Source organism: Taudactylus pleione, unplaced genomic scaffold (genome assembly GCF_031769625.1).
Source record: "Taudactylus pleione unplaced genomic scaffold, aTauple2 ptg000180l, whole genome shotgun sequence".
Lineage (NCBI taxonomy): Eukaryota > Metazoa > Chordata > Amphibia > Anura > Myobatrachidae > Taudactylus > Taudactylus pleione.
This window is the reverse complement of record NW_028284582.1, coordinates 835,446-979,624: the sequence shown is the minus strand read 5'-3', so window position 1 is coordinate 979,624 and position 144,179 is coordinate 835,446. Positions and strand designations below refer to the sequence as shown.

The 144,179-nt window shown below is 45.5% G+C and overlaps 2 protein-coding genes across 2 annotated transcripts; both read right to left on the bottom strand.

Annotated features, from left to right (window-relative positions):
• Positions 1-13,425: 13,425 nt before the first annotated feature.
• IAH1 (isoamyl acetate hydrolyzing esterase 1 (putative)) lies at positions 13,426-33,349 on the bottom strand. Its single transcript, XM_088476009.1, has 7 exons — positions 33,245-33,349; positions 29,160-29,228; positions 28,976-29,028; positions 26,927-27,069; positions 21,135-21,296; positions 20,210-20,331; positions 13,426-14,134 (listed from the first exon to the last, which is right to left on the bottom strand). The coding sequence occupies exons 1-7, from the start codon at positions 33,308-33,310 to the stop codon at positions 13,940-13,942; spliced, it is 810 nt and encodes a 269-aa protein (XP_088332135.1). The 5' UTR covers positions 33,311-33,349; the 3' UTR covers positions 13,426-13,939.
• A 28,336-nt stretch (positions 33,350-61,685) lies between these two features.
• On the bottom strand, positions 61,686-118,703 carry ADAM17 (ADAM metallopeptidase domain 17). The gene is made up of 20 exons (XM_088476008.1): positions 118,495-118,703; positions 117,080-117,429; positions 96,578-96,710; positions 93,828-93,961; positions 92,307-92,395; positions 91,483-91,642; positions 86,145-86,281; positions 85,415-85,501; positions 83,397-83,510; positions 82,790-82,934; positions 81,949-82,037; positions 76,543-76,695; positions 75,122-75,321; positions 74,680-74,783; positions 74,097-74,234; positions 73,354-73,484; positions 73,118-73,196; positions 71,043-71,131; positions 67,752-67,808; positions 61,686-66,050 (listed from the first exon to the last, which is right to left on the bottom strand). Exons 2-20 carry the CDS (start codon positions 117,213-117,215, stop codon positions 65,721-65,723), a joined length of 2,505 nt encoding a protein of 834 aa, XP_088332134.1. The 5' UTR covers positions 117,216-117,429; positions 118,495-118,703; the 3' UTR covers positions 61,686-65,720.
• Between the last annotated feature and the right edge of the window lie 25,476 nt (positions 118,704-144,179).

The window sequence follows — 144,179 nt, the reverse complement described above, 5'->3', positions numbered from 1 at the left end:
CATAGTGAGGGTTTTGTATACCGCTCGAAGTTCCAACACATTGATCGGTAGGGTTGTCTCAACCATTGTCCAACAGCCCTGGAAAAAGTGTGGGCTGGTCAGCCCCACCAACCCTGGAGACTGGCATCTGTCATTAGGATCACCCAGTCCGGGACCCAGAAGGGGCGACCTCTGGTCAGGTGAGACATCTGTAACCACTATGAGAGGGACAGACTGACCTTTGGAGAATCATCGTCTGAGACTTTAGACGATGAGGCATTCCGTTCCACCTGGAGAGGATTAAGAGCTCTAGGGGTCATGAGTGGAATTGGGTATATTCTACCATGTCGAAGGTGGAGACCATGGATCCCAGGACCTGCATAGCTGAGTGAATGGACACGCGGCGAGTGTGGAGTAGTCTGCGCACACGTTGTTGCAGTGTGGAGATCTTATCCGCTGTCAGGAAGATTCTTTGAATCTGAGTATCTAGAAGAGCCCCCAGATGGACCATTCTTTGGGATGGGACCAGGAAGGATTTTGTACAATTGATTAACCAGCTGTGATCTGGCAGAAAGCCAATGGTAACTTGAAGGTGTTGTTGAAGAACCTCTAGGGAGTGTGCTAATAGCAAGAGGTCTTCCAGGTATGGTAGCAGTCTGACTCCCTGACAACGTAGATGAGCTGCCATGACCGCCATAATTTTGGTAAAGGACCATGGGGCTGTAGAAAGTCCAAAGGGCAGAGCCTGGAACTGAAAATTTTGTTGAACAGCAAACCTGAGAAATTTCTGGTGAGAAGCCGCTATAGGTATATGAAAGTATGCGTCCTGAATGTCCAATGACACCATAAAGTCTCTCGGTTCCATAACTAGCACTATAGAGTGCAGGGTTTCCATCCAAAAACCTGGGCACCCTGATAAACTTGTTCAGGGATTTGAGATTGAGAATAGGACGGTAAGCCCCATTCGGCTTCTGAACCAGAAACAAGGTGGAATAATAACCTTTCCCTCTCTGAGATAGAGGGACCGGAACTTTCACACTCGCCTGCAGTAATGACTGAATAGCCTGTTGTATAAGCAGGGTTTTGATTGTGTTTGAGGGAGGGCCCATGTGGAAAAACTGATGGTGTGGTCTTCTTAGGAAAGACAGGGCGTACCTGTAACAGACTACTTCCTGTACCCAAGCGTCTAAGGTGATCTGAGTCCAGCACTGGGCAAAGAGAAGAAGTCGGCCTCCTACCCTGGGAGCCCCCCGTCAGGCGGGCTCCCAGGGTAGGAAAACAAAGAATGTTGTCCATTTAGCAGTTGGAGCAGAAGGCAGAAAAGCAGTCTTAGAGGCTGCCAAAGAATTGACAATCTTGTCCAAGTCAGGGCCAAAAAGAATGACCCCATTGAAAGGGAGTGATTACAAGGCCTTTTTAGAGTCTGCATCTGCCTTCCAGGACCATAGCCACAGAGAGCGATGGACAGACACTGACATGGCCGTTATTCTAGAGGCTAAAAGACTTACGTCCAGCGTAGCATCCCCTATGTAGGAGGCTGCATCGCTAATGTGAGCCACAAGGGAAATCATGTCCTGAGAGGTGTCCTCGGGGAGGAAATGTCATAGACAGTCTGATGCTGAACACTCAGCTTGTAGAATAATAAACTATTAAATCAAATATATAAAAATGCTTATGGACTGCCTAACACAGCCCACTGTCTAAAACAGTGGTCTGACTTCTGCAGACAACAGAACTAACTGAAGGGCCTCTGGCTTAGGGGTGGGGTATAGGGGAAGGACCAGTGCATTCTGGGAGTCAACAGCTTTTACTGTCTGATCCTAATCTCCAGCTAAACCCCAAGGTATCCCTGTGGATCCCTATGGACCCTGAATAAATATTGGATAATATAAAATTAGTACCATTCAAGATAAAATGTTTCAATATTTGACTTTTCTATTATATTAAGAAAAAATAAACTACTTCCAGTCCTTTATTTGCCTCTATGATCGTATAGAACGTACTAACGTCAGCATTCAGGGAGTAGCAAATATCCCAATTACAATGGTTTTATTTGTTTACAAAATCTCTGGTAACTTTTATATATACGATATGTTTTGTATGGTGGTTATACATGCAACTTAAGACTGAATATATTCTGCTACAGCTGAAGTAGATACATTGGGCATCATCATCATCATCATTAACTTGCCTATTTCTCCTTGTATATACCATATATACAGTATGCCCTCAGGACTCCTAACAATTTATATATTCTGTTTGGATGGATGAATTTGTTTGATACAATCAGTGTGTTGGAGCCTCATATCCATACTCAGTGCTATTGAGGACCCTGCTCCCATCATCTGACTTCCGGTATATCTCCATTCCGCTCTTCTCATCATAACACTGTCTTTGGCATTGTGGCTTTTGTACACTTGTTCGGTTTTCTACAAACTGTCACCTAGTAAGTTTTGCACCCTCCTAGTGACACCGCTGATCCATGTAAAGTAGGAATAAAGTTGTATATTAATCTTTAAATAACTGGTTAAAAGGAATAATACATTTTTACAGCTTTGTTGAATAGACAGCTTGTTGTACAATTCAAATTCACTGATGCAGGCCCAGTTATGTGGGGGTGGGGAACTTACTTTTCATACCAGTACATGCTGCTCTGGTGTAATGGCAGACAATGCATGTTTATGCCAATGTGGTGGTAAAACTGAACCTAATGAGCCTTTAGTTCATCCCATTGCCAAACATATGGATGCATGTTACCTGATGGATAATAGTCTCACCCCATCTAGGTACTCGCTAATAGTATTTTTCATCCAGACCAATCAATCACTGATCTGATTTAATTTTGGAAAATCATTATGGGGGCAACACCAGTGACCATTTTGGTACAAAGGCACTTATCTGACTAACTTTAGGTTGCGGACACAACAGTGTTAAAACTTTAAGGGTAAGATGTGTCTTTAAATCAAGCACATTATGAATAGAAGTTAATATAAAAATGAACGTACTGGGGGGCGTGGCCTAACTGTCCATCGGAGCGGACGTGTTCCTCCAGAGGTCCTGCAATCCTCTGGGATATCCAACCCTTCCTCCGGTCCATTACCTTCAGCTGGGTCCATGGTGATCATTGCTCTTGCCTCCGTGCCCCGGGCCCCCGCTCCCTGCAAAAGGCGCCCTTCTAGCGGCACCCCCGGCGTTGCGGCCTACCCGACTACTTGAAGCCGCGGACTTTCCTGGCCACCTGGAGCCGGTGCCGCGGACCGGAAGTCACGCGGGGACCGCATCGCAGCCACAGATCTTGTTGCTCTTTGGGGGCTGCTGGCTGCTGGAACTGCTGGATAAAGAAGGCCCTTCACCTCCCGTCCCGTCCACTAAGAGGACATTTTGGCCTTTCGCTCTCTTAGGGGTATATTCAATTGGGCGCAAAGTTTTGCGAGGAAAAAACCTTGCGCCCCTCGCGGCCAATTTCGGAATCCCGCGGGTATGCGCGCTCCCGATACCCGCGGGATTCAATTAAAAAACAGTGGACGCGGGGTTTTCATCACTGAAAACCCTGCGCCGCGTAAATTAAAAAAAAAAAAAAAAAAAGCCACTTACCTGCCCAGGTCTCCCGGCGGCCTCTCCTCTCTCTTCTTACTGGAGAGGGGGCTGCTGGGAGTCCCGTGGGCTGATGGGAGGAGCAAGGGCTGCTGGGAGATGTAGTTCTCCCAGCGCCAATTCCGGGGGGCCACACAAGCACTGCGGGGGCACACTGACAACGGGACACACACACACTCATGCACACACACACACACTCAAACACACTTTACATACACCACACACACTGACATACTCACCGTTGCTGCAGAAGAGCCGGCACCCGACGCAGGATGAAGAAGACAGCGCTGCTGGAGGTGAGTAATTAAGGACTAATTAAGCTAAATGGTTACTTCCAATTGCTTAATTAGTCCTCAGGGGGGCGCCGCGGGGGTGTCAGAGCAAGTCCCGGTGATTTCTCCTGAAATCATCGATTTCAGGAAAAATCACGCTTGCTCAGGAGGTGCGCAAAAAAAACCTCCCGGCGCGTGTTTTAAAACAAAACACGCACCTAATAGAATAGCAAAAAACCCGCACCTGCAGGAAAAATCTCGCAGGTGCGGGTTTTTTGCTTTTCACGCAGCCTATTGAATATACCCCTTATTACGGAGTTTAAGGACTCTCTTGAAAACAAGCTTGACAAAGCAGTGGCCTCCATCAAATCGGATATATCATCACTAGCCACAAGAACCTCCAAAATAGAATCTCGTCAGGACAGTTTCCAAAAAGCTCTCAACGAAACTGGCAGGGATCTGGATCACATTATAACTGAACTCTCAGACCTCCTCACAAAGAACGAAGACTTAGAAAATAGGGAGTGCAGAAATAACATCCGCATACGCAACATTCCAGAAACAGTGTCCCTGGAAGCCCTGGAACCTTATCTTCACAATCTCTTTTCCTTTCTGATTCCGGATCTTGGAGAACGGAGAATACCCTTGGAAAGGGCTCATCGTGCTCTCCGGCCTAAACCAAGAGATAACGACCCTCCCCGAGATGTGATTATGCGTTTCCTTAGTTACAAGGATAAAGAAATTGTTCTGGCTCCAACCCGGGGTAAGCCCCATATTCTCTTCAATGCTGTTCATCTCCAATTCTGTCAAGATCTTTCTCCCGTGACGATTGCCAAACGGAGAGATTTTCGGGATTTAACCAGAGCTCTACGTAACAGGAATATCCGGTATCGCTGGGGTTTCCCTTTCAAGCTCATTGTTGACCAGAATGGCAAATCGGTCCTGATCAGAGATCTTCGAGAGTGCAAGGACTTATTAACCCATCTAGAGGAATCTGGTCCCCCTCCTGAGAACGATTCTCCTGATTCATGAGCGATCTCCCTCCTATACTCTGATTATGACCTTGCTATTTTTGTTCATTGTTTTTATGTTCCTGTAGCGCTTCAAAGGACCTGGTAATTTAATATCTAAGTCTGGTTTGCGATATTAGTAGATATATACAGTCTAGTGCTCTCCAATTCAATTACCAATATGTTATTTTTTGTTCTGTTCCTCATTTTGTTTCCCTCACCCCCCCACCCACTTTTCTTCCTATTTTATTATTTGTAACTGATATATTAGGATTATCTCCTGTGGCAATGTTCTGATTATGATCTCATTGTTTTATTTTTATAACATTTTTTGTCTATGCAATATTTAGTATTCTATTATTAATGGTTTACAATATTATTAGATGTTGCTGATTTAGGCTGCTCCAATTAATATGTTTTCATTTTCCTCCATATATACCATTGTGCTACCCTTTGTCCACCCCCCCTCCTTTTTACTATTATTTTCTCCTCTCTCCCCCCTCAGCACCCAGGGGACATTGCAGTCCCTCAAACATCTCTCTTCCTTTCTATATAAACCATTAGGATTTAAATTATTTTTTCTAAGTAAATTATTTTTATTTATTTTTTATTTAATTTTTCTCCCCTAGAGGTGCCACAGGCTATTTTTGCCTGTGCCTCTTTGGATGATTTTGTCCTAGTTTCAGTGTACTTCTCCTCACTTTTTTGGTCAGGTTTACCTACTCATTCCCACCTCCTTCTTTGTTCTTACTTTTTCTCTTTCTCTTTTCAATTCTTTTTTTTTTTTTTTTTTTTTCTCTTTCTCTCTTCCAGGCGAGTCTATTCCTACTTCTGAATATCTTTCTTCCTGTGCCCTACCTCAGATTGATTCTGTCACTGCTGTGGATCTTAGGGCCTGATTCAGAGCCGGGCGCAATTAGCGCTCGCTCGTCCAGAAAATAGGGGTGGATATTCAAATGAACCGTTCGCTGTTTGCGGTCTGTTCATGCCTCTAGGTCTGAACGAGCGAACAAAACTTGCTGTCGTTTTTTGGGAAACTACGCCCCCTGCCCGCTCGCATCCTACGTCATGTCCACTATTTATTAGATTAATCGAGTACATCGACCAGGGTATGAACTGCTCGCTATTCTTGGGGTTGGTTTTTGCTACCACAATTTTGCGAGCAGTTCTGGCTATTAAATAACCTAGTGACGTGGTCAATGACGCTGCTGTTTTAATTATGCACACCCATAAAACGCCCGTTTTGACCTTTAAGCACGTCTGCGTTCTGATTTCCACTCCCCGTTTTCAAGCACCTTCCCCTGTTACCACCCACATACGCCTCATTCTGTCACTCAAATTATCAGGCATTCGCTATTTTGCGAGCACATGAATTTCGACCGCACTGACTGGTTCGCGCATGCGTATAACGATCCGTACGCATGCGCAGTTGGCCAAACATCGCTCGGAGCGAACGAGCTGCCGCTTATGAGTGGCTCTGAATCAGGCCCTTAGTCCTCCCATAACTGAAGAATTGATTATTGCCCTTGAAACCCAGAAACCCTCAAAAGCACCAGGTCCAGACGGACTCCCTTTTTCTTATTATAAGGCCTTTCAAGGTTCTCTCACTCCCTACCTCACGACCTCCTTTAATCATGTCTTTGAGGGCAGCTTCTTTCCTTCAGGTACCACTAGAGCCAAAATCACGGTCATTCCAAAGCCAGGTAAGGACCCCCAACTTGTGACTAACTATCGTCCAATATCCCTTCTAAACACTGACCTCAAATTTTTTTGCTAAAATTCTAGCAAACCGATTAAACCCTATCCTCCCTTCTCTCATCCACCCAGATCAGGTGGGCTTTGTGCCAACCTGCCAAGCACTCGACAATACTAGAAGAACAGTAGACTTAATCCATCACATCAATACCCTTTAGCTCCCCTCTCTACTTCTTGCCCTTGACGCCGAGAAGGCCTTTGATAGGGTCTCTTGGCCCTTTATGACTGAAACTCTACTTGGTTTTGCCTTCAAGGGTAATTTTCTCCAAGCCATTAAAGCTCTCTTCTTCAACCCCTCCACTTCTGTTCTAGCAGGAGGACTTCTTTCAGACCCCTTCCATATCTCAAATGGTACCAGACAGGGATGCCCACTCTCCCCACTTATCTATGCTCTGATAATAGAACCCCTAGCCTGTAGGACTCGAGCGAATATTGATATTTCTGGTATTTCTATTGGCAATTCCTCATACAAACTCTCTCTTTTTGCCGATGATGTCCTTCTCACCCTCACCAATCCCCTGATCTCCCTCCCAAATCTCTTCCAGGAACTATCTTTATATGGCCGCTTGTCTGGCTACAAGGTAAACCATGATAAATCTGAAGCCCTGCCTTTCCATATTCCAAGTGCATCCCTGGACCTTCTTCGTCTTAATTTCGCTTTCTCCTGGAGGACAGATTCTATTAAATATCTTGGAATCCATCTCACAAAATCTTATCACAGTCTGTACAAAGCAAACTATCCCCCCTTATTCCGTGCAATTGAGCAAGATATTTCTTGTTGGCGTACTCTTTTTATTTCTTGGATAGGACGCATAAATGCAATAAAAATGAATGTCCTTCCCAAACTATTATATATTTTTCAGAACCTTCCTGTCCCTGTACCCCCCCGTGTTCTCTCTTCTCTTTAAACACTCTACGGTAAGTTTATTTGGAACAACAGAAGACCTCGCCTCCGGAGGGAGATACTTTTCAAAAGTTCAGTAACAGGAGGTCTTGGCCTTCCATCACTACTTAAATATTATCAGGCCTCCAGGCTCAGCCAACTGGCGGCTTGGCACTCCCCCAAAGGTTAAAACAATGGGTCGACCTGGAGTCTGAACTTTGCAAAGTCACATCCGTTTCTGATCTCCCCTGGCTTCTACGCAAATATAGGCCCCCCTCAGCTCTCTCAGTTCCCTCAGTCGTTCTTACTTTGTCTACTTGGGACTCTCTTCTAAATTTGCTCTGTCTACCTACCCCTCGCCTCAAACCCCTCTGTGGAATCATCCCTCTTTTCCCCCTGGCAATTTACCCCATATGGCTAACACCTGGTCAAAGATCGGCATTACCCGTTTCCGTCACATCATAGGTAATTTTGCTTCACAAACGTTTGCCGACATTTGCGAGACACATTCACTCCCGCAAACCTCTTTTTATCAATATCTTCAACTCCGTAAATTTGTTACCTCATCCCTTCCACCCTCTCATTCTCAATGCAATCCCACGGCGATGGAACGCCTTTGTATTTACAGTCCTGCTGATAAAGGCCTCATCTCTTGTATCGCACTATCCTTATCCAGGAACATCCACCTCTGGCGGCCCATGAACTTTCTTGGGAACTGGACCTGGGTATCTCTCTGGGGGATGAAACTTGGGAGGCTATCCGCCTCAATATATCAAAATGTTCCATCAGTGTTTCCATTAAGGAGAACTCATATAAAGTGTACACCCGATGGTATCTTGTGCCGGAACGTCTTAACCAAATATATCCTGCTTCCTCCAATATGTGTTGGCGAAACTGCGGTCAAATAGGCTCCTTTCTCCATATTTGGTGGACGTGCCCTAATATCGTTCCCTTCTGGTCGCTTGTCCAATCACTTATGTCCTCTATAGTCCCACTATGACCCCCCTTTCCCCGGCCTCATTGCTCCTATGTGCCCCGGTATGCCAGCTATCCAAATTTGACAATAAAATGATTATGTATATTTCCTGTGCGGCCAAATATCAAATCGCTAGGACCTGGAAAAACCCTTCCCCTCCAACTCAACAGGCGCTCCTCAATCGTGTTTGGTTTGTGTCCAAAATGGAGTATATTACTAGCCTTCAAAATAATAATGTGGACAAGTTTCACAAAATTTGGTTACAGTGGTACAGGTTTAACAATGCGACCCTTCCTGGTTTATCTTAAACATTTATGCTCTATTTTGGTGCTAGTCTAATATAAATATATATATTTATATATTGATTTTATTTTTTCTTTTCTGTTGCCCCTCTCCCTTCCCCTTTATTTCTATGTTTAGTTCTTTTTTTTTCTCTCCCTTCTCACGGCTCGCTTCCCTTTGTTTTCAATTTTTTTTTCTCTTTCTCCCCTTAGTCTTTCTCGTCTTTAATTTTTGTCCATTTATGTCTCTGACAAGTTTTTGTAGTTTTCTTATTAATTTTGTTAATGTGTTTATAGGATTTAAAGCTATATTTTGATATATTTTTTTTACGATAACTGGAGTTTTTTGGCTCCCATAACCAATACTCTGGTGTTTTACAATAACAATAACTCTTACTATTTTCGGTTTTAAGTTTATTGTATCACATCCATCTTTATATGTTCAATAGTTGGAAGGAAAGAAGGACAAGAAATATATGGCATAGCAATGTGGTTTGGAAACTGTACCATTTCATTGTCTTTTTCTTTTTTCTGTTTTCTGATGATTCAGGATGTATATGTTTGCCTCTGCTATGTATCATTGTCTCACATTTTGACAAATAAAAAGATCATAAAAAAAAATGAACGTACTGTACTATATAAGACGACACGTTAAGGTATGCGTTTTCCATGTATTTAACTTGCTATGCAGTGTGGTTTTTTTTTTAATGCTTATTAGGCCTTAGATCGGGATGCAAATGACTATATTCATGCAGATTGAGCGATTGTTAGGAAAAGGAATATAGAATTTGGCCATACATATAATATACATACTGTATACTGTTTGAGGATGATCAAATCTCTTTAAGAACTAATTATTATTATCATTTATTTATATGGCGCCACAAGTGTTCCGCAGCGCCTTACAAAGTACATAGACAAATAAGTAACCAGTGTCTTACATTACAATACAATACAGGACATGGATAATAAACATTGCTATATTAGCGACCTTTACGCCCACATAAGCAGCCGAGTGTTGGTTGCCCTAGTGGGGAGTAAGAGATAAATTCAATTACAGTAGGGAGAAGCACAAGAGGGTAGAGGGCCCTGCTCGAAAGAGCTTACATTCTTTAAGGGAGGGGTAGACAAACAGGAGTGACACAGAATGGGGTAGGCGGGGAGGGTACAGTATACTGATCAGTGATTAAAGCCGATCCACCAACCACAGTAGCTGCTAATAATATGTGAGGTCAGTGTTAGTGACTGTACAATAGAAAAAAACATTGGGAGAAAGTCTGAGAAGTACTTGTGGAACCAGAAGTTGTGGAACTACAAGTCCCAGATGGAGCTGCACAGAGCGGATACCCCATGTTGGGGTGGGAGGGTACCCTGGATGGGCAGACTGCGTGGAGAGGGAGGGTGCTGCGGACATTACACTTACCCAGGGCCGGCCCGAGCCTAACTTTTTTGGTAAGCTGATATAGATTTTGGCGCCCCCTGTTGAAATAATCCCGATTTTCTGGCGTGAGAAAAAGGCTATTTAATTGTACAGCCTTTCCCCACGCAGCGGGGAGTTTTTACGGTAATTACTCACGGGGGAAACCCTGTGGCTAAATGAATACCCCCCCATAGCCTACCCATAAAGAAAAAAGTGAAAATAATTATGCTTTTATGCTCGCAAAAAAAAAAAAAACAGGCCCCACATGAAAATAATTAAACACACACATAGGCCCCCACATGAATATGTATGAAGCCCTTATACAGCAGGACCGCCCTGGGTGCTAAGATACAATTAAACCCAAAGATACATATTCAAGGACAGGGTGACAGGACTGGGTGATGACAGGGAGAGGGTGACAGCAATAGGTGACAGGGAGAGGGTGAAATCAGTGGGTGACGGGGTGACATCAGTGGGTGAGGGCGACAGTAATGATTGATGAAAGGTAGAGGGTGACAGCAATTGGTGACAGGGAGAGGGTGAGAGCGACAGCAGTTGGTAACACCTGATTCCCGTGATCAAGCCATGTACATGTGAAACGCACGTCGGATCCGGGTGCCCTGCGACTGCAGAAGCGGGACACCCCAACACAAGGTTCAGTAGCACCATTCACCCCCTTTCCATTCCTGCACACACGGAGCTGACATTGGTGAGACATGTATTAGACGCCCCGCGACTTGATGATGCGGGATACCTGAGCGGCAGGCCATACGGCACGGCTCACCTACTCTGCTCCATATGCAGTTATTACTTTGAACATTGATTCACAGCTACTACTATAACCATAGTCATATGCTTTGGATCAGGGTGCCTGGCGACTGTGCGGTGCGAGACACCCTGGTGTTAGGCTCATATGCACTGTATAGTGTTATGCCCCATGTAGGGAGCTTGTACTGTATAGCTAATCTTTATAACATTTAATGATATGAATAATCTTGACTGATAATAATTTATACTATATGTGAATTAAATAACAATCTCACATTTATGTGAAGTGGTTGAAAAGTGAGGTATTTGGATCACATACATCTAGGGAGTAAAGTAGTCACAATATATTTACTTTGCTCATGTTGAATGTAATCTTTATATGCAAATTATATTAATAATATTTCTGATCTATGTATAATGTGTTCCTTATGTGTAAATTATATTAAAAAAAAATTCTGACCCCTGTCACCTACGTTCGTAATGCACTGTTTGTTTTTTAACGTTGGGGATATTATTACTGTTTAACCAGTTGTGAATTGATGGTCTTTATTCACTTATAGAGTGTTAGATAATCCACAGTGGCACAACACTTTCCCTACAGTGATTTGTGATCTTTCTTTGTCAGTTTGTTGTATGTTAATAATAAATCACAATTTTTAGTACATTATTAATCCTAAAACATAGAATCATGGCTTTCCACAATAAGCTAATGAGACTTCTTAGATGTGTATGATCTCAGATATTTCCCCACATAGAGGATGTGAGTGATACATCTGGACCTTTGTGATCAACCTCATAAGTACATCCCTATGTGGATTAACCATACTTTACCTGTTTGTCTTTATGTTCTAAATTTCTTTTAGGTGGCGCTACTTGACCCTATAAATCTCCTCGTTACTGTCCAATACCATTTGGCAAGACGATAATAGGTGGAGACTGTGGGTGTAGATAGCTAACCACTATCTATATATACACACTTCTATGGGATTACTGGACAAGGGAGATCTCTCACTTCTTCTCCTCTGTAGATGTACATGAGAAGAAATAGCAGAGCCTTTGTTCCAGAATCTTTATCCCAGACTTTTTTCAATACAAACAATCTTTTCAAGATATTTTTGGAACTCACCTTTTTCCCAGTGACTCACATACCGAGCCTATAATCCTCTCATTGGTCATCCAATGCAAACTGTATAATAACCAACAGCAGAGATTGGGTTTGATGTAGTGGTTTACTGTTGACTGTTTTCAAGGGATGCTTGCACTGGTAGATCTCTCATTCTCTCTCCTCTACATCGTATGAGAGATGATAGTAGAGCCCATTTGCAAATTGGATACATCCAACTTACCCTTTGATCTCATTTCCTGATTTCTACTATCCCTTCAATATACACAGGAATAATAGTGACAGTGGTCTTTGGACGTCCCATTAAGAGGACTAATTATTGCACTTTACTGAACCTTGTGTTTTTTACATTGTATATTTATACTTTTTATGACATTTTCTTTATTTATTTTTCTTTTTCTTTATTAAGTTTACATATTTCGCCTACTATATATCTATAACAACGGAAGATATTTTTATATACTTCGATATTCAATTTATATATTTATATATATATAAGGTTATTGTATTGTATGTTTGTGAGTCATTGTATTTATTATACTTAATACCCATTAAAAGTTAAGTTTTATTAAGATTAGGTATTGCATATCTGTGTGCTCTTGCTATAGAGTCTATTTGTGGATGGCTAGACCTTCCACTATTTTTCCCTTTTTCTCGCATGATATTTTACTCTGAGAAGCACCTCCACAACCATAATCACACCTTAACAGGCTTAATGCTCTAAATAGTGGTAATAGCAATAAACCTATACATATTATCATACATTGATCAATCTATACATAAGGTATTATTCAAACCTGTGCGGTGATACTCCGTTCTTCCCTCTCCCCTCCCCCCCTTCTTTTCTCATACAGTCTAGATATTGACGCCTGTCATTTAACCCACGCAGGGATAAAGCAGTTGGGAAGCCGGCTGTCGAGATCACGTCAGCCGGTTTCCCGATTGCATCCCCTAAGAAATTATTAGCTGATTAATCAGCCACACCTAAGAGTGTCTTACATATGTGGATACAAGACGTCACCCCTCCCCCAATGGCGTTATTTACAGTGAAATGGTTTTAGACTTTCTGTATGGAATGGGTAGAGGCCTCCTTACGAGAGGAAAAATGTAGAGCAACACCTATTTGAGACTTGGGAGTTATATTGACATATTGTCAGTTATAGGAGACCCCCGCACATGACCCTCTGGGTTAGTATTTGCTTGTACAAATACTTAAGCTCTAAAATATTTTGATAATTTGGTGTATTTATTGCTTACTGCCTTAAGCTGAGACATACAGTGAATATACATAAGCTTTATCTTTCTGTCTGGCGCTGCCTCCTCTGTTACTACTCTTTCATTTTATGTCACTTTTATATGCAATGTTCTCGCGTTCATGGTACTGGTTTATTTTCTTGTTGATGTCATGCTTGATAGAAAACATACTAAAAACAATATTTGGGTACATATCAAAAAGTGGGTTCAAGTACAAAAAGTTACGACTAAAAACATCTTCAGACAGGAGAACAAATATACAATTCCCTCCGACTAGTCTCTGTCTATGGTCATTAGACAATAAAAAATATTCCACAATATTTTGATTACATTAAGAAGGACTTCACAGATTGTGTTCTGTCTGAGCTATTGGGAGGGGGGGGGGGGGGTGAAGGAGAGGGGGTTCCAAATTTTATATGATGAGGACTCCACCTCATAATCTACTGCTCAGTGCAACCTCCCAGTGTGTCTTTTTTTTTTTCTCTTTTCCTCAAAAGTTTAAAATTGAAAACGATAAATTTCCCGACTGCTCAGGTTAGTGGGAACAGTGTTTAGCTGCACTTATATACACATTCATTCACACTATGGGGATACAGTGGTGTGAGGATCACAGTCAATGGGCAGCTAGTCCTCTGCCTTCTTAGTGCTGTTGTGGAGAAGTGAGGATTCTGGGTTTTTGAAGTCCACGTCGTTCCAGTAAGGCAAGAGGAAGGGCAGATCGCCCAGCTTGTTCTCCAGGATTTGCCACAGATTGGACTCCAAGAATTGGTTGCCTTTGTCAGACAAATGAAGCCCATCGGAGAGATACACTGTGTAGTCCTGGGAAACAACAGACAATTACTATCAGAGATTCCTACATATCATGGTACAGTGCCCCCTTATTAAGGATATTGACCACACTGTCCCCCAACAAATCAGAGCTTTTGTGAATGGGTTACTCCTACCTGTACAGACAGAACTGAAGCCAACAGCCATAAGCTGGAAACTGATTAAATAAAAAAAGTACATATAGCCAGACACGCAATGGGAGAAATAAATTGCATCTTAAAAAGTATTAGTACTTTATATACACCCTGCACTGTGTCTGTAAATGAGAGCTGAGCCACAGCCTGATCTCATGATAGGGAATCCTGGAATGGGAATGTCCATTTCCTTCACAAGATGCCGGAACATTACACATTTCAATCTCCCCATCAAGCAGGCTGTAAATATGAGGGAGATTACAGGTATACCAGTGGAGGCAGAAAATCATTGTGAATCCTGATTGATAGAGAGGCAAACAAGTTATTAATCACTGTCAGGCATCAGATATAGGGTAGAGTTTATTCTAGCACCCTGCACCTGTCACAAGCCGTGCAGTTCCTTTTTCCTGTCTGGGGTGTCACTCTTTGCTCTGGAGCTTCTAGCACACTCAGCTGCTGTAACAAACTGCTGAGATACAGACCAGAGTGTGCTAGAAGCACCAGAGTAGAGAGCGACACCCCAGGCAGGAAAGAGGTACTGCATGGTTGGGACATGTGCAGGGTGCTAGAATGAACACTAATAGGGTATATGCCCACCGATGCGTATATCTTTTTATTAGGACCCAACAGAGTGGGGATAACGGACAAGTTAGTTCCTGCTTCTGTCAACTGTTTAGGCCACTACAATATCTCAGCGTGCCAGGCATTTTAGCAATACTACCTAACATTATCACAACCTAGATCTTATTTAGACATAACAGGATGCTGTATACAATGTATTTCCATTACTACCTACAAATGAAGACCGTTCAGAGCATGATCCAATGCAGCCAACATAAACTATTCAGGCACTCAGAACAGGATGACCATGAATACAAAGTCTCGCTGCTACTCCTGTACTGGGATTACCAAACTGCAATAAACACTTTACTCACTTTGGCTATGAGGAACAACACTTGACCTGGGGGTCCTGACAATGCTGCATGGGGACTGGCAAAAGCACATGCTGTAGCATACTACAGAAACAAACTGGCAAGGAGAAGTACGCTTCTTGTCCATCCATGAAGGCCCTGGTGCTGGAGCAGGTGTACCAGTACCAGATGTACTAGGTTCCTGTTTGCTACAGTTTTTACAGAACCCATTCAGGTTCACATCCTGCTCAGACAGGCCTGCGGCACAGGACTTACAGGATATCAGCACCGGAGGACTCACATCCTTATCCTTTGCAAGATATTCAAATCTCAATGCAATGTGACTTATACTATCAGTGACACCCCCTACCCTCAGAGGGACCAGGAGAAACACAGTGATAGCAGTATCTGACAGTCTCAGACAACATAGGCAGTGTACATACAGCAGCTGGCATACAGTCACATTCAATGCAAAAAGACGCGTAATTGCTACAGCAATGTGGACTCAATCAACTAAACCGGCCTCCGGAGGGGGATGGTAGGATATATAGTACGCTATATACCAAACCCAAGGTAGAGGTATATAGAGAGACCGACCAAACCTCTGAGACCAACTGCTACAGGCATTGACAGATGCTAAACTGCGCGCGTTTCACACACGAGGTGGTCATTTATACTAGACGCGGGAATCCTGCCCGGAATTTGGCGTCTGGGGTGGAGGAGCGGCCGAGGGAGTGCCTGATCTCCCCTAAGCTGCGATTTTGACGGCCGGGTACGCTGCACTACAAGGTAATAAGACGTTGACTATTGCACTCTAGTGCGTCTTACAACTGTCCCCGGCAACATACGATATGGCCCTGGCTGCCTTAGTGAGGAATCGTTTTTTCAGGACATCTTTCACCCGCAGCGGCCTCTGATGCGTCACAACACCAGAGGCTAGGGACTGCTTGCGCATGATTCCCCGAGAGGATTCCTTAGCTGACATCTCCGTTTACCCGACCACAGTCCCAGACCTCAGCGTCTTCAGGCCGCCAGCTAAGCTGTGCTGAGGCCTGCCGAGAACCTCAGGGCACGAAGCGGTCTGGTGGTTTGGCGTCGGCAGAGGTAGGTGGAGCCGCAGTAGAGCGGCATTACTGGCGCTAGTACCGCTAAACTCTTGAAGTTTCATAACTTAAGGTAAAACACAAAATAAAAAAGCTTAGGACTGCCTAGCAGCCCAGCTGTTATAACAGGTGTGTCTTGCCGCACACCAAACAAAACAACTGAATGCCTGTGGCTGGGGGCGGGGTATATAGGGAGGAGGACCACCAGTGCATGCTGGGAGCTTCCAAAGCTTTGCTGTTTGGGGCAATGGACGCTGTTCAACTATATATCCCAAGGTAATTCCTGTGGACCCTATGGAACCCGAAGAAGAAAAAGTAAAATAAAGCAGTGTAAGCATTTTAACAACCCGGCGATCTTACAACCGACCAATATGATGATGATATATCTGGTCAGCGTGCACTCTACATGCTCTGCCATACGATGTGACAATATATCAGTACAGGATTAACGTTCTCGCACTGCATCGTACATCGCATCGTCCGACCTAATTGTGTGGCCACATCTTCCCATCGGATTTGCCCCCAATTCATCAATCAACCGATGAATTGGGGGTGCACACTATACGATAAATAGCAATGTAAGCACAGAAATGAAATACAAATCCTATAGGTACAATATAATAATAGATCCATCCCTGCACTGCTGGATCATTACTCCAATTGGATTTTACCTGTGCTCTTTATTACGTGACTTTTGTTGTTGTACTAAAGGAGCTATATTCTCGATCCTCATCGGTCCTGTGTGGACTATTTTTCATATATATATTTTTTCATTTTTATTTAATATATATTTTTTATGGTTATTTTTATGTAGCCACATTGTTGCTTACTTATTTAGTTATTCCAGTGCTATCAGCTACTCGTGATCACCTAGGTCCATTAGGTCAGACATTTACTATTATTATATTGTACCTATAGGATTTGTTTTTCATTTCTGTGCTTACATTGATATTTTTATATTTTGTATTTTAGACATTAAATACATAGCAACCAATCAGATTCTAGCTATCATCATCTAGAAGGTACTAAATAAATGTTAAGTAGAATCTGGTTGGTTGCTATGAGCAACAACCCCACTTCTAAACACCCCCACTTTAGTAAATATACCCCTAAGACTGAGCAGCACAGAAGCCCCAATGGCTACTTCAATATTAAAGGGCCTCAGCTCTAAACAGTCGACTGGATTCCACAACATTCCTGTTCTGCTGCTGCTGGCAACCAAACGAATAACATCTCAGCCACCCGCCACTGTATGTAAGCAACAAGTCATATTAATGGTTTGTGGCTTTCTTATATTTAACTGTGCTACTAAATGCATCACTATAAAAGGTGCAACTTAGCTGCAAATTCATTAAGAGGCAGTGTAACAGCCGCCAGATAGTGATATGTTATTTACTATTATAGGAAGGCTTGTGCTAAAAGCAGGCCTCCTCATATAAAACAGCCACACCTAACTGTACTATAGTAAGTATTATTATCCTTTATTTATATGGCACCACAAGTGTTCCACAGCTCCTTACAGAGTACATACAACTAATAAGTGAACAAGAAACAAGTTACAGTACATTACAGTGCAGGACAAGGACACGACTTATATACATTGCTGCAATAGCGATTAAAGCACTCACAATAAGCAGCCAGAAGTTGGCAGTCACGTGTTAGGTGCCCTAATGGGGAGTAAAGAGTAGAAGAAAATGTAAAGAGAAGCACATGAGGGAAGAGGTCCCTACTCGTGAGAGCTTACATTCTATAGGGGAGGAGCAGACAGACAGGCATGACACAGAAGGGGAAGATAGGAAGGAAAGAGCATGAGGTGGGTTAGGATGAGTGCTGGAAGGCCTTGATGAAGTAGTGGGTCTTGAGAGCCCGTTTGAAGATTTGTAGAGAGGTGGAGAGTCTGATAGGGAGAGCATTCCAAAGGTAGGGAGCAGCACGGGCAAAATCTTGGATGCGGGAGTGGGAGGAAGTAATCAGTTGGCAAGAGAGGCAGCATGCAATTGTTGAGCGAAGTGGACGGGTGGGAGTGTGAAGGGAGAGAAGGTCAGAAATGTATGCGGGAGAGGATTTGGTGAGGGCTTGGTAGGCGAGTGCAAGAACCTTGAATTGGCATCTGAAGGGGAAGGAGAGCCAGTATAGGGCTTGAAGGAGAGGGGAAGCAGATGTAGAACATCTGGAGAGGAAGATGAGCCGAGCAGCAACATTGAGAACCGATTGTAGTGGAGAGAGGTGAGAGACTGGGAGGCCAGCTAGGAGAAGGTTACAGTAGTCCAATCTGGAGATGACCAGTGAGTGGATGAGGGTGTTAGTGGCATCCTGGGTGAGGAAGGGTCTAATCCTGGAGATATTTTTTAGGTGGAAACGGCAGGACTGTGAGAGGTGCTGAATGTGTCGTTTAAAGGAGAGGGAGGAGTCTAGGATAACTCCAAGACAGCGCACTTTGTGGCTAGAGGAGATAGTTGTGCCATCAATAGATAATGAAATTGTAGGAAGTGATGTAGTGGAAGTTGGTGGGAAGATGATCAGCTCAGTCTTAGACATGTTAAGTTTAAGAAAGCACTGGGACATCTAGCAGAGAGACAGTTGGAGATACGGGTAAGGAGCGAGGGGGAGAGCTCAGGGGTGGAAAGGTAAATTTGAGTATCATCAGCATAGAGATGATATTGGAGGTCAAAGGAGTTTATGAGTTCACCTAAAGAGGACATATATAGGGAGAAAAGGAGTGGCCCAAGAACAGAACCTTGAGGAACTCCTACTGTTAGTGGAAGTTGGGGGGGGAAGAGGAGTCATGGGAGGACACAGAGAAGGAACGATCAGAGAGATAGGAGGATAGCCAGGAGAGGGCAGTGCAATGTAACCCAAGAGAGTAAAGGATTTGCAGGAGGAGAGGGTGGTCTACAGTGTCAAATGCAGCAGACAGGTCAAGGAGAATGAGCAAAGAGTAGTGGCCCTTCGATTTGGCAGCAAGGAGGTCGTTGCTGACTTTCGTGAGGGCAGTTTCAGTGGAGTGGAGAAAACGGAAGCCAGACTGAAATGAGTCAAGGAGGGAGTGAGAGGAAAGAAAGGTGGTAAGGTGGTTGTAGACAATATGCTCAAGGAGTTTGGAAGCAAAAGGGAGAAAAGAGATGGGTCGATAGTTGGAAAGTATGTTATGATCAAGGGTAGGTTTTTTAAGAATGGGGGAGACAATGGCATGTTTGAATACAGAAGGGACAGTGCCAGATGATAGGGAGAGATTAAGGAGGTGAGTAAGATGGGAACAGGCAGAAGGAGACAGGTAACAGAGGAGACGGGAAGGGATAGGGTCAAGAGGGGAGAAACAGGGGAGAAGGATGTCAGAGTTGGTGAGACAGAAGGGGAGGGGTGGTCAGGGAAAGGAGGGGGAGGAGTGCTGAGGGTCTGATGGGATATGATGTCCTCACGTATGGAGTCAATTTTAGATGTAAAGTAGGTGGCAAAGTCAAGGGCAGAGAGCGAGGAGGGGAAGGGCAGAGGAGGAAGTTGAAAGTGGCAAAGAGACGCTGGGGGTGTGAGGATTGGGAGGAGATGAGGTTCTTGAAATATGTTTGTTTGGAGAGGGACAGGGCAGCACTGTAGGAAGAGAGAATACATTTGAAATGGAGGAAGTCAGCCTTAGAGCGTGATTTTCTCCACTGACGCTCAGCAATTCTTGAACACTTTTGCAGGTATCTGGTGCATTTGGAATGCCAGGGTTGAGGTGTGGATCTGCGAGGTTGAGTAGTTATTGCCGAAGCAACAGAGTCAAGAGCAGAAGTAAGGGAGGAATTGTACAGGGAAGTAGCTTGTTCAGGACAGGAGAGAGAAAGGATAGGGGAGAGACGAGAGTCCAGCAGGGAGGAAAAAGCAATAGTGTCAATAGCCTCAAGTAGTCATAAAGCCACATATCATAACTGCTCTTACCTGGCCTCCTTCCTGCATTAACGTCCATAGATCCAGAACATCTGTTCCACACTGATTGGCAACCTGAACACAGGCCTTGGCATATGTCCCAGCTGCAGAGTTCAGGCGATTCAGCTTACATCCTAAGTGATGAGACCGCAGACAGGGAGCTTAGTGAGGACATACATACATACATTCATGACCTGTAATTACTGTCGCAGTCTTTCACCAGTACACAGAATATGTCGGATCCATGTTTGCTCAATCAGGTTAACAGATTGAGGTGACTGCAGACCCATTGTGTTGGCCATTAGTATATAAAGTGTTAGTACATAACAAGGAAAAAAATAACACATGTACAGACTGGAATTACTCAGTGTTAAGCACCATTGATGGTTAACAACCATGGATGGTTAACCACCGATGGCCAATGGTTTTGCCATCGATGGCAGAGATCCAATGGTTCTTTGCCTTCGATGGCACAGAACATGGCAATGTGTTTTTTTTCCCCCCTCATGTGCAGAGACACGGAACCTAGCACCACCCTCCGACATAACCCATGAAGCCACGCCCCCATTCCCTGATTAGCCCGCTGCCCGGCAAGTATTAAAGCAGGGATGAATATCGGTGGAAGAAACCATCAATGGTAGCCAGCCGATGGTTTCATACTATCGAGGTCAATCACTGATGGTTAACCCATCGATGGCCATCCCTACAGTGTACCGAACAGAGCTAATAATAAGAACCACTGATCCCTATGAACAAGTTCATAAACCCTGACTAATAATACTAAACAGGACGGAGCATAAATATCGCTTAGGCACATTCCATTAATGTCCATGCTACTTGGCGAGTTCTCTACGAAGTCTTTGTAAATAAATGTACTCCACAAACACACAGGAAAAGGTAACCTATGTACTATTATCGTATTATGATGATGTTATACCTTTAATATAACAATGCTGTTCCCAGGATGGCTCATGAATAGGCGGAGGGGTGATCAAAATGATTTTATCGTGTGTGATATTCATAGTCTTCAAATACTGTATCATACTTCTTAAATTCTCTGCATATTCCTCCAGGGGGACGTGCTGCTGAGGATTTTCCTCTAGTTATAGGGCGAGAATGAGAAGAAATAAAATGGTATTTGTATAACAGGTGTAGAAGTCGTCAGAAGAGCTTTCAGTCCACCAGTGATGGTCATAGCTGAAAGACGTTCTCCGGAGTTTGGTTACTCTATCAGATGGTGGAATGTATTAAACCAGTGATTCTCAAACTCGGTCCTCAGGACCCCACACAGGTCACGTTTTCCAGGTCAGCCAGCAGGTGCACAATTACTCACTGACACATTTTAATAGATTCACAGGTGGAGCTAATTATTTCACTTGTGATTCTGTCAGGAGACCTGGAAAACATGTACTGTGTGGGGTCCTGAGGACCGAGTTTGAGAACCTGTGAATTAAACAGTCAAAGTACTAGAGAGTGATACAAACAGCTGACATATATTTATGTGGATTAGCATTAAGACCAGTCTGAAGCCATGGAATGGGTTAGGTCAGAAAAGAATGACAATGTTATGTTTTATATGGTCATTAATACAAAGCTACCAGTGAGGTAAAATAAAACACCCACCAAATTTCAGATTACCAGGAGATAAGTGTGCAAATATGATTTATTACACAACACCAATATTGTGGCCCACACACAACTAAACTCCAGTGATGCAAAAACAATTAGAACCTAGCACATGTTTTCAACACATATAGAATAATGTACCCGAGACAATAATAGAACTTGGACGAGCTCTAATCTAGAACCGGAAAGTAAAACAGTAGAAGCACAACCAAAACATAGAAGACAATAATGAGAATAAATATAATCATGGCCTTAGTTGTATTGTGAAATTTCTGCTACTGCTGTGTTCCTATGTGTGTATTAGCTATACAAATGCTGGTTGATCTTCATATATTCATCATATATTATTTATTTATAAATCACTACATATTCTGTTGTGCTTTACAATTGGGAACACAGTCATTGTTAATGGCCTTGTATGTATTTTATATTGGATTTGGTAAGATACAGGCAGCCAATGTAAGGACTGACAGCACAGAGAAGCAGCAGTAGAACGTTTTGCACGGACAATCCGTCCATCTGCTGCATTCAAAGTAAATTGTAGGGGGTATATTTACTAAAGTGCGGGTTTTTATAAGTGATGTTGCTAATAGCAACCAGTCAGATTCTAGCTATTATCTTCTAGAAGGTTCTAGATAAATGTAAGTAGAATCTGATTGGTTGCTATGGGCAACATCTCCATTTCTAAAAACCTGCACTTTAGTAAATATGCCCCTAGAGATGAAAGCCTGTATAGTGGGAGACCAGTAAGGAGGCTAATGCAATAATCAATGCAATTGCAGGGGTTAATGATCCTGTGAATTAGAGTTTTGCAGTGTCTTGTGAGAGATATGGCCATAATCTGGAAATAGATCTTATATGTATGTAACATTATTTGGAAACAGACTGACTCACCATCTCTGACATTCTTCTCCCCTGCTTCTGGAGAGGAAGTCATGGCCCTCATCCGGTCCTCCCCTCCTTCTCCCCTCTTGACCCTATCCCTTCCCGTCTCCTCTCCCACCTGTCTCCTTCTGCCTGTTCCCATCTGGCTCACCTCCTTAATCTCTCCTTATCATCTGGCACTGTCCCTTCTGCATTCAAACATGCTCTTGTCTCCCCCATTCTTAAAAAACCTACCCTTGATCCTAACATACTTTCCAACTATCGACCCATTTCTCTTCTCCCTTTTGCTTCCAAACTCCTTGAGTGTATTATCTACAACCGCCTTACCACCTTTCTTTCCTCCCACTCCCTCCTTGACTCATTTCAATCTGGCTTCCGATCTCTCCACTCCACTGAAACTGCCCTCACGAAAGTCAGCAACGACCTCCTTGCTGCCAAATCCAAGGGCCACTACTCTCTGCTCATTCTCCTTGACCTCTCTGCTGCATCTGACACTGTAGACCACCCTCTCCTCCTGCAAATCCTTTACTCTCTCAGTTTACGTGGCACTGCCCTCTCCTGGCTTTCCTCCTACCTCTCTGATCGTTCCTTCACTGTGTCCTCTCATGACTCCTCTTCCTCTCCACTTCCACTAACAGTAGGAGTTCCCCAAGGTTCTGTTCTTGGACCTCTCCTTTTCTCCCTATAAACATCCTCTTTAGGTGAACTCATTACCTCCTTTGACCTCCAGTATCATCTCTATGCAGATGATACTCAAATTTACCTTTCCACCCCTGAGCTCTCCCCCTTGCTACTTACCCGTATCTCCAACTGTCTCTCTGCTGTCTCTTCATGGATGTCCCAGCGCTTTCTTAAACTTAACATGTCTAAGACTGAGCTGATCATCTTCCCACCCTCTTCCACTACATCACTTCCCACAATTTCATTATCTATTGATGGCACAACTATCTCCTCTAGCCCCAAAGTGCGCTGTCTTGGAGTTATCCTAGACTCCTCCCTCTCCTTTAAACCGCACATTCAGCACCTCTCACAGCCCTGCCGTTTTCACCTAAAAAATATCTCCAGCATTAGACCCTTCCTCACCCAGGATGCCACTAAAACCTTCATCACACTCACTGGTCATCTCCAGATTGGACTACTGTAACCTTCTCCTATCTGGCCTCCCAGTCTCTCACCTCTCTCCACTACAATCTGTTCTCAATGCTGCTGCTCGGCTCATCTTCCTCTGCAGACGTTCTACATCTGCTTCCCCTCTCCTTCAAGCCCTACACTGGCTCCCCTTCCCCTTCACATGCCAATTCAAGGTTCTTACATTCGCCTATAAAGCCCTCACCAAATCCTCTTCTGCATACATTTCTGACCTTCTCTCCTCTCACACTCCTGCCCGTCCACTTCGCTCAACAAATGCATGCCGCCTCTCTTGCCAACTGATTACTTCCTCCCACTCCCGCATCTGAGATTTTGCCCATGCTGCTCCCTACCTTTGGAGCTCCCTCCCTCTCCCTATCAGACTCTCCACCTCTCTACAAATCTTCAAACGGGCTCTCAAGACCCACTACTTCATCAAGACCTTCCAGCACTCATCCTAACCCACCTCATGCTCTTTCCTTCCTATCTTCCCCTTCTGTGTCACGCCTGTCTGTCTGCCCCTCCCCTTAGAATGTAAGCTCTCATGAGCAGGGACCTCTTCCATCATGTGCTTCTCCTTACACTTTCTTATACTCTCTACTCCCCATTAGGGCACCTAACACGGGACCGCCAACTCCCGGCAGCTTATTGTGAGTGCTTTAATCGCTATTCCAGCAATGTATATAAGTTGTGTCCTTGTCCTGCACTGTAATGTACTGTAAGTTACTTGTTTCTTGTTCACCTATTAGTTCTATGTAAGGCGCTGCGGAACACTTGTGGCGCCATATAAATAAAGGATAATAATAATAATAATAATGTGGGGGACAGCACGGGGTAAAGGATGACACCAAGGCAGTGACCTTGGAGGGGTAGTGTTGATTGTTGTGTTGTCATCAGAGATAGTGAGGTCAGGTAGGTACTGTAACTTCTGCTGACTGGAGGGAATATTATTAGCGCGGTTTTAAAAAAAAAAATGGGTTACAGGTGGCAAAGGACATCCACAATGTAATAGCAGAAAGACAGCCAGTGACACGGAGCGAGTGACACCCGGAGAGGATAAGTAAATTTGGGTGTCATCCGCATAGAGATGAGGCTGAAATTCATGTGATTATTAGTTTTCCTAGAGACGTGGTATAGATAGAGAAGAGCACAGGACAGAGCCTTGCAGTGCCCCAACGTGACTCTGATGTGATCAAGCCCCGCCCCCGGCGAAACGTACGTCATCCTACTCGAGTCGAGGCAGACTGTCGGAGCAGTGAGGCACCATCCTGTGCGGCAGCGTGCAAGGGTATTCCTGCAGCTGCCGCCGAATCTGCTTAAGACGGCCAGATATCTCCCTGGGAAGCCGCGTGGAAGGAGAATCCCGTTGCCGCTGCCGTCTCCTCCGAAGCCTGTGCCCTCTGTGCGCGTCTACAGCCACCTCTCCCTAGGGGAGTAGCAGCATACTTTGAGGATTTTCTCATGCAATCTGCATCAAGCTAAGTTACACGTCCGTTAAATACACTTACTATATGCCCCATTCCTTTAGTCATAGCACGCTGTCACCCACTTATTGAGGAGAAGTATTAGTTATATGCGCTTGAGTTAAGCTGATTACGATATGTGACAGTGGAAGAACCTGCTACAGCCGTGTGTGCAGGATTTTATTCTGACAACTATGTCATATGTCAGAAACAGTGACTTATTATATGTGTTATACACAGCTGTGTGTATATGTTTCAATTATATGTACATATGCTCTGTTTTTAGAGCCTGATTTGAGATAATTACAGTCTGATGTCCAGATGAATTATACCTTCTGATATATATTGCTGATTTATTGAATTATGATTGATAATTATCACCTGTTGTAACTATATTTCTGCTGCTTGTGGTGTGGCATTACTTTCATCAGACACATTATTGTCATTGCAATTGTGTTTAATGTGATATCACAGAGGGATCACTCTATTAAATTTATGTCGCCAAACTAAGTTTTTGAATCCATATAGGGTATTTTATCCCTATATGAGTTGGCTCCCTTAATCATAAGGGTTAAATAAATGTTGTATGTATGTCTGTCTGTTTAGTCTACCTTTTTAGTAATACTATATTAAAAGTTATATTTTAACCATCTTTATTTACAAACGAGTGCCCCCAACAAGAAGTCTTCTTTCTCTCTTGGTTTATTAGTGCCCCAACGTGTACAGGACGCGCAGATGAGAGGGATGCAGAGAAAATGAACACTGTAGATGCCATTAGATAGGTAGGATGAGAACCAGGATGGGACAGAAGACCTAGGGATTGTTGTGTTTGTATAAGAAGAGAGTGGTCGCCAGTGTTACATACAGAAGAGAGAACCAGTAGAATTAGAAGGGAGTAATGGCTTATTGATTTAGCAGTAATGAAATCATTCACCACAGTGGACAGTGCAGTCTCAGTGGAATGTTGGGAACGACAGGATGACTGAAGAGGTTCAAGCAGGTTGTGTGAGGACAATAGTATGTAATGAGGGGTACACACCTGACCAATGATAGGCCGTCCAGCTGGCCAACCCATTAGGTAATTATGCGCCTGTGCATACACACCTACCAATCAGCTGACAGAGGAAGCAGCACTACTGTCATTGTAACGGCTTCCTGTGGCCAGCACATGGGTCAGTCGTGGATATAGCACAGCTGACGTGCTGCGCGGCCAACGCAATATATATGTGTGAATGACATTGTTCACAGATATATCGGGTGTACACACGAGCCAATGGTCGGGGTGATATACTGTATATCGTTCGCCGGCTGTACAAACGATATATATCGTCCAGTTTGTAGCCAGCAAGTGTAGGCAAGGGAGCTGTGACGGTAATTTGTGATCTCTCCATTAAGATGTTCCAAGTTGTAGGGTCTACGGCTGAATGCATGATACATATAACTGGTGGGCACACAGATTGCAATAATAACTGAATTAATGGAACAGCCATGATGGCAATGCATGCTGGGAATTGTAGTCTTGACATCAGATGGAAAGACTGTGGTAATTCATGTTTTCAGCCCGGCAAGCAGTAATTATGTCACAGAGAAATACTGAAACAAAAAGCACCGAAACATGTTTCTTTACCTTTTAAGGAACTGTCATTAGCACCAAAGAAAATGGTCACTGCAGCAACGTTTTCAGTGCGTTTAGAGATCAGCTGTGGTAGGATGATCTTGGCCCATCTGGAGTTGTAACCAGACAGACCACGGTTGACGACGTCACATTTTCTGTGCAAAAAAGTAGAAACATATAGGCAAATAATGAATTCACTTCAGCCATGCCCCTCAGCCAAAACCTAACGGGACCCTAAATGTATATTGTTTTTATTTAGCCTTTTTATCTGTCAGGTGTAAAACTTCTTTAAGTGATATTTACAGTTTTCTATGTTATAAGTTGATCTAATTTCTATGCTAATTATTAGAACACATCATTCAGTAGAGTAGCCATTGTCTCTTCTTCATAATCTCTATATTTCCCCCCCAAAGGCTTCTGGATGAGTTTACCAACAGTGATAATCCTCTCACAACACAATATATTGGGGATGTGGTGAAGGGCTGTGTGTCACATCACTGGGTACAGGGTATGAAGTCACTTGGGGAGTCGCCAAATCCAGAAGAAAAGGAAAATATAACAGAAAAGTGGGGGATAAGCAGGAGATGCAACGGTTTTTTAACCCATTTAGAGGAATACCATAACCCTATATATTGCATACACATAGGACCTCATTCAGAGTCGGTCGTAAGGTAAAAGTGTCCGGATATGCAAATGAAGCGCTCGCAAGTTACGTCGTTAAGATGGGATCGTTAGCTGGACGAGCGAGGGGAGGATGCGGCCGTAAGACTAAAAATACTCCCCCTTCTCATTCCCATTACACGTCATCTCCGGGCATATAAGGATTAATCGAGACCATCGGAGCTGGTCGTAGACCTTAAGGTTGACCATACCCTCTCTTGAGCGCTACGATCAAGTCAGTGTAAAATCCTCCCATGTCACATGTGCCATGACACTACTTAGTTAATTATGCACTCCCATAAAACGCAGTTTGCATAGTCAGGCATGCCTGTGTTCGGATCTCCACTCCCCAGTTCACAAGCACCTTCCCCTGTTACCACCCACAAACGCCTCATCCTGTCACTCAAACTAACGACCTGGCCAAGTTGAAGGAGAAAGCAATTTCTGATCGTAATAGCTAGTTTGCGCACGCGCATTGCTAATTTTACGCATGCGCAGTTTAGCGAACATCGGTGGCGTACGACCATGCGGCCGTAACGACCGACTCTGAATGAGGTCCATATTCCCATGGGCTAGGCATCACTGAATGGACAATCTCATGTGACGAAAGTCTGATTGATCATTGGAAGACACTATAGATCAGGCCGGGCCAACCTGTGGCTCTCCAGCTGTTGTGAAACTACAAGTCCCAGAATGCTTTACTAGCTGATCAGTGGGAGGGCATGCTGAGACTTGTAGTTTCACAACAGCTGGAGAGCCACAGGTTGGCCCGGCCTGTTTCAGAGGATGGAGCAGGGTTCTTCATACACAATGTACATTGCAAATGCAGGATTTCTAGTAGGGTTTTTTTTCCAAATGCTTGATTTTAAAGCAAGTGTGGCCAGTCCATGAAGACGGCATAATTAGCACTTAACCAGCTATAATATACGTCCTATGAAGTATAGTGTATGTAACAATTCTGACATATATAGGATCAGAGATCAAGTAAGCCATCATATGTGGAAGTAGGGCCATCCTGCCTGAGCTGAATGGTTTTATTTCAGATGTGAGCACCATTCCAGATCATTTCAGCAAGTCCGGGAGTCTGAGGGAGCAGCAAAAAAACCTTGCACTACCCTTGACATAATGGCTCACAGATTTTAAAACATCAACAGGTGATGTTAATTATTTGTGACACTGACGTGATCTTAAAAATATGCAAATTTAGTATTATATGCTCATATTTCTATTGTGGTCATCATGGTGTGGGTTGGGGAGGGGGGTTTCCAGGCAACCGGAACGCCCCCTGTGTTGGCCTATGAGTGTGCTAAACATAGCAAAGCAATGTACAAAGTACTACTATAAGGTAAGGATTTGGTGAAATTGGATATCACAATGGAAGCCTATGGAGGCTATACTCACCTAACAAGCTTATTAGCAAGTGTCGCTCCCCATCCATTTTCTTCAAATGCAAACTAAATATAAGAGGACAAAACAGCAATGTAACATAACTCCTTAGCGGCCAGTCTCAGGTACCACATAACAATTAAATCTCACTGTGACTGCTGAGGAAATACCCATCTGGGAGCAAGCGGGAAACATTCACCTGAGTGATTGAATCTCCAAAGAGGATGACGAGGGGCCAGGAAATCATCTTGATAGTTACAGGGGAAACCTAAAAAACAAAATGCACAGATTACCGAAGGTAATAACTCTGATAATAGTGATGCCGGGTACACACTGGCAGATCAAATTATCGGCCAATGTATCGGGTGCACGTCGGCCAGTGTGTACCAGCGATATGTCGGTGTGTACATCGTTGTTCACAGACATATTATGTTGGCTGTGCTGCACAGCCCATGCCAGATACATGTGCATCGTGCTGTGTGTACAGGCAGTCAGCTGCCACCCGTACACTTGCAGCGGGGGCAGCATGAAGGGGGTCGCTGCAAGACCCCCGGCCAGTGGGACCCGTGGCCAGATGATGGTTGCTCAGTGTGTATGAACAACCATCATCTGCAGAGATATCTTTTAGGTGTGTACCCAGCTTTACTTTATAGAACAGAGTAGTCTTTTGAAGGATAAGAGAGAGTTCATTGGTAGTCAGTAATACTCTATAGCGGGATACATTCAGCATCCCGACACCTGTCAGAACCCCGGCGCTGGCATCCTGACCACCGATAATCCCGAAGGGATGTAGTGGGTTTGTGGGGAGGGTTAGAAGTTAGGGTTAGGCATTGGAGGAAGGGTTAGGGTTAGAGGAGGTTTGCTTGGGACATTTACAACCTATGCTGCTTCATACTATGTTGCAGAGATATATCTGACACCTTTTCTCTACAAGTAGAACCAGGTGGATAATGTTTTTATAAAGCCGCTGCTGGGAGACACAAGTCAGTGCATTACCGCTGTAATCCTGGAGGACTCTGGTCTCTCAGTTTGTGAGTGCATCGCGGAGTGTGATCTCGACCCCATTGGTACTGGAGTGGCGGCCGGATTCTAAACAGCATGCCGCAAGCCAGCTCTGCTAGCACCCACATTGAATAACATCACCCGGAAAATTAGTGGTGAGTGACCTCTTTGGAGTATACAGCAGTCTACATACAGGTGTCGGTATCCTAACCCTGTCGGGATTTTGACCGCCGGGATCCCGTACCCAACCCCTCTATAGCAACATCCACTATGGGCAGCAATCCGGTGGGAACCTTTCCAGGGAAATGAACCATTATCTGATGACAGCAGCCAGACTGCACTGTTTCTGAATGAGAACAGTTTCCACCGCAGGACCCAATCCAGCCTCAGGATTTAATAATCTTCCACAGTTACGCCCCTTTTACTCCACACAGTGGGAAACAGCGCAATCTGGCGGCTTTTATGATGAAATGGGAGGGGCTAGTCTATTACACCACTCCCATTGTACAATGCTACTTTCTTTGGGCAGCTATTAGGGGTGGGGGCAGTTTGTTAAAGAAAGAGTTTCCCAAAGGGTGGACGACTACTTAATGAGCTGACCTATTTCAGTTCCTGTGTTATTTCCTATACATAATACATCAGTATGTCGCTGTCCATTATGAAGGTTGATAATCTAGAGAAAATAGTACATTTTAAATTATTATAACTAGATAAATGATAGCTCAAATGGTTGCTATGGGTAATACTTCCACTTGCCCCTTAGGTCACCCATGGACTCTGCACATTAAACAGATACCTGAGCAGACGGCACATAATTATTATACAAGTATTGTGTGATACAGCTATATAGTGACACAGGAGGAGATAGTCATTCAGATCGGGTTCCTTCATGGGCAGCTTACTGGTTTCAGAGACTGGTTACTGCATATGTACATTTTGCAATGTACAGAAATTATTTTCTTGCATACGTAATTTTGCTTTGCAACCACCTAATTTAATGTACATTATTATTATTATTGCTGCCTGTATAGAAAATATTTTTATTTTCCTTCTCTTGCATAAACATTATTATTACACATTTGCTACGTTTCTTTTATACTTTAATGTCATTTACACAAAATACTTCACTGTTCTCTTATGTGTCACATTTTAATTTGTCTGCATGAAGTTATTTTGCAGGCAGCTATAAACATTCACTTCATGTGAGAATTTGTGTGATTGGTAATTTACACCTCACCATCTGCGCTGAAGAATGGATATCCTTCAAACCTGGATTGTACTGGTGTCTTGAGGACGGAGTTTGGGACCCACTGGCCTTCCATCCCCAGAAAGCGGTGTGTGATGGGGCAGATTTACTAAAACTTTAAAAAAAGAAAAAGTGGAACTGTTGCCCATAGCAACCAATCAGATGCCAGCATTTGTATAGCACACCCTAGAACAGGGGTTAGGCAACCTGTGGCACTCCGACTGCTGGGGAACCACACATCCCAGCATGTCTTGTCACAGTTTTTACATGCCCTATCAGCAAAACTGTATTGGAGCATGCTGGGATATATAGTTCCACAGCAGCTGGAGTGCAACAAGGTTGCCTACCCCTGCTCTAGAAAATGATCTGATTGGTTGCTATGGGCAACACCTTCACCTTTCTAGATGTTTGAGCAAAGCTACCTCTTCAGGTGCATACACACACAACGATTTTTTGAACGATTATCGATAACGATATCGTTTATCGTTCAATCGTTGATAAATCGCTCACTTTCTGAGTTAAAACGATGAACGATTATCGTTCATGCGCGTTCACGTTTGTAGTTCAGTCAGACTGAACGATTTTCATTAAGGGAATATGCAAAAATCGTTTGTAGTTCAAAACAATCGTTCATTACACTTTAAATAATCTGACAGATAATCTGACAGAAAATCGTTCATAAAGTCGTTGGTAACAAAATCGTTGTGTGTCAACGATTTTTTGAATGATTATTGATAACGATATCGTTTATCGTTCAATCGTTGAAACAATCGTTCACTTTCTAGCTGCATACACACACAACGATTTAGTTAATGAACGATTTTAGTAAACGATTTTTTCCCTTGAAAAAATTAACTAAAATCGTTCATTTATGTAATGAACGATTTTTTAGAACTACAAACTATTGTTGCATATTAACTTATTGAAAATCGTTCAGTTAACATGTCTGACTGAACTACAAATTACAAACTACAAACATGAACGCGCATGAACGATAATCGTTCATCGTTTGACTCAGAAAGTGAATGATTTTTTCAAACGATTATCGTTAAACGATATCGTTTAACGATAATCCTTCAAAAAATCATTGTGTGTGTGTATGCACCTTCTGAGTTATGGTGCATACACACGGTCAGATTTTTCCTTCAGACATGAACGATAACGATTTAAAAATCGTTCAGTCGTTCATATCTGATGGAAAATCTGACATATCTGACATGCCTGAATGATGGACGATTTACAATGCGCGTTCCCGTTTGTCAGATAACGATATCTGACATCTGATGTGTTTGCAGTCAGACTTGGACGATTCCATTCATTTTAATGCAGTCAAAAATCGTTCAATCGTTCAAAACTTTGGTAAAATCGTTCAATCGTTCATCTGACAAGTCTGACAAATCTGACCGTGTGTATGCTCCATTAAATCGATGAACGATTATCGTTCATGCGCGTTCACGTTTGTAGTTCAGTCAGACTGACCAACTGAACGATTTTCATTAAGGGAATATGCAAAAATCGTTTGTAGTTCAAAAAAATCGTTCATTACATTTAGTAAATGAACGATTTTAGTAAACGATTTTCGTTCATTTTTCCCTTGAAAAAAATTATCGAAAATCGTTTACTAAAATCGTTCATTTACTAAATCGTTATGTGTGTATGCAGCGTGCACAATGCAAGCAGAATTTTATTCAATGTTTACTGTCAATATTTGATTTTCGAACACTTCCCAAAGGAAGACACACAGTAATAAAATGAAACTGTATAGTATGTATTATCAGGGAACATAGAATCTTACTGGCCTGTCATTTACATTAAGTTACGATAGTACATACACTCAGGAGGACTTACTATTGTGGTGAAAGTGCTAAGAGACCTGTGATACTAGTGCATGAGCTGAATATTGCACTGGGTCTGCCAAGATCATGCAAAGCCAAACTCTTGTTATCATGTAACTAGTTTTATAAATGAATTCTCATTCACAGATGAATTTTATTGCTTTAAAATCCCATAGATTATAGTATAAAGCAACGACTCACGCTTTGCACAGCTGACAAGGAAACAGTCCCGGCTATGAGAGGGGGAGGAGAGGAAGAACACGTCATGAGAACAAATTTCCTTCTTGCCAAACCCCACCCCACACAGCAGTATTGACCTCCATTGCTGTATGCACCCTGCTAGTATTGCTTCCAATTATCCGTATCTAACGCCACCTAGTGGCAGCTCCTAGGTGTTGTCTGTGCTTGTGTGCTGCCTGATGTCATCTATATAAATTTAATACCAGTATTACATTTGAATTCAAAGGGAAATGCTTCTACAAACCTAATTATAATACTTATCAAGCTCATGATATTGAAAAATGGGCTATACCCAAAATATAATTGAGACTATTTTCTCTGTCTTATGTAGTTTTGTCCTTAGTTTTTGTTATTCAAAATATCTCTCAAACTCACTGGGGGCGATTCAATTCAGCGGGAGTGAATTCCCAGAGCTATTCAATTGACCATGCTGTTAGAGCAACTAAATGATTACATCTTGCACCCTTCTGAGTGTCTGAGGAGAAATCAGACCAAAGTGCCGGGCTCGGCTAAACACCCAGCTTGAGAACCGCCATTCTTCGACTTAAGTTGTAAGTGTCGGACTAAACAGCCCGCTCAATTGAATAGTTCCGGGACCAACTTCCCGGCGCTATTCAACTCCTGCTGAATTGAAACACCCCCACTGTCTGCAAATAAGCTTTGACTCCAACCACAGGGGGTAAGCGCAGGATTTTGATAGTACGATTACAAATTTGCTTTTACGTAACATATTCATTCCTATGCACACTGTTACATTTTGAATAGTAAAATTATATATACATCCATTCCTAACCTGGAAACGATAAAAATCACATTGCCTGAAAAAGCAGTCTGTCGGGCTGATTCCAAGTCGATTTTGCGGCAGTTACTGTCCATTTCAACTGTGCCATTACACAGGGCAGCAGTGCACCCTGTGCTGGCCCTACACCCTAAACGTTATGTCATCACACCTGGGGAGCAGGGCCGACAGCTCTGGGAAATAGAGCATGGCCCAGAGCATCCTAAGGAAGCTCCAGGCACACGGACGGGCAGGGAATGCACACGGCCCCCACCTCTCTAAAGACGCCCCTCCTAGCAGTCTCCTATATATGCCTGTGGGGGGGAGCAATCACACTGATAGTGCCCCCTCCTGACTCTGCGCCGGGCTGAGGGGCTCACATCGCCCCACCTCCCCAGGGGTTAAGTATATTCCCATTTGCTACCTACAATGTTGCATAAATTCTTGACGGGTGACTGGAATAACCCTCACAATAAGCTGCTCCTACCGGTCCCGATACACTGGCCTATTTCTACATTACTCTTCACTATGCCAACACTTTGACTAGGACTCCTATAAATCGGGTCACTCATTATGGGCAAACCGCATCTCCTCCTTATCACCTAACATCCTACTCCGTTGTCTGGCAGACTCATGCAGGCTTCTTCCAGCGATGACCTACAGTATATCGAGATGTTCCTTGCTATTTACCATAGGGGCTATTTGTCCCTCCTCCGATGTTTCCAAATTGGTTAAACTTATGACTACTTCTTCCCGAAATGTAAACTTCCCAATGCTGACTTAGCCCATTACTTCAGGGACTTCCAATTATGAAAAAATTCTGGTGCCAAATCTGGAGATTCACTAAAGACCAGTTGGTGACTCCTTTTTCTCTAGACTCCAGAGTGGCCTGTGCTTGGAATCCTCCCTGAAGGCTACTGAGCTTCTAAAGGCTGTAAAAAACTCTTGTTTGCAGTTTCAGCCGCAGCTACAAAAAGTGTTCTCTAGGTCTGAGTCCAAAATTTGTCTCCTCCACTCCAGTCATTTCATGTAAAACATGTTTCATATATTCAGGATGGACTGGATAGAGGCTTCATCACACAAACAGACGATGTTCATAGAAGTTATATTGCCACCCTTTATGAGTCTATGAAATTACAGCTCTGGCAATGTTTTCGCAATACAATGTAGTTTGTACTGGACCCACCGATTATGTTGGATACTGATTCAGACCCTCCTATGAACCTACATACCTCCTAACAGCTATTTAACAGTGCTCTATGTAATAGTGGTAGTGTGATTTTCACTCATGTTGTTGAGTGGTTTCCTGATATTCTTGTAATATTTTTTTTCTATTTAGACACATTTTGTATGTTCTTTCTCTCCTTTATTTTAAATACGATGGTGGCTCAATAAATAAGATAACAAGACCAATCAATACATAAATTCATTCATTCAACTCGGGGGCTATGGTGACGTGCCCCGGGAGCCAGATTTGAAGGGGCGCCGAGACAGTTGGAAACAAAAGCCGGAAACCTGTGATGAGTTGGAAGTGTGGTGGGGGTAGGCTTCAGAGGGTGGGCCTGGGCCGGATCAAGGGGAGGCACAGGGGGTGCCTGCACCCCTGGACTAATCAGCAGAGCACAGGCATAGAGGGACCTGGATCACCTGACACAATGAGGTTTTTTCCCTTCTATCTGCTCTGCACGCTTGATGCTGAAGAGCAGTGTGTGAGGAGCCTGCCACCGCTGGCTTAAGGAAGAGCATGGAGAAGATCCAATTAAGTGGTGATGGGGGGAGAGGGTAATACAGACACAGGCTGCTGCTCTAGAGCTATAGAGGGAAAAGACACAGACTGCTGCAGTGATACGGGAGAGGGCGGGGACACAGACTGCTATAGAGACACCAGGGAGGGGGGTTCTGAAAGGACAGAGGGCCTGATTTATTATGGATTGCAACTGCGAATACAATAGCGATTACACACGCAGTTCCACTGAGATAGTATGCTAATCCATTTCGATCACTAAGCTGCCACAGCACTAAATAAGGACGCCCACTTTACCTTACACACATCCATAATGTTTAGTAAGACTGCGAAACAATCGAGTACCATCGCAGCCCCCCGCACACTTGCACAAGCTCTGACCTTACTCAGGAATTGCTAACCTCCTCGCACGCTATGATTCCTCAGGCTGCGTAGGGCATCGCAGTGGATAATTTATGCACGCCCCTGCAACACACTGGCACGTCTAGATTTCGCCGACCACCCCCCCGTCACCACCCACAAATGGCACTTCCTGTCAATCACTCTGCGATGGGTCTGCGTAGTCACTGTGATCGCATTCCCGCTGCAGTGGCTGATTCGCAAACTCGCACTGCGATGCATATACATGCACAGTACACAACAATCAGACGACTGCGTGTGTACTAGCAGTTGCAATCCGCAATGAATCAGGCCCAGAGGCTGTAGTTATGGCGGGGGCATCAAATTACTTCCTTACTTATGTTTGAAGTGTCCCGTACCCTTTAAATACTGTATATGTGACTGCTATCTTGAACCTACACTACTAATATACTAAGTTCCCAATTTCTATTCGATGTCATTCGTTGATACATCCGGGCGCTATGATCGCATATTGCAATGCGATCATGGGCGGTAATGTCATGCCCAGATCGCATTGCAATCATTAATAAGTGGGGGCCTTTGTGGTGCAGGTCTATTAATGCATAAATATTATTTGAAACATTTAAATCCAGATATAGATGACCTCTACGACCACTGAGGGTAAGCTGAAATATTTATTTTACTTCTCCAAGACAAGTGTGTGATATCAAGTCAGTGCTTTATTGTTACCTTTCACCAACATTTTATTTTCTGAAAGTGTCTCAAAACTGAAAGCATGGAAGCACTGGGTATAGCTGGACATTGGGGGAGCAGAGATACATAGTGGGTAAAAGTAGAACAATTCTTTGAAGACCCTATAGATTAAATGGAGGTGTAATGTGGTAGGGCACTGGGGGGCACATACCCTGGGCGCTGTGTCAGACCCAGCAGATGGGAAGGAGGGGGCGTGCCCATACTGCCTGACATTGTGCTGCCGCCCACCACAGAGTCAGACCCGCCATCGCACCTCTGTAGACCTGCCGATCACCATGGGCCTGAACTCCCACTTTGCTGCCGGGAGCGCCACGTGTCCTGCTGGGAAGAAGAGCCCCGGCGCCTTCCTGGCCTCACTGTTTGCCGGCTCAACCAGACAGGTGAGGGCGGCTGACAGTTAATGGGGGAGGAGGGAAAACAGAGAGAAACACACAATGACAGGAGGGGAGGGGGGACACAGAGACACACAATGACTGGAGGGGGCAAACACAGAATGACTGAAGGAGGGATTGAGGAAACACAAAGACACAATGACTGGAGTGGGGAAACATAGAGAGAGAGACCCACAATGACTGGAGGGGGGAAACACAGAGAGAGACACAATGACTGGACTGGAGAAACAGAGAGAGAGACCCACAATGACTGGAGGGGGAACCCAGAGAGACACAGAATTGGGGGGAGGGGGTGCACAGAGAGACAGAATGAAGGGGGGAGGCTGTTTTAACACAGAGTGAAGAAGGGGGAGACTGAGAGACACAGTGAAGGGTGATGGTGAGAGATGTAGGCGGAACATGATGGTGTGGCTGAGAGACGCAGGGAGGAGATGATGGTGTGGCTGAGAGATGCAGGGAGGAGATGATGGTGTGGCTGAGAGACGCAGGGAGGAGATGATGGTGTGGCTGAGAGACGCAGGGAGGAGTTGATGGTGTGGCTGAGAGACGCAGGGAGGAGATGATGGTGTGGCTGAGAGACGCAGGGAGGAGATGATGGTGTGGCTGAGAGACGCATTGAGGAGATGGTGGTGTGGCTGAGAGATGCAGAGAGGAGATGATGGTGTGGCTAAGAGATGCAGGGAGGAGATGATGGTGTGGCTGAGAGACGCATTGAGGAGATGGTGGTGTGGCTGAGAGATGCAGAGAGGAGATGATGGTGTGGCTGAGAGATGCAGGGGGACATGGTGCGGCTGAGAGATGCAGGGAGGAGATGATGGTGTGGCTGAGAGACGCAAAGAGATGATGGTGTGGCTGAGAGATGCAGGGAAGAGATGATGGTGTGGCTGAGAGATGCAGGGGGGAGATGATGGTGTGGCTGAGAGACGCAGGGGGGAGATGATGGTGTGGCTGAGAGACACAGGGGGAGATGATGGTGTGGCTGAGAGAGGAGATGATGGTGTGGCTGAGAGACGCAGGGAGGAGATGATAGTGTGGCTGAGAGGCGTGGGGGGGAGATGATGGTGTGGCTGAGAGACGCAGGGAGGAGATGATGGTGTGGCTGAGAGACGCAGGGAGGAGATGATGGTGTGGCTGAGAGACGCAGGGAGATGATGGTGTGGCTGAGAGACGCAGGTAGGAGATGATGGTGTGGCTGAGAGATGCATTGAGGAGATGGTGGTGTGGCTGAGAAATGCAGAGAGGAGATGATGGTGTGGCTGAGAGATGCAGGGGGACATGGTGTGGCTGAGAGATGCAGGGAGGAGATGATGGTGTGGCTGAGAGATGCAGAGAGATGATGGTGTGGCTGAGAGACACAGGGAGGAGATGATGGTGTGGCTGAGAGACGCAGGGAGGAGATGATGGTGTGGCTGAGAGACGCATTGAGGAGATGGTGGTGTGGCTGAGAGACGCAGAGAGCAGATGATGGTGTGGCTGAGAGACGCATTGAGGAAATGGTGGTGTGGCTGAGAGATGCAGAGAGGAGATGATGGTGTGGCTGAGAGATGCAGGGGGACATGGTGTGGCTGAGAGGCGTGGGGGGGAGATGATAGTGTGGCTGAGAGACGCAGGGAGGAGATGATGGTGTGGCTGAGAGACGCAGGGAGGAGATGATGGTGTGGCTGAGAGACGCAGGGAGATGATGGTGTGGCTGAGAGACGCAGGCAGGAGATGATGGTGTGGCTGAGAGATGCATTGAGGAGATGTTGGTGTGGCTGAGAAATGCAGAGAGGAGATGATGGTGTGGCTGAGAGATGCAGGGGGACATGGTGTGGCTGAGAGATGCAGGGAGGAGATGATGGTGTGGCTGAGAGACGCAGAGAGATGATGGTGTGGCTGAGAGACGCATTGAGGAGATGGTGGTGTGGCTGAGAGACGCAGAGAGCAGATGATGGTGTGGCTGAGAGACGCATTGAGGAGATGGTGGTGTGGCTGAGAGATGCAGAGAGGAGATGATGGTGTGGCTGAGAGATGCAGGGGGACATGGTGTGGCTGAGAGATGCAGGGAGTAGATGATGGTGTGGCTGAGAGATGCAGAGAGATGATGGTGTGGCTGAGAGATGCAGGGAAAAGATGATGGTGTGGCTGAGAGATGCAGGGTGGAGATGATGGTGTGGCTGAGAGACGCAGGGGGGAGATGATGGTGTGGCCGAGAGACACAGGGGGGATGATGGTGTGGCTGAGAGAGGAGATGATGGTGTGGCTGAGAGACGCAGGGAGGAGATGATAGTGTGGCTGAGAGGCGTGGGGGGGAGATGATGGTGTGGCTGAGATACACAGGGGGCAGGAAGTGGCACAAGGGGCACGAGTCTGGTTGATCTGCTGTTGTATGATGATGACCTTGATAATATTCCTACACAAACAGGCATCTTCTGGGCCATGTTATATCCTACATGAATAGTGAACACCGACTGAAGACACTGTCTGCCCAGGGAAGATACATTTCTTTAGAGGTTCCCCATTGTGAGGAACCACCATATAGGTAAGGTGCATATGCAATGGAAAGGAATGTTCCCAGAGTGACGAGAAACAGGTCACACACACACAGTTGAATAGGGCAGGGGGTGTGTGTGTGTGTGGGGGGCATTCTTCAACTTGCCCTGGGCTCAAAAGACAATACTTACGCCTCTACACCTAATACATTTGCAGCCATAAATAAGCGTACATTAGGGAAAAGTCCTGACATCCTAATACTTCATGATGATTAGGTTAACATCTGACTCCTCCAATTGATGTCTCAGTGATCCAAGAAGTCAGGCAGAGCCACCTCCACAGTGTGTTCACTTCACGTCCGCACATTGTGCCAGAGGAGCTGGAGTGGGCAGTATAGCAGCACATCAGCAGGCGCCTGTCCCACTGAGTAACAAGGTAACAGGACAATGCTGGAGCGGTGATGGGGCAGGAGATATGGATTGGGGCAGTGAGAGATATATGGAGGGGGTAATGAGAGCAATATGAAAGGGGGCAGAGATATGGAGGATGGTGGCAATGAGTGATGTATACATGTACAGAGTATGGCTCCTTAATGGGAACCCATCAAAAGGGTTTTTTTTGGTGTCTCCTTATTTCGGAAGTCAGATTAGTGGAATTGGCTATTTCTGTATAAACCTGGTATACAGCAGATATACTATTGACTATAATACATAACCATCTGGCTAGTGGCTTGGAACCTGCTGGTGCAGGAGTTAAGGCTGTGTAGTGGGTATGTATGTATAACTGTATAGTTCTCTGTTGTTAGGTGTCTGTTTTATTGTGAAAGCATCCTCTCACTAACTAGAATGATGGAGTTTAATAATTTGATTTAACCTGAGAATAGAATACAAATTATACTGGTGATCTTATGTGGTGTAATATCTACATCTAGCATTATAGATTAGTTAATGGCTTTGTGACATACTTGCCAACCCTCCCTAATTGTCAGGGAGACTCCCTGAAGAGGCTAGAAATCTCCCTGATTGCACCCTACCCCCATTATGAAGCTGTTACATATAAAAAAAAAACACCATCAGAAATATATACATTCAAACAGGATCATTAGTATCATTCCCCTGCATTGGTTACAAGGCATAGTGATCCCTATGGCTACATGTATTTTCTGAAAGGTATTAAGGGTCTATTTACTAAGCAGTGTTAGGAGACAGAGTGAAAAGTGATAAGGTGCCAGCCAATCAGCTCCCAACTGTCATCTCACAGGCTGTGTTTGAAAAATGACAGTTGGGAGCTGATTATCTGGTACCTTATCACTTTCTTATCACTTTTCATTCTGTCTCCTAACATTGCATAGTAAATAGACCCCTAAGTGTGCTTTCATCAACAAGATGATCTTACTAACTGCTTTGGGCTCATTTACATTTGGATGTAAATCAGCTTTAGGACATGCCTCTCAGATGTAGCAGTACACACCCACTTTACCGCCACACTCATAGGTGTTGCTTTCACAGGCTTCCTGAAATGCTTTTTCTAAAGTAGGCAAGTATGATTTGTGAGCTCCTGCAAATGTTTGCAATGCTCAATGGGAGGAATTCCTATCACAACAGGGAACCTACTTTTGCATCTACAAAAAAAAAAAAAATTATATCCAGGACAAGATTAATAAATTAGACATGAAGTGAGATAAAGGGAAGAGACTCACAGTATAAATACTTTGTACATGGTTGTATTTCCGATACTTTAAAAGCTCAGCACGGATTAATAAAATAATAACTAGCTGCTGGAACAAAATTTCTGAGTCTGGTGGTGTAAATCTGAGGTAGATTGGCCGTAGACTTCACCAGGAAGATTCCCAGTGGGTTGACATGTCTGTGGGACCGCCTCTTGGCTGTGTGTTTTTTATTTCTTTTGACATGTGGCCCTGTTGCTGCCTGCACTGCCGCCCCTCAGCCCAGTCCAGCAGTGGAGCCTGGTCCACCCATCCATCCTGAAACTGAGAGTGGCTGTTATCTAGGGATGGCCATTGACCATCAATGATTAATAACCATGAATGGTTTATGGTTGATGTTGAGTTCTTTTTCCATCAATGGGGGACAACTAGATGGTTTCCCTCCATCGATGGCTAAGCATGTTTTCTTGTCTTTTTTTTACAAGGTGCCAGGGACACAGAGCGTAGCTCTGGCCCTGACACACGTGAAGCCCAGCCCCAGGTTCTGATTGGTCCATGGGCCAATCAGTCAAAGACTAGGGATGACCATCAGTTGGTGAAACCATCGATGGACATCCATTGCATAGTTGGTATCCATTGATGGCGACTTGCTATATCACCATCAATGGTAACCATCGATGGAACCACAATGATGGTCATCCCTATACAACTATCAGCCAGCAGCAGGCAGCGGCTGCCCGGGTGGCGGACCTTTGGGAGGGATTAGTCTGAGTGGCGTGAAACCTGCCATGTCTATGGGGATAGAGGGGGAAAGAGCAGTTACCCAGGCCCGAGCTTGTTGGAGAGACCTGGGTCTGGTGCCATCCCCCCACCCTTTTACTTTATCTTTTACCTGGGAAACAGCTGCTGACACTGTGCGGAATCGGTATGAAATACAGACGGAGGAGAAGCTGGCTGTTAGTACACTGACAGCGGCATCCCGCTGGTTCGAATCATGCCAGGGGAATGGTAAGCAATGTTCCCCTGTCCTATTTACCCCTAACCCTCCTTTTTTGTACCCTAACAATAACCCTCCCTACCCCGCACCCTTACCTTCCCGGTAAGTGCCTATGCCTAACCCCCCCTGTCTGGAGCCTAAACCTAACCTCCCGCCACCCAACCCTAACTCCCCCTGGGGTGCCTAAACTTAACCCTCCCCCCGCAGCTGATACTTACCTTGCCCTGGTCGCCTTATGATCGTGATGCCGGCTGTCATGATTTTGGCCTCGGCATCCCCAGTTATGTCGGTATTCCGGGGCTGGTGTTCTCTTGGTGATCGGGATTCTGGCGCTGGGGATTCGGCAGCCGGCATCCCGATCATCAGGATATTAACTACATCCCCACTGAGCAGCAGCAGTCTCCTCTCCTCTGCCTGAGCGATCACACTAATTACGCACCCCTGGATTTGGGTGGGGCTGAGGGGCTCGCAGCTCCCCTCTCTCCAGTGTGCAAATAGGCTATTTCTTTTATTTTTTTTCTAAGGGGGCGTCGCATGTATATATATAGTGGCAGTATCACCAGAGGTGGCACTGGTGAGCAGCACGGCAGCTTCTGTGTGGGGAAGGGGATATCCACCCACACAGACTAGAAAGGCATTGTGGGGAGATGCCTAATTGCTGCTGAGGGAACTCAGTCCAGGAAGGACTGAGGCAGACCAGTCAGACAGAACTCACTGTGCTAGTGAGCCAGTGAGGGCCAGGAGGCCTGAGCCTAGACCTGTGAGATACAGGGAAGGCTATCAAACTCTGGGACTGAGTGATGGTACCTGCAAGGAAGCAGGCCAGACTGTAAGAGGCGACAGCCAACAAGCTAAGGATGCTATACCAGGCCAGGGGGCCAGTGTCCAGTCCTGCATGTGGCACCAATCTCAGAGACTGTGAGAGACTTTCATGCAGAGTAGCTGCTTTTGTAGAGAGAGTTCAAGAAGTGAGCTAGTGCCCTAAGTGAGGGCTAGGCGTTTATTATTTTCTGATTGTTTCCTGATTATGCTGGAAGTAAAGCACCACGTTCATTTGTTTTACTGGAATGCCATGTGTGGAGTCTGATTCTACACCTAATCACTGCATCACTGACACTAGTCTACCAAGCTAATTACCCCAAGTGGTCACATATGGCGGAGAATGCAGGCATAAAGATTCTATGCATACAGATTCTATGCAAAAAGATCTGCACGGAAAGTGGATTACAGCAGCTAATGGAAATATGGATGTTTACTACACCTGCATGGTGGACTCGACAGTGCAATGCTCATCAGGCTGGTGAGTGAAGATAAGTCTGTTGTTTAAACAAAAAAATTGTCTGCAAATGTGCACTATTGCTCCAAGTATATTGTCTGTGAAGAGAAGTGTGTACTTCCTTAGCAGTGGAAGGATTAAACGAAATTGTGTGGTTTGTGCTGGTGAATTGCTCGTTAAATCAAGGTGTGGTACTAAGAGAGCAGAGGTTCCTATTGAAAGGCTATTGAGACTGCTTGATACATGCTGGTAATTGTAGTGCCACATGAAGAAAAATGTTTTGCTGTGCTAAAAATACTTGTGAAGACAAAGTGTGATACAGTGAAAATAGAAACAAGTTGTTCCTGTGTATTTTTTGTGCCAAGAATCATGGGAAACAAAAATTAATATTCTAAAATGTTTAATTCTCAATCTAGAGAGATGGAAAATCCGGGCTGGAGTTTACAGTCTGAATGTGAAGAAAGTCAGTTACATGGAAGGGATTTAAAGCTGTTTGAAATCCTCTGTGGTGAATCCTTTCAAATTGATGGGGTAAACAATGTCATTACGTTGAAAGAGACATTTACAAAGCAGAATAAAAATGTCAGTGTGTGTGGTCAGTGTATGGTGCAAGGTCCGTCCAGAGAGGACTATGGGCCTGATTCAGACCCACTCGCGAGCGGCTGTCCGCTCGCAAGTGGGTCGATGTTCTGCACTGAGCATGCGCACGATGGAGGGAGCTCCGTCGTGCGCATGCGCCAGACGCGACGAGCGAAGGAAAGTCCTTCGCTCGTTGTGTCTGATCAAAGGGGGCGTGCTGTCGATGTTGATTGACAGCACGCCCCCTTTGGTGGGCGTGCCGGGGGCGTGCCTCCCTGACGGGGGCGTTTCTAAGGGAACGCCTACCGTCAGAAGCCGGCCCACTGACATCACTAGTGATGTCAGTGGGAGTGATTTTGGCTCTAATAGAGCCAAAATCACTCCGGGCCTTGCGGTTGAAAACCTCAACCGCAGGCTCCGGCTCGCAGTTTCGATGGTCGCGATGGTCAAGACCATCGCGGCCATCAAACTGCACGCTCGTATAGGCTGTGGGTGGTGACCCACAGCTATACGAGCGTCCAGGAGGACGCTCCATAGTTATGGAGGACGGCCCTCATTCAGAGCGTGCGCTCTGCTCAGAGCGTCCGGCTCTGAATGAGGGCCAATGTCAGCATGGAAAAAGTTGACTCTCTGTGTGAAGTTTGGCGTGAAACACTTATGCGCTATTGCGACCAGATAAGCGACTTGGAGGACAAGTCTACAAAAGAGAAGCTTTTGCATGCGCAAATTGAAAAGACGTTACATAGTGAGTTGTCGTCTTTGAAAATGGCATTTGAGCAGGAAGAAATTAAAAAATGTGAAGTTCTTAAAGAGACAGATCTCAAAATAGCGGTTATGTCTGAACGCCTTGAGGAGGCTAAAATGTTCCAATGTGTTACAAAGTATGGTAATGACATGCTCCTAGCAGAGAATGATGTATTAGAGCAAGATATTGTTGAAATGCAGCAAAAGTGTGTGGTACTACAGCAGAAAGTAGAAGAGTTGAAAGAAGGTGTCCAGAGACATCAGAGTGATGTAGAGCGCACGCAAGTGAAAGTGGTGGATCTGACTCTGGTGTTAAAAGAAAAAGACTCTTTAATTGTGTCCACTCAAGTAAAGCTTAAAGATTGTGAATTGGAGAGAAATTCTCTGGCGGAAAAGTTTTGTGAAGTAAAAGTGAAGTATCTCCAGATGCTGCAGATTCGCGCTCAGTGGGAAACTGACCGTGAAAGAAAAGAGATGGAGATGGTCCATCTTGAAGTCAGCTGTAAGGAGCAAGTACAAACTCTCCATTCCAATTTACTTGTAGCTAAAGCAGTTTCAGGGTGTCTGACCGAAAGAAATGTATTCCTGGAGGAAAGTCTGCATAAAGCCGCAAAGCAAAGTGAATCTTTGGAGAGAGAGCTTAACCTTGCCCACGGCAGGGCTTGGAAGTTGCAAGAACAGAAGAAGAACCTTGAAAAGTGTCTGCTAAGTACACAGGACCATTTGCAAAGATTCCAAGCGGAGAGGAATACCAAAGAACTGGAGTTGCAATGTGTATTAAAAGTGGCAGAGTCTGAAATAGTTGTATCAAATTTGGGAAATTCCCTAAAAGTCTGTCTTGGAAGAGTGGATGAGGTTCCTTGCAGTGACTTCCAGCTTACACTGATAGCTGAGGGTGTGAAGTCCTCCCAAAGAGACACGGGTCCAGATGGCAAAACTGTATCTGAAGTTGATGATAAAGAACTGACGTATACAGATGGTGATCGCATGACCTGCCAAGCAAAGGTACAGGATGTACAGAAGTCTACAGAGATAGTGGTTTCTTCAAAGGATGAGACTCTCTTGTTGCCATGGATTCAGGGTGATGTGAATGTGACGCAATCACACAGTTTTGCAGTGCAAAGCAGAACCTTAAAGAAGGTTAATTCTGAGAGTCTTGTGAAGAATAATACTCAGGTGTGTGAAACAATGTCTTTATGCAAGCAGGATGGAACTTGCAATTCTGCTGGATTTGTCTATGAGGAAGTAGGGCACTATGGGAAAATGTGCCTGAAATCCTTAAAGCTTGACATGCTCAAGAATTAATCTCAAGTGCTTCATATAGAAAGCAAGAAGTACCACAAAGTGAGGAAGAAAGTTAGGAGGAAAATACATTTTGGAATCTGGAGGATGAGACCCCTAGAGATTTCAAGAGTTTGGATGACCCATGAATGCGGTGGATTTCCCTCATGAGGAGAGTGAAGAGGGACATTGTCATGAGAATGCCTCGTCCCATGTAGCTAAACCCAGGGGTTTCAAGCTGGGGAGTGGGATATGTGGCAGTATCACCATAGGTGGCACTGGTGAGCAGCAGATTCTGTGTGGGGCAGGGGAGATCCGCCCACACAGACTAGAAAGGCATTGTGGGAAGATCCCTAATTGCTGCCGAGGGAACTCAGTCCAGGGTGGATTGAGGCAGACCAGTCAGACAGAGCTCACTGTGCTAGCGAGCCAGTGAGGTCAAGGCCCGCCTGAGCCTATACCTGTGAGATACAGGGAAGGCTGTCAAACTCTGGGACTGAGCGATGGTACCTGCAAGGAAGCAGGCCAGACTGTGAGAGGGGGCAGCCAACAAGCTATACCAGGCCAGGGGGCCAGTGTCCAGTCCTGCATGTGGCAGGAAGGACCACCAATCTCAGAGACTGTGAGAGATGTCGAAGCTGGATAATTGGCTGAGACAAGATCAGTTTAAAATTGGATCGCAGCGACACCATCTTGCGACTGGCCGCAAGACGCCATCTTAGAAATGAGATTGCAAGATGCCATTTTGTGAATGGCCATCCAAGCGCCATTTTAGATAAACTCACACTTTAGTACATGTGGCGATATTACTATTAGCATCATGCGATTGTATCTTTCACCATTTCTCATACACACATTAATACGCACAATTGCGCTGTTAACTAGTCGCATATTAGCGAATGCATAAGATCCTGTATGAAAACGCTGAATATTAGCTTCATGCACACGCATCTGCCCCAAGTTAACTAGCGTCTTTACATCAAACCCCACATACTCACACATACAAGGTTCCATAAGCTTTAAGGTATAAGATTCAAGTATGCACATTTATTATAATTGCTAGGAAATAAAGATTATTTTGTAACTAAGGTTTTATACGTGATAAGTAAGCCATTTTTGGTATTGTACTGATGCGTACTCTCTCAACAGTATTCCGGTAATATCGATGGAGAGATTGCAACATGCATTCTCAACTTATGGACCGCAGAGACTTCAAGCAACAAAATGTACATTATATGACCAACTGTTAGGATTTGCATGAGGCAGGAAACCAGAGACCACCAGTTGTTAGAGGCTGGACTGTGTCTATTTGAACCAACCTGTTAAATGCCTTGTAACATATGCCGTCTCCTTTAGGACCAATGGTATTAGCAACAAACTTCTCTATTGTGTTGTTTATTTCTGGGGGATATAAATATGTGTGCTCTGACCCTGGGTTCCTCATCTTTGTGCTGAATGCTGATTGACGAGGGGTTTCTTGCTGATGCCTACATCTGGTCCAGAGCGCTGCGTATGTATAACTGTATTTGGGTCTGTATAATTTCTTTGCGCTAATATTATATGAGGATCATAGCGTGTAACTGCTGTACTTTTACTTGAATAATACTTTGTGCTTTGGAACCACAGGATCTAGGTCTGGAGTCTTTATTTACTGTATAACTGCGTACGCAAAATAGCGTCATCCTTAGAGGTTTATAGGCAGGATATCAGAAGGTATAGGCAGGGGTGTATAGAGGTTCAAAGGCAGTATCGTTAGTTGGGGGCTCGTAGTGAAGTCACTTACCCACTCACATGGCACATACGGTTATCGATATCTCACCAAAGGGTGGAGTGGCAACAAGCAGGGTTCACGTGCAACCGCTCGGTGCTGAGAGATCGCTACCCATTTTCGTGTGAGCCAGGGACGCTGACTAGAATCCAGGGACAAGAGAGGAAAAAGTTTGTTTTCCTTTGTTGATAGAACCTAACATTTAAAGTGGTGCCGCAGTATTGAACACGTGGCTGAGTCGCAGTTTTGCACACAGTAAAGACGCACTTTTGTGTACGCAGCTAAAGATTGTCATACGGTTCTGTGGTAGTCGCATTATTGTGTATGCGACTGGTCGCACTATAGCGTATAAGTACTTCCGGTTGTGCTGCCACATGTTTAAACAAAGCCATTGAGTTTACATTATCAATTGTTGCCAATAATTGGGTTAACATGTAGTTTTCTGCGCAGGAAAAGAGTGTGTGATTGTGAGTATTTGTTTAGGGTGTAACACGGGACCTAAAGGTTAAGGGTATTGTATGACCCTTAAGTACTAGGCGCAGGAGTTGGCCTAGTAGCTCGGTAAGTAGCTTACCGTTCTATACACATCAGCAGGTGTACATGTTGTCTTTGTTGTAGGGACCGGCTCTCAGTGTGATTGCAGTGTTCAATAATTAGGTTGGGTTATTTGAGCATTGTAGTTGAGCCACACTAGGAAACTTGTGATTGTGAGCTGAGAGATAAAAGGTGAGCAGGGGCATCTAGAAATTTCTTCCGTAGGTGAGCGGGGGCATCTAGAAATTTCTTCCGTAGGTGAATGGGGGCATCTAGAAATTTCCTCCGTAGGTGAGCAGGGGCATCTGGAAATTTCATCCGTAGGTAAGTGAAAGTATCTAGACTGTCTTTCACCAATTTAAATCTTTATTGAAAAACTTAGGGTTCTCTCAGGATGAGGGCCAAGCAAACAGTAGAGATTTCAAATGATTTGCTGCTGTTGGAAGCGCCACTTGGGTCGGCGCGGCATATTCTGCATATTAGGTACGGTGCCAATGCAACCAGGTATTGTGATTTATGGTTTAATATGACGAGGAAGAGTGTTAAACCGTTTCCTAGAATTGGTAGTTTTGATAAAGATGTATTAGATAATGTCCGGGATCACATCAGTCTGATGCGCTCTCGAGGTAAAAAGGTAAAATATTATCAATGTTTAAAGTTGTGGCAGCATGAAGGGGATGCGTGGCTTAAAAATGCGCAAGCAACGCAAACTAGTGTTGTGAGCGCATTGCCAGAGAATGCATCCGCGACGCTAAATTGCAATACGAGCGAGCCGCAAAATGGTGCGCACGTGCGGCAAGGTAGCATTGTAGAAGGTATTGCCAGCAGTTCACGCACACCACCTCCACCTTATGTGGATGGAGATGCAAGTACAGTTATCAAAAATACCCATAAAAATGTAACAAGCAATTTGTACCCTCTCTTAAGCAACCATAAAGAAAATGTTCATGATGTGGATGATGAGCCTATTGTAATGTCTGCCATTTCCCATGCTGTACAGATGATAGATGCTGCATCACCACAATCACGAGTGGTGCCGTCATCTCCATCAGTAACAGTAAGGGAGGAAGTTGTTGATATCATACGTAGCAGCAGCAGACTAAACCCCCAGCCAGGTAGCAAGGTCAAAGGTAGCAGCGCTGCCGGTCTGCATCCCATTCGGACAATAACTGTTCCGAATGGAAATGCAGATGCGAACGGTGTAGTGCCCATGAGGGAAGTGGTAATGCATTGTCCTTGGACAAGAGCAGAACTAAATTCCATTATAAAAGATTTCCCCGATCCCAAAAAGGAACTAGCCAAATGTCAAAGATTTTGGAGGAATTTGGGTAGTTCTCATGAGCCAACTAATAAAGATTGGCGTGTGGTGTTAAGGGCCTGTCTACCACACAATATCAACGTGACAAAATTTATCCCGGATTGTGTATTGGATGGTGACGTTCCCTTAACAGACCAAGTAAACCAAGATAATATTTCCCGCATCATAACTCAATTGGGTATATATTTTCCAGTAGTAGTTAACTGGAACAAAATTTTCACCATAAAGCAAAAGGAGAGTGAATCTGCAGAAAATTATTGCGACCGGGCTCTGCAGACTATCACCCAGTACACTGGGTTAGAAGATATTAAAGATAGCACTCACCACAGGGGAATGATTGTCACCATACTCATGGATGGCCTTAAAGAAGACTTAAAGACCCGGGTTCAGACCTCACAGCCTGGCTGGAGGGGAGTCACAATAGATACCCTCATAGAATCTGCCATAGAACATGATAAAAACATATCAAAGAAGAGAGAGACCCAGAGCAAAAAACTAATGGCTGTCAGTATCCAAGCTCTGGAAGGAATGACTGTAACATCACAGCCAGTAGACACAGCTGTACCTATACACACACTTGCACCTGAACAGTTACACATCCTCCCCAATCCCGCACCACAGCAAACACAGCCTTATCCCACATATCATACACAACCACAGGACCCATGCTACCCACAAACTTCATACTTCCCACCATACCCTTATCCTCCATATTCCTACCCATACCCACCATCTTTCCCTCTTGCTCAACTCCCACAACAATCCTTTCATCCACCCCGTTCAAAAAGATGTTTTAACTGTCACCAAGTGGGACACATAAGTAAGTACTGCAAAGTGAACAACACCACACATGAACACGGCTTTCCCATGGGTTCATATGCAACCCCACTATCTTCTCCAAGGTCTTATATGACTGTTTGCAATCTTTTCAACCTGCCAATGGATCTGTTCTAATGTAAAATGTGGACGATTTATTGTTGTATTTAAGTCATGTTTAAATGATATTAAACTGTTGTGCTTTATCTCTCACACACAGGACACAAGGTTGCTAAGGATAAACGGCAGCCATGCCAGGCTAAGGTCAAATACTCGGAATACTATCCAACCAAGGGGCCCAGGCATTATTTAGAGCAGTAGCTATTAATAACAAGATTTAATTGCAGGAACCTGTATGCAGATACTATATCCCTAGAATTATTCAAAGTGATAGGGGGACTCATTTTACAGGTGACATTTCCCACAACATGTGTAAGGTGATGGGTAATAAAACCAAGATCATTCCAGACTGTCATTTCTTTTATCTGTCCCCCCTTTGAGATACGAAGATGAATAAGAATAACAGAAATTGAAAGTGTTATTAACTAACATGTCTAATGCAAACTGTCATGATGTCAAACATGGGGAATTTGTTATGATCCAAATTTTTTTAGCTCAGGTCGTTTGACTGATTGGTGGAAAGGTCCGTATCTGACGATTGTTGACAAAGTACCACATCCTCAAAGGGTGGCCGGGGAAGATACATGGGTCCATTCCACTCACTATAGGGAGGTTAACCAACCGGTGGAGATACAAGGCGGAGACGAGGCCGATAACGGGGACCTGTCAATTGCGAGCTTGTGCCGGAAGGATTAGAAAGGTGACGGTGAGATACCTAAGCTAAAGAAATGTGTAGATCAGTGCTTCCAGCAATGGAGTGGTCTGCTGTGGTCATCCTAGTTCTTTCTTCCAGAGTTTCTGTCGTGATGATCTGTTTGGGGATACCCAGTTTCTGTGATGGAGGACCGATAGAGGAGATGGGAGCTGATGGCAGCGCTGATGGAGTGGAGTTAGGAGGAGTGCTATGCCAATCAGGGGAGTGTCTGACCAATCTTAGTACTGTTATTGTTAAGAGAGCTGTTATTCCGGATACTCGGGGACGGTGTGAAACTTTGTCATCTGAAGATTCCTGTATTTGTGAGCTTTGTGGGTCCCTAGTTGATGAGAACTGTATCCAATGGTGCCAACCTAAATATAACCCGTACTGGGGTGGGTATACTTTAGAGGATTATCATAGCATGGTAGGCAAAGTGTTAAATCAAACTGATTGCTGGGTGTGTTCACATGTGCCACAGGGACAGCATAATGTAGGGTTGGTGCCATTTCCGCTGAATATCATGGAAATTTTAGAATTACAGAAAGGGAAGACATTGGATGGAAAATTCCTCTCATCCAAACCACCTAATCTCAAACTCTATCAAGTAGATAGATAACTTTTGTGTTTAAACATAACCAACCCCAATAAACCCGGGAGTTGGGAAGTGACAGGGAATAATCAGACGATGACCTTCTCACAAAGAGCTGATAATGAGTCCATAAACCATGATCTGTTATGCTCAATTAAATCTAGTGGGAGACATTTTAGGTACTGGTATGCATTGAGTTCCACCAAAGAAATTATTGGTAAGGTGCCAGATGGTTATTGTGCTAAAATAATACAGCCAGAAACTTGCATGTACCAGATGGAAGACCCAGAAATAGGATTGTTTGCAAGGGAAATGTGCTTAATGATAATGATGCATACCATTCCTTATGTTCTCCCCGATAATGTATATTTTATATGTGGAAGAAAAGCGTATAAGTGGCTCTCCCCGAGTTCCGAAGGTTTGTGTTACCTGGGAAGAGTAGTCCCAGAAGTTATGACCCTCACACATGTTGAAATGCTTGGTATACATAAAAACACACCGTCACCATAACTTCACACGAAATATGAACACAGAGGCAAACGAAATTTGATACCTTGTGACGTGCACAAAGCCACTAAGTTAATTAGTGAGACAACTGGCTTTCAAGTTTTAGTCGCATTGGATCCACCAGGATCGCTCGGGGTACATTAAACTTTAGATATATTCAGGAACTTGCTAAATTGATAGATAATATCACCGAGATGTACGATGACACATTCAGGTATACAGGGAGAGAATTGCAAGCGTACAAGAAAGAACTGGTGCAACACAGGCTAGTGTTAAATTATTTAACTGCTGTTACTGGAGGGTATTGCGTAATGTTGGCCACCCAATTTGGAGTAAAATGTTGCACCTATGTCACCAATGATACCAGTGACCCCAAGGAGGTGATAGACCGAAAGATGGATGAAATTCTGCAGCTAAAATGGGAATTTCGTAAGAACCATAATGCTTCAGTGGCTGAAGTAGAGGAGACGATAGAAGGATGGGTTTCATGGCTGAACCCAGTGAAATGGTTCTCAGGTCTAGGGGAATGGGTCCAGGAAGTGATCGCCAGCATAGGCAAATTCGTAATCCTTATACTGATTGTCATCATAATAATTGGCATATGTGTCCGGTGTGTTCCTATTGTGTTGAAGTGTGGAAAATGTAAAAATAGAGTAAAACGAAAGAACGAAATCATGATGATGACCAGTATGAATACCGAGGTAAGTACAGAACTGCATTACAACCCTGAACTAGGAAATACTATCATTTAATGAATTATATTTAGACCTGCATAGAATGTATTATTGAAATGTTATTTTTAAAACACCTCAGATAATGTAAAGTCTCAAATTCCCCTTCAAGACTGCCTTTATAGGACTGGTGTATCCCCACACCTTTCACATGATCTTCCAAGATCCGCAGTGTGCGTATAATAGTAGTTTTATGTCCCCACTCAGAGACACATTATTGATGGATTAAGAACCACCTTGTGCCATCCCATAATAACACTAAATAGTATATAAATGTAAGCCTAAATTATATTTTAAAATCAGATTGTGATAGCATGTTGTTCGCTATCAAATGGGTGGACTGTCAAAGCTGGATAATTGGCTGAGACAAGATCAGTTTAAAATTGGATCGCAGCGACGCCATCTTAGAAATGAGATCTCAAGACGCCATTTTGTGAATGGCTGCCCAAGCGCCATTTTAGATAAACTCACACTTTAGTACATGTGGCGATATTACTATTAGCATCATGCGATTGCATCTTTCACCATTTCTCATACACACATTAATACGCACAATTGCGCTGTTAACTAGTCGCATATTAGCGAATGCATAAGATCCTGTATGAAAACACTGAATATTAGCTTCATGCACACGCATTTGCCCCAAGTTAACTAGTGTCTTTACATCAAACCCCACATACTCACACATACAAGGTTCCATAAGCTTTATGGTATAAGATTCAAGTATGCACATTTATTATAATTGCTAGGAAATAAAGATTATTTTGTAACTAAGGTTTTATACGTGATAAGTAAGCCATGTTTGGTATTGTCCTGATGCGTACTCTCTCAACAGTATTCCGGTAATATCGATGGAGAGATCGCAACATGCATTCTCAACTAATGGCCAGCAGAGACTTCAAGCAACAAAATGTACATTATATGACCAACTGTTAGGATTTGCATGAGGCGGGAAACCAGAGACCACCAGTTGTTAGAGGCTGGACTGTGTCTATTTGAACCAACCTGTTAAATGCCTTGTAACATATGCCCTCTCCTTTAGGACCAATGGTATTAGCAACAAACTTCTCTATTGTGTTGTTTATTTCTGGGGGATATAAATATGTGTGCTCTGACCCTGGGTTCCTCGTCTTCGTGCTGAATGCTGATTGACGAGGGGTTTCTTGCTGATGCCTACATCTGGACCAGAGAGCGCTGCGTATGTATAATTGTACTTGGGTCTGTATAATCTCTTTGCGCTAAGATTATATGAGGATCATAGCGTGTAACTGCTGTACTTTTACTTGAATAATACTTTGTGCTTTGGAACCACAGGTTCTAGGTCTGGAGTCTTTATTTACTGTATGACTGCGTACGCAAAATAGCGTCATCCTTAGAGGTTTATATTTATAGGCAGGATATCAGAAGGTATAGGCAGGGGTATATAGAGGTTCAAAGGCAGTATCGTAAGAGACTTTCTTGCAGAGTAGCTGCTTCTGTAGAGAGGGTTCAAGAAGTGAGCTAGTGCCCTAAGAGAGGGCTAGGCGTTTATTATTTTCTGTTTGCTTCCTGATTATGCTGGAAGTAAAGCACCACGTTCATTTGTTTTACTGGAATGCCATCTGTGGAGTTTGATTCTGCACCTAATCACTACACCACTGACACTGCACCACTGACCACTGACACTGCACAGGGCTATCCCCGGCACCCCTGGAGCAGTGGATGCCGGATTGATTATGTAGTGTGGTGCATTTGAAAGTGTTAAAAATATAGTATTTTGCTGTGGAACTACAGGTCCCAGCAAGCCTTCCCTGCATGCTTGAAGAACCACAGGTACCAGCATGCGGGGTATTATGGGCCCGCTGGTACCTGTAGTTCCACAGCAAAAGAAATATAAAAAAAAAAAAACACAGAACACACACATCGTTGAAAGTAAGTGTATTAAAACATACCTGCACACACTATGTCACATCTCGCCTATCTATCCCTGAAGCCATTTCGCATCGACATATCCAGTAGGAATCCATAGATACCTGTAAAACAAAATCCATACTCACCTCAGCGTGGATCACATCCTCTTTGTTCCAAAGTAGGCATCCATAGAGCTTGGCAAAACAAACCGAAAAATTGCGGACCACCGGACATTAGTACGGTCCTCTAAGGGCAGTACTACCCGAATGACGTCTCAGCAGCAGGATTTCACTATAGAAATCCCGATGCCGAGGATTCATTGGCTGAGAGAGAAGAGGTTTCAATTACTTCAATGGTGAGAACCGTAAAGGTAACTTAAGGTTACTTTCGCGGTTCCCACCATTGACTTAAATGATTGGAACCGCTTATTGGCTGAGAGACAGAAGGCTCGCCTCTCTCAGCCAATTAACTTTCTATAGTGAAATCCCTCCGCTGAGCCATCACTCGGGATGTCTGGTGTTCCTCTATTTTTCGGTTTGTTGTTTTGCCAAGCCTTATAGATGCCTACTTTGGAACAAAGAGGACATGATCCACACAAAGGGAGAGGTGAGTATAGATTTTTTTTTTTTTTTTTACAGGTACCTATGGATTTTCTTCTGGAGAAGAGGACGCGAAATGGCTTCAGGGATACATAGGTGTGTGTGTTTTAATAAACTTTTTCTTTCAACAGTGTGTGTGTCTGTGTTTTTTTTTTATATTCCTTTTGCAGTGGAAATACAGGTACCAGCATGTCCGTAATACCCCGCATGCTGGTACTTGTGGTTCAACAAGTACTAGCATGCGGGGGAAAGTTGCTGGGACCTGTAGTTCCACAGCAAAAAGACAATATTTTAACTCTTTCATTACTACATTATCATAGGCCACACCCCCTAAATTTTGCTATTTAGGGGCATGCCCATATGGCACACCTCCCATTTAACATCAGGCTGGGGGCGAGCCCAGCACTACGTCAGTAGCTGGGCTGCCCCCAGCTCCCTCCCTGCACTGAATGTATGCCGCGCGCATGCAGACATATCTGTCCAGCGGCAGGTGAGTAGGGGCGGTCGGCAGACACAGCGGCAGCCGCGAGGAGTGAGGCAGGACACGCCTACGACCCGGGCCGCCGGGTCCCGCCCACTGAGGGCACAAGCAGATGATGGCTGTTCAGTGTGTATGAATGACCATCATCTGCAGATATATCTGTCAGATGTATAGTATACCCACCTTTAATCAACTACGCAGACACAAAGGAATGGTAGCATATAGAGCACTATACCATAACTTAGGGAGAGGTATACAGGGAGACTGACCCAAACCCTTCTGAGACCAACAGCTACACACTGCACTGAGTGTGGACTGTGAGTGTCTCATATATACGTGGAGGGTAGGCGGCGCAACCAAGACACGCCAAACTCTAGGGACTGCGTCTGGGTCGGAGCTGCCGGGGGAGCACCTTCCTCCCCCTAGGCTGCGTTAACCAATCGGGCAGCGGCTTCTGGTGAGTCTCTGACACCTGAAGCAAGGACAGCCGCACGCGATTCCCCGTAAGCCGGAAATTGCTTACCTGACGTCTCCGTACATCCGGTGCAGGCCAGGTCGCAGCATAGCGGCTAGTAAGCTTAAGCACGACCCACCAAAATCACCAGCCCAGTTACTGGTGTTGCGGCCCGGCTGAAGTAGATGGAGTCGCTGTATATGCGTCCTAATTCAGACGCTTAGTACTGCCAACCCAAAAACATAATATAGCAAAAGCTTAGGACTAAGCAGTTCCCTGTTACAAAGATGCATCTTGATCCTGTCGCACCAACAACTGAAGTCCTATGGCTAGGGGAGGGGTATATATGGAGGATGACCCAGTGCATCCTGGGAGCTGAAGCTTTAACTGCTTGGTGCCTGGTCTTCAACCATAATATTCCCCATGGTATCCCTGTGGATCCCTATGGACACTGAAGAAGAAATAATAAAATTAACATTCGCCTGAATATCAAAAACCACATGCAGGAACAGGGGATCTGAAAGAAGCCCCTCCCTGCAATGCGTCAGAAGGGACGTGACCAGGGGCAGAACTATGGGAGACAATGGAGGCACCTACTCCATTGTCCACAACATATTCACCCCACTTAGGGCTGTAACTATGTACCCGGAGTGTACCGTCACGGCCGCCCAACACATGGCACCTCTTCCCGGCACTTGAGAAGCCACAATACACTTGTGGAGAGCTCCATCTCAGACCATCAGCTGCCACCTTTGTCTATCTATAGCCTGTCTGCATGCAAATTGCTACATTACAAAGTCAGCGGCTGTGACATTGTAATGTAGCAATACCCATCTTGTGCTACTGCGTATGCATGGTCTACTGACCACATGTGCAACGGCCATTGCCGGGGAGAGCTCCTGGAGGAAACCTCTCCCGGTAATTGTTTAAGAATGCAGCCAATAGGCTTCAGCGGCCAACATCCATCTTCAGATAATGGGCGGGATGCAGGAAAGATAGGCTGTAAAACCCCAAAAATGCAGGTTTGACCACATTTCTCATATGCACCAAGCCCCGGACTGTGATGCACTCCGGGGCTTGGTTGCGGTGGGTAACTCCATCTTCGTGATGGCGATACCCAACAGAAGCCTATGAGCTTCTATCGGGATACAGCTGAGAGAGGGATTTGATCGGATCCCTCCTAGCACTCCCCATGGCATGCATGTGCAAAAGGATGCCAGAGGTGCTTCTGGGTCATAGATATACGATAGTAGTATAATAGTATACTCCTCATTCTGGAGCTTGGTAGATCTAACAGCTTTGCCGGCCCCATAGAAAACTAGGGATGCTGCAGTTGCTGTTGGTAATGAAGGGACTGCGGCAGTAATTGAGATATCGGATGCTGTGCCTCCTTCATACATTTGGGTGATACTTAATATTTGGACATGCTACAAATATTGAATGATAAATAGGCCCTATTGTGTTTCATTTACCATGAGTCCAGTGATTCCCAACCTCGGTCCTCAAAGCACCCTAACGGCCCTGGTTTTAGTGATATCCATGCTTAAGCACAGATGGTTAAATCAAAATAAGTGAGGTACTAATTAGGTCACCTGTGCTGAAGTATGGCTAGCCTTAAAACCTGAACTGTTATGCTGTCCATACAAAGGACGATTGATTACACAATTTGGGCAGTTTCTACAGGTTGGACAGACCAATCCTTTGAAAATAGTTGTATTTTGAGTCTTCTGCGACGCCGATGTGCGTCTCCGCCATCGTCTAGTTGGATCGCAGATCAGATGGTTTTGCAGAGAGATCTTAACTGATCGTGTAGGAATTGACACACTATGTGATGTGATTGATCAAATCGTATGGTCTTATATGAAATAGTTGCATTTTAAATACAAATCGTCCTGTATCTGAAGGGAAGAATTTTCAAGGGAAATCGTACAACTGATCTGACCAACTTTTGAATCTCACCTTGTATGGCCACCTTTAGGGGTACATTTACTAAAGGTCGATTTGCAGCACGATTTGAGGGGTGATTTAGCACTTCTCAAAGCGCATGCAGTGAAAACAGTTTTTTCACTGCATTTACTGAGTCGATTTGTTTTGCAATTTGCAAAACAAATTCGATTTGAGTCGGTTTTGAAGAGTGATTTGCTGTTCGATTTGGCAAGTTCATGTCCAAATCGAACGGCAAATCACCCTTCAAAACGAACTGCAAATCCCCGACAGCATAGAACTACTTCAAGCTTTCACTTTCAGCATGAGCAGTTCGTTGTCACACAGATACATGCAGACAGCAGTGAGATTTCTGCATGCATCTGGCTGTAAAAAGTGTTGTAAAGAGCTTAAAAAAAAAAAAAAAGCTCCGTGTCTGTGCATTCATTGGCTGAGAGGTCAGGCCCCGCCTCTCAGCCAATGAACGGCTCCCTCCATTGAAGTCATTGGTGGGAACCCCAGGATAAACTTTAGTAACCCCGCAGCTCCCACCATTGAGTACAATGGAGGAGCCATTCATTGGCTGAGAGGCGGGGCCTGACCTCTCTCAGCCAATGAACGCACAGACACGGAGCTTCAAAGGATGAAGCCGCGTCTGTGCGCTTAATTTGGGAAGGAGTAATCAGTCTGGTTAGACTGATTACTCCTTAATGCGAGGGTTCGGTTTTTTCTTTTATTATTTTAACCTATGGATGCCTACTGGAGAAGGGGACCACTCAAGGTAATATAGGTGAATATGAGTGAGTGTATGTATGTATTAAACTTTTACTTTGTAAGGTGTGTGTGTGTTTCTTGGAACATTTCTTTACAGGTGAACTACAAGTCCCAGTGGGCCCTTAATGCCCCACATGCTGGTACTTGTGGTTCTCCAAGTACCAGTATGCGGAGGAGGCTTGCCGTGGGACCTGCAGTTCTACTAGAAAGAATGTTTTTTCACTTCTAATTTTACACCACACTGTCACAATCAAGCCGCCACCCACCACCCAGGAGTTGGCGGGGATAGCCCCGGGCTATCAGCCCAGGCTAGGGGTGCCTGGGAGAGGGAGACCACTATTTTTGAAGGGGTCCCCAACTCCCCAGGGATCCCTGGCCTGGGCTGACTAACTGTCAGGGCTGATGCTGCGGCTGGGGGGGCCCAGTGATAGGGCTCCCCTGGCTGTGGCATCAGTCCCCCGTTAGAAAGGGTCCAGGGCTGGTTCGGGATCTTACAAGGGGAATCCTACACAAATTTTTCCCTGTAAATCCAGAACCAGCTCTGCTTCCCATAGGCCAGTGCTGGTTCTACTAAGTAAGGGAGACCCTATGTAATTTTTTCCCTGTACTTAGTCAACCAGAACTGGGTTGGCAAAGTCCGGGGCTGGTTCTGATTAAGGGGGGGACCTCACATCAATTTTTTTCTTAATTTAACTGTTTAATTGCTTTTTACAGTGAGATACATGCACGCATCTCACTGATGTCTGCATGTATCTGTGTGAATCCGACCTGCTCATGCTCAAATCGAAAGCATGAAGCAGGTCTATTGTATTGGGGATTTGAAGAGTGATTTGCAGTCCGATTTTGAGGACGATTTCAAGTCGAATGATAGTAAATAAGGGTTTTGTGTGCTAGGTACCAATGTTTTTCCGATGGTCGATTTGAGTCCAAAGTCAATTTGAAGTCTGAAATTACAAGCGATTTGGCCATTAATAAATACTCAAAACCAAAATCTAATCCAAATCGAATGAAAATCGCACCTCAAATCACTCAAAATGCCAAATCGACCTTTAGTAAATTTACCCCTTAGTGTGCCTTGAGGACAGTGGTTGGGAATCCCTGCTCATAGACTGTAAGCTCTAAAAACCAGGTCCCTCTGTCACACGTCTGTACCTCAGTAATTAGATAGGACTTCTGTTCAAGTTGCGGCCTGGGATAGGCCGCCTCTCACCTATGTACCGACATCTTCGATTTCTGAGGCGGTCAGACGCCAGGCGTGCGGATTAGTGGACTGGGTATTCTTCCCAGGGTCTGCTAGGACTTCCATGATGCGTCTCCATGTCACGATCGTGTTCATAGGTGCAGCCATGTTGGTCTGTCATCTGATCTGGCCCCTCCAATGGTAGTCTTGTGGTCACTCAGCTGATCTCTGCATCCAATGACCAGCTACCTAAGGGTATTTAAGTCCGGCTTTGTGAACAGGAAATTGCCTGTGCAACTTCACTTCTCTATAGTGATTATTTACGGAGACTGCGTCCTAGGCTACACACTAATCTCTACCAAGATATCATTCCTTGTGTTACCCTCCACTATTCAGCATCTGGATACCCAGTTACCATCCTTTGCTATACAGTGTCAGGATCACCGAAGCTGCTACCCATCGCTATTCAGTGTCTCGATTCCCAGTACAGCTACTTGTGTCTAAACAGTATCTGGATCTCCGGAGTTGTTCTCATTGCTAATCAGTGTCTGATTTATCAGATATTCCTCCAGTACATTCCACCAACACTTCACCTCAACTACTCATGGAGTCTCTCAGTAGCAGTTCTTACATTCTTCGTTCTGTCCCTTGTCTTCTCGCTTCTCTTAGATACCTACTCTGGAGGCCGCGACCTGCTCACTTGGTGCAGCGAAACCCATATCCTGCTTGGAGGGGTCACTGGTGAAAACCATCAAGCGCCTCAGAGTGGGTCTTGACAACATCTAAGAGTAGCCTATGAGGAACACATACTGTATATTGCCTCCCCGTATTTTACCATCTACTCACCCAAGCCCACCGGCATTGTACCCGCAACCGAGGCCAATCAACACCAGGGTCTGACACCAGGGTTTTGAATAGAGCTGTAGAATGACTATTAATAAAGCACTTGATCTTCATTCAGGACAATATCAAGAAGGAGTCAAACAAATTCACTTTATTTCTGTACAAAACTGCATTTTCAACTCCAGTCAAGAGAACAATATCAAACATTTTTCTTTCAATATCCAGGCTTCGGAAACGTAAAATCTGGTACAAATACTAGAAGCAGAGTTCCTCTCCTCAGGTAACAACCCGTACAGTCTCTAGTCACGTGTTACCCCGAGGCGCTGCTACTGTATACTGATGGCAATTCATCACGTCACACAGTCTGCATACTAGAAGAGCCACTTGTGAATACACTGTCGGTCACCTACCCACAGTGGAGGCTGCCATGTTGTTTATTGAATGATGATGAAGAGAATGTAGCTCATCCAGGCAACCTAATACACATTAGGGACCTCACTGGGCGAGCCTATAGCCTTCAAAAGGGCTGAACATCATCCTTTTATCTCAGTGTTGTTAAAACAAATTTAATTTAAGGGACATCTAACTGTAATAACATCAGCAGGCATCATAAACAGGCATTACAAGGTATAACGAACAAATGTGACAAAGCATGAAGGATTTCAGGGTAGATTAAATTTGTATCTATTTATTTTAAACTAATGTTTCTTTGTCTAGATGGTGTCACACAAGTATATTTCCAGTTTTCTAAAAAAAAAAAAAAAAAAGACCTGGGTAAAGAAACCATATATGCAAAAATCTGTTATTTCTTCAGCAATTTTCACACAAGCAGTTAAAACATCTTCTCATGAACTGCTCAGGTTGTTACAGGGCTTACCACACATAAGTAGTGAGAGAGCAGGCTTTTAAATTTTAGGAATTTCAGTTCAGCCCAAGACATAGACGCCCCCACTGAGAACAGGCAACGCAGACATTTCAATATCTAAAATGAAGTGACAAGTACAATATGCACAGAACAAGTGTAAAAACGGTAAGGCTGTTAGTGAAAGGTGACCATAATATTTAAAATACACAAGATTACATATATCTTAATAAAAGTGCAAAAAGGCGATGAAAACATTGCAACACTACACAAATAACCACTGCCGCCACTTAGGGCCTTATATAATAATATGGTGCAAAGAGAATATGGTGTAACACATAGCAACCAATACTAAGCTGCTAATCACAGCCAATATCAGATTGGTTGCTATGGGTTACAGAATCTCCCTCACTGCTTTTTGCACCTCACCATTAAGCCTCCTAGTGAAAGCAGCCATTTTGTTTGTTGAACGAAGGTCCATGACAATACTGCCTACTAGTGACAGCACAGGGCATCTCTTGAATATTTGTTCCTTAGAAAAAAAAGTAAAGAAGTAAAAAAAAAAAAAAAAAAGTGTTGTTACGAAGTTTGTGAACCTCCATCCAGTACAGCACAGAACCAAAACGCAGCCACTGTGATTTATCTGTAAAACACAACTGCTATCAGTTTACAAAAATGCTGTATCAAATGTTCGTTTTTAAAATGATTCTGTACTTAAACAGGCACAGTAGCCTCATTTTGATTTGTCTATACTTTGTGGAATGCAAAAATGTTAAGAGATCAAGGTGTTCACACACCTACCTACCCATTCACAGTTTAGTTTAAGAAAGAAATGCCAATCTAAAGTGGGGCACTCAAGAATAGATCAGGTAGGTATAATGGAGTGTTTTTTTTTTTTTTACCATAAAATGAGTTTTAAAAAGTTAAAGCCAACTAACAGTAGCAATCGTGTAACTCTTCTCTAATCACAAAGCGAATGGTAACAAACTAATACACTCACAAAGATACTTTGTCCAACACCAAGCTTGTCAGAAAACAAGTTCTAGCTTATCCAACTTTAGACTGTATACAATGATTCCCCAGTGCCCTTTCATAATAAGGCCTTGGAAACCAGGATAAAAAGAAATATTTTTTTTGCCAGGTATTTAATTGATTTGCATATAATATATTAAGGCGTGCTTCTTACCCCACAAAGTGGATCCAGACTCAGATCCCAAGTGAGGATTAAGCTGGGTACACATTAGACGATACATCATTGTCCGATAGATCATTATGAGGCGGATGGGAACAATTTATCGGGATCGTCGTCTAATGTGTACCCGTGATTGCATGCGCCTGCAGGTCGTCAGCCACGTAGTCACATCTGCTGTTCGGCCGATGACAGGCTTCTGGATGCGGCCACTGAACGAAACTACGCGTGCTATATCGTTCTGTGCATATGGGCGACCAATGTATTGTTACATTGGCCGTCCCGTCGCCCACGATCTAGGACTGCCTGTGTACCCAGCACTAGACTTATCTGCGTGCAAAAACTGTACTGACTGAAGAAAAAAGACAAGACAAGGTTACCTTCTCACAATGCCACAATATAAATGCCAAGTGGATGTAATATGAAGTACTATTGTGCCAAAAGACAAACCAAAATTTCCTTGCCACAGTGTCACCAAGCAGACTGTGCATGGTAAATCACAAATATATTGTCCTATAATGTATATAAAGACAGACAGACTTACAACACCTTATAGCAAGTAATGGGGAAGATCAATGCTGACCCATTTACATTACAGTCAGTTCCACTTGTGACCAAGCTGGTCTCTGCCATGGTTATGTGTGTGGCCTCAGTGTGGGCCTGGCCAGGTTTGTCAAGGTAACAAGCAAGAAAAGGAGTAATACACACAATAGGCTTGCTTGTAGACTGTACAGTACTATAGCATACAATGACGTCTAGACTACACAGATCTCTGTACAGTGCACAAGCAACAAAAGAAAAATATATTTTTTTATTACAGAGGTTTTTGAGGTTGCAGTGCCGCCTTTTAAAGGGGTTTCTCCACGATTTATAAAATAAAAAAGGGACACAAATTATTTTGCATGTCCCAAGTCACTGACCCGGAAGCAATAAATAAACCGAGCTGAAATCAGTGAACAAAATGTGTAAATGAACCTCAGAAGCTGTGAATTGTTCATAGCAAAAAGCAGAGAAGTACTCGTGTGATGAGCACAAATATGATCTCACTGGAATAAGAATGCATATCACCCCGACAACCCATACACAGGCAGTGTTACCACGTTTATATTTTTAATTGTGAGTCCACATTACCCCAGCGTCTGTTTGGTTGCTGCTGTTATTCTATAAGTTATCTCACAAAATATAAAACTCTGCTCAGGCAGTCGTGGCCCTCTAGGGTATAAATAGATTTATACATGACATTTATGGCACCCAGTTTAAGATTTTTCCACATTCTTTACCAGATCATCATTAATTTCTCTTTAAGTAGATTAGGCACATAAAACATGTATTTGGAAGTTAGGCGGAACTAGTTTAAACGTTGACTTAAGACCAGCACAAAAGCATGACATTACATTAGAGCATCAGTACATCACAATTCGATAGGTATAAGTTATTGAATGATAGTAGGTACTCCAGAAGAGAAGGGGGTCCCAGCTTAAAGTGTACCAGACAACTACAGAACTTCATTTTGTGTGTTGAATGAATAATATAGTAATGACAGTCAGCCCCTAGTGACATAATGGATGTCATGGCTTCCTAATGAATTAAGGCTGTATGCTCACAGTTTATTACAGCTGCCAGGCACTCAGGTGCTGCTGGATATATCTAGAGAACGCTATTAGTAAGTTTCTGTGATTTTAACACAACTTTGTTATATTAATAATAATGCAAGTACCTCAACTAAATAAAGTTCTATCTGTAGACTTGCTGAAAAAGGCTGGATGACCAAATACTGTAAATCCCCACCCAACGGAAGTCTTTTTTCCAAGTAAATAACAATAAAAATATGGAGTTTTTAGCAATTAGCCACTGTAACAAAACCTAAAAATTCACTAACTATGGCTGTTTTTAAGCATAAATACAATTGTATAACATCTTACAATGGTTTCCCTTTAAAAGGCTTTTTTTTTCCCGGTCTAAGTATACTAAACGCTAAAATTGCAAAAAATATTAAGTATATACAACATCTGTCAATCTCAGAAATCGGGACACAATTGTCTGGATTGTTGCTTTAATAGTTAGTGATTGTCTTCATGTGATAATAGAATGATTGGCAGACACTAAGCACATAGGGTGTATCAGCACTCTGTCTCCTTGCTGTCCACACGTCCCTGACGCTGCAGTTTAAAGGATGAGGCCTTCTCGCTCCTGGTGACGGGGTGGTCAGTGAGGTCCTCGAAAGATTTGGCAGGAGAACCGCTGTTGGGGAAGGGATTTTCTTCAAACTGGTCTTCTAGGTGCGAGTCTGTGCTGGGGTCCTCCTGGATAGTGTCCATTCTTTGATGGTCGGCTTTGGCAGAGGTTGGTGCAACTGGCACTTGCTGCAGTCTGGTAGTGGGTTGGGAGGACGGGAAAGGCTTCACTATACGTACAGGGGCTGAGTCCATACTGCTCAACATTTCCACATTCTGCCAAGAGAAAGAAACCAACTCAACCATTTCTGTTGGAGAACATTCAAATCCCTATTTCAATTACTCCACAGCTGTCCTTTATGATGGCTGCCAGTAGACAGACTATATGGTTTATAAATAAATGGGTGTATCTAATGAAGGATTTATATTGCACATTATATTACTATCATGTTATTTATGGGTGTGGCATAAAAGATCAAACAGTGTATAGACAGACCGTCAAGAGGTCAACAAGCAATAAGTCGACAGGGTCAAATAGTTGACATTTAAAGGGTCAAAGTGGACTAAGGATGTCATGGACACATGGTCAACTGTGTGTCCCAGTCCTATTCTTGACCTAGGGTCAAAAGGTCAACAATTTTTTAACCCTAACCCTCTCTCCCCCTGGTGCCTAACCCTAATCCCCAACCCTCCGCCAAGTGCCAAACCCTAACTATCATGGAAAACCATGTGTCCACCTTTTCTGTGTCAACCATTTGTATGTCAACCTTTGGACCCCGTCGACCTTTTAACGGTCGAGCATTGGATCCCAATGATCTTTTGCCTGTCGACCATCTGGTGTTGACCAATTGACTGTCTATCTAGACACTGCAGATCTTCCATCCGGATAGCCTTATTTATGCCATACTTGTTGCTTTATGTGAAAGCTGCAGTGAAACAAATATATATAGGATATAAACTACATTTCTGCATAAAGCAACAGAAGTATTGAGAATATTAGGGACAGAGGCCTGATTCAGTACTGATCAGAAGTCCAAATTCGGACGCAGATTAGGCGATTCTTTGCCACCGCGCAACTACGAAGGTACAGGGGAATAAGTCGCAAAATGAATGACACTGACAGCGTTTGGAGGTGGACAGGGGTGGTGGGCGTTGTGAGTCGATGGTAATGTTGTTTACGCAGGAGAGCGACATTGGACGATGTGAGAAAGCAGCAGTGGGCGTCTTTATGCCGGCTGAGCTTTGGCAAGTATTAGCATATATATTCGCAGCTGTGTTCAGTGTGAATTTGCAGCTGCGATTACAATCGGTACCGAATAAGTCCCCAGAGAACATTATAGTCGGTAGAACACACGCAAGGGTCTGTAGACCCGTTAAATAGTTTGCATGCCGAGCAAGATGCAGTATCTGCTCACTACTAACTTATCGCCAGCTAGGTTTACATTTACATTAAATGGGCAAGAAAGAAATAATAATAATAAATATGGGACAGAGAACTTATTGAAGTTGGGCTTCTCCCTTCTTATAAATGGATCCAACAGGTGTCCACTATATCACAGAAATAGGAACAAAGGAACAATCATCATACAAAACAGGTCACAGCAACATAGATTCAGCCGATCCGAGGCTCCCTGTATTAGTGTCACTGGTTACCAGGTGCCTCCAGCAGTGAAGCTGTGGCAGAAGGTTTCATTTTTTTTTAAAAAAAGCTTCATTAGCCTTAAGTTTTCTTTCATTTAGTTTGGCGTTATATGGTTTGGAAAGTGTATTTGATGTTAAAGTGTTGGAAATTTGCACTTTATATGGAGCAGAACAAAAGCATTTAATATCACAATTTGATGCCAGAAGTGTCAGTCAGCAGAACACACTGGAGAATAACTACACATCTCAGCCATGTCATTCTAGGCCTCATTCGTGGACTGTTACCTTAAAGTTGCAGCGCATTAAGAAATAATTTGATTTAGGATTAACACTTACACTGGGTAAAAATAAGGATTTGGCATTTTCTTCATACTGCTTGTCCAATTTCTTATCCTGTAGAGTGTGAAGAACATAAAAAGTCAACACATTTGAGGTTTATGCTATACGCCTCTTCCAAGCAGTACAACTTCGAGTAGCTGTACCTGGCCCTCACTCCAAATTCAGTGACAACTTTGCTTCCTGGCTCCCTCACTTTCTCTCATCAGATCTTCCTTCCATTATGCTAGGTGACTTTAATATCCCAATTGATATCCCCACAGAATCCTCTGCCTCTGGCCATCATCCAGTCCCCCCACTCCCCTTCCACCTCCCTCGCCCTTTGACCCTATCCTGTCCCACCTCCTCTGTTACCTCTCTCCTGCCTGTTCTCATCTTGTCCACCTCCTCAATCTCTCCCTCTCACTGTCCCCTTCTGCATTCAAACATGCCCTTGTCTCCCCCATTCCTAAAACACCTACCCGTGATCCTAACACTCCAACCACCTCTCTCTCTCCTCCATTTTGCCTCCAAACTCCTTGAGCGTATTGTTTACAACCGCCTTTCTTTCCTCACTCCCTGCTTGACTCATTTCAATCTGGCTTCTGTTCTCTCCACTGAAACTGCCCTCACGAAAGTCAACAATGACCTCCTTGCTGCCAAATCAAAGGGCCAATACTCTATGCTCATTGTTCTTGACCTCTCTGAAGGATTTGCAGGAGGATAGGGTGGTCCACAGTGTCAAAAGCAGCACTCTTATCTGACTGCTCCTTCTCTGTCTCTTCTCATGACTCCCCCCCCCCCCCCCCACTTCCACTAACAGTAGGTGTTCCCCAAGGTTCTGTTCTTGGACCTCTCCTATTCTCCCCCTATATGTCCTCTTTAGGTGAACTTATCAACTCTTGACCTCCAATATCATCTCTTTGCGGATGTCATTCAGATCTACCTTTCCTCCCCTGACCTCTCCCTCTCCCCCTCCCCCGTATCTCCAACTGTCTGTCTGCTATCTCTTCCTGGATGTCCCAGCGCTTTCTTAAACTTCACATGTCTAAGACTTAGCTGATCATCTTCCCACCTTTCCGCATAACCTCACTTCCCACAATTTCATTGTCCATTGATGGCACAACTATCTCCTCTAGCTCCAAAGGGCGCGGTCAGAGATATCCTGGACTCCTCCCTCTCCTTCAAACCACACATTCAGCACCTCTCGCAGTCCTGCTGTTTCCATCTCAAAAATATTTCCAGGATCAGACTCTCTCTCACCCTGGATGCTACTAAAACCCTCATCCACTCATTGGTCATCTCCAGATTGGACTACTGTAACCTCCTCCTATCTGGCCTCCCAGACTTCCACCTGTTTCATCTCCAGTCTGTTGTCAATGCTGCTGCTCAGCTCATCTTCCTCTCCAAACGTTCTACATCTGCCTCCCCTCTCCTTCAAGCCCTACACTGGCTCCCATTTCCCTTCAGAACCCAATTCAAGGTTCTTACACTTCCTTACCCAATCTTCTCCCATGTACATCTCTGACCTTATCTCCCTTCATGCTCCCGCCCGTCCATTTCGCTCAACTAATGCTCTCCTGCCAACTGTTTAGTTCGTCCCACTCCCGCCTCCAAGATTATGCCTGTGCTGCGCCTTACCTCTGGAACGCTCTCCTTATCAGACTCTCCACAAATCTTCGTACGGGCTCTCAAGACCCACTACTTCATCAAGGCCTTTCACCTCTCATCCTAATCTGCATGCTCTTTCCTATCTGTCTACCCCATCTGTGTCACGCCCGTTTGTCTCCCCCTCCCCCCCTTTAGAATGTAAGCTCTCACGAGCAGGGCCCTCTTCCTCATGTGCTTCTCATTACTTATACTTTATACTACTCCTTACTCCCCACAAGGGCAGCAAACACTTGATAACTGACTCCTTGCTGCTTATTTTGAGTGTTATAATCGCTAATGCAGCAATGTGTATAAACCATGTCCTTGTCCTGGATTGTATTGTACTGTAAGTCACTGGTTTCTTGTTCACTTATATGTTTATGTACTCTGTAATGCGCCGCAGAACACATGTGGAGCCATATAAATAAAGGATAATAATAACAGCGTGTGAGGCATCTGGCTCAAAGCAATCATGTTTATGTGATAAAGCAAATAGGACTCCTGAAACTGTGCAATCAGAAGAAATTATTCTACTGGGACTGTAATGAAGATATACGTAGTGTAATACAATCACCATATAATGACTAGCGGGGCTGTTTAAAGTGTGAACGTCACCACATGATGCGAGGTGGCCATAAATAAACTGAACGGCAGTGCAATCTAGTGTTCACGCTAGGCTCATTTAGTAGGGCATGCTGCCCTGACTGAATGGCGGCCCAGGGGAGGGACCCTAAATCAAACCGGTGCTTTGGCTACCTGCATAACAAAGCACTCGGAGCATGGAAGTATTTATAATTGGTGCAGGGTGTGCGCACACCCTGTACCTACGGCATACCTAGTGAATGAAAGACTTCTCCCTCCTATGTGGTGCCACTGCTTGGCGTCAGCTTTCTGATGATGTCACTGTTCCCACTGCTTGGCGCCATCTTCGGAAAGATGGCGCCAAGCAGTGAAAGCAAGAGCTTTTGTGCACGTGCCACCTGTCTGTAGGAGGGGGGACCCACTTAGGATGCGGGAAAGGGGAGCTTTGGCTCAGAGGAGGGGGCGCGCTGCACACGGATGAAAACGCTCCTGACTCATAGGAAGGAGGTAAGCAGTGAGCCTGTACTGCTTATATCCCCAGTAAGAACAGACTGATGTACTGAACCTAGTGACTGTAGTTACCCTTCCCCCTGGGAAGAGGGGGGGGGGGGGGGGGATTGATCTTTTTCTAACCCTCTGCTGAACTTTTTTATTTCAAAACTCATAAGCGTTATAACCGCTTCAGCAACCAAGGACACATTTATTATTATTTATATACCACAGCCGTTCTTCCAACTAGACAGCACATATATTTCTCTTGGTACAGATTGGGCTGTTGTATGGGTGTCCTATATGCATGTTGGGGTATAGAATACACATGGGGCACATGTATTCACTCCAAGTAGTTTTTTTATAGTCATTGTGGGCTAACCAGTGTAGCTTTACCGACTTGAAACGTCAAGTTACAAATTTGCCCTTTAAAATTAAAATGTCCCCTCCTCAGTGACCAGCACCCTGCCATAGAGTGACCACTAGCAACCTATCCATCTATAAGGAGCTAGTGACATCGCTGACGCAGGGGGAATGTTGATTTAGGCCACAAAATGTCCGGGTAAAGAAATCTGCAATTTAGTTACTCACCACACAGTGGACAAGAATACTAAGGGGAATCCAGAACAGCAGGGAGAAGACAATGACAGACCCCACAATGTTATCTGCCAGGAACTTGCCTGAAAGAAGAACACAACACACAACTATCAGCCTGGAACAAGAGTCACAAACAGCAAAAAGTTTTGTCCTGAAATGGTTCCTTTTAGAAACTGTAAACATAAAATGTGACGCATAGTACATCCCACCTTTTATCAGATAAAGGGCGGGATGTACTACACAACGCATATTGGATGCGGAACATCCTGCCACTTATCAGGTACATACCCACTTTATTAACGCCGGTATGTGCCTGGAATTGCAAAGGGCAGCTGTTTTCGGAAAAGAGCTGTCCTTTGCGATGAATGGACCTCCGGGTTTGTGACTCGGAAGTCCTAGTGCGTGTGTCATGTGACGCGTATACTGTGAGGATCTGATTTGGAGCTCTCTCAGTGCACAAGGCGAAAAGAAGTCCTTAGGTTTCTACTGGGCAACGCCATCTACAGATGTAGCTGGGTCCAAGCTTCGGAAAGTAACGCATTCTGGAGGATGGTACACATGGGAAATGCAGCCAAAACTATGAAATCGGCAGGTTTGGGATGTATTTATTGTGGCATTTTCCCTTTAGTAAATATTGCCCAAAGTGTTATACATGTGTGTATTAATATGACCTGCCCCTTATAGTAACTGGGGTAGGTTGAGGCTTCAAACACACACAAAAAAAAAGTTACATGAAATACCTCTACACTAACTCAATCAGCTACACTACTACTAATACGGTGTCCGCTGGGCAGAAGTTGAAATAGATACTCCATAATCATTTCCTGAGATCTAACACTAGTAATCATAATTAGTTGGTGTTTTGTTGGCTACATATTCCGGTGTCAGGCCAATAAGCAAGCACCTGCATGCCTGTGTATGGAGCCAATCAATATCGATTTTGCGGTTCTCAAGAACGTCTAAACTATGGCGGTCAGACAATAATGGCTACCTGACATGGTGAGAAATAAGCCTCCGTGCATTTCAGTCACTCTACACCAGTGGTCTCCAACGTTAATTGAGGTGTGAGCTACTTTAGAAAAATGAAACCTCCCAAAGAGCTACTAAAATTGTAGAAAAAAAAAAATCTGGCTAATAGCCGAACAACTGAAGGTAATTTAATGAAAGAAAAAAAAAAAAAAATGTTTCATAGAAAATAAAAAATGCATTTAATTATTACAGTTGTAGTTTGCAAATAAAATGTAAGCACGGGCACATTTTACTGTTAATTACCGGCTCCAAGGAGGTACGTGCAGTAGAGGAACAAAAGATATAGGCAGGGCTGCTGTGTGATTTTCCGGCAGGGCTGGACGGGAGCCACTCGCTCAGTCGTAGGGTAGGTGCCATTGGTGGAACCACGGAGAAGCACGTCAGGTGATTGCTGTAGAGGCTGCGGCAATCACCTGACGTCCTTCCCTGTGGCTCAACCCATGGCGTCATGGGGGAGCACAGGTCAGAGGTCACTTCTTCCTAGTTGACTCGGCATTACTGCAGCTAGGTGAGCCACCAAAATTAAGACCGTGAGTTACCGGTAGCTTGCGAGCTACAGGTTGGAGACTACTGCTCTACACCATACACTGTGCAGCAAATTTATTAAATAAAGGGAGTGTCAGGACTGACGCACGTGTGGCCAACAGTATGTATTTATAATGCGCACTGGCATTTGTCTGTGTGCACTACTCACATACATAGAGCAAAGACTATTGGAGAACATATTTATCCTGCAATATTGTATTCCCCAAATAAAAGCATTGATATTTTAATGGAAGGACAATAGACCATCACAAGTTTGTATTGGGCATAAACCCCTGGCAAAAAGCAGAAACTTCTCTTCAGTCTGTGCGATGAGCGGTCTTCACTGCAGGGATCTCTTTTCTATTAGATTAAATAGTAGCTTATGAACAGATCGTCTGTCTGTGTGAAAGTAGTTTAGTGAGATCTATTTCACTGCAGAGTATTACAATTTGTAAATACAGGATAATCATAGAACGCTTACTTCCCCATCTCTATTTTTGTAGCTGTAGACTCACCTAACATATTGATACTGAGCTTGTCAATGAAATCCCAGATCCTCTCGATGACATCTTGGACCTGTTTCTCGCACTTTCCCTGTGTAACGGAGGCAGGTGAGAGCACAGATCACTTTAGGTAACTCATTGTATAAAAGGAATTACACAAGCAGAAAGCAGCTGTTCACAAAGAGAAGTTGGTGTCTGAGTATACTCCTAACACTATGAAAGAATAGGGATTTCATGTTGTGGCTTACATTCATGTCGCAGAAGCCCACAGTGCACGGCTTTCCTTTGCGTAAGAGCAGGTACTGTTTATTGGTGTCAACGTACGGACTGCAGATCCCATTCTGGTCCCGGCAGCAGACTTTACATGAATGCTCCGTTTCTGAAAGCAGAAATACAGTTACTAACAAGTAACACTATGGGGGTCGGGAACAGTAGGCAAAATAATATATCTGAAAGCTGCAGACCATTACACAGTGCTCTGTATATACAATGTTTAGCCTTTAATGACCCAATAAAACTAATACCACCATACATCACTCATCGGGAATGTACGGAACTACCTCCTTTCTTTAACGGTCATTCAAGTTCTAGACACGTAGATCATCAACAGCCGTTGTAACTATATGTATGTAAATTTCATTTAAAACAAGGTGTTTTCCTCGGGTGACATAGTCCATTTAACAGCTTGTACGTGGCTCTCAGAGAAGACAGAACAAACATGTAGAAGGTGTTACAGTGGGGTGTAAGATTTGGTGGTGTCTCAGGAGTAAGGCGCATGTAAGGAGAAAGAGGGCTTGCAGAGTAGATGCAATAGGTGCAGCTTGTACACAATGGGGTGTGGTGCTACATATACTGTATGTCTGGATTCCAAGGGCAGCAGGTTCAGCGGTCAGAAGCTTGTATGCACTATGGCGTTACTGATACATCCTGCCACCCTATGGGTAAAATGATAACACAGGGCCTCTTAGATGATTTGGTGGCATCCTCTTACCATTGCAGGCGCATGACTTGAGATTCTTTTCTTCAATCTCGCAGAATGGCCGGCACTCCCCGTTCACACATTTCCCCAAATCTACGCACACTGTATCATCAGCGGCATTACCGGGTGCAGGGCACTCACTGCTGTCTCCTGTGGATGGATAGACACAGCGCTGACTGTGACAGAAAAAACACAATGCAGTTGTAGCTTGCAGCTCTCAGAAAGGCAATTTATGTCACAAAGTGATTTAGGGATGTCACTGGTTCCTTGTAAAGCGATGGACTACATTTTATTCATCAGTCACCACTGGCTGTTGTTACAGAACTCATAGCCTGTATTCTCATATTGCTGCTTCCCCTCAAGCTATCGATGGTGAGCAGTGTCCCCAGATAGGATGATTGAGTAAATATATATGAATGATGAGCCCCTATAATAAAAAGGTATATTCTTTGTAATTACATACCCTAAACAGTTTGTACATTAGGCACTTACCTGTGCAATAGTATTCCCCTTTATTGGTTTGGTCCTATATTGGGCACTGACCTGTGCAATAGAATTCCCTTTTATTGGTTTGGTCCTATAATTGGGCACTGACCTATGCAATACGATTCGCCTTTGCAGGTTGCATTTATGGCCTCCTGGCATTTCTTCTGGGCAGTTTCAAACTGGCAACTTTTACAGCAAGGGCTGTTCCGATCGCTGGAATAAGACATAAAAAAAACCCCCCCTGAGGATTGTGGTTTTTGGATTCAGCAGTATTACTAACTAATCACAATGACCAGCTAATTATATAACATGGACCAAATAGCAAAATGTGCTGTAACACACATAAACCAGCATTTTCCAAGCTCGGACCTCACAGCAGCCCAATTGTCCAGGTTTTGAGTGAAACCAAAGGCTCAACAGTCCTTAAAACTTGGACTGTCGGGGTGCCTTGAAAACTGCATTTGGGAACCCTTGGCCTAGTGGCAAGTTATCTGTACAACCTTCAGTCGCCATGCCGCTGTAGTCAGTTTGATGGACCTTATTCCACTGACCTGCATTTTGCGTTTCTTCTAAACTTGCAGTCAGAGGTGCAGCAGGGATCCTCGTGCTGGTGCAGTAAACCTGGGTCACAATCCTCCCCTTCATCCACTCTGGAGTTACCGCAGACCTTGTTGTTGCGCTCTTTGAAGCAGATGGAAGCCTTGCTCATTAGTGTGCGCAGGACAGATTCTCTGCTGCAACTGGAAAACATCTGAGGGGAGGACAAATACAATGAGGGTGCGCTTCTATAGATTGAGCATCTAGATCGTCACATTCCCTTTCTGGCACCGCTATTTAACAAGTTACAGGTGCAAACAACATTTATAGTATATTTTAGAGTAAATTTTATAAAAAAAATACTCAATCAAAAAAAATTAAATAAATATTAATATTAAAACAAAGTACATACTTAGTAGCTACTAAACAAATAAAACCGGCAAAAACATAACATCACCATATACAAATAATGACAGAAAAAAAGGCATATCTATATAATCCTATAGTATATAGACAGCAATGAAAAGAAACAATGTAAAGTAACACAGAACATCAAATACATAAAATATGTGGAAAGCTGCATACCATTGGTATAATAAAACAATGTACAGTCAAATCCTAGTTTAATCTAAAAAAAAAAAAAAAAAACAAAGAAAAAAAGAAAAACAAAAAGGACTATAGAGGATACAGAACCCAAATCACATGCCAAGGCTGTTATAATGTCCTCAAACAGACAGATTCAGGGAGATGCTTATTTTTTATATACTTTTCTGAAAGTATCTCACCAATTTCTTCCCGTTTCTGGAACTAGTTCTAAGCATTAAAAATTAGACCAAGACTACAAAAAAAAAAAAAGGTGCCTTTTGTGTACCACCACAAAAGAAAGCACTGTATACATGCCCCAATGTCTGCAAAGGTTATAATCAAAATGGATAGCGTATAGGAATCTGTGTGTTACTCCCTACTGCCTCTAAAGATGTTCTTCATAACGGTTACGTGTCCCCTGATGAGATCTCTTTGCACTGAGCCCAGATAAGCCCATCATGGCTATATACATCGCTGTCAGCTAATCAGGGATACACAGCGTTTATTTACAGCACAATGACAAGCAACAAGTCACAGAGGCTGCAGACAACAAATGGGGTGTTACCATGTATCAATACAATAAAACACTGACCTAAAGAAGAAGAAAACACTTAGACACAAAACAAATAACTATAGCTGTGGTAAAGTGGTTTAATTTTTGTTTGACCAAATATATTATATAAAATTAAACCCCTTTGCGGTCAGTGTCCTTTTCAATGTAAGTACAGGGCTATAAGCACATCTGCCCAGATGTGTGAAACCAATAACCAGAATGACCTTCAGTTGAGCAGAACTCTGCCTACATCTAGCTGACTACAGCTTGCGTAAGGCGAAAAAGGATGATCCGAACCTTATTGTTTTGGTGGTCTCCACTCACGGCTATAGGGTACATCACATATTTGCCCCCACGGTCCTCGCTGGGTGCGCAGGCCTCCATGCTGTCAGGATCATGTTCAGATCCAAAATTATGGCCCAGTTCATGAGTAGTGACCAGGTCGGCTTCCTGAAAGAGAAATCCCAGAGCGTCAGTGTCATGAATCACGCTGCAGCCATAGCAGGGATTGTGTATGAGCTGCCACAACACGATATGAAGCCAACATCACAACTCTGAGCAATATACGTGTAACAATGGATATAGCTGTAATTAATATTAAAGTTATTTATATATCACTTTTCTCCCAATAGGACTCAAAGGGGCAGATGTGCGAAGAAGCCTTGATGAGAGATAAAGAGGAGAGAGATAAAGTACCAACCAATCAGCTCCTGTCATTTTTTTTTAAACGCAGCCTGTAAACGGACAGGTAGGAGTTGATTGGTTGGTACTTTATCACTCTCCAAGGCTTAGTGCGTAACCCCCAAAGTGCTTAACAATTGCATTTAACAAAACAGGATACAAAATAAGCTTAATAGAAAAGAGAACTAAGCATTTGGGTTGTATTTTAGTAAGGCTCACTAACATCATAGGTTTATCTTTACAGGCTCGTTTTCTCCTATGAGAAGCTTGGCTCTTTCATTTCCTGAGCCTTTTAAATCTGGCAGGCAACAACAAGGTCTTTAAACAAAACCCTTATAAAACAGACCTTGATGATTTACTGCTAATTTACACAACAATGCATTTGTGACAGACTGTACAGCTTCGGAAAGAGAAATTGCACTTACCATTAAGTTTCTCACAATCCATCTGGAGGACACAGCTAACCATGTGTTGCTTGAGGGAACCAAAGGATATGGCACTTAATACAAACTATATAGTTTTAAAAGGGAAAAGCTCCTTCCCTCTGCAGCCCCTGGTCTTCAGAAGCCCTAAACCAAGGGTTAACAGACTATAAATATCAAACCTGAAAAAACTAAACAAAAGTAAGGATAAGCATAAGGGTAGGAATGTAGTGTCCCCTAGATGGATTCAGAGTAAAGGATTTAAACAGTAAGTACAAAAATCCTATTTTCTCATGGTGAGCAGTGTTTCTCAGATTTGATGCATAAGATATTCAAAAGCCATCCCAAGGGGATGGTACGTTCAGACAGACAATCTGAACGCAGCAACTGTCCGGCCGAAACTAGCAACACCAGAAATCAAGAATATTGGTGAATGTTTGGACGAGGAATAGGCCGCCACAGGTACAGTCGCTCTCAAGAAAAGGCCACAGCAGCAGACATACAACATGCCAATGAACATGTGGACGCCAGACACCCACAATATCTAGAGACAAAAGCAACATCCACAATGCTCGCACCACCGCCAAAAAATGCCCACAAACAGAGGAACCAGACTGCTTAAAATCCGGCAAGACATGGTGCTCGAAACCACCATAGAAGAAATACGGCTAAGAGCCCATTAAAAAAACCCTGTTAGTGAAACAGGAACACTGGACCAAACCATCAGGCACCACACGGAACGCCTATGCAAACCGTGCAGGTCCCAAACTGAAGAAGCTTCAAAACGAAGCTCCAATTCGAGAAGATGGATAGTAGCCCGAACAAGTCCAGACTCAAAAGACGACGAACCAAAAAGAAACAGGCTACAAGCAGACCACTGCAAAGTCCAATCGAAGGAGTCAGGGAAGAGAACTAGACACAGGCCAGAATACACTCTCTGAATGAGACAGCAGGGAGCCCCAAAACATAGGGCCAGATAACTGCACGCACACCTGGTATTAGAAAATCAACCTAGTGGGACTCAAACCCAGTCCTTGTACAGCATAGGTCAATGAGCCACCAAAGCTCCTATTGTACAACAGAATGCAGTCTGAGGTCATGTACCCCTCTTGAAGAGAAGAGAAAAAAAATCCTATTAAAAAGGCTCCCTGGTCCACATTGCAATTTAAGTCCTGCAATACACCCTATGTTGGGTGTATTGGATGGGTGTACTCCCACTCCATAAGCACACACTTGGATCAGACTCTGTACTGAGGCAACCGAGGTGCAGCAAATTAGGCTAGAATCCCAGAAAAAGAGAATATGAGCGACTGATATGCTGCGTCTCAGTTGCTGCCAAATCGGATGCACTACACAGGAGGAAGACCACAAACTTGTTGCCACTGAGTAAAGACCACCAGCAGGGATGACCCTGACTAAGGTTCAAAAAGAACAATCTAGTTATGTTGGCCAAGGCCTGGGGAAAGGGTCTAACCACCTGTAGTCCAGGAACAATGGTCTCCTAAGGACGATAATAAACATCTGAGGCTACATCCCAAATTTCATACACATGGATAAAACCAGTCCGTAGTAGGACAGGCCACTATCAAAATGAGCCATTGCCTATCCAGGGCAGCCCAAACTCCAGAACCTGAGTAGGTGCTGTAAGCCTTGAGACTGCATCTCAGGTTCACTTTAAAAAGTCAAAAAGGTAGAAACACCCCTGCGACCATGGGCAAGGCTACTCTTTGTGCTGCAGGACAGTGAGAACGTGAGGAGTAGAACCCTCAAAATCAATGCTGAAGTAGGAAGAACACTGTTTGGCCAGGAAAAAGCAGACCAAACCTCAAGGGACATGAATCCAGGTGTATGTTACCATCAGAACCTCCAGAGAAATACACTCAGTCCCAAGAAATAATAATATTGAAAAAAAAAAAAAAAAAAAAAGGCCCCAGTATACGGTTCTCCCATATATGGGTTAGAAACCACAGCACTCCCAGCAAAATTTTCATCCACTAGGCGAAAGGTTGTCCAAGCAGTAGGACATCTAAAAAGTTATCCTGGAAATTGTATTTACTGGGCTACTGCAGTGGCTTAATTGTGGGGAGGACCTACTGCCCCCCCTACCAAGGGAGAGACAATGTTGTTGTTAAAAGGCACCGCTAGGAAGTGTGGCAGACAACTACCCAGATCACTTGGATAAGTTCCTGGCTTGTATGTGCCATGGCTGCAGAATGCTGAAAAAAGATCTCCCACGAGTTCATTGAGATAACATTGGTGGCACTTCACTTGTGGCCATCAGAATGGTACCAAAACATCCTCCAAGAGCAACTTCTCCCAACCATCCAAGAAGAGTTTGGTGAGGAACAAAGCCTTTTCCAGCATGATGGAGCACCTTGCCATAAGGCAAAAGTGATAACTAAGTGTCTTGGTGAAACAAAACATCAAAATTTTGGGTCCATGGCCAGGAAACTCCCCAGAGCTTAGTCACATTGAGAACTTGTGGTCAATCCTCAAGATGCGGGTGGACAAACAAAAACCCACAAATTCTGACAAACTCCAAGCATTGATTAGACAAGAATGGGCGGCCATCAGTCAGTATGTGTCCCAGAATTTGATTGACAGCATGCCAGGGACAATTGCAGAGGTCTTGAAAAAGAAAGATCAACACTGCAAATATAGACTCTTTGCATAAACTTAATGTAATGGTCAATAAAAGCCTTTGACACTTATGGTGTACTGAAGTAAAATTACAATAATTTCATAATAACATCCGACAGAAAGGTCTAAAAACACTGAACCAGCAAACTTTGTGAAAACCAATCCTTATGTCATTGTCAAAACTTTTGGCCATGGCTGTACACTGTGCAATAGCCACAGACAGGCACTGGTATGCAGAGTACAGACAGACAGGCACTGGTATGCAGAGTACAGACAGACAGGTAGTGGTATGCAGAGAACACTGGGCCTGATTCAGAGCTGCTCGCTCTGAATAAGGGCGGGGATTTATTTTTTTCCAGGCCGCTCGCAAAGCTGTGGGTGACCAAACACAGCTTGTGCGAGCAGCCTGGAGCCAGTCGCGATTATCGCGACCATCGGGCTTGCGAGAAGACCCTGTGGTAGGGTCTCAGCTCTCGCAAGCCCGAGTGGACTCCCTGCTCTAATAGAGCAGGGAGTCCACTACTGACATCACTAGTGATGTCCCTAAGGGAACGCCTGCCTTTGTGCAGCCACTCCCCCTCCCCGCCTACAAAACGGGGCGAGCTGTCAATCAACATCGACAGCCGCCCCGTCTTGTAGCGAGACCCGTAGTGACGGAGCAGCCAATGGACGGGGCTCACGCATCCGAACGCCGGACGCTGCGCATGCGCAGTTGGGGACCATCGACCCGCTTGTGAGCGCTGTGTGCTTGCGAGCGGGTCTGAGTCAGGCCCACTGTGCAATAACCACAGAGAGGTACTGGTATGCAGAGTACACTTTGTAAGAGCATACAGAGGGAAAACAGCATCAATTTATAATTAGCCTTTCTGTAACTAAAGCTGGGTACACACTATACCAGAGATTCTCAAACTCGATCCTCAGGACCCCACACAGGTCATGTAGCAGGTGCACAGGTGTATTCATTCCTCATGAACACATTTTAAAAAGTTCCACAGGTGGAATAAACTATTTCACTTGTGATTCTGTGAGGAAACCTGGTAAACATGCCCGTTTGGGGTCCTGAGGACAGAGTTTGAGAAAATGTGCATTCTACGATACATTGTGCGCTATATCGCTGCAACATGGATCAGAACAATATATCGTACACATCGTATAGTGTGTACACCCGACTGCACATTCAAGACAGTCATCAATTGCATAATCCCATCTGCTGTCCTGCACGCCAGATGGCACGATGTAAGGAACGTTGCAGTGCAGTTACCTGCAGCATGTAACGTATCATTACACCATCGTACGCCAGATCGTGCAGTGTGTACGGCGTGCACAATGTATAATTACATCCGCTGGGTCGCACCTTAGTATGGTGTGTACCCACCTTAAGACTCAGCAGCTGCAGAAGAGTGAACTCTGTCACAGTAGCTGTATAGCCCTGTTGAGCAGGGTCCTTTGTCCACAGTACTTGCGAGGAATGGCGCTCTCCAGTCCTTTTTGCCAAAAGAGACAGTCCTGGACTCTTCCTCTACATGGGGGGGGTAGTGCTCTTCACTTGCAGAGTAACCAGGGTAAACCATCCCCAGAAAGGAAATCACTCTGCATCATCATTCCCAAGCTGCCTCTGTTAAAGAGGAGAGCCACTGCCAGAACCCTGCAAGATGGTGTCCGCCATCCTTGACTGCACAGCCGTCACCCTCTAGAAGGACAGCACTGGGTAGTCCGCAGGGCTAGGCGGTCTCCTGACAGAGGCCCACCAGTCTGCCGCACTAAGATCTCATAGCAGTGGCTACCAATGGACTCAGAATGTGTTACTGCTAGCAACACACTTGTTTCTCACCAGAAAGAAAAGAAAACAATTATACCTCATGGAAGGGGGGAGGGAGTTAGTATTTATGAAGGTTACCACAAATTCCATGCAGAGAACTACAACCAATAATAACATTTACTACACTTGTTCTGGCTATACCTTTGTAAGGATGGTTTTTCCATAGTTTTTGGTACTTGTCAGGCCAGTGTTTAAATAGAGGTCTTTCTGTGACGATTCGCCTTTGTAAGCTGAAAGAGAAAAGGGAGATGTGTCATTACAGATGGAGTACAACAGAGGGACGGGAGTCCGAGGCAAAGTCTCAGTCTGCGAAAACATACATGGAATTCTCCCCTGACCAGGCTGACAATACACGAGGAATGGATACTGGACTACTACCAACCTGCATCAACATATAGGGGCATATGTATCAAAGCTTGATGTGAGATAACATTGTGAAATATATATCACCAACCAATCAGCTCCAAACTATCATTTCTTAAACAGCCAGCAAAATGTAAGTTAGAAGCTGATTGGTTGGTGATATATATCTCACAATTTTAACTCACATCAAGCTTAGATACATAGGCCCCATAGACTATTATTATTCTAAAGAGAAGACTATGGCAGATGGGCACAGGGAATTCCAAATAGACACAGAGCCCAATGACATTACTATGGCACAAGGCACTTGGACTAGTAGTGCAAAGCTAGAGCAGTCATGATCAGCCGTCAGGTAACGGGTGGTGAAACGGGTGTTCAAACACGGATTACAAAAAATTAAAATTTAACATTTGGTAAACTGCCTCTATCAAGACATTCCACGTTATCTATTCAACACTGTCCATGTAAGTAAACATGTAAGATTATTCCTTTACCGATTTACAATATCTGGGCATTGCGTGCTATTTACACACTCACGGAGGCACTTGCTGGACTTTGCGTGCTAACTTACAACGTAGTAACCTTGTGAAATAAAAGGAAAGGTGGCACTGGCTCTGACCTTTGGGGCAGATCCCTCCATGGGTGTTTGGCTTGTGGGATCCGACGTAAGCAAGTCCTAGGGTCCCCATGTCAAAGTCCTGATAGGTGAAAAGGTGAGCCAGGCAGACCCCCGAGGCCTTCTCAGACATGTCCCTGCTGAATTGCTGCAAGTAACAAAGTGCGTGTTGGTTAGAATGGATTACAGATTGCTAGACACCTACGGACACCACCTCTTCAACAGAGCACAGGCGTCTCCAATACTCTCTGCAACGCTCTGTGCAATACAAAGCCTCTATACCACAGAGTCTCTGCTCATTGCTAGGTAGGATTAGGACACATTCATGTGACATTATATTGTTACGATATCCACTGTCCCATTGTTTAGCTTGAGGAATGATCTCCAATGTAACAAAATGTTAGAAAAAAAAAAAATTACCTGCCATTACATTTAGGGATTTTTCCTATTTTGCAATATTACCCTGCAGCCTCCATGTAATATGTGTGATTATTGCGCTAGGAAGAGCAATAAAGAGGAACATACCATAACTAGATAAGAAGCAGTAAGCATTTCTCCCCTATTAATAATTGAAGTGGCCAGTGATACATCAAACAGCTCATCCTCTCACCTCCAGCAGCATTTTCACGTCCCAAGCATCCTTGTGCTCATGTGGCCAACTCTTTGCCATGTTGTAGTGCAGCTTTGAACCGGTTACATTCTCTGGTTCCTTGTGTACAATGATCTGAATAATAACACAAGTGATCAAGGTAAGGACTAGGTGGACCCGTCTCCTCAAGGCCTTAATGAAAGTGCAGGAATGTGATATAAATGAATATCCACATATGTTCATTATTTGCCCAAATAAACATGACCTGAACCATTTTAACAAGGGCAGATTCAGATGGAAGATGCTCCACGTGTAAGAGAAATGATCTGTACTATCTGCGTACTCGGAGCTCTGCCAGGCTGTTACCATCCTCAAGGATGCACATATGACAGATTGCTCTGTTTTCCGGTCTCCCACCCCCATCTCAGTGTCTGCTCTTCTTCCTTCTGCCTGGGATTATTGTCACTCAGTCGCCTCATGGTCCAAGCCTTCTGCTCACCAGCTCGCTCCTACGTGCCCATCACTTCACCCATTTCTACCCTGCAACACATCAGACTCTGCTGCTATCTGCTACACCATGGGTGTCAGTTCAGGGCCTAAAGTTACAGTGAGCAAACTATTGTGCCAGGGAGAACACTCTACTCCCTCCCCACATTATCATCCAGTAATAACAGGGACTCTGAAATACACTTGCAGCCTTACATCTCATTGGTCTCTAATAAGCCTTCCGTATAACGTTTATGGGAAAGGAAAGCTACACATCTAGTAATACAAGGTAATAAAGTATCGGGTCTGCATCTCAGAGGCCAGTAATACAGACAGGCTGTAGTCTGCCGTAACCCCACATGTATCTATAATGTATGGCATAGCTGCTCCTATACCACTCTGTATGGGCACAAGGCTGATGTACATTATTTATGTTAGGGAAACTATTCAGTAAATCTTGTCAATGCTGATTTGGACAAGTTCTTTCTAAGTGTCCCTACAAGGATGCATACACTTTTACTCATGATGGCTGGTAATGCAGATGGCTTTTAAAGCAATGTATTTTCGATGACAATACGGGCCGATACTTATGGACGTAAAGGAAGGATGGAAGGAAGGAAAGAGAGACACCGACAGACAAAAAAAAATAATATATATCTCTCTATCTATTACACATACATATATATTTACATATACATTTATTTTTCTTCAACCACTATAGGGGGTGTACCCAGCCAGCACTTACAGACATGTTGGGATGCCCCCAAGCACTCCCCACAGTATGAATAGTCGCCTAATCTATTCACTCGCTGGTGATTGTTTCAATGGAACTTCCGCCACCAGGGGAAGGCTGTGGTACCGCCATAAAGACAGGGCACATTGTCTTCCAAAGCAGTTTCACACATTTTGACAGGTCTAAATCTTATTTCTGTCCAGTCGTTCTCTTCAAGCCCTTGCATGAGTTTCAATCCTCACTTCAATTCTTGGAAGATTTAGCCACTGTAAACTTACAGTATTATCCTGAAGGAACGCCTGCCGTTTGAGGGCGGCCCTACTGACATCACCAGTGATGTCATTAGTAAGCTTCCTGCTCTATTAGAGCAGGAAGCTCACTGGGGCTTGCAGCAGACTAGACCCTACCGCAAGGGTCTCGTCGCAAGCCCGATGGTCGCGACCATCACCTGGCCACTCGCTAAAGCTGTGGGTGGCCGGCTTTTAAAAAAAAAAAGAAAAAAGAAATAAATAAAAAAAAGGGTCCGTCCTCATTCAGAGCAAGCGCTTGCTTTTTGCGAGCGGCTTTGAGTGAGGGCCTCTATCCCATAGAACTATTGCCTCAATATATGTATTTTTGGGTTATGGTGTATAACCCTCTCTCTATGGGAAAGTAAGCTGCACACTACTTGTTCACTGCGCTTTCTTTCTCGAACAGATTTAACTATATTTGCCAAAAATGTGTGTCACAATGCGATGCGACGAGGACGCACCTGGAGACTGCGCTAATTTGATATGCGCCACTCACGTGAGAGTACATGTATGTGAGAGAAGTAGAATACCTGTTCTATCTGTACGCCATAGCCTTTCCATTGGGAGTCCCACGAGGTGTTTCTGTATATGTCGTCCACACGGTCAATGAGCTCAATCTACAATCCCCAGGAAATAAATAGCTTTGTTAGTTATTAACAATTATAGCCGCTAAGCAACCGATATCTCAAAGATGAGGATTATACACTTCTCTCTCTTTAGTTCTGGACGAATCACCAGTTTGTGATTAGAAAACTACAACCCAAGCTTTGTCTTAGCTTACGGTGCTTCCCTCTCCACTATGTGCCTCGTACCTCAGTGATGTATTCTCACTACTCAATACCGAGGGATACATTACATAGCACGTTACGTACAAATATTTTATGGTTACATTTACTTCAGTTCTGCAGCCAAACAAATTAACAAATCTTAAAATTTTGTCTTAAGTCTATAATCCTATATTTCTGAAATGTGCACAGTGCTTCATCTGCCGGAATAAAGGGAATGGCTTTCAGAGCTTACAAACTGTTTCAGCGAATCCGATTACTTTTAACTTACTAGGTTTGAGGTTTTTGTTACGAAGGCATTGGATTAACATTAGATTTTGGTAACAAACATGGAAATATACATTACCAGGTCAAGCTACTGTATATACCCAACAGATAGAGCGCAGAATGAGAAGTAGGGGCATTTGATAGGATGTAAATAGCGTAATGTCACAGTGTGTGGTCATCTCCGTAGAATGGATGTGTTCTGTCTTACCAGGTAGTTGATGGTAGTGCTCTCCTCCTTCCGTCCCATATATCTATAGAAGCGATGGTCTGCCACTACCAGCATCTTACAGGTATTCTTACTGGGGTCAGGACCCGCTCTCTGCCTCTTCGCTCGGTGGAAATGCTCTGTTTGGATACAGTGGAAGCACTGATTACTACTGCATGTGAATAGGCTGAAACACTGATAGTGAAATAGAATTCTTCATTACAGGACCAGAGGCAGCCTGAATAGGACATGTATCAGGAGTAGGGGGGCGAATAAGGACTCAGCGCGTTTTTAGTAAAGGGAACAGTGGATCATTCTTATGGTCCAAGCAATTCAAAATAGTGATTGAAGATATTTTTTTTTTTATGATTGAATACGATATCTATTCAAGATCTGCACAGGATACTAAAATAGTATAAAAACCCAACAATGACCTGTAAACAACTGGCAAACATATTATTATACAGTCTGCATGACTAGCATATTATACCCAGTAATGGCAGGATATATCAGCCGGTGTCCTTGGTAATACCAGCATGTGATCTTACACTTTCGCTCATTAGATTTTCTAGTCTAGGAAACATCAATTGAACACCTTTAAGGTCACATTTATGCAGATATTCAGGAAAATGTTCAAACTTCCCTGCACTACTGTATAATTACATTCCCACTGATGGGGGGGGGGGGGGGGGATAAAACAAATGTATATAATACTACTGAAAGACTCCCGGAACGTCGTCTCCCCCTGCTAGGGAGTTGGGACAGACCTGGCCAGAGAGGAGGACTCGCCATGGTGGGACAGACGGGAGTGGGGGTAGCAGGGCAGCAGAGAGGGGTCAGGGGCGGTTGTGTAGTTGTGGGGACTGTGGAGACACGGGAGGCAGAGTTTAATAAACGCTAACATTATAAGGCAGTTCTAATTAGCTTTGGGTTGTTTCGTGCAATTCACTTCTCCCAAGTAAAGTGTCCAGAGATAAAGTGACCCGTGAACAGCCCAGAGGCAACAGTTATCACTTATTCTGCTGATGGCTGCAATTGTCTAATTATGGATGCCTGGCAGCGACCTTACTACCACTAAATCATCCGCAATCGTGCAATGAAGGCAGAGCAACATCAAATGCTCCCTGATAACTTCCACAAATGCAGGAATCTCAGGCTTTGCAACCAAGCCCATATATTAGTTACAGTCAGACTGAACACCACTGACTCAGGTTGTTTGATCAGACAGTTTTTTTTAATATAACAGAGGTCTCTCAGTCTTTCTTGTAATGACATCTGTTACGAGTTGCTTTGAAGCAGTTACGCAGATTGAATATAGATCCCCAATCTACAGGACACAGTGTTCCAGTAAAAAGACCAATCACCTATGACAATGGTTATGAATGATTGGTTATATGCAATAAATCAGGACATGAACTGGTTCTAAAATACCTTCTCGGTTTGTGCTGTGTTTCTAAAACATGTAAAAAGGAGGAATTACTGAAACAGCCTCAGAAGCTGCATAACTGAATACTCCTGGCTGTAATCCACAATACATATCCTCCAAAGATCTCTACACTCCCACTGACTATCTGTAAGACGCACTGGCTGGTCTGGTGCCATTCCCACACTCCTACATACTGCACTGTTCTCACATACTCAGGAATTATGTATAAGGGTTTAGGGATTCTACTCGCAATAAGATTACAGGAAGAGAAGGTCAGTTGTTTCAACGGGTGTGGTATATTAAGTCGACAATCAAAATGTCAACAATGCAATTTTACATGCACCCCTCCTCTAACCCTAACCACAGCCTAACCCACCTCTAACTACAGCCTAAGCCTAACATCGGGTGTCGACATTCTGACGATGTCCGTGTCGACGTTGTCTAAATACCGTTTCAATCAATTTACGTGTACGTGTGTACTAACGGTGCATTTGACATAAGACTTAATGGTCCCCATATCTAGCTCAGTCAGTACGCACTATATTATAGGCTTTGGCGTTGCTGCTGGCATGCAGAGAACCACCCTGTACACAGCGGTGTGTGCCATCTTATCCCTGAGAATCCCAAGGAAATGTTGGATCACGCAGATCCTGTTATCATAGACGCTGCCTTACCACTGGAAGATGTTTGGGGGTCTGTATTGTGGTTTGGCTCATGGTTCTCATATGCAATAATGGTTTTATCATTTTATATATTTTTTTAAAGGTTTAGATTGGAGTTTGAATGTTAATTGAATAAATTGTTACTGTAATCAAAAGGCAGCATCGTTGTCACCTTACACTAAGGAGGAAATGTATTATGGCTGCATTCATCATGTCACTACAGCTCTTCCTCCCTCTTACCATGGCAAAGCAGGACACAATAACGCAGAGATGTGGGGGAGAGGAAACTCGCCCCTCCGGTGATCCCTGCAAATCCTGCAGCACATAGGCCTAGTGCTGATTTGCTGCATCCTGCCTCCTGGCCCGCCCTAATGCGCAGAATTCACGCACACCGCCATGGACAGTACGCATATCAGCAGGTAAGCCCAGGGCCGGATTAAAGGGGGGGGCCACAGAGGCGATCGCCCCTGGGCCCCCACACCCAGTCATCGGGTTTAAAGTGAACCAGAGGAGACGGAACCAGTTCCGCCTTCTCCGGACACCTAACCCCGGTGCCGCACGGAGACACCAGGCGCCCGCTGAGATTGTAACCAGCGGGCGCCCGGCTCCCTCCCCGCAGGGGCAGCCAGAGCCAGAGACTAGAGCTCACTCGTGAGCTCCGGCTTAGGCAGTGAACTATGGGAGAGACGTCATGCGTCTCTCCCATAGTGCAGAGGAGCAGCCCCAGCCGAGTGGATCAGAAGGCAGCGGGAGCGGGGCTTAAGGTAAGTATGATTTTTCTTTTTTTTCTCTTTAGCGCAAGCGGCTTTTCCACTGCTGTGGGGGGGGGGGGGGGACATTACTACTGGTGGCATTACTCAGGGAGGGGGGGGGGCATTACTAGTGGTGCCACTACCACAGGGGGCATGACTACTGGGGGCACAACTACAGGGGTATTACTACTGGGGGTATATATACAGGGAGCATTACTATTGGGAACACTACTACTGGGGGTATAACTAAAGTGGGCATTGCATAGGGGGCACTGCATTAGGGGCAAAACTCCTGGGTGCACTGCATAAAGGGCACGTAATAGGGGCCCCCACATGTTTGTTGTCCAGGGGCCCCCACAGACCTTAATCCGGCCCTGCGTAAGCCTGCCGATAGATTAATATATAAAGCAACAAAAATGCTCTTGTAACAACTGCATGATTTCCGTCACCATACAACATTACGGCGACGGCAAAATCATTAGAGGTTTGCAGATACCATTATCCGCTTTCTTTTTGTGTGTGATCGATGTAAGTGTCAAATAGTGCATCTGACACTTACCATCTCTTTGTACATCCTTAATTGCATAAAAGTGAGTGTAAACCTAAACTATTGCTGTAGAAATGGAAGAAAACATGTCCTTTGAAAGCTATTATTAAAATGTGTAAAGGTTTCTTAGACAACCTGCTGTAATAGCAACAGACGGACCTGGAGGCAAACTGCTATGAAATGCACCAGGCAAAGGGTTACAGAATTGGATGTTATTGTCTACTTTCTAATACTAGAAGCATGTTGTGTGTAATATATATATGTACACAGATATCTTCTGATTCATATAAACACGTTTACAGATGCTGGGGGAACCATCTTAAAGGCGGCTATACCCTGTAGTCTGTTAGACTTTTTGAAATTATGCCCATATAGAAAAGAATTCTGCGGTTTAATAAGAGAAAATGGGAAATGGTCTTGAACCATAACATCCACCAGCACTAATGTATATACAATTTTAGAGGCAGCTCCGGTTTCCTTCCAGAATCCAAAAATATACTGGTAGGTTAATTGGCTACGGTCAAAGATTAACCAGTGTGTGTGTGCGTGCGCATGTGGTAGGGAACATAGATTGTAAGGCCAAATATTCTCTGCAAAGCTCTGCGGAATATGTGCGCGCTATATAAGTAACTGGTAATAAATAATAAAACAGCGTAAAATTACAGTACCTGCTCAGACTCCATTCTCCCTGTCTGCACATCTGCCTGCTCTCAGCACTGCCCAGAGCCATCTACAAACACTGCCCACTGGCAGACCGTCATCTACAGCAACAGCTGTGACCTCCACCATCCAAGTGGTTTCAACAACTTAATTGCTAGCCGGTACCACCGCTACAGTGCCAGTAACGGCTTTGACAGCATTATTAAGATGCCAAGGGACAATACGTTAAAGTCCTTTTTAATGTACTAAGGACTATTTACTGGAGTGGGCACGCTGAAAAACTCGGGGGATAAATAATTCCATTCCCGTCTGGACTCTCTTCATATTAGCAATTCATAAATTGTAACAATAAACGGAGCAGTTATAGCTTATTATACCTGGGAATCATGTTATTACACTACAGTACATGCTTTATCTGATAGAAAATCCATTAAGTCTCAAAAAAATAATAGGAACAAAACAAGTCTTCCTTCTGACAACATGAGCTCTCTACTATGTGCATAACACCCACATTCACATCTAAGGGGTAAGTTATATAAAAAGTCCCAATAAGATAGCGATATCGCTCTTTGGTTGCTCTCTCCCCCACCAGCAACCAGCTTTGAAGGACCAGCCTAATATCTCCATCCCATAGTGCCCATAAATCACTTATTACACCACCATACAGAAGAGAGTCCCCTCCTGGCAATGAGCAGAGGACTGGTACCGGCTTGTCCCCCAGGCTCTAGCTGTTCTTCACTGTAAGCGAGTAGCTAGTGGAGGAGGAAGGGAAGCAGCACTTAATGCTAAAATCAAGACACTGCCTTTCACAGTCTACAATGATCATCATACTACTGTGTATATGAGGAAGATAGAATAAAAAGCAAAGTGTGTGCCTCTGGAGAAGACGTTGCAGTATTTAAAAGAAATTTTTTTTTTTTTTTATCAAACCTATGCCACCATAATTAAATCTCCCGTTTTACACACACACACACACACACACACACACACACACACACACACACACACACACACACACACACACACACACACACACACACACACACACACACACACACACACACTTCATTTTAGACCCATTTGGAAAGCATGAGGAACATTTATAAACACGGGAAAGGGAACAATGTGGCTTCACCCATAGCAATTAAATGGCAATTTTCTAAGCTGCATTAGAAATATTGGCTCGCTTGCTTGCCAAGAGCAAAACCTTCATTTTCCTTTTGTAAAAGTATTAATAAATGTCTACTATTTTACCAGCAGCTACATATAACACGTGATGTAAGCCAGCACCTACCTTCATGCGTGGGATCCTGCTCATTCCGGAAGAGGTCCTGCTCCGGTTTGATGTACCCACACACTTTGGAGGACTGGAGACGCGAGAACTTTTTGATGTCTTCAGATTTGTAGACCAATAGGTTATCCTTCGAAGAGTTCTCTGCAAACCTCCACAATGGCTGCAAGAAGAGACTATTAAATTATGGGGCGGGTCAATGGTCTATGCTTAGTTGTATAAAAAGACTTCCTTGCATGTGTTGTTTCCAACACTAAGGTGGAGGAATGGAAAGGCTTTCGCCGACAGCTCTGCATAATGGTCGCCTGACGGAGCAATTACATACATAATGACAGAAATGTGCAAAAAGGCTGTGGTTTGGGCGCCCTAACCAGGACTTTAGATGGGCTTAGCCTCTTTATGTGTTTGGGTGTGTCGAGCGATAAAGCACGGGTGCCCAAAAACTATTTAATATTGTTCTCCGATCTCCAGTCACGATAAACAATGAACTCACCTTCTATGGAAGTTCAAAAGGATTTGTCCAGGCAGACAACGTATTCCTCATCCTACCCTGATAAGCATATGGGTTATTTGTACTTCCCTTTCCAGTGACCCAATACTGAAGGAGCACACTGCAGTCTGTGACTGAGCCAAGAACACTGCATGATAGCACAAGTTTGCCAACTCATCGAATCTTTGTCATGCAGGCTTGAAGCGGGGAGAAAGGAAACACACCCAGATACCACAAGGTAGTAGCAAGAGTGCCCATAAACATATATACATACACATTTTGAAATTTTTTTAATAAATATACCCTTGTAAATTGCAAAAGAGTGAGTAAAACTTACCTCAATGTTATATTCTTCACCGTCTGTTGTGATCCGTGCAGAAAAATCCCCATCACCAATGTGTGCTATGATCTTAGAATTGTGCTCCCCTGCAATAAAGAAGTCAGTGAGAAGGAAAGGAAAGGACAGCATGGACAGACGCTGTGACAACAAGCACTTGCTGCAAGTCCAGGAACAGACATTGGACGGTGGAATTCACCAATGGAAAATTCCTAATCAAGAAAACACATTTGGACAATGTCTGAATCTGCGAGGAAGAAGTTGTCCAGGTTGGGGAGAATGATTTCTCTACCAGTGGTGCTGTAGCAGTACCGTCTTGTGTAGCCAGTGTCACCTCTTCATAAGATGCAGGATGATCGGAGCCTTCACATCAGATGCTTGTTTAGAGCAATAGTGAAAGAACGGAGGGTTCGGATTGGCCAGTCATAGCAGTGGGAGTTGGAAGGATGAGGTATCGTTCACACGAGATGGAGTGTATCATGGTGTTAGGGGAACATAGCTTCTTAGTGACGAGTTCAGACAGTTCATTGCTGCATATTTAAACGTCGGGTGGGTGTCAAAGAAAAAGGATACGGAGAAGCCATGCAGGTGTACAGTACATGCGGTGTACAAATAGGTTAGGAAATAAGCTCCCTGATCTTACAATGATAGCAAGGAACAATTTACTCCTAGAAACTATTATGGAGTCTTTATATACCGATAATCATTAGCACGACACATACATCATTGGTTATACTCGGTTTTGAAACTCAAAGCATGGAAAAAAGGGAGGTGGGTGCTTATAGGTAGTATAGTAAGATAATGGAAACATTATTACAGAGCACTGTAGATAGAATTAAGGCCCTCATTCAGAGCCACTCGCTAGCGGCAGTACGCTCGTTCCGAGCGATGTTCGCACATCTGCGCATGCGTACGGTTTTTAGTACGCATGCGCGAACCAGTCAGTGCGGCCGAAAATCGTTGGTACGCAATATAGCGAGGGCCTGCTATTTTGAGTGACAGAATGAGGCGTATGTGGGTGGTAACAGGGGAAGGTGCTTGAAAACGGGGAGTGGAGATCCGAACGCAGGCGTGCTTAAAGGTCAAAACGGGCGTTTTAAGGGAGTGCATAATTAATACAGCAGCGTCATTGACCACGTCACTTGTTTTTTTTTTAACTCAGAGCTGCTCGCAAAATAGCGGTTGAAAACACCAACCACAAGAATAGCGAGCAGTTCATACGCTGTACGATGTACTCGATTAATCTAATAAATAGCGGACATGACGTATGGTGCGTGCGGCCAGGGGGCGTTTTTATCAAATAAACGAGCGTATGTTTTGCTCGCTCGTTCAGACTTAGAGGTGGGAACAGACTGCAATTTGCGAACGGATCATTTGAATAGCCACCCCTTGTTTTTGAACGAACGACCACAAATAGCGAACGGCTCTGAATCAGGCCCTAGGAGCATATCTGTAACTCTGTACGATGATCTGCCAATAATGTCATCACTGTCTAGAGTCCTTAAGGAAACATTTACTAACCAACAACATGCCCTGTGAAAAAGTCAGAGCGCTTTACAGGAAACTCCTTTCCTCGCCCGTTGCCGTCTAACACCACCGCCGTCAGGGTCTCCGAGAGGTGATCTGCCTCCGATGTCAGGTACAGCTTAAAACGTCTGGAAAAAAGCAAAGAAACAGATTATATGACAAAGAAACTGAACAGAAAAGAGAGAAAAACAACAATAGGCTATTGTCACTAGCAGTGTCTTGTGCATAACCACAACAGCCTACTGACACTTAGTAAAGGGTTTCCGGAAAGATCACTGACATAGCACGTAGCACTGACTATAGTATACAGACCAAACACTTATCTGCTAAATAAATAGACGCGAGTGGTGATGGAACAGTTTCATGGGTACCCAACTTTATGTATATGGATGTGTATTCTGAAACAGTCCAGCAAGGATAACAAATTTAATGATCAACAGGATTCCACAAGTAAAGGCTTAGGATTTACTATAAGATAGAACGTGAAAAGCAGGAATATGGGGATTGGCTGCCCAGCAGCTGAGCCTCCATCATCTGCACAGCTGACATTATACTGCTCATTTCTCTACTCACTTATTCTTAAATCAGAGAGTTTGGTTTAAGGGTCCCATACATCAGGCGGTCATTTCAGCGATTGCCCGATCTGACCCGCCGTCGGAAATGCTGATCGGTGGCCATCGATGATCACCAATCCGTTGGGGAATCAGTGAAATTCTTCATGTTAAAAAGCCCCGATTTGCCGATCCCGATCATATTTTGCTCAGGATCGGCAAATCAGTGAAAACTAACATGTTGCATTTCACAGGTGACCCGACACCGGCGTCTGGGGATCGGGGAATTGGCCCCAATACATTGCAGATGTATGGGGGGCCTTTAGCCCAAGCATCAGCCAGTGAAATTAGGAAATTCTGTACAAACACCAATCACAGCTGAGCAGAATCATATATCCCATCATTTCCCCTCAAGTACCAATAACTGGATTAAGACACACTAGCTATATCTGGGCTGGCACACGTTCACTTCCATGTTATTCATGTTATACATGCACTAATCATGCGGATCATTTAATTTCTCCCCTGTTTCTCTTCCCTGGCTCACTGGGTTGTTTGGCTGTAAGAACTGGGCTCAATGATTTTTATTTATTTTTTTGGGGTGTAAAATGTTAACATTGTTTTTCTAGGGTATAATAAACAGATGAGCATACACAGGCTCCACACCCTTTATTCACAGCTCACGCATCACTATTAACCTTCTGCCAATGACCTGCTGTACCTACCATTACCTCCCTCATCCTTTATGGAACCATTTGACCAGTAACACCTCCACCTTGCTCACCGCACAGCTGCTTCTCCACAGTTACAGGGATCAGGCGGGCTAAAGCCTCCTCTTAGTGAGTAATGCTGGGTACACACTGGCCGACGTATCGGCCGTTCAGTTGAGCGGCCAATATATCGTGCACAGACCGGCCAGCGTGTACAGACAATAGGTCTGTGAATGACGTTGTTTACAGACACATCGGTCGGCTGTGAAGCACAGTCGATGGCGGATATTTCTGCTCATCGTGCTGCGTGTACGAGCGGTACACTTGCTGCAGAGGCTGCTGGGGAGGACCCGCGGCCAGAGGCAGGGATGATTGTTCAGTGTGTATGAACAACCATCACCTGCAGATATAGCTTTTCAGTGTGTACCCACCGTAAATGTAAATTTAGTATGCCATGAGGAACACATGGCTTTCTGGGAGGTGTAAATTGGATGCAAGCAATTGGCTTTTTACAGAATTCTCTGCGGCTACAATTCTTATTGTAAAACCTGACACAACAGCACTCAAGAGTAATAAGACCACTGCCCCTATTTACACACAGATCGCCAGGAGTTGGATGTCATGGTCTATATTATTAGAGCCTAATAGTCAACAATCTTTTATCCGTTTCCCAAATCTGCTGTTGGGGTGTAATTCTGGAGTCTGCCTTTTCCACCTCCATAATATTTAGGATCAGACCCTTTCTTATTCTGGAAGCCAGTAATACTCTAATTCACCTCCTTATCTCGTAGATCACAGCCACCCAAACTCCTGCCTCACCCCCATTCAATCTATCCTCAACACTGCAGCCCACCTCACCTTCCTATCCCGCTGCACTCTCTCCTATAAAGCCCCCAACTACTCTGCTCATCACTTCATACCCAGCCACATAAACCCCCCCACCACCCCCTTCTCTTCCTCCCTGATCACCATAACCCACGACTGGCTCCAGGATATATAACGTGCTGCTCCCAATATCTGGGATGCAGTCTCACATTCTAGCAGGCATCCATAGATCCTTCCAGCCATCAAACATGCCTGTACATCTCATGTATTAATTGAAGCCTACCCACCCCTCCTGCTACTTCTCTGGCCTCTGCAATCCCCAAGTCTGCTCTCCTTTGCCTCCGTGTGTCCACCGATAGCCCCGCTAGAATGTAAGCTGTTGTGTGCAGGGTGCTCTCTCCTGGTGGTATTTGCGGGATGTTTAATGTTTATAACTGCACGGTTTGACCACCCCTATAGTCCATCATTTTGCTGTAAGTTTTATTCGTTATGTATAGTACTATGGGAGGCTTGCGGAGACACAAATAAAAGCTAAAAACAACAAACATGGCGGCCATGATGCGAAAAGCCACGTGTTAGAATATTGGTGTCCACCATCTAGCAGGCCCTTGGTGATGTCCTAGGAGGGTCAGGGTGTGGGACTATGGAGTTAGATTACCTGTGCAGGGCAGTGAACTCCATCATTCTCTCCACCTGAGACTGTGTCTGTAGGTCCCGTTTCCTCACAGAGTGCTGCTGGATGCCGGATAACGAGATTATATCATAATCGGACAGCATGGAGTCCAGGCTTGCTGCAGACAGGAAAAGGAGATACAGGTAAGATTTAGATATAGTGTTTGTGGCAAATATGTGCTACAAGACTGTCACTGAAGAACCACAGACACCGCCTGGAAGAAGAGTGTACACCACTAGCCAAAGGTCATAAAACAATATATATATATAATATGAGATATGGTAAGAACTTACCCTTGTTATCTCTATTTCTACGAAGTCCATAGGGTTCCACAGGATACCTTGGGGTATAGGTGTGACGTCAGTCGCAGGGCACCAAAGAGTTAAGCTTTCAGCCTCCCAGGATGCACTAGGTCCCCCTCCTATACCCCGCCACCGAGCCAAGGCACCTCAGTTAGTTACCAAGCCATAGGCCGGAGGAGGACAAGGAAGAGAGAGAACAAAGATCTGGACACATACAAGAATCACATTCTCACCAGAGGGAGACGGAAAACCGGTGACCAGAGCAAAGACAATCTGCAGCACAGGTGCGACAGGGCGGGAGTCCTGTGGAACCCTATGGACTTCGTAGAAATAGAGATAACAAGGGTAAGTTCTTACCATATCTCATATTTTCTACTTCAGGGTCCATAGGGTATCCACAGGATACCTTGGGGATGTCCCAAAGCAGTATCCTTAAGGGTGGGGACGCTCCTGTGCAGAAAGGAGAATCCGCCGCCCGAAGGAAGCATCCTGAGAGGCGAAGGTGTGAAACCTGTAATACCTCATGAAGGTATGGACAGAGGACCACGTAGCAGCCTTGCAGATCTGGACTGCAGAGGCACCACGTCGAGCTGCCCACGAAGGACCCACAGACCTAGTGGAATGAGCCTTCAGAGAAGGAGGAACCGGTAGGCCGTCATGAAGATAAGCTTCAGAAATAGCCATACGGATCCAGGCTGCCAAAGTTTGCTTTTATGCAGGCCAACCCTTTTTACGGAAGCCATAGGAGGACAAACAAAGCGTCCGACTTCCTAAACGAAGAAGTGCGGTCAACATAAGTCCTTAAGGCCCACACAACATACAAAGAGGCCTCACCCACGGAAAGACCCGGTGAGTTAAAGGCCGGAACAACTATTTCCTCGTTAACATGAAACTGGGAAACAACTTTGGGAAGAAACTCGGGCCGAGTGCGGAGTACTGCCCTGTTCCCATGAAAAACCAAGAAAGGGGGTCTACAAGAAAGAGCCCCTAACTCAAACACGTCTGGCCGAAGCAATAGCCAGAAGGAAAACAGTCTTAGCTGTTAGCCATTTAAGATCCACTAATCCCAGTGGTTCAAACGGCGGTCCTTGGAGAGCCCTCAGGACCACATCCAAATCCCAAGGCGCCACAGGTGGAACAAAGGGCGGCTGAATGCGGACAACACCTTGCATAAAGGTGCGCACATCCGGGATTGTAGCAATCCTACGGTGAAACCAGACAGATAGGGCCGAAACCTGTACCTTCAAAGAAGTAAGGCGAAGCCCATGATCTAGTCCCGCTTGCAGGAAGGCGAGAATCCGAGACAGACGAAACTCCCGCGGTGCATAACCTCTCGGTCGACACCACTGGAAGAACGTATGCCACACGCGATGGTATATCCTCGCGGAAGACGGTTTCCGAGCTCGCAACATGGTACGCACCACAGAGCTGGAAAACCCCCGGGACCTCAGCATGGCCGTCTCAACAGCCACGCCGTCAAAGACAGCCGAGTCAGGTCCGGGTGACGACAAGGTCCCTGAGACAGGAGGTCCGGTCGTAGCGGCAACCGCAGAGGACTGTCCACGGACAGACCCTGAAGGTCTGAGAACCAGTGCCGTCTGGGCCACGCGGGAGCTATCAACAGGAGCGTCCCTCCTTCCTGTTTGAATTTCCGGATTACCCGTGGAAGAAGGGAGACCGGAGGGAACAGGTATGCGAACCGGAACATCCACCGGACGGACAGAGCATCCACCAGAGACGCCCCTTCGTCTCTTGTGCGAGACCCGTACACCGGCAACTTGTTGTTGTGCCGGGACGCCATGAGGTCGATCTCTGGAAGACCCCATCTGTCCACCAGTAGTTGAAAAACGTCCGGGTGCAGTGACCATTCCCCCGAATGAACATCCTGGCGACTTAGAAAGTCCGCCTCCCAATTGAGCACTCCCGGGATGAAGACCGCTGATATGGCCGGAAGATTGCGCTCCGCCCAAACCAGGATCCGAGACACCTCTACGAGAGCCGCCCGGCTTCGGGTTCCTCCTTGCCTGTTTATGTAGGCCACTGTGGTAGCGTTGTCCGACGACCTGTACCGGGTGACCCTGGAGAAACCGATGTGCCTGCTGGAGAGCATTGAAGACCGCACGGAGTTCCAAGATATTGATTGGAAGCTCCGCTTCTGTCGGCGTCCACCTGCCCTGGAACAAATGTGGACCCGAAACTGCTCCCCAGCCCCGAAGACTGGCGTCCGTTGTCAACAGGACCCAATTTGGAACCCAGAACGGACGTCCCTCGCTGAGGTGGGTCGTCTGTAACCACCAAGCAAGGGACAGGCGAACCTCCGGGGTGAACACAATCGTCTGGGACTTTAGAGACTGAGGCAGCCCGTTCCACTTTGACAGGATCAGGTGCTGCAGAGGTCTGGAGTGAAACTGGGCATATTCCACCATGTCGAACACCGACACCATGGAGCCCAGTAACCTCATCGCCGAGTGTAGAGACACCCGGCGGCTGTGCAGACAACTGCGCACCCTTGACTGTAAAGCAGAGATCTTTTCCTCCGTCACGAAGATCTTTTGCTGTCCCGAGTCCAATAAGGCTCCAAGATGCAGAATCCTCCGAGACGGGATTAGAGTGGACTTCTGCCAGTTGATTAGCCAGCCGTGCCGTTGCAGCAGGGAAATGGTCAGGTCCAAGTGGCGTAACAGGAGCTCTGGAGATCCCGCCACCAATAACAGGTCGTCCAAGTACGGCAACATGCGGACTCCCTGCAGCCGCAGAGAAGCCGCCATGACCGCCATCACCTTGCTGAAAACACGTGGTGCTGTCGCTAGGCCAAAAGGTAACGCCCGAAACTGGAAGTGGTCGCTGCGGATTGCAAACCTGAGGAACTGTTGATGGCGCAAAAGAATAGGGACATGCAGGTAAGCGTCGTGTATGTCCAATGACACCATGTAGTCCCCAGGTTCCAGTGCCAGAATGATGGACCGTAGGGTCTCCATCCGAAACTTCGGTACCCGCAAAGACTTGTTGAGTGCTTTGAGGTTGAGAATCGGACGATACGACCCATTGGGTTTCTGTACCAAAAAAAGATTTGAATAGAAACCCTGGCCCCTCTGGGAGCATGGAACAGGCACTATAACTCCAGCCTGGAGCATAGTGTGCAATACCTTCCGCAGCTCCGTAGCCTTGTTCCGGTCTGATGGGAGACCCGTGGTGAAGAATCGAGCCGGGGGTCTGTGCCGGAAGGAGAGGGCGTACCCGTGGGAGACCATCACCAGAACCCAAGTGTATGTCGTAGTGACCGACCAACACTGGGCGAACTGCAGCAGGCGGCCTCCCACCCTGGGATCCCCCGAAGGGAGGCCCGGACCATCAGGCCGCAGGCTTGTCATCTGGCTTGGGGGCCGGACATCTGGTACTCCATGCCTGCTTCTGGGGCTTGACCAATTTCCTAGGGCCAGCCCGACGAGGAAACGACTGTGGTTTGGGCCTGCCCTGGGCCCTAGATGACCGAAAGGACGATGGTCCAGAACCAGAAGGAGCAGCGGCCGACGGGAGACAAGCCGATTTGGCTGCCGCCAGCGTGGCCACAATCTTATCCAGATCCGGACCGAAGAGAACCTCCGGTAAACGGCAACGCTTCCAGACCCTTCTTGGAATCTGCGTCCGCCTTCCAGGATTGCAGCCACAAGGTGCGACGAGCAGCTACCGCTGCTGAAGAAATTCTAGACACCAGAGTACTAATGTCTAGAGCCGCCTCGTTGATGTAGGTGGCCGAATCACGGAGATTGCCAATCAACTCCGCCTGTTCGGCCGGACAGTCAGAATCAAAAGAAGCCTCTAATGAATCCGCCCAGCGCTCCATCGCTCTGGCAACCCAGCAAATGGCCATAGCCGGCCGTGCTGCCCCCCCTGCAAGGGAATAAGCGGACTTCAGGCAGATTTCCACCTTGCGGTCCGTAGCATCCTTAAGGGAGGACATGGATGGCATCGGCAATGTGGAACTACGGACAAGACGGGTCACGTGAGAATCCACCTGTGGAGGGGATTCCCACTTAGCAAAATAATTATCCGCGAACGGATAAGCCACCGCCAGGCGTCGCTGCGGCTGGTATCTTTTGCCAGGCTGTTTCCATGCCTCCTCTAAATGGTCCACCAACTGACCCGAAAGAGGAAAGACTGTGGCATCGCCCTTCACGTCTTTGTAAAAGGCATACTTAGACTTAGCCGCTGGGGGAACTTCGTCCTCAATCACCAAGGCTGTGCGGACCGCCTGAATAAGTCCAGGAATATATACTTTGGACTTAGCATCAGCGTCCTTAGTATGGAGAGGTTCCTGATCGTAAGGATCCAGAATCTCCCCATCATCAGACGTCCCTTCGTCATCCTCATAAGGAGCGGACAGAGACGCCACTGGCCGTTTATGAGGCCGCATCACAGACTCCCCTTGCAACACATCCGACAAGTGCTGTACAGAACTCGTCAGGGAGTTAACCCACGCTGGCTCCTGAGAAACCGGGAGCGGGGAAATAGGGAGACTGTGGGGTACCACCAATTGTCGTGGGAAACCCTGCATGGGTGACGACACCACAGACTGCTGGGACAAACCCATCGGAGTAAACGTGGGCTGCGGAGCTAACTGGCCCACTAAAGCTGTTAGCGCCTGAGCGAAACAAGCCCAGGGCGGCTCCTGTACCGGTGCTGTAACCGTAAGAGGCCGCGCCATGGACTAACGTGGTACACTGTAGCCGGAGGGGAAAATCACTTTCAGACATGATGGCACCACGTATGTGACCCCTCTCACCAATTATATATTAAATAGGCGAGAGACCACCCTGCAGCACCGCACCGCAAGGGCTTAGCAGAAAGAACAGGGACAGTAATAAAGCTGACAGTCTTGAGAAGAAAAGTTACAGGCAGCAGCGCTAGCACAGTCACATACAATGCAAAGAAAATCAATTCCTGCACTAACAGCGCTGATCACTCAACTACACAGACACAGGGCCTGGTAGGACACAGCGCTACATACACAGACCTGACCACAGCGGAGGAGAGGTATGCGGGGGGACCCAGACCACGATGCTTCCAATGCAGGCTTCCAGCAGCGTTCACCATGCTTCTGAAAAGATGGCCGCCGAGGAGCAGAGAGAAGGCTGGCAGCTGCATGAAGAAAAAGCTTCAGGGGCTCTTCTAGCCCCCACTGCAACAGGTGCACCCGACTCCGGCCGGGCACCAAACTAAACTGAGGTGCCTTGGCTCGGGGGCGGGGTATAGGAGGGGGACCTAGTGCATCCTGGGAGGCTGAAAGCTTAACTCTTTGGTGCCCTGCGACTGACGTCACACCTATACCCCAAGGTATCCTGTGGATACCCTATGGACCCTGAAGTAGAAATATATTTTTTTCAAAATGATCACAAAAAGACAAGAAATCGAAATAAGCCTGCGGGAAACAAAATATAACACCTGTATCAGAACGAAATGTGCACAACAGGTTCTTGATGTCTCATTCTCTTAGGCTGGGTACACACTAGACGATGTGTACCCAGCCCGACCTCTGCAGCAGTGGGACCTGGCGGGGGAGACGGCATCGGCAAGTGCATAAACACAGGCAGCAACGGAGGAGGCCACGTTGCAATTGGCAGCATGGCCCTCACTTAACGACATCCCCTGTCGACCCTGAATGTCATTCAGGGCCGACGGAGGATGTCGCTGACGACCCGCAAGAGCGGGCAGAGTCAGCGACATAGTGGGTACACACTAGACGAGGTGTCCGTTGTGTTGCTCCGATCTGCCGGATCGGACGACATATCGTGTAGTGCAGCGGTTTTCAACCGGTGTGCCTTGTGAAGTGTGCCGCAGGGCTGTCAGAGCCACCGGGCACATTTTACTGTACTTCAGCATCCCGGGCCGCTGAGCTCCTCTGGGAGACTCAGGCGCGACCGGGTAGTGACCTGCAAAGATGCGGTGGCGTGACATCCCAGGTCACGTACGCCGCGTTGTCCACTGCCCTCCAGCCCGCTCTGCCAGCCAACGCCCTGCGCCAATCAGCCAGCCCGCGCTCTGTCCAGGCAGGCTCTGCAGCCTGCCTGGAAGCCCGCCCGCACGCGATCCTGCTGCAGTGAGAGTGACAAGGGAGGAAGAAATGTGGGTTTTGTGGGGACCAGACATTTTTTTCTTCTTCGTGGGTACCAGCCATAGTTTATTTTTTCGTGGGAACCAGTCATGTCATTTTTTTTAGTGAGAACCAGCAATATGTTATCCAGCCATATATTTGCCTATTTAGTGGGGAACAATGTGTTTTGTTTTGTTTTTTGTTTCTGAGGGGCCAGCCATAGGTTTCTTTTTCTGTGGGGAGCAATTCTGTGGGGCATAATGTGGTATGGTTGTTTTTTTTGTGGGGAGCAATGTATTTTTTTTTTCTGTTAGGCCAGCCAATGGGATTGTTTTATTCTTGTGGGGGCCAATGTAGTGTGTTTTTTATTCTTGTGGGGGCCAATGTAGTGTGTTTTGTTCCTGTGGGAACTAATGTAGTGTATTTTTTCATAGTCCGCGCACACCGCATCACCGGATAGTGTGCCTTGGCAATTTTAAAATCTTGTGTAGTGTGCCGCGCGTTGAAAAAAGTTGAAAATCACTGGTGTAGTTTGTACCCAACTTTACACCCATGTACAAGACACCTGTGGCTTGATATAAAAAGCCACTTCGTAAAAATACCCTCTGCTGTCAACTTTTTATGCATCAATAAACTAGTAAATTAGGGTGCGATTCAATTGTTTGTGCCCACAGCTGTGTCTTAAGAGCACCCGATGAAGGAATTCAATTGTTGGGCCTGAATGCCACCAGTGGATACATTTCTACTTGCAGCCACCTGACTAGCAGAAATGAAAGGCACAGTACAGACCTCACCCCTGGGTCAGCTTTCTCTCTTAACTGCGCTTTCCAAAGCGGACGTGGTTCCGGGAAAACCCCATTTAGGTTTCTGCAGATTACATCATGCACAGTGTGTTGGACAATTTGGTGACAGGTCAGCTGTAAGTGCATGTTCCTAATTACTCATTACTTTATGTAGAACACTTCTCTAAATTCTCTGTCCAGTCCCAGATGCCTGTGTGGTGAACTTTTTCCCCACACAGAACAGTTTATCAGTAGCCAGCACAGCTTCCTGTATGGATTAGACATTACTACTACTGAATTACCCTAAAAGGGCAAGTCAATTCGTGTCAATCGCCGTCTATAACGGTTGGAACAATGGCACGTTGTGGTCATCACCATCGCACATGTTCCTTTGCACTCTACAGAGGTGAGCAGGAAATCGTGCAAGGTCAGGGTACTGCAATTTAGTGATGTGCACAGCTGAACGTTGCAGAGTGCTGGATTGTCCCCTTAGGCTGATCTCTGGCCAAGCAATAATGCAGGTCCTATATTTTATTTTTTTTACAAACAATGCAAATCTGCAGAATTATCAATTTTCCTTTGTAACATTACAAAAACATAATGAGCACAAATATTACATTTTAGTCAAATCTACAATTTTCAATCCCTAATTAAATTCTGGGGAAGTACAGCCTTCACAAGCTCTTCTTATTTATATAACACACAGACACACACTTTTTTTTTTTTTATAGACAATATTTGGCCAGTCACATCAGTCCCTGCCTCAGTGGAGCTTACAATCTATGGCCCTCATTCAGAGCCGTTCGCTATTTGCGGTCGTTCGTTTAAAAACAAGGGGTGGCTATTCAAATGATCCGTACGCACATTGTAGTCTGTTCACACCTCTAAGTCTGAACGAGCGAGCAAAACATACGCTCGTTTATTTGTTAAAAACGCCCCCTGGCCGCTCGCATCCTACATCATGTCCGCTATTTATTAGATTAATCGAGTACATCGACCAGCGTATGAACTGCTCGCTATTCTTGTGGTTGGTGTTTGCTACCACAAATTTGCGAGCAGTTCTGGCTATAAAATAACCCAGTGACGTGAACAATGACGCTGCTGTTTTAAATATACACACCCATAAAACGCCCGTTTTGACCTTTAAGCACGCCTGCGTTCGGATCTCCACTCCCCATTTTCAAGCACCTTCCCCTGTTACCACCCACATACGCCTCATTCTGTCATTCAAAATAGCAGGCACTCGCTATATTGCGTACCAACGATTTTTGGCCGCACTGACTGGTTCGCGCATGCGTACTAAAAACCGTACGCATGCGCAGATGTGCAAACATCGCTCGGAACGAGCGTACTGCCGCTAACGAGCGGCTCTGAATGAGGGCCTATATTCCCAGCACACACACACGTTCATTTTTTTTGTCAGGATCCAATTAACCTACCAGTGTATTTTTGGACTGTGGGAAGAAACACAAGCAAACACGGGGAGAATATACAAACTCCACACAGTTAGTACTGTGCTGGGCATCAAACTCAAGACCTCAGTGCTGTGAGGCAGTAATGCTATCCATTACACCAACCATGCTGCCCAACGCATTACAGTGGGCCAGATTCTTTGCTTTTGACACCATGAACTTTACCTACTTAACTACATACAGACGTGTCCTCATACACTGTAGCTCAAGTGTTGGCAATTAGCTCCTCTCAGGTCCATGGCGACTCGGCCATGCTAAGCATTTTCTAGCTCAAAATGTGCATCTTATTCCCATAAAACAAAAAACTAGGAGAGACAATTATATTGCCAGCTTGGATTGATCAATTTGATGTGTGTCATTTGTACATCTGTGTGCGAATGGGTCTGATTCTGCATATGAAGTGCTACAATGCAGTTGCTGCATTTTTTCTCTCACACAAAGTTATCTGCGACTCTGTAGGTGTTTAAAACTAATTCTTGTGCGGTTAGTTACACCCCAGCGTCCCCAGGGTACTGCGAGCAAAGCTTCGCTGCGTCTACGATACAAATAAGACACAAAATTTAGAGAAAGGTGCAGCACTCTACATCTCTCGGAGGGAATGGGTATGAAATACCGCCAGGCGGTTCGATTCCCGTCAGTGGCAGCCCGACAGGAGCAGAGTGCGACGCAGCGGAAGCCCGACAGCGCTGGAAATCCCGATCGTGGATAGGTAAGTATCCACTAACCTAACCCCCCCTAACCCTCCTTAGGGGTGCCTAACCCTAACTTCCCCCCCAAGTGCCTAACCCTAACCACCCCCTTCCCCGCTACCTAAACCTAAGTCCCCCGGGGGGGTGCCTAACCCCAAGTCCCCCCCGGGGGTGCCTAACCCTAACCCTCCCTCCCCCTAGCCTAACCCTCCCGGGCGGGTGCCTAACCCTAAGTCCCCCCCGGGAGCCCTAAACCTAACCCTCCCCCCCGCGGCTGTCCGCTCGCGGCGCCCGGCATCACTACGATCGTGATGCCGGGCGCCGGTCTCCCGGCGTCGGGGAAATGCGGGTGTCTACATCCAGACGCCCGGCATTTCACCCTTGCCGGTATATAGGCAGTCGGCTTCCCGATTGCTTCCCCTCTCGGAGCGACACAGTCTCTCGCTGTATGGCGTATGGACGCTAGGTGTATGAGGACACATATGTATGCCAAATCTGACTATCACAAATACACCCTTCATTTTGTCTGTTATTTTATATAACATGTAAGCTGGCCTATACTACGCAACAATTGTGCAATCCAGCCGACCAAACGACTGGCGTGAGAGTTATCATTCAGTGTATGGATCATTTGGTTATCAAACCTTTCCAATCCACCCAGCCGCTGTTCATGAAGTGAATAGATATTGTTTCTACCCCCCTCAGCGCCCGATGGAGCTATTCAATTGTTGCTCCTGTTGGGCGCGATCAGCTGCCAACACACCATTTCAGCTCGCACCCCCCACCCCAGGGGTGCGAGCTAAAATGGTCGCAAAGTAGCCCATTTGGGCGTCCAAGCGGCAGTTTTCGCAATCGCGTCCAGCTCTTTGGTCGAGGGTAGCCATTTTACAGGGCTAACTAAACCTGACCAAAGTGCGATCGGCGCGATAATCGGCAATTGAATAGCGCCCCGCAATCTCCTGTCACTTTAGACGGGAGATAGGGCAGTATTCAATGGTTTTAACGCACCCAAAGTATATGGGAGTATGTGTAACAGTAATATCGCCCATTTTGTTTTTTATCTTTTTAAACTTGTATCAAAAATTGCTATAAAAGTGACAAATACAACCATTGCAAGTTCAAATAGCATTCATATTGAAGAGTAAAGCTGCATACACACGTAAAGATTTTCTGTCCAATCATCCAACTAGTTGATTGGTTGGAATGAAAATCTGGTAACGTATGGGAGTAACTGATGATCAGCAATTTGCTCCTAAATGCCAGAAAACAGATGAAAATGGTCGGTCAGACAAGTTTGTTAAATGTTTGATCTAAACAATTTGGTCAAACAACAGTTTTTGTCCATTTTCCGGCATTTAGGAGCAAATTGCTGATCATCAGTTACTCCCATACATTACCAGATTTTCACTCCAACCAATCAGCTAGTTGAATGGTTGGACAGAAAAGCTTTACGTGTGTATGCAGCTTTACAGAAGTAACGGCGTGATTATAGAAAACCACAGATGAAAAAAACAAAAATGAGACCGATCAGGCAAAGCAATGTATTTAGTACCAGTCGCCAGAGGGCAAGCACAATAAGTGGTGTGGTCTGAGGAAAGGGAAAACCCTCTAGAACCCACACAATACATATTACATATAAAACGTTACCGCAGAGCAGTCTCATTATTACCATGGAAGAACACTGGTTTCTGCTATCGTGGCCTTTAGGGGCTGTGGCCACCACTACTCAGCTATTTCTTAACAGGGAAGACTCCGCTCAAACACACAGCACATTTGTAGCATAGCATAATGAAAGATATTAGTACAAGAGTGCCAAGGTGATGGAATAAGTTCTGTCACCAACATTATTATTAAGAATATTTATGTATGCGGCACCAATGTATACTGCAGCACTTTACTATAGACAGAGTAATAACATAACTGGTTATTAGTAGAGTAAGAGGGTCCCATCTCGTAAGCTTAATAACTACAGGAAAATAGATGTAAGAAGGTTAGGTACCACATTATTGTGCCAGCCTGATTGCTAAGGAAATGGTGCATGGTGGGGACAATAGGATCCAGTCACACACAAAGGTTGTTTTTCAAAAAAATATCTACAGAACGGCAACTTCTTGTATTATTTTTTCCATTCCTCTCACCGTGAGGCAGGGATCCTATTTTTAAATCCCACTTTTTGTCACCCACATTTTTTATGGACTAACCGGATATTCATGAAGCTGCTGCTTTTCTACAGCTAGGAAGCAGCGCTAATTAATATTGTACATGGCGTGCCTCCGTGATGTCACTGTCAGCGGACAGTCTACAGTCTCATAAGTATCGTCTCAGCCAACAGAATGGCCGCTGCGCGCGACGGCGATTTACAGAATTACTAAAACAAGCGAACTTTAAGAATCGCAAAGTGCTACCTTGTTGACCAAAAGCAATTTTGGGATGTCATGCTCCTAATCTGGAGTCATTATTGCACTAAGCTCAACGCGGCGACATCTGTGGTCGTGCGGATGATTCCACAACCTAATTAGAGGAGTTTGGCAAATAGGAGGCATCACTATTTGCACCAGCTCGCCAAAACTAAGTTTTGTATTGTGGGATGAGATCATTTCTATAAGAGAAAGCGGCAGGCGGTTTTTCCACATTTACAGAAGAAGTAATTTGCAGTGTGCACAGACTTTCCCTGCCTCAAAGGAGAAACGTTTCTTTATATGCGGAAAGTAGTTCTCATCTCATACTATAAATAGTATTTTGGATCAGTCATAAGTCGGGTTACTAGTTATCGTGCCCTCCGTTGCAGGTTTTTTTTCCCCCAGGTCTCTCATCTCTGTCCCCCTCACCCTCCCTGAGATGGACGGATCTGTGTACTTTGACGCCAACAGTGAATGTTTGTATACAGTATAAGCGAGTTTATGCATTTGTGTTGATCTCCGTTGTATTGCAACTCGTACACAACTCGTCAGATCTGTGACATTAGGAGTCTCAGGGTTGCAGTTAATTGGCAACAATTTGAGTGCATGGAACGGCCCTGATTTGTGCTGGTGCCATGGGAGTCTCGTGGGCATGAATCTAGAGCTCTGTGCGATTCTGACTGAGGTCTTATACCCAGCATGGGGCTGGTGCAAGTGCTGATATTAATTATGGCGATTGCTGCAGCTGGCGAAATATCACTGGGCGGCACTGGGCATACACTATACAATTATCTGTCAGATATCTGTCTGGTTGGAATGAAAACCTGGTAATGTATGGGAGCAAATGACAATCATCCACTTGCTCACAAACACTGGAAAACAGACAAAAATGGTCGAATTCAACCAGATATTTGAACAATTGTTTATTGTCCGTTTTCCAGTGTTTAAGGCCACATGATCGACTGTCATTTACTCCCACACATTACCAGGTTTTCATTCCAACCAGCCAGATTGGACAGATGATTGTATAGTGTATGCCCAGCATTAGTATATCAGGCTTCCACGGCTGCCTGAACCTACAGCCATTTTGTGTGCATCTTGGAATCAGTCCCATTGCTAGACTGCGATTAAGTGGGCAAGCACCTAGACAAGAACTAGGAGGACATGTGCCAGCACTGCAATAACAGGCACAAGACTTCTACAAATCACCACAACATTCAACACAAACAACATGATACCTGGCTGCTGATGTACTGTATAAATAAATACCTTTTCACAGTGAGAAGTCCATGTAAACCAAAAGACAATTTAGTCCTATAGGAGAACTGTCAGGCCCTGGGAAAATAATGCCACTTCTAACTACTGCTTTGCGGCATCTATACCTCCACTGTGCAGGGATTCGGGGAGCAATCCATTACATACCGCCCCGCAGCCTTAGGGCTCTTGTGCCTCCTGTCAGTCAGAAGAGGGTTACATTTCCTGCACTAGTTGTGTTTTCCGCTGTTACCAGGAAAAGGTCTGTAATACACTCAGCCCTCAACTTGTTACATATACAAAGTGTTTGCTTCCTGCACTTTATGTTAACCGGAACATAAGGTGGACAATAAAACCGTCCTTTCATAACAATACAATCATTTACAGAACAGAACTTATTACTTGCAGTATTTCCTTACAAGGCAAGGTTATTCCATGTACAAATAAACTGAAAGGATAATAAACATAGTATGCATTGCATGGAGATGCAAGTTTGCAGATTTCTTATTAAAAAAAAAAAAAAAAAAAAAAAAAAGGGAAAGAATCAGACAGCCTTGTCATATTTAATAACGACTGTGTGACATGCCAAAAGACATTTACTTTAAATAGCACAGCTTAAGCAACGGATAGATCAACAATTTATATGCTTAAAATGTGCCTAGGACAGGGGCATGTATGTGACTGCATACTTTTTGGCCATGTAGTGTACGTCTGACACCCGAACATCACACCCCTATGTGCCTGTTGAATTAAGCATTCCAAAATCATGGCCATTAATATGGAGTTGGTCCCATGTTTGCTGTAACAACTGTCTCCACCCCTCCGAGAAGGCTTTCCTCTAGATTATGGCTGCGCGGGATTTGTATCCATTCAGCCACACCAACATTAGAGGATGAGCACTGATGTTGGACTAGAAGGCTACTCTTGCAGCCTGTGTTCCAATTCATCACAAAGGTGTTCATTGGGATTGAGCAGGCCAGTCTAGTACACATCAAACTTGTCAGATCATTTTTTGATGGACCTTGCGGTGTGCACAGGGATAATATGAGATATGGTAAGAACTTACCTTTGTTATCTCTATTTCTACGAAGTCCATAGGGTTCCACAGGATACCTTGGGTATAGGTGATGATGTCAGGCATCGGGCACCATAGAGTTAAGTTTTCAGTCCTCCCAGGAAGCACTAGGGTCCCCCTCCTATACCCCGCCCCCGAGCCAAGGCATCTCAGTTAGTTACCAAGCCATAGGCCGGAGGAGGAAAAGGAAGAGAGAGAAGAAAGTTCTGGACACACACAAGAATCACATTCTCACCAGAGGGAGACGGAAAAACCGGTGACCAGAGTAAAGCCCATCACTAGCACAGGCGCGACAGGGCGGGAGTCCTGTGGAACCCTATGGACTTCGTAGAAATAGAGATAACAAAGGTAAGTTCTTACCATATCTCATATTTTCTACTTCAGGGTCCATAGGGTATCCACGGGATACCTTGGGGATGTCCCAAAGCAGTATCCTTTAAGGGTGGGGACGCTCCTGTGCTGAAAGGAGAATCCGCCGCCCGAAGGTAGCATCATGAGAGGCGAAGGTGTCAAACCTGTAATACCTCACGAAGGTATGGACAGAGCACCACGTAGCAGCCTTGCAGATCTGGACTGCAGAGGCACCACGTCGAGCTGCCCACGAAGGACCCACAGACCTAGTGGAATGAGCCTTCAGAGAAGGAGGAACCGGTAGGCCTTCATGAAGATAAGCTTCAGAAAATTGCCATACGGATCCAGGCTGCCAAAGTTTGCTTTGAAGCAGGCCAACTCTTTTTACGGAAGCCATAGAGGACAAACAAGGCGTCCGACTTCCTAAATGAAGAAGTGCGGTCAACATAAGTCCTTAAGGCCCGCACAACATCCAAAGTGGCCTCACCCACTGAAAGACCAGGTGAGTTAAAGGCCGGAACAACTATTTCCTCATTAACATGAAACTGGGAAACAACTTTGGGAAGAAATTCAGGACGAGTGCGTAGCACTGCCCTGTTCCCATGAAAAATCAAGAAAGGGGGTCTACAAGAGAGAGCCCCTAAATCAGAAACACGTCTGGCCGAAGCTATGGCCAGAAAGAAAACAGTCTTAGCTGTTAGCCATTTAAGATCCACTGAGCCCAGTGGTTCAAATGGCGGTCCCTGGAGAGCCCTCAGGACCACAGCCAAGTCCCATGGCGCCACAGGTGGAACAAAAGGCGGCTGAATTCACAGAACGCCCTGCATAAAGGTGCGCACATCAGGGATTGTAGCAATCCTACGGTGAAACCAGACAGACAGGGCAGAAACCTGCACCTTCAAAGAAGCAAGGCGAAGCCCATGGTCGAGTCCCGCCTGTAGGAAGGAGAGTACCCGAGACAAACGAAACTCCGGCGGTGCATAACCTCTCGGTCGACGCCACTGGAAGAACGTATGCCACACGCGATGGTATATTCTCATGGAAGACCGTTTTCTGAGCTCTTAGCATGGTCCGCACTACAGAGCTGGAAAACCCCCTGGACCTTAACATGGCCATCTCTACAGCCACGCCGTCAAAGACAGCCGAGTCAGGTCCGGGTGAAGACAAGGACCCTGTGACAGACGGTCCGGTCATAGCGGCAACCGCAGAGGACTGTCCACGGACAGACCCTGAAGGTCTGAGAACCAGTGCAGTCTGGGCCATGCGGGAGCTATCAACAGTAGCGTCCCTCCTTCCTGTTTGAATTTGCGGATTACCCGTGGAAGAAGGGAGACCGGAGGAAAGAGATAAGCAAACCGGAACGTCCACCGGACGGACAGAGCATCCACCAGAGACGCCTCTTCGTCTCTTGTGTGAGACCCGTACACCGGCAACTTGTTGTTGTGCCGGGACGCCATGAGGTCGATCTCTGGAAGACCCCATCTGTCCACCAGCAGTTGAAAAACATCCGGGTGCAGGGACCATTCCCCCGGATGAACGTCCTGGCGACTGAGAAGGTCCGCCTCCCAGTTTAGCACTCCTGGGATGAAAACCGCTGATATGGCCGGAAGATTGCGCTCCGCCCATACCAGGATCCGAGACACCTCTACGAGAGCCGCTCGACTTCGGGTTCCTCCTTGCCGGTTTATGTAGGCCACGGTAGTAGCGTTGTCCGACTGGACCTGCACTGGGCGACCCTGGAGAACCCGATGTGCCTGCTGGAGAGCATTGAAAACCGCTCGGAGTTCCAAGATGTTTATTGGAAGCTCCGCTTCCGCCGGAGTCCACCTGCTCTGGAACAAGTGTGGACCCGAAACTGCTCCCCAGCCCTGAAGACTGGCGTCCGTTGTCAACAGGACCCAATTCGCCACCCAGAACGGACGACCCTTGTTGAGATGGGTCGTCTGCAACCACCAGGCAAGAGACAGGCGAACCTCCGGAGTGAGCACTATCGACTGGGATTTCAGAGACTGAGGCAGTCCATTCCATTTGGACAGGATCAGGTGCTGCAGAGGTCTGGAGTGAAACTGGGCATATTCCACCATGTCGAATACCGACACCATGGAGCCCAGTAACCTCATCGCCGAGTGCAGAGACACCCGGCGGCCCTGCAGACAACTGCGCACCCTCGACTGTAAGGCAGCGATCTTTTCCCCCGTCACAAAGATCCTTTGCTGTCCCGAGTCCAATAAGGCTCCGAGGTGCAGAATCCGCTGAGACGGGATCAGGGTGGACTTCTGCCAGTTGATCAACCAGCCGTGCCGTTGCAGTAGCGCAATGGTCAGGTCCAAGTGGCGGAGAAGGAGCTCCGGAGATCCTGCCACTAAGAGAAGGTCGTCCAAGTACGGCAACATACGGACCCCTTGCAGCCGCAGGTAAGCCGCCATGACCGCCATCACCTTGGTGAAAACACGTGGTGCTGTCGCCAGGCCAAAAGGTAACGCCCGGAACTGAAAGTGGTCGCTGCGGATTGCAAACCTGAGGAACTGCTGATGGCGCAAAAGAATAGGGACATGCAGGTAAGCGTCCTGTATGTCCAATGACACCATGTAGTCCCCAGGTTCCAGCGCCAGAATGATGGACCGTAGGGTCTCCATCCGAAACTTCGGCACCCGCAAAGATTTGTTGAGAGCTTTGAGGTTGAGAATCGGACGAAACGACCCATTGGGTTTCTGCACCAAAAAGAGATTGGAATAGAAACCCTGGCCCCTCTGGGAGAATGGAACAGGCACTATAACTCCAGCCTGGAGCATAGTGTGCAAAACCTTCCGCAGCTCCGTGGATTTGTTCCGGTCTGATGGTATACCCGTGGTGAAGAACCGAGCTGGGGGTCTGTGCCGGAAGGAGAGGGCATACCCGTGTGAGACCACCTCGAGAACCCAAGTGTCTGTCGTGGTGACCGACCAACACCGGGCGAACTGCAGCAGGCGGCCTCCCACTTTGGGATCCCCCAAAGGGAGGCCCGGACAGTCAGGCCTGGCTTAGGGGCCGGACGTCTGGTACTCCAGGCCTGTTTCCGGGGCTTGGCCGATTTCTTGGGGCCAGCCGGTCGGGGAAAGGACTGAGTCTTAGGCCTACCTTGGGCCCTATAAGACCGAAAGGACGGAGTACCTGAACGAGAAGGAACAGCAGCCGACGGGAGACATGCCGATTTAGCTGCCGCCAGCGTGGCTACAATCTTATCCAGGTCCGGACCGAAGAGAACTTCTCTGTTAAAAGGCAACGCCTCCAAACCCTTTTTGGAATCAGCGTCCGCCTTCCAGGATCGGAACCACAAGGTGCGACGAGCAACCACAGCTGCCGAAGAAATTCGAGACGCCAGGGTACTAACATCCAAGGCCGCTTCGTTGATATAAGTGGCCGAATCCCGGAGATTGCCGATCAACTCCGTCTGCTCAGCCGAAATCGAAGGACGCCTCAAATGCATCAGCCCAGCGCTCCATAGCTCGGGCAACCCAGCAAATGGCAATAGCCGGCCGCGCTGACCCCCCCCCCCCCCCGCCCCGCAAGGGAATAGACGGACTTCAGGCAAATCTCCACCTTGCGGTCCGTAGCATCCTTAAGGGAGGACATGGATGGCATGGGTAATGTGGTACTACGGACAAGGCATGTAACATGAGAATCCACCTGAGGCGGGGATTCCGACTTGGCAAAATAATTGTCTGCAAACGGATACGTCACTGCTAAACGCCTTTGAGGCTGATATCGTTTGCCTGGTTGTTTCCACGCTTCCTCCAGGTGGTCAACTAATTGCCCCGAAAGAGGAAACACTGTGGTATCTCCTTTAACATCTTTGAAAAAGGCGTATTTGGACTTTGATACCGGAGGCTCCTCATCCTCAATAACTAAAGCAGTACGGACTGCACGAATAAGGCCAGGTATATACACCTTAGACTTAGGGTCCGACTTTTTAGAACGGGGAGGTTCCTGGTCAGAAAGATCCAGAATCTCCCCATCATCGGACGTCCCGTCGTCATCCTCATAAGGAGCAGACAGAGACGCCACCGGCCGCTTGTGAGGCCGCATCACAGACTCCCCTTGCAATACGTCTGACAACTGCTGTACAGAGCTTGTTAACGAATTAACCCACGCAGGCTCATGAGAGACCTGAGGGGAAATAGGGAGACTGTGGGGTACCATCAATTGTCTTGGAAAACCCTGCATGGGTGACGACACCACTGACTGCTGGGACAAACCCATCTGAGTGAGGGCAGGCTGCGGAGCTAACTGGCCCACGAGGGTTGTAAGCGATTTGGCAAAACAAGCCCAGGGCGGCTCCTGTACCGGAGCCATGACCGTAATCGGTCGCGTCAACGAATAACACCGTCGACATAGTACCTCCGCACTGCCGTCCCCTTCCGCTATAGGTACATAAAAGCTGGAGAGGAAAATCACTTTCAGACATAATGGTAAGTAAGTTTGTCTATGAAGATTCCATGGCTGGATGATTGATTTTATGCACCAGTCAGCAATGAATGCGGCTGTACACACCAATTAGAGCGGGTGTCCACATAGGCTGTGTAGCCTAGTTATAGGTTATCCCTCCACTACACATTAAAATAATTATTACCACTCTAGCCTCCCCTGCCCCATGCTGAAATATGAATAAATCCTATAAAATATACAAAATACAAGGGTGGGAGGAATTAAGAGCCCCCTTTAAAAAAGTAATTTATACGAGCCAATAGGTATTATCCAATACATTATGAATAATCTAAGATCATATGGAGCAGGGAGCAAACTTAAACCTTGGGGGAGTGGGATGAGTAATACAACTTCAACATGTATTACCTACAGGCCATAGATCATTTTTAGGTGTAAAACTAAGAAACTGTTGTAATCTAATGATGAAATCTGATTGAAGTATTTCCATCCCTCTTTGTTTTGGTCAGATATTGAAATTGGGTCTTAGCTCTGGGTGTAAGTATAAAAAACTGATCTGTAAAGAGGGCCTGAATCAGGGCCGTCCTACCTATTATTGGTGTGGCCTCCTGGCCGCTCGCATAGCTGTGGGTGACCACCCACAGCTTATGCGAGCGGCCAAAAAGATGGTCGCGATGGTCAAGACCATCGGGCTTGCAACGAGACCCTGCGGTCCCACTGACATCACTAGTGATCACAGTGGGGCTGGCCCCAGACGGGAGGTGTTCCCATGGGAACGCCTCCGTCTGGGCAGCAACGCCCCCGGCACGCCCACCAAAGGGGGCGTGCTGTCACTCACCATCGACAGCACGCCCCCTTTGGTGCGAGACCCATAGCGATGGCTTGGCCGTCGCTATTCGGGTCTCGCGCATGCGCACGACGGAGCTCCCTCGGTCGTGCGCACTAGGGCAACATCGACCCGCTTGCGAGCGGGTCTGAATCAGGCCCAGAGTTCTAACACATGAGCCAATGATAATGATGGTCGTACAGAATAAGGAGCAAGTGATAGGCCAAACTGTATTGCAGAGGAAAAAAGAAGCGAGTACAGGGCATCACGTAATGGGAAGAAAAGATTATGGGGTTTATGTAATAGGTTCCAAGATTACAAACCCCACGTGATTTTGGGGAGTTTGTCGCTAAATTTAAAGCAGGAGTGGGTATTAAGGCAAAGCCAGCCTTAGATCTGACTGGTGCTTTAAATTTAGCTTCACACTTGCCAAAATCACGTGGGGTCTGTAATCCCAGAACCTATTACATAAGCCCCTATGAGGGGGGTGGCAGATTTCACCAATACCAGGGGCTGCCCAAAAAACGACAATCCCATTATTGGCAAATGCTAATCCAGACCCCTACTGCTACATGGACTATAAAAGATGGGGGGATTGTGTACTGCTCTATATGATCAATTGGAGATATCTGTAAAAAGCACAGTGTACAACCAATTTACATTGTGATGCAACCTAAAGGAGAAATTAGATTGCAAATCCCACTGAGCTGGGACTGTATACAATGCTCTGGTTAGACAGCACTGTGAAACATGATGTTGTTGCTATAAAAAAAAAAATAATTAACAATAAAATGGTTAAATACATATATCCAACCCTTTCTTACCATGATATTTTCCAGAACTTTCACGCTGATGCCCTGCGGGTATACGTTCACCATTCACCAGTACTGGCAATAACAAAAGTGATGGACAGAGTATCAAGACCAGGCTGACCCAACTGCATGACCACCGAGGCTTCATGTCTGCTTACAGAAGAGGTTGTTCAGTCTCACACAAACCAAATAGTAAGTGCCCGATTAGGCCAATCACCATCACCAGCTACATGCGTGTAATCCATGCAATGGAGGGAAAGTTCCAAAATTGTTCACAGCCCTGTCCATGAAAACATGTTTCCTTTAAGATTCAGAGGATGTGTGTCCAGGGAAGATTTGACCGCCATGGTTAGATTGCCTGTCTGGACAAAGAGAAGAAACAAACACAGTAAGCTAAAGCAATATTAAGGTTATTAAAGACAAAAAAAAAAATCAACACCCCCAACATAAACCAATTATCTACTTACAAAAAGCATATTAGGTATTGTATTAGTCAATGACAACATGAACCTCCATATAGCAAAGTAAGTAGCGCTGCATTCATCCCCACAGGATGTAGTTTCAATCCTGGCGTACGAGGTGCCAGCATTCACAATGCGGTCTCTGGTATCCCGACACGAGTCAAAATCCTGGCGCCAGCAACCCGACTGTAAGTAGTGCGGTTAGGTACTTAGGGGGAGACTTAAGTTTAGGTTGCGAAGGGGGGGGGGGCATCCTGTACCCAACCCTATCATTCACTTACCAGTATGACATTGTACTGTGGGAAGACAACCGCACAAGATCCATGCAGAATAGACCGATGACACCAGCATTGTGCAGCAGCAATGCCCACCAATGCCACCCACAAAGTCATCAAGTGCTGGTAGTGGAAGGAGTAGAGGTGCCACACCTGGAGGTAACTGGGGAGGTGAAGTTTGGGAGGAAGCACGGGTAGGTGGGCATTCTCACCCACTGAAGATGGGTGGGCACAGCGTTACTGAGGACAGATAGGAGGAGAGCATGAAAAGAGATGGAGTGACGCCACTGGAACCCCCTAAGGAGCCATTGTTTGGAGTGGAATAACTGAAGAGAAAGCAGGTGGGCAGTCTTACACAGTTAAGATGGGTGGGCACAGTGTCATGTAGTGCAGATGGGGAAAGGGGAGGAAATCACACCTGAAAGTAACTGGAGAGGGGTAACGGAGTTTGGGGTGTAGTACCTGTAGTGAACGCAGGAGATCTTGCCAAATACATATAGTGTAATCACTAAAAGTTACAGTGTAGTCACATACATAAATGAGTGAGAGGAAGAAGATATGAGGTGGTGTCTGACAGAACTACTGTTGGTACAGAAAAGCTCCTAGGAGGGAGATGGGGGGGGGGGGTGATGCAGGTCAGGGTAGTAAAGCAGTCCAATAGGGGTGAACCCACTGGCACTATAGCACATACCTGGCCATGTAGGCGGATGTGACCGGCGGATACAGACAGCAGCAGCTCCCGGCTACACTGATGTGACTGCACTGCAACAAGTCTCTTCTTCCCACACACAGGCCGGAACCTTATTCCGGAGGTATATCCCTCCGATCCTGTCACTACTCTAGAGCATGTGAGTCGCCTTACACAGGTCATGTGATTAAACCCGTCCTTGTCTATGTGACTATATACAGTGTGTGAGCGCCACCTAGTGCCCGTACTCTGGTTTTACAGGCTGGTCGGGTAATATTCTCTATAATAATAAGGGCGTACAGTCAGCTCACGCAGGATAGTAGGCGTGGCCAGATTCCCTTCGGCGGACAGGCCTGCTGACGTCACGCGCGGGGTGCCCTCTCCAGTGAAGGCGGAAGCCCAAACTCCTCCTGCCACAAGTCCTTGCTTCCTGCTTCCGCTGCACAGGAGGGGCAGCGGTGGAACGCATGGTGGCTGTTTGCGTTCCACGACGCAGAAAGTGACTTTAGAAAAATCAGGAGGTCCAGTGAAGTAAAAGGATATTCAAGGCAAACCTATCCAAGCCAATAGTACAGGCTTGGGCAACCTGAGGTTCTCCAGCTGGTGTGAAACTACCAGCATACCCTCCCACCGATCAGCTGGTACAGCATGCTGGGTCTTGTAGTTCCACTTAATAGAATCAAGCACACCTTTCACCTGAATTTGTCAATATTTGTAAGGTCATTGGTAATCGCACTCACATTTATGTAAATAAAATGAGCCCATACAGGTTATGACAAGCCTGAGGCCCCCAGTCAGCCACCCTTTTGGTTCTACAGATATGGAGATGATAGCATTAAGCAAGGGAAAGGAGAAGCACATGAGGGAAGAGGGCCTTGCTCATGCCAGCTTACATTCTAAAGGGGAGGGGCAGACAGACGAGTGACAGACAGACTGTGCATGGGACAGAGGGTTAGGATGAGAGCTAGAAGGCTTTATGATGGGGAGAGGGAGAGAGTTCCAGAGGTCGGGAGCAGCACAGGCAAAATCTTGGATTCAAGAGTGGGAGAAAGTAATCAGTGGTGAGGAGAGGCGGCGTTCAGTTGTGGAGCGAAGAGAATGGACGGGAGTGTGAAAGGGGATAAGGTCGGAGATGTAAATGGGACAGGAATGGGTGAGGGCTTTGTAAGCGAGTGTGAGAAGCTGAAGGGGAAGGGGAGCCAGTGTAGGGCTTGTAGGATAGAGGAGGCAGATGTAGTACATTTGGAGAGGAAGATAAACCGGGCAGCAGCACTGAGGACAGATTGTAGCGGAGAGAGGTGGGAGTTACATTAGTCCAGTCGGGAGATGACCAGTGAGTGGATGAGGGTCTTAGTTGCATCCAGGGTGAGAGAGGGTCTAATCTGGGAAATATTTTTGAGATGGAAACAGCAGGCCAGTGAGAGGTTCTCAATGTGTGGTTTGAAGGAGAGGGATGAGTCCAGGATAACTCCAAGACAGCGCACTTGGGTGCTAGAGGAGAGGGTTGTGCAGTCATGGTATAATGGTGGGAAGATGATCAGCTCAGTCTTAGATATAGAAAATAGAATAGGAAAGCTCTCTGCTTCAAAACGAATGCAGCTAAAGACCTAAAAGGAGTTCATCTTCTCCTTAAAGCATAAACACAACAACACAACAGAAGGTCTGTCACAAATCGGGGTCTTAAGCTGGCCACACATCTAAAGATTATCTGTCCAACCAGCCAATTAGTTGATTGGTTGGAATGAAAATCTGGTAAGGTATGACAGCAAATGACAATCAGCAATTTGCTCCCAAACGCCGGAAAATGGACAAAAACTGTTGTTTGAACAAATTGTTTGGATCAAACATTTAAACAAACTTGTCTGATGACCATTTTCATCTGTTTTCTGGCATTTAGGAGCAAACTGCTGATCATCAGTTACTCCCATACGGTACCAGATTTTCATTCCAACCAATCAACTAGTTGGCTGGTTGGACAGATAATCTTTAGATGTGTGGCCAGCTTTAGCATTCCTTTCAGAATCAAACATTTATTTCTGTTTCCAGAACATCCCAGTGATGCCTACCTGTGAGTAACTAATGCACCTGTGTGCTCACCTGGTCAGTCTGACCAATGGCTATTCACCGCCTCCTATTTAAACCAGTTCCTGTGAGCAACCCATTGCCTGAACAATGTGTTCCTACCCAGGATAATCCTGTCCTCTGTGACTCTACTACTTCTTGGACTCTCACTATCTTCTGTCTCTGAGTATCATCACCTGTCAGCGCCCTCCTATGCTGTAAACAGACCTGCTTCTCCTCTCTGGTCATCCAGCAAGTTGACAAGTACCAGCTCACCATCTACCGCTGTGTAGCATTACCTGTCAGCACCGTAGGTTCCACGCTGCTTACTAATCTGCTGCTGTGCTCTGTTACCCACCAGCACCGCAGCACTCACTTTGCCTCAGTTAGTAAGTATATTGCCTTTCATCTGCCGCTGTGTTCCGGTACCTGCCAGCGCAGCAGCTCCCACTCTGCATACAGACCTGCTCCAACCACTTCGCCTCAGTCAGAAAGTATACTGTCTTTCATCTACAGGAATGTATTGTCACCTAACAGCATGGCAGCTTCCACGTTGCATACCAACTCTACTTCTCAGCGCAGAGCCGGCGAGTAAAGCCGCGATTTTCATTCCATCATACCGCTGGGATAGTGCATGCAAGTTACTTATGCTGTGTTACTGTGTGCTTAGTGGTGCCCAGGATATCAGGTTATACTATTGTGCTGTAATAAATAGTTATGCAAAGTGCAAAACTAGAAAAAAGACAAATAAGCCTTTGTTGGGGCACTCTTAGAAAGGAAATGTAATGAAAATGAATGAACAGAATTATATGAAATTAAAACTTAACTTTTAATAGTGAACTTGGTAAGATAAATTCTCTTCAGTTAGGTAACTCACATGTAAAACAAATACATATAGTGAACAAACGTAAACAACATAAATGTTGCAATCAGCATAAAGTAAGAAAACAATTGTTGGTATATATAATATGATATATGAGAGTGATTTACCTTGTATCACAAGTCATGGATTGGCAGCAGGGAACAAGATTATTTAGACTCTATATGTACATCAATCAGTGTAAATCCGCTGCCAGTAAGAATGATGTATAAACATGGATAAAGAGCACAATGTTACAATCAAGACTAAGGAAAGCACTCAGTTTATATACACTAGGATAAATTCAGTTAGGTAACTCACATGTAAAACAAATACATATAGTGAACAAACGTAAACAACATAAATGTTGCAATCAACATACAATAAGAAAACAATTGTTGGTATATATAATATATGAGAGTGATTTACCTTGTATCACAAGTCATTGATTGAATGGCAGCAGGGAACAAGAGTATTTAGACACTATGGGCCAAATGTAATAGGGTGAGAGTTTAGAAAAGTGAGAGTTTCTGACACTTTTTAAACTTTGCCAATGTAATAGAGTCCAAAAACATAATAACAGAGCGAACTTGCATGTTTTTTCAGACTTAAAAAACTCTCACGATTTAAAATCTCATTCAGATGTTTTCCCATTTTGAAGATAAAACTCAACCAATGTGAGAGTTTACTGCTAAACTCTCACATTTTCTAAACTCTCACCCTATTACATTTGGCCCTATATGTACCAAGTACATCAAGTGTAAATCCGCTGCCAGTGAGAATGATGTATAAACATGGATAAAAAGCACATATGTTACAATCAAGACTAAGGAAAGCACTCAGTTTATATATAAATAAAATAATGTTTCACCTCACCTTTATCTTGCATAAAGGAGTATTTAACAACATATATATTCTCCTGTTAGGTCTATAAAAGTAATTCTGCTGTTATTATAGGCAAGGTGAAAAAAAAATGGGCGAATATCTAAGACTGAATTAACCCCTCCTCCTAACTCGACTTGTTTGAAAATCACAGTGGGTCAGAGAGAAAACACACAGATGAGTATAATTATAAGAATAATCGAAAATATAGTGTCAATATACAGGCACCAACAGTTCTAATCTATAGGTCTGCTGTAACTTCTAAGGCAAAACCGGTTTAATACAATGCAGTTGAATTGCTCAGGATCTCAGGCAGCAGTAAGGTGAGGATTAATTACACCTTGTAACAAGATCAAGTTCTGTCTAATAGGTACAATACAATAAAAGAACAGCAGTTAGATCATATAAGATAAAAGAGTGTTACATGGAAAATATCTTATGGGAATGCTCTCGAAGAAAGTAAGGTCTGTGGTTAATAAAACGCTAAATCACTTCTGCTTTCCCATGTCCAATTCTAACATGGGATGAGAGAGTGCAAATAGCTTAACACACAGAGGAAACAACAGAAAGGCACTTCTGCTGTCTGAGGAGAAGCAGCGTCTCTCCCCTGTTACCTTAAGGCATTGCAGGGGGAGTCGCACGCTGGGAACTCAGATGAGAGAGTGCATGGAAGTTACATTAAAGTTACCTCACCAATATAGTCAGCCAGGGCCGGACTGGGACTAAAAATAGGCCCTGGCATTTAAAGCACACAGGCCCACCTCGCATCAGGATCTGGCTCCTGGTATAGACTCCTCCCCTTACTATTCCTGGTCCCTCCCTCTTCAGTCTATGCACTTACAAATATAATTAATATTAGAAAATAGAAGTATACATCATTCTCTGTATTATGGTGCGTGCATACGATACGATTAAAATGCATGATATGAACGATAACTATATCGATCTTATTGCTATCGTTCATGCAGTTTTTGGTGCCTCCAACCCACCAACGACCACCAATGAACGGACACATATGGACGATAAAGATATCATCCATCGACCATGCATGCAAGCCAACCTGGCAGATATCGACCTGGTTACTATAGGGACCCGCGGCCGTCGTTGGTGGTGTGCTGGATGATTGAAATAGATCATCCATCACACCCAGGAGATCGTTCAACGATATTATTATCGTTGACGATCGTCCCGTGTGTGTATGCACCATTAATCTCATTCTGTATGGGATTCAAAATGTGGTATAGTCAGACATTGGTATTTGATTTGGTTCTGTTAGGTAGAGCTAGTACTGCATTGGTGTAGGTCACACACACAGAAAAGGGAAGGTATTTTCCCAATAACCAAGCCCTGGCTTAGCAGCTGTAGAGGATTAGATTGTGTGCACTGTAGGATTTTATTTTAGGGCAGGGGTGCTGAACCCAGAGGGATGACACATCTGTGAACCAAAGCAGAGCCATTACTACACATATTGGTGTACTGTGTAGTGTTCACTGTAGGATTTTGTTAGGGCATTAGTTATCAGTGAGGATGGCACACCAACGTGTGCCTCTCTGTGAGGGGTATGGTCTCATGGCATGCCCCCCTCCCCCCTCCCTTTACATCATTTATACAAGGGAAAAGTAGACACATGATGTTTATATTAGGGGTGTGCACCGGCCACTTTTTGTGTTTTGGTTTTGGATCTGGATCTTTCTTTGTGTTTTGGATCTGGATTGGTTTTGCCAAAACCAACCTTCCGTGTTTTGGGTTCTGGGTTTTGTGTTTTGGATCTGTATTTTTTTGAAAAAAAGCATAAAAACAGCTAAAATCACAGAATTTGTAGGTTTTTCTGCTCCTATGCTATTATTAACCTCAATAATCTTAATTTCCACTCATTTCCAGTCTATTCTGAACACCTCACACCTCCCACCCACCCTTATGTTGTATAAACAGGACATGCACACTTTAACAAACCAATCATTTCAGCGCCAGGGTCTGCCACACAACTGTGGCTGAAATGATTGGTTCGTTTGGGCCCCCACAAAAGAAGCTGGCAATTAATCTGTCCCTGCACAAACTGGCTCTACGGAGGCAAGATGTCATCCTCATCCTCCTCATCCACCGATTCCTCACCCTCTTCAGTGTGTACATCCTCATCCTCACAAAGTATTAACTCGTCCTCACTTGAATCCACCACCACAGGTCTCTCTGTACGTTCTGGAGGCTAGTCTCCCTGGAAGAGCTGATAATTCATTTTGATGAACATCATCTTCTCCACATTCTGTGGAAGCAACCTCCTACGCCTTTCGCTGATAAGGTTCCCGGCTGCACTAAACACTCTTTCGGAGTACACACTGGAGGGGGGGCAACTCAGGTAAAATAGAGCCAGTTTGTACAGGGGCCTCCAAATTGCCTCTTTTTCCTGCCAGTACAGGTATGGACTGTCTGACATGCCTACTTGGATGCTGTCACCGATGTAATCCTCCACCATTCTGTCAATGGTGACAGTATCATATGCAGTGACAGTAGACATGTCAGAAATTGTTGCCAGGTCCTTCAGTCCGGACCAGATGTCCAAACTTGGTCCTGCCTGCCCTGCATCACTGCCAGCGGGTTGCTTAGGATACCTAAGTTTTTTCCTGGCAGCCCCAGTTGCGGGAGAAAATGAAGAAGGAGCTGTTGACATGTCACGTTCCGCTTCAGCTGACAGTGTGTTCACCAGCAGGTCTTTGCACCTCTGCAGGCTTGTGTCGGCCGGAAAGAGAGACACCACATACGCTTTAAACCTAGGATCGAGCACGGTGGCCAAAATGTAGTGGTCTGATTTCAACATATTGACCACCCTGGAATCCTGGCAAAGCAAATGAAGGGCTTCATCCACAAGTCCCACATGCCGAGCGGAATCGCTCCGTCTTAGCTCCTCCTTCACTTTCTCCAGCTGCTTCTGCAAAAGCCTGATGAGGGGAATGACCTGACTCAAGCTGGCAGTGTCTGAACTGACTTCACGTGTGGCAAGTTCGAAGGGCTGGAGAACCTTGCACAACACGGAAATCATTCTCCACTGTGCTTGAGTCAGGTGCATACCCCCTCCTTTGCCTATGTCATAAGTGGATGCATAGGCTTGAATGGCCTTTTGCTGCTCCTCCATCCTCTGAAGCATATAGAGGGTTGAGTTCCACCGCGTCACAAACTCTTGCTTCAGGTGATGGCGGGGCAGGTTCAAGAGTGTTTGCTGGCGCTCAAGTCTTCGGCACGCAGTCGCTGAATGGCGAAAGTGGGCAGAAATTTTTCGGGCCACCCAAAGCGTCTCCTGCACGCCCCTGTCGCTTTTCAGAAAATTCTCCACCACCAAGTTTATTGTGTGAGCAAAACATGGGACGTGCTGGAATTTGCCCAGATGTAATGCCCGCACAATATTGGTGGCGTTGTCAGATATCACAAATCCCCAGGAGAGTCTAAGTGGGGTAAGCCACTGGGCGATGATTTCCCTCAGTTTCTCTAAGAGGTTGTCGGCGGTGTGCCTCTTACTGAAACCGGTGATACACAGCGTAGCCTGCCTTGGAACGAGCTGGCGTTTCTGAGATGCTGCGACTGGTGACGCTGCTGCTGTTGCTGCGTAAGGTGATACATCTACCCAGTGGGCTGTCACAGTCATATAGTCCTTAGTCTGCCCTGTTCCACTTGTCCACATGTCCGTGGTTAAGTGGACATTGGGTACAATGGCATTTTTCAGGACACTGAGGACACTTTTTCTGACGTTTCTGTACAGTCTCGGTATCGCCTGCCTAGTGAAGTGGAATCTAGACGGGATTTGGAACCGGGGACACACTACCTCCATCAATTGTCTAAATCCCACTGCACTAATGGCGGATACCGGACGCACGTCTAACACCAACATAGCAGTCAAGGCCTCAGTTATATGTTTTGCTTCAGGATGACTGCTGTCGTACTTCATCCTCCTCGCTAAGGACTGTTGGAGGGTCAATTGTTTAGTAAAAGTAGTGGTGTTCCTACTTCCTCTCTGGGATGATGAACGACTCCCAGCAGCAGCAACAGCAGCAGCGGCAGCAGGAGGCGTAGCAATGCAGGATCCTCCGGAGGAATCCGGGATAGGAGAGTCAGTCATGCCAGTGACATGGCCTGCAGGACTACTTCCGATCCTGACTAAGGAGGAAATTGACGAGGAGGGAGTTGACGGTGTGGTTTGCAGGCGCTTGGATACAACAGGACAACAGGATTTAGGTGTCCCTGGACTGCTTACGGTCTTAGCCAAAGTTTCTGAACTTGACAGTAACTTATTATGAACGCGCTGCAGGTGCCGTATAAGGGAGGATGTTCCTAGGTGGTTAACGTCCCTACCCCTACTTATTCCACCTTTACATAAGGTACATATGGCAAGACAGTTGTTGTCCGGATTTGGATAGAAATATTGCCAGACCAAAGAGGTGGAATGTTTGGTCTTCTGCCCAGGCATGACCGTGATGGGCTTTTTCATCCCACGGACAACAACTGTCTCCCCCGGAGCCTGATTTAAACAAACTACATCACCATCAGAATCCTCCTCGCCAACTTCCTCCTCAGCGCCAGCTACACCAGTATCCTCATCCTGTTGTACTTCAACAGTGACATCTTCAATTTGCATATCAGCAAGTGGACTGTGGGTGCTCCTTTCAGCACTTGCAGGGGGCGTGCAAATGGTGGAAAGAGCCACCTCTTCCTGTCCAGTGCTGGGAAGGTCAGGCATCGCAACCACCACCACACTTGGACTCTCCTTGGGGATTTGTGATATCTTAGAAAGCACAGTTCTTCGCTGTGCTTTTGCCAGCTTAACTCTTTTGATTTTTTTAGTGGGAGGAGGGCTTCCATCATCATGTGAAGCTGAACCACTAGTCATGAACATACTAGGGATCGACCTTAGCCGTTCCTTGCCACTCCGTGTCGTAAATGGCATATTGGCAAGTTTACGTTTCTCTTCAGCTGATTTAAATGTTTTTTTCAAGGTCATTTTCCTGAACTTTGTCATTTGGGATTGTATGTGCCCTCTATTATGACATTGGGCATCGGCATTGGCAAACGACGTTGATGGCATGTTATCGTCTATGTCATGACTAGTGGCAGCAGCTTCAGCACTAGGAGGAAGTGGTTCTTGATCTTTCTCTATTTTATTTATATCGGAGAAAGTTTGGTCCTCCATTTATGTTATATCGATTTGATATATACGTGCGGCTAAACACAGAAAATATTTTTTTAATTTTGCTGGAGAGTAGTGCACTTTGTGGGTTACACCAGCCTTTAAGAAATGAGCCAGCCGGCTCTTTACTTATGGGACACAGGCTCACGCTTGGCGCTGCTCCTTTGTTGATGCACGTGCGGCTACTGCGCACACAATTCACAAACACAGAAAATAATTTTTTTTTTGGTTTGGACTGGAGTGTACTTTGGGGGTTACAGCACCCTTTAACGGTCAAGCCAGCCGGCCCTTTACTTATGACACAGGCGCACGCTTGGCACTACTTTGTTGATGCACGTACGGCTACTGCGCACACAATTCACAAACACAGAAAAAATATTTTGTTATTTGGTTTGGAGTGTACTTTGGGGGTTACAGCACCCTTTAACGGTCAAGCCAGCCGGCTCTTTACTTATGACACAGGCGCACGCTAGGCACTACTTTGTTGATGCACGTGCGGCTACTGCGCACACAATTCACAAACACAGAAAATAATTTTTTTTTTGGTTTGGACTGGAGTGTACTTTGGGGGTTACAGCACCCTTTAACGGTCAAGCCAGCCGGCCCTTTACTTATGACACAGGCGCACGCTTGGCACTACTTTGTTGATGCACGTGCGGCTACTGCGCACACAATTCACAAACACAGAAAAAATATTTTGTTATTTGGTTTGGAGTGTACTTTGGGGGTTACAGCACCCTTTAACGGTCAAGCCAGCCGGCCCTTTACTTATGACACAGGCGCACGCTTGGCACTACTTTGTTGATGCACGTGCGGCTACTGCGCACACAATTCACAAACACAGAAAATAATTTTTTTTTTGGTTTGGACTGGAGTGTACTTTGGGGGTTACAGCACCCTTTAATGGTCAAGCCAGCCGGCCCTTTACTTATGACACAGGCGCACGCTTGGCACTACTTTGTTGATGCACGTGCGGCTACTGTGCACACAATTCACAAACACAGAAAATAATTTTTTTTTTGGTTTGGACTGGAGTGTACTTTGGGGGTTACAGCACCCTTTAACAGTCAAGCCAGCCGGCCCTTTACTTATGACACAGGCGCACGCTTGGCACTACTTTGTTGATGCACATGTGGCTACTGCGCACACAATTCACAAACACAGAAAATAATTTTTTTTTTGGTTTGGACTGGAGTGTACTTTGGGGGTTACAGCACCCTTTAACGGTCAAGCCAGCCGGCCCTTTACTTATGACACAGGCGCACGCTTGGCACTACTTTGTTGATGCACGTGCGGCTACTGCGCACACAATTCACAAACACAGAAAATAATTTTTTTTTTGGTTTGGACTGGAGTGTACTTTGGGGGTAACAGCACCCTTTAACGGTCAAGCCAGCCGGCCCTTTACTTATGACACAAGCGCACGCTTGGCACTACTTTGTTGATGCACGTGCGGCTACTGCGCACACAATTCACAAACACAGAAAAAATCTTTTGTTATTTGGTTTGGAGTGTACTTTGGGGGTTACAGCACCCTTTAATGGTCAAGCCAGCCGGCCCTTTACTTATGACACAGGCGCACGCTTGGCACTACTTTGTTGATGCACGTGCGGCTACTGCGCACACAATTCACAAACAGAAAATAATTTTTTTTTGGTATGGACTGGAGTGTACTTTGGGGGTTACAGCACCCTTTAACGGTCAAGCCAGCCGGCCCTTTACTTATGACACAGGCGCACGCTTGGCACTACTTTGTTGATGCACGTGCGGCTACTGCGCACACAATTCACAAACACAGAAAAAATATTTTGTTATTTGGTTTGGAGTGTACTTTGGGGGTTACAGCACCCTTTAACGGTCAAGCCAGCTTGCCCTTTACTTATGACACAGGCGCACGCTTGGCACTACTTTGTTGATGCACGTGCGGCTACTGCGCACACAATTCACAAACACAGAAAATAATTTTTTTTTTGGTTTGGACTGGAGTGTACTTTGGGGGTTACAGCACCCTTTAACGGTCAAGCCAGCCGGCCCTTTACTTAGGACACAGGCGCACGCTTGGCACTACTTTGTTGATGCACGTACGGCTACTGCGCACACAATTCACAAACACAGAAAAAATATTTTGTTATTTGGTTTGGAGTGTACTTTGGGGGTTACAGCACCCTTTAACGGTCAAGCCAGCTGGCCCTTTACTTATGACACAGGCGCACGCTTGGCACTACTTTGTTGATGCACGTGCGGCTACTGCGCACACAATTCACAAACACAGAAAATAATTTTTTTTTTGGTTTGGACTGGAGTGTACTTTGGGGGTTACAGCACCCTTTAACGGTCAAGCCAGCCGGCCCTTTACTTATGACACAGGCGCACGCTTGGCACTACTTTGTTGATGCACGTGCGGCTACTGCGCACACAATTCACAAACACAGAAAATAATTTTTTTTTTGGTTTGGACTGGAGTGTACTTTGGGGGTTACAGCACCCTTTAACGGTCAAGCCAGCCGGCCCTTTACTTATGACACAGGCGCACGCTTGGCACTACTTTGTTGATGCACGTGCGGCTACTGCGCACACAATTCACAAACACAGAAAAAATATTTTGTTATTTGGTTTGGAGTGTACTTTGGGGGTTACAGCACCCTTTAACGGTCAAGCCAGCCGGCCCTTTACTTATGACACAGGCGCACGCTTGGCACTACTTTGTTGATGCACGTGCGGCTACTGCGCACACAATTCACAAACAGAGAAAATTATTTTTTTTTTGGTTTGGACTGGAGTGTACTTTGGGGGTTACAGCACCCTTTAACGGTCAAGCCAGCCGGCCCTTTACTTATGACACAGGCGCACGCTTGGCACTACTTTGTTGATGCACGTGCGGCTACTGCGCACACAATTCACAAACACACAAAAAATATTATTTTTTTAGCACTTGGGGGGAGCACCCCTGATGGACAGAGCACCCCCTGGACAACACTACAGCACCCCTTTAGGACTGGGACACTGCACAGGACTTTGGAGTGGACACAGCCCCTATGGAGAACTGACTGCACAACACAGTCCAGCCAGCCCCTATGGACTTTGAAGTAGTGGACACAGCCCCTATTAACAACAGCAGCACAGCACAACACAGCCAGCCCCTATGGACTTTGAAGTAGTGGACAACAGCAGCACAGCGCAGCACAGCACAGCACAACACTACTCTGCACTACACTACACTACACTACACAGCCCAGCCAGCCCTAACTCCCACCCTCCCTCTTCACTGTCCACAGCCGAGTGAGAAAATGGCGCCGACGCGGGTACCTTATATAGGATCCAAAACCCGCGAGAGTCGGAAGGCGGGATGATGACGTTTTGCCTCGATTTCAGATCCGAGTCAGGCGGGAAAAGTCGAGCCTGACTCGGATCTGCCTCGGATCGGTTGGGCTCGGGGGGGTTCGGATTTCAGAAATCCGAACCCGCTCACCCCTAGTTTATATTAATATAAACATGAGCCATTAACACCCAAACCACAGCATAATGTGGGCCCAGTGTGACCTCTAAAGATACACAAGGGGAACACATGAAATAAACATTTGGATGGAAAATAATAATATACAGAGTTGTTCTCGCATTTACAACTGTATTACCTGCTCAGCGACATGTGGGAAGGAGCCGCACTCACAATCCTCCTCACCCGGGCAGCAGACATGACACAGTCACACCTGCACTCTTGTGAGGTGGTCTGCAGAGTGTGACACTAAGCCCGGATTCACACAGTGACAGCAGGCCTGATGTCAGAGCATGTGGTGACATCACTGCCCACCTACCCCACCAAACAGGCCTATGCTACACACCAGGGACCCTGATTCAAAGTATAGCACACAGCAGGGCCCCCAATTCATAGTATGACACACAGTAACACCCCTTATAATACATTATTCCACACAGTAGTAATGCCCCTTATAAGACATTATGCCACACACAATAATGCCCCTTATTAGACATTATTCCACAAGGTAATGCCACTTATAAGACATGTGACACACAGTAATGCCCCTTATTAGACATTATGCCACATGGTAATGCCACTTATAAGACATGCCACATATAGTAATGCCCCTTATTAGACATTATGCCACACGGTAATGCCACTTATAAGATATGCCACACACAATAATGCCCGTTATCAGACATTATGCCACACATAGTAATGCCCCTTATAAAGTCACAAAACTTAGGCCCTCATTCAGACCCACTCGCAAGCGGGCGCACGTACGTTAGGCGTACGTACAAAAATATTTAAATTCAATGGCTCGCTCGTATTTTCGTTCGCATCTAAAATTCCTCCCAAAACTCTGACGACCCCTCCTCTAACTAACGAGCGTACGAAATAGCGAGCGTACATCCCCGAAATGGCTTGAAAGGAACGCACGCACAAGTATAAACAGGAAGTGGCCTTGTCAGATGTCGATTACCTGCTCCTTTATTCTGCCTACCTCCATCAATCGTATCATGCCAATCAATGTATCAATTAGCTTAATTGTTTGTTTTTTTTCAACACAATGAAAGAAACTTTACTCTTGTCTGTGTTTGTGTTTACCCGCAGAATACGTACGGATGAAACATTCGCTTGTATTGTTTAAAAAACATGTGAACCACAATTAAACAATTGTACTATTGCTGTGTATCCCCGCATATTTCCCTGGGTTCATTTCTTTATTTAAATTTGCTTACGCATGTCACTGCATCAAGCCTATCCTAACTCTCCAGAGATTTCTGGCCCTGTCGAACACATGACTCATACACTAACCAATAAAATTGCTCCTGTTAATTTCCAAAATACATTAGCCAATCAGAAAATTTTTACACACTTTATCAAAAATGATTTTTAAGAAAAACACCATTGCCATCATGAGAGCCTCCGCATTCACCAGGCGTGAGCTGCTGGTGCTTACGGAGGTCATGGATCGCCGGATCACCAGCCAGCCAGAACCCATGACCAACCGGCAGAAGCGCTCCGCGTATGCGGAGGTACGGTCCCGCCTGCGGTCCTTTGGATCACGCCGCAACATCGGCCAGCTGGAGCGCAGGTGGTCCGACCTGCAACGGCGAACGCCCCGCTTGCTGGCATGCTTTCGCATGCAGATCCTGGCAAGTAAGTGTTATGTATTGTGGTTTTAATGTTTGTGTTTGTGGGGCAAACTGCGTGTGCATGTTTTCATGTTTGTTCTATTTATTATTTGTACTCATATCTGCGTCTGCATGTTTTCCTGTCTGTTCTATTTATTATTTGTACTCATATCTGCGTCTGCATGTTTTCCCTCTTTTTATGAATTTTTAATTCTACTGCTATTTTTTTTTTTTTTTTTGTTTGTTTGTTTGGCCGGATTTGTCCATAAACTAAACGCAATTTATTTGACATATTTTAGGGGGACAGCCAAGACTCCGCCGTCAACGTCGGCGTTCCCGGCCACTCTCCCCAACCCCCAGCCAACACTCCACCCCAAATCTTTCCCCTATTCCCCACTCCTCCCCATCCTTCCCAGACCCTCTCCCGGAAATGTCGGGACTCCTTCCCCTCCGTCCCACTTCCCCCTCTCCTCCACCCACCCCTCTTCCAATTACCCCCTCCCCGGAGTCCAGCATAACTCCGCCCCATTCTTTGGGGAATGACGGATCCTCCGAGGAGGATCATGGAGGTTTTGCCGGAGCTCCCGATTTTTTTCCCGGTATGTTTTTTATTATTTTTTTTTAAACCACAAACTGTTTGTATGTAATCATGTGTCGTGCCTTTCTTCGTGTTTTTGTGGCTTGACTTTTGTTGATTGTGAAGGTTTGCCTTTACCTCTTCCTGGTGATTTAAGCATACACATATCATACCTGTGGGAATTTGTACCTAGGCCTTGTATTTTTGCCAGCCCACACTTTTTATTTATGTTTTTGGGTTTAGGAGTGATTTGTTTTTTAATTAATGTTTTTCTGTGGAGTCCCTATTGTTGTATTAACCCACACACTTTTCTCACCCACAGAGGAACAGAGGCGTCGGCAAGAGGTGGCGGATGTTGTGGGGCAGATGCGCCACCATGTAATCGGCCTTCTGGTGGCCCTCGACCGACTGTCTGGCCTCCTTCGGCATTAGATTTTTTTTTTTTGTTGTATTTTCCCAATAAAATTTTAAAGACAAATATACGTTGTGGATCATTTTTAAAAACCAAAACCAAAATAGTTTAGCCTGACATAAGTTCCTGCAAGGATTTCCCTTTTGTAAAAGTTAGATTGTGTTTTGTCTTTGTATGTCAAACAGACACCAGAAACACATAACAGTAACAATGTAATTTCCCTTTTTGGGTGTAGTGTCAATTTCAGATTTCTACATTTTCAAGGTTCCTACTTGGTGCGCAAGCTGCTTAGGCCAATCTTACAAATCCCAAGGTTGGGCCAGGCTTCCTTTTGGTGTGGATTGGAAAGCTGAAAACATATTTCAGTTTTGCTCATCTGGCGTCAGTACTGGTTTACCCCTTAGTCAAATGTAACTTGTGTTAACCTGGTTACACTTGCTGTTAACGTCCCAAAAAAGGAAGACCATTTCACTCTTCAAACATTTATTCACCACATAACAGAGCAAACAAAGTGGTCACTCCCCAAAAAAATACACAGTGATAAATTCAAATACAACACATACCAAGAAAAAAATAAATAAAAACACAAAATCAAGAACTGGTTGACGAAGGACCATGCCAACATGATTCCACAAACATGGCGTTGCGATATGGGTTCCAGAATATATGCCCAAAAGGACCAGATCCAGGTTTGGTAAGGGTAGCAGGAAGTAGTGAGCGTTGGAGTGCCAAAGATTATGTGAACAAACAGAAGATGGTGAGAAAAATAAAAATAAATTAGATGTTTGCCCAAAAAAAAAAACACATTAGGTATAAACACTGGAGTTTTGAACAAACTTACCTAAAAAATCTGGCCACAACATCATCGCGTATGGCCCCCCCACATACTGACCTTCGACCAACCTCGGGGGGGCCATCCTCAGGTAAGGCATCCTCTGGCTGCATTGGGACACCACTCCTTATGGCAATGTTGTGAAATATCCCACACAGGACCACAATTTTAGACACCATATCCGGCACATACATGAGCTCGCCACCAGAGCGGTGGAGGCATCTGAATCGGCCTTTTAAAAGGCCGATACAGCGCTCCACCACTTGCCTGGTGGCTGTAAGTGCGGAATTATACGCACTTTGTGGCCCTGGTGTGGGAGCCAAATAAGGAGTGAGCAGCCAGGACATGCAAGGGTATCCACTGTCTCCTGTGAACAAAAATAGACCACATCAGGAACACTGTGTATCAAGCTTAACATTGTTATGTACTAAAGGTCTCCACTTACCCAGAAGCCACGCATCACCAGCTTGTAGGTTGGTTAATTTCTGCCATATCCCTGATTGCCGGATGACGAAGGAGTCATGAGCACTTCCGGGTAATTTAGCATTCAGGGACAGGATCTGGAGGGAGGCATCACATACCACCATTACATTCAGGGAGTGATAGTGTTTCCTGTTTCTAAATATGGCCTCCAGCCGTGCTGGAGGCTGAAGTGGTATGTGAGTACCATCCACAACCCCTATGATGTGTGGGAAGCCAGCTATTTGGTAAAAATTGGCCTTGGCCACACTAAGGGCACCCATATCCAAAGGCATTTGAATAAAATGATGGAGGTGCTTGAAAAGTGCCTCCATCACTGCCCTCAGGATCCGGGAAACGGAGGATTGGGAGATGCCCGCCACTATTCCGACCGTTGTTTGAAACGATCCTGAGGCACAGAAATGTAACACCGCCATAAATTGCGTCAGTGGTGGTATTGCTGTTGGACTGTCAATTTGCCGCTCAAGATCACTTTCTATTAATGAGAGAGTGTCTATGATGATTTTGGGAGGTAGACGGTAGCGTCTTAAAACCTCATCATCGGGCATTCCAAAAAGGGTGACACGTGTTCGAAATATCTGGGGCCTTGCATGCCTACGATGCCTACGCCTGGGACGAGTTTGAGGTTGGTCGTCTTCCGGGAGCAGGGCCAGAACAATTCGCCCCAGATCTATCTGAAATTCAAAGTTTACAATGTAAGGCTTTTGACCCACCCCAAAAGTAAGAAAAAAAAACTTAGCTTTCTGATACCATCCATAGCTGCTTACATGCCGGGGTATTGTCATGATATGTATAAACTGTAAAAAAGGCAACAATGAGACGTCAAAAATGTAAAGGGTTTTTTTTTAGGTAAAAAATTGTTGCAAGCCAACACAGAAAATAACGGAAAAACACATTTGGCCATCGCTGAAAACTACATTGCACACCGTACGTCAAATAGGGTTCAAATGGACCCAAAAAATGGAAAAGGGAAAAGCAAAACTGGATTATATGATGAATAAGCCGTCCAAAATGCGGTAAATTATTCGCAAATGCAAGTCACTACACCAACAGTCCAAAATGCGGTAAATTATTCGCAAATGCAAGTCACTACACCAACAGTCAAAAATGCGGTAAATTAATCGCAAATGCAAGTCACTACACCAACAGTCCAAAATGCGGTAATTCATTCGCAAATGCAAGACAAAAAATGGACTTACCCAACTCGAATATATAAGATGTCCTCAAAAAACTTCTTTGGGTCCGAAAACCAAAAAAAACTAAAAAATATGAAATGAGTGTTAAACAAATTAACTAACCACAAAACAGAAGAATACAACAATTGGCCACAAATTTGAATGCACAAAACTTACCAAATCAGGAAAGGATGTAGAAAAAATGAAAAAAATGCGAACGTAAAAACCAAAGAAATGTAGCAAAAACAAACAAAAAAACAACTCTCCAAAATCCTCCAAACGCAACCAACCAACCAAATCCAAACCACTTCACCGACAACACTCCAACAACCCCACCTCGAATCCACACACACCAAGCCATAAATAGTGTTTATTTTCCCGCACAAATTAAGGATGAATCATAGGGACGCACAATCAATGATGCGGCCGCAATCTAACGACGCATGTATAAATACGTCACAAAATCACATAGAATTTCTGGATGATTTCATGCTGGAAGCAGAGACATGGCTTCAAACCAGGGAAACAATGGTCAAAATTGCGGCGGTAAGGCCTTCATGCATTTTGTGTCAATGAGTATTTTAAAACATAATATTGTGCAAGTTGAGAAGTGGCTAAATCTGCATATTTACCCAAATAGGTGAGGAGGATGACATGGAAGAGACTGCTGGCCCCAGTCAACCCGCCAAAGCTGCCAAAAAAAAAAGGCAGCCACATTTCACAAGCAAGGAGATGGAGGTTTTGATCCAGAAGTGCGTTGACATCCTGCCCCAGGCAGCCAGGAATATGAGCCAAAGCCAGAAGTGGAGAATGTGGGAGGAGGTCGCCGTTGCTGTCAATAGGGTGGGTGATTATGTCCGTCTAGCCCGGGATGTCAAACGGCGGTAAGTAAACACTTTCCCATCCTATAAACAAACCCCATTGTTAAAAAAAGGATAATGGTTCCAAATTCATTCCACAGATGGGCAGACTTCAAATATCGTCTAAAGCAAAAACTTGCCGACAGGGCTAGGCATGCAAGGGGGACAGGTGGGGGTCCCACCCCTGTGTCATTGGAGTTGACAGACTTAGAAGAGATGGCACAGGGGTGTGTGCAGGCTGTGGAGGTGTTTGGCGTGTCCAACATGGATACGGACATGCCAGACTTTGCGGCTCCTCATGTTGGCCAAGGTAAGTCTTGTCATGTCACCATCTCAGAAATGCTATTGTGCCAATATGTAGATTCTAATGTGAGTCTTTTCTCCAATTTCCTAACAGAGACAGAGGCGGATGAGTCTGCTCCAGAGGGGAGCCTTGGCCGCAGAATTTCTGCTGACTCTGCAGGGGAGGAACCAGTACATCCGGCTGAGGACCCTGCAGAAGCCAGTCCAGGGCGTGCCCCCTCGCAGGCAGTGGGCCTCCTCACAGAACTCAATTTTAAATCGGATTGCCATACGGAGATTCTGCAGAGGATGGACGCCAGTCTGATACGGGTGGCTGAGGCCCTGGAGCAAAATGCTGCGGCCAACGTGACCATTGCTCAGGCCCTGGCGGAAAATACCAGGGCCAACATCCGCATCGCCGATGCCCTGGAGCAGCTCGTTCGCCAGCACATGGTGGAGCCGACCTCCCTTCCTGCCGGAACATCCAGATCCTCCACCTCTGGCACAACATCAGGCAATCCTCCAAATGTGCCTAGCCCTGTGCCTAGTCCAGAGGCCACAACATCTGCCTCTGGACAGGCCAGCCCGATGGCATCCCGGACCCGGTCTGGCGCCCACCCTCACCCATCCAAACGGCCGAGAAAACGGTGACAGCAATGGCGACTTTTCCCACTTTCCTTCTGTGCTTGGCTCATATTCCTTTCTGGTCAAAACTTCCCTCTCCTTTCTTGTGAAATGTTTTTAAATTTTGTATTTACGATTATGTTAGTAGTTATGTTTTTTTTTTTTTTAGATCAAATATCTTGGCCACAAAAAAAGGCAATACAATATTATGCCAATTTGTTTGTGTGTAAACAATAAATTTTACAAAAAAAACAGACATTGTATTGTGACATTATTGTACAAATGGGTTACATTTAATCCTGGCCTTAAACGCAAAAACTGACCCTCTTATGTTAAAAAAAAGGCCTCTTTAAGGAACGTTTAAAAAAACACATAGCGATGCAAATTCAACAGTAAACCAAAAAAAAGGGGAGCTAATTAAAAGATGATGACATTATTTTTACAATAGGCCATAACCACCAAATTGTAGCCAAAAAAAAAACCCAAAAATGTACGCTAATTGATTATGTAATCATGACATTAGCAGCTCTGATTTCCACCTGCGTACGCTTTTGTGCTATCCCAATAAACTGCTTTCCAAACACATACCAAGCCGGATTTCAATCCAACACTAATTACTTTACTGACCAGCCACGATTAATCGCAGCACCATCGTGGAGTCCCGGGACGGAGGAGAAGGCCATCGCCAATGTGGTCGAGTAATCCTGACCCTAAGCTGTGCGAGCATTTTGAAGGGAAAGCGGATGTTTCAGTGACGTATGAGACGGTCCGAACACATTTGACGTTCGCATCTGCTAATGTATGTACGCCCCAAAAACGCTTCGCCACGCCTGCGTTTTGTCATCTCCACCCCCGTCAACACCCAAAAACGCCCTGTTCTGTCAATCACATTTGACATGTCACTTCCTGTACGCTATTTTAGGAACGAGAGAAAAAAAGCTCGCAATTTGCCGTACGCGCATGCGCGGTGTAACCCCGACGCATGCGCGGTTAGTCAACATCGGAACGCAACGAGCGTACTGTTGTTAACGTGCGGCTCTGAATGAGGGCCTTAGTTCCATCCCAGCAGTGACTGTGCTGTGCAACGTGGAATACAAACGGAGATGGATAGAACACTGCAAATAAAATCACCCTCTTTCCTATCAAGCAGTGATACTTGTAAGTTCCTATAAAAGCTCAAAATCTTTTTAATCTTAAAGCACCAGCAAATTGGACTGATGCACAGCTGACATAATAAAGGTGAAAAAGGGTACAGAGTCAGCCTTGTGATAAATGCAGTTAGCTAGTGTACATGGTATTGAAGGGGTTAACACCAGTCACTCTTAAAGTATGTGTACTTTTGTGGTACCCCAGGTCCTGGGCGTACCACTTATGTGTAGGGAAAAAGAATCACAGCGCTGAAACATGCAAATTAATAGCAATACAAATGTTATCTATTGAAAAAGTTAATAGCTCAATAAAATTAGCACATATAAAAAACATCAAAAGGTTAACATCATACAATACTAAATATGTATGAATGAATTATAAGCCGCAATAATGTGACAAGTGACCTTAATGATAATGAAGTCAGCATGGGAAATTGTCCTAATAAGCTGGAGTCCAAAAACTGTGTCCTCCGTAAAGGAGGTCGCTTAACTGTGGAATGAAGCAATCCCAAATGATGATAAAGCTGGTAAATAGCAATAGGGTATGTGGTCACAACAAGGTACCACTTATGTGTAACTTTTGGGTAGAATAACTCAGCTCCGCTATAATATAAAGTTGGGTACATGCTTTGTATTTGCATTGGTGATACAGATAATATATATATTGGACTGTGGGGGTGAACGATATGATGGGAGCGTGCATCGTCAACGATTTCTTGCATACACACTGATCGATTTGAACGCATATGAACAATAGTTATACCGTTGAAAAAAATCATCTAGTGTGTACGCGGCTTAATTCTAACCCTACCCTAACTGTAGCCTAACCGTACCCTAACTACAGGATAATCCTGAACCCACTCAACTACAGGCTAACCCTAACTGCAGGCCAAACTTAACAGCAGCCTAATCCTAACCCTACCCTAACTATAGACTAACCCTAACCGAATCCCCATTACAGCCTAACAGTGATCGCGCTGAGCAAAACAATTTGTGGGTCCCAGGGACCCCTTACTTTGGAAAATTGGGGTCCTATACAACTTTTTCTGGGTCCCATCATATATTATGGTACAATGCTAGGGGCAGGTAGCAGTTAGGGTAGAGGAGGTTGAGGGCAAGCAGTAGTTAGGGTCAAGCTGCATATAAAGACATGGAGAAGTGGGGGTAGGGAGGATAAGGGCAAACAGGGAGGGGGTAAGTGCAGACAGTAGTTGGGACAGTACTGTTGGGCAAGGATGAAACTAGGGGCAGACAGTGCCAGGGGTAAGGTTAGAATTCAGCTGGGGTAGCATTGGAGCAAGGAGGGGGTTAGGGGCAGGCAGTACTGAGGGCAGTGCTGTGAGGGTAGGTAGATAGAGGCTAGGGTAGTACTGGGGGGCAAGGATGGGGTTTGAGGCAGGGAGTACTGGGGGTAGGTCGGGGGTAAGGGTAGATAGTAGCTGGGGCAAGCAGGTGCTTAGGGACAGGCAGTACTTGGGGTAAGGAGGAGGAAAGAGTAGATAGTTGCTGGGGCAAAAGGGGCTTAAGCACAGACAGTACTATTGGCAGTGCTATATTAATACTGCTGACTGAGCCTCCCAGTATATACCATGCCCCGTTAATAACTTCATTGAGGCCTGCAGGCACAGAGAACACACATTACTGCAGGGGAGACACTCCTACATATTCCTATCATACGGGGTCACAGCCTACATACAGACTAACTGTCTCCCTGGGCACAGATGCCGGCCAGGGGAGTATAGATAGGCATCACACTGGCTCGCTGCCCGTACACAGAGCCGCATTGCTCACATTTGCAGTGGAGGAGGGTGGCTGCGCCCGGGGTCAGTGAGCTCTGAAGACAATACAGAGGCACCGCTGTAGACTGACCTTGGCTGGAAGAGCACTCAGCAGATCGACGTGTGGTGCTGCTGCTCCTGGGCAGTTGGTGGCTGAGAGAGAGAGAGAGAGAGCGGAAGGAAGACCCTGCAGGCTGTGATTGGCTGAAGAATCAAATGCAGTGACTGGCTGGGGAACGAGGTGGCAAGCGATTGGCTGGGGTGCTAGAGGTGCTGCTGCTGCTCCTGGGCTGTGGGCGGAGCCTGTTGGTCACAAGACGGGGTGGTCGGTCGGCGTCTGGTGATTGATTGAGGACTGGAGGGGTGGTGACTAGAGGAGGAGACGTCACCGCCGGCTATTGGATGAGAAGACATCGGTGGCGGTGATTGGCAGCTTCGGCACTGCACACAGGCAGTACATCCCACAGGACCCAGGCAGTTTTTACAATCGAGTCCCCGACAGCCTGTAGCGCATAAAAACGTGCTATAGCGAGTATTTTGCAAACCCTGGCCTAATCCTAACCCTACTATAACTACAGCCTAACCCTAACTGGTCCGCAGTTAATCCTAACCCTACCCTAACTACAGCCTAAACCTAACCACAGCCTATTCCTAACCTAACTACAGTCTAACGCTAACTGCAGTCAAATGCTGGGCACAAACTTAATATGCTCCATGAGCGATATTGTTAAGTATTTTCCCCTGCACTGCCGGGCTCAATGTCGTTAACAACATTGAGCATACACATTGAATGATATCGTTAATGATATCATTCAGTGACGTCACCGGCTATATCCACGAACTTGCAGGAGCTGACGATATCATCAGATTGTCCTGCAAGTTCGGCTGATGAAAAATACGATGGGAGCGCGCATCATCGATGTCTTGCATACACACTGGACGATATGAGCGATAACTATATCGTTAAAAAAAATAGTCTAGTGTGTACGCGGCTTAATTCTATTTCTAACCCTACCCTAACTGTAGCCTAACCCTACCCTAACTACAGGATAACCATAATTGCAGCCTAACCCTAACTTCAGCCTTACCCTAAATGCATGTGTTGACATTCTGGCTGTCAACATTCACAATGACGACAATATGTCAATATTGACATCCTGAATGTCGACATTATGGTGTTGACATCCTAAATGTTAACATGATGATTAAATAACCTTCAGTACTCTTAATTTCTAATATAAAGGGCCTCATTTATCAACGAGTGACATTCTTGTTATCTATCGTTACTAAACTTAACTGATGCTCTAACCAATCAGCTCTTGAGTTAGGAGTGGATTGGTTGGAACACAATTTAAGATTAGTAACGAGTGATAACAAGAATATCACTCGTTGATAAATATGGCCCATAGTTACTACATATAATCAATAAATTCTAAGTGTAACATATACAGTAAATGACTTACCTTTAAGGTGGAGGAACAGGTTTCAGTGGTACTGTAGCTCCCACCCAGGACGAGGCTGTGTCAGTGCCTGTAAGGTCAGTATGACTCTTGGCTCTGCTGTAAGAGGAGAGAGCACAGAAGAGAAGGTCTGTATGGGGAAGGGGATCAGTGGTGTTTCACGTGGGGGAGTGAGTTGGGAGTTTGGCGCTCTAGGAGGAGAGAGAGGAGAGGGGAACCTGTGTGGAAAAGGGAGGGCAGAGGTTCTGCAGAAGGGGAGGATTTGGAGTTGTGAGGGGAGAGTAAGCAGGAGAGGGTAATCTGTGTGCGGAGGGGAGGCGTGGGTGCCACAGATAGGAGGAGTTTATAGCTGTGAGGAAACAAAGCAGAAGAGAGGAACCTGTGTGGGGGAAGGAGAGTGGTGCAGAGGATAGGGGAGGGGTTGGATCTGTGAGGGGAGATAGAACAAAATATAGGAACCTGTGTGGGGAAGGTGGGGGAGGGGGGTGCCGCAGATGGGGTATTTTTAATCTGTGGGGAGGAGAAAGCAGAAGAGGGTAACTTGTGTGCGGGAGGGGAGGCAGGTTGGATCGGGAAGCAATCGGGAAGCCGACTGCCTATATACCGGTAGCCGGCTTCCCGACTGTCTTATCCCGGCATGGGTGAAATGCCGGGCGCCGCGAGCGGACAGCCGCGGGGGGGGTTAGGTTTAGGGCTCCCGGGGGGGCTTAGGGTTAGGCACCCCCCTGGGAGGGTTAGGCTAGGGGGAGGGAGGGTTAGGGTTAGGCACCCCCGGGGGAGACTTTGGGTTAGGCAGCCCCCCGTGGGACTTAGGTTTAGGTAGCGGGGAAGGGGGTGGTTAGGGTTAGGCACTTGGGGGGAAGTTAGGGTTAGGCACCCCTAAGGAGGGTTAGGGTTAGGGGGTTAGGTTAGTGGATACTTACCTATCCACGGTCGGGATTTCCAGCGCTGTCGGGCTTCCGCTGCGTCGCACTCTGCTCCTGTCGGGTTGCCGCTGACAGGAATCAAACCGCCGGCCGCAGTATCATACCCATTCCGTTGGATCTGGGAGGAGAGAGAGAGCAGAGCTGTGAGGGAAGAAAGAGCTGAAGAGGACCTGTGTGGGAGAAGGGGGGGTCGGGGGGTACCGCGGATGGGGGAGGGGTTGGATCTGTGAGGGGAGAGCTGAAGAGGAGAACCTGTGTGGGGGAAGGGGTGGGGGGTCAGGGGGTGCCATGGATGGGGGAGGGGTTGGATCTGTGAGGGAGAGAGAGCTGAAGAGGAGAACCTGTGTGGGGGAAGGGGTGGGGGGGTGCCGTGGATGGGGGAGGGGTTGGATCTGTGAGGGGAGAGCTGAAGAGAACCTGCGTGGGGAAAGGGGGGGGTCAGGAGGTGCCGCGGATGGGGGAGGGGTTGGATCTGTGAGGGGAGAGCTGAAGAGGAGAACCTGTGTGGGGGAAGGGGTGGAGGGGTCGGGGGGTGCCGCGGATGGGGGAGGGGTTGGATCTGTGAGGGAGAGAGCTGAAGAGGAGAACCTGTGTGGGGGAAGGGGTGGGGGGTCGGGGGGTGCCGCGAATGGGGGAGGGGTTGGATCTGTGAGGGGAGAGCTGAAGAGGAGAACCTGCGTGGGGGAAAGGGGGGGGGTCGGGGGGTGCCGCGGATGGTGGATGGGTTGGATCTGTGGGGGGAGAGCTTAAGAGGAGAACCTGTGTGGGGGAAGGGGGGGTCGGGAGGTGCCGCGGATGGGGGAGGGGTTGGATCTGTGAGGGGACTGGGGAGAGAGAGCTCAAGAGGATAACCTGTGTGGGGGGAGGGGTCAGGAGGTGCCACAAATGGAGGAGGGGTCATAAGGGGAGATAGAGCAAAGCTACGGGCCTTTGCCAGGATGGGATGTAGAGTAGCCGGCGCATGCAAGAGGAAGGAACACTATTAGGAGCCCTGCGGTAGATATGAGGAGGAGAGGACCTTTGCTATGCTGCTTACCTGGCTTCCAA

Excerpts from the sequence above, each read along its gene's own strand:
- IAH1 (XM_088476009.1), bottom strand. The coding sequence starts at position 33,310 with ATGACGTGTTCTTCCTCTCCTCCCCCTCTCATAGCCGGGACTGTTTCC. Across the intron at positions 27,070-28,975 it reads CTTGCTAATAAGCTTGTTAG|AAAATGTGACGTCGTCAACC; the intron begins GTGAGTATAGCC and ends TTTTTTGCACAG. Across the intron at positions 20,332-21,134 it reads ACAGCATTGTTATATTAAAG|GATGTAAGCTGAATCGCCTG; the intron begins GTATAACATCAT and ends CTCATCACTTAG.
- ADAM17 (XM_088476008.1), bottom strand. The coding sequence starts at position 117,215 with ATGAAGCCTCGGTGGTCATGCAGTTGGGTCAGCCTGGTCTTGATACTC. Across the intron at positions 92,396-93,827 it reads TTTCACAGGGCATGTTGTTG|GGGAGCACAATTCTAAGATC; the intron begins GTTAGTAAATGT and ends TCTTTATTGCAG. Across the intron at positions 86,282-91,482 it reads GCAGGATCCCACGCATGAAG|AGCATTTCCACCGAGCGAAG; the intron begins GTAGGTGCTGGC and ends GTATCCAAACAG.